Source organism: Eleginops maclovinus, chromosome 23, assembly GCF_036324505.1.
Source record: "Eleginops maclovinus isolate JMC-PN-2008 ecotype Puerto Natales chromosome 23, JC_Emac_rtc_rv5, whole genome shotgun sequence".
Taxonomy (NCBI): Eukaryota; Metazoa; Chordata; class Actinopteri; order Perciformes; family Eleginopidae; genus Eleginops; species Eleginops maclovinus.
Window position 1 is genome coordinate 14,997,196 of NC_086371.1, and position 108,355 is coordinate 15,105,550.

The following is a 108,355-nucleotide window of genomic DNA, read 5'->3' on the forward strand; positions in this document are numbered from 1 at the left end:
TAAACATTGAACAAGAAGTCATAAATAATAATCACTTTTATAACAATGTAAAGGCAAACAACTTAACTTTATAAAGGTTGTGTTGTAACTATTTAGAAAAGCTGTGGTATAAACTTGAATACAATCTGAACTTGTAATATATTATGGTTACATAAACATTTTTACCGAAAATAAATATGTGCTTGAGTGCCTTTAACTTAAATAGTATATTCACTTGTTTATTATGTGATATATATAATAAATCCAATGAATTCTAGAAGTAAAACATACCTCAACTCTTGATAAGAAATGCATCCTCTGGCCTGCTCTCCTCTCAGACCAGCCAACGGGGGCCGCACCTGCGTTGGTGCGACTTACCAGTTCCAGATGTGCAACACCAACGAGTGCGAGGATATCTACAGTGACACACGAGAGGAGCAATGCCACGCTTGGGACCCCCGCTTTGAAATCCACAGCAACAAGCACCAATGGCTGCCTTATGAACACACAGACTGTGAGTATACGACCCAGATGGAAAAAGGATGAAGTCGTTTGGTGGAGAGATGTAGACAGACAGAGGCTGTCCGATTAAAGATAGCAGACAGAGAACGGAAAACCATATGTGATGATACACTGTGGAAGTAGTAAATACGTATGAAAGCCAAAAAGAGGAAACTAACACATAACTTTTAAATGTGGTTTGGTTTAAGAGGGTTTTTTATTTATAGGTTGTGTTCCGTTATGGCCAGTGACATCTGGCTGTCCTGCTGAGTAGAGCTTGGAGCCACGACTACACCCTCCTATAAAAACATGCCATCTTGTTCAAATCTCTTTAAAAACAGCCTTCTTTGAACTCTTTTTATCCTCCACACATTCACTGATGTCATCTTAACCTGATTGACCACCCTCTTCTACTTTCTTTTTTTCATCTATCAGTACACATAGACAAACTATAAGACTAACTCTTAATGACCTAAAACCTCTTTGAGTTATTGAGAATATTTAAAATGTATCTGTTTTTCATTGTTGCTAAGTGGAGGTGTCATTGTGTTTCTGATTGGTATTAAATTATCATCCAACTAAAGGGCAGCACTAGAGTAAAGTGCTGAGCTGTCTCCGTATCTAATCAGAGGTCACGCTGCACACGCTATGCTAAGAGGGACCTTGCTAAATTGTTTTTCTCCATTTCTTATCATTTCTAAATGCCATATTTTTCAGCAAGGCTTTCTCTGTCTCAAATGACTTTTCCGTGAGTGCATGTTAGTGTGCGTCCAGAGTGTCTGTGTGTGAGTAAGAGAGGAAAAAAATGAACAGGGAGGTGGAATTGAATTCCATTCATGGTCTGTCATCTCCTGAGTTTAAGATAGTGTTAGGAGAGAAAAAGAGTGTGTCTGCTCTGTGTGAAATTGTAGTATTTGTTTTCAGTCGTTCGACACAGTCGTTTTTTGTCTCTTTTTAGGTAATTTCCAAAGTCAACAGTTAATCATTTTATATACTACTGGGCAAATGTGAGGCTGCCCTGTGTGTGTGGCTTTTCAGAGGGATTAATACAACCCTTTGGTCTACCACATTACATCAAAGCCCCAAATTATTTCCTGAAGTCTCACAGATGTTTCCTCATAGAGCAGTGTGCGGCATAGAGGGAATTTCAGGGGTTCTTAGCACCTTGGACCTCCCAGAAACCTGGAATTTACATTTGATATATATAATATATAGGTTTAGCTTTAGAAACATACCTATTCATAATACAAAACTTTTTCAACCTACATGTCATTAAACACTAACATTATAAAAGTAGCTATACTCATATTATTGAGAGGATGTTTAATTGTGTGGTGAGGATGTATATCTACACTGTTGGCCATAAAGTTTGAATATATATATATATATATATATATATTTTTTTTTTTTTTTAAAGATACCTATCAAGAATAAATCACATTGTCAAATTCATTTCATGAGAAGAGGTAAAAAAAAAAATGCTATTCCAACTTTATGGGCAACAGCATACTTGGAATAAATGGCTAATGATAACATACTTGGTTTGGAGGTATGTATATATATATATTTAAATAGTTTAATAAAAATATCCTCTCACAAAGATAACAACACCTGCAATGCACATTCAGGCTCTCTCGATCATCACAGCGTATTTCACACACTGAAAAAGTGACTTACAGTACCGTGCTTTCTCAGTTCAACCTGAGAAAAGTGTGTTTTCTCCACATATTATAATTCTACAGTAGCACGTCTGCCACCTGCTTATTAGTGTCAGGGACAAGGTCTCTGCTTTATGTCCATGTGTAATAAACGTGATGAAGTAGGAGTGTTCCTTCTCACTAGGATTAACTGCCAGGTTTTGTCTCTGGAGGCTCATGTAGTTGTAGTATGAGTCACACAGACAGACACAATGAGACAGAGCGCCACGCTGACTCACGGAGGGCTCATTCAGAATAAAAAAAATCACATGTTAGTTGTAAAGATGAAATCATCAAAATGGATCTCTGATGTTCCAACTGGGTCATGTTTGTGTATTATATTTCCCAGCTAACAAACGCTGCCAACTGCATTGCCAATCCAAGGAGACACGAGATGTGGTCTCCATGCAGAGAATGGTCCTGGACGGCACGCGCTGCTCGTACAAGGACCCTCACAGTGTGTGTGTGCGTGGGGAGTGTGAGGTTAGTGACTTCATGTGTGTGTGAGGGAGAGCAAAACAGCTGCATGTGGTCAGATACTCATTACTTAAACTTTCCATGTCCTCATGAACAGAAAGTGGGCTGTGACGGTGTGGTCGGCTCCTCAAAGCAGGAGGACAAGTGTGGAGTGTGCGGAGGAGACAACTCCAGCTGCAAAACATTCAAAGACACCATCACACGTACTGCCAAGAAACAAGGTAAACTTCTACTGACGGTCACAGTAACTCTAAATCTGAGGCAGACATAATATTGGTGTAGCTGCTGTCTGTCATGCTGGTGAGTTCAGGATGAATAGTTGGCCAATGTCCTTTTTTTGCAGTATGTACACCATGTTGACTTATTTCCAGCTAAACGTCGCCCTCTAGGGGATGATTTACAACAATGCGCAAACATCAGTGAGATATGAGTTAATATGTTTCCACAAGAGTCGAGCACTGCCAAGAAGTTCCGTCAGACCTCACTCTATGACCAAATGTTTATTGGGATATTGTATAACTGTTGAGTACAGGACAAACTTGCACTACAGCACCAGAATTCTCAGAATCAGATGTTTGTTTGTTTTTGGATGAAAATAGTCTGCACTGTGAGAGTTTCAAGTAGTGAGCAGGGGATACTCTGTTGAAATGAGTAAGAGCCTTTTACTTGATTAGCTGACAGTTGTTCAGGGAATTGTATGATGAGTTTTTGATGATGCTGGAGTCACGAACCACATGTCTGTTTTATTTCAGGTTTCCTGAAAGTTCTTGAAATCCCCAGAGGAGCGAGACACTTGCTGATCCAAGAGCTGAAAGCGACCTCACACACTTTAGGTACTCAACATCGAACGTTGTTTTTGTCTTTTTCACTTATAAACTGATAAAAGTACAAGTGCAATCAATATATATTTCCCACCCATCTTCAGCTGTGAAGAACGTTGCATCAGGACTTTTCTTCTTGAACGGGGAAAACGATTACCCAGAATCCCACTCGGTCATAGAAAAGGGCGTGGAGTGGGAATATGAGAACGCAAACGACAAGGAGACACTTCAGACCACCGGTCCACTTAGACATGGAATTTTGATCATGGTAACATTGATATTTTTAGAGCCAGTATTGCATTTTGTTATGCATTCTCTACATACCAAATTAAACTTCTGAAGTGATGTCTGTTATGTTAAGTTTGATCACTTCTTTCTTTTTATAGATGAAATTGCATGGAGACGAGGATGTGAATTTATCATACAAGTACATGATGAACATGGACAGTGACTCTGGCATTCAGAACAACATGCTGGTAGAGGACAGTGCCTATGAGTGGGCTCCAAAGAAATGGTCCTACTGTTCCAAGCTCTGCGGTGGAGGTACAGTCCAGCAGGAGTAACACTTGTTTTGAATGTCATGTCCCTGAGGTTAACTTTTTCCATTTTGCCTGTCCTTATTTATGTTTCTTTGCTTACATTTGTGAAATGTTCCCTTCCCTCTTGCTGTAGGAAAACAGTACCTGCGATATGGCTGCAGAAGAAAAGTTGACAGTAAGATGGTCCACAAGAGCTTCTGTAATAAATCCAACATGAAACCTAGAGGAGACACCAGAGACTGCAACCAGAAGCCCTGCCCTCCACCAATGTATGCATTATTTGTCACCAATTGTAACAGTATTTAACAAACTGTGACACAGACAAGTTCACTTTTCCTGCATTGAGCTGGCCCTTTCTCTCCTCTTTCATTGTTTGCTTCAGCAAATTGTAATGTTAAATGCCCTCAGAACTCCTGTTTTCTCTTCCCTGTGGTGTTCTCCAGGTGGGTGACCGGAGAGTGGCAGAACTGCAGCAAACTATGTGGAAAGACGGGGATGCAAATCCGCTCAATCAGCTGTGTCCAGCCGTCAGATGACAACACCACACGCTCCATCCACAATAAGCACTGCAACGATGAACGGCCCGAGACCCGCAGACCCTGCAACCGACACAACTGCCCCACCCAGTGGAGAGTCGGACAGTGGGCAAAGGTACGCAGGCTATACATGGATCAACAGAATTCAAAAATCAAACACGGAACATTTGGCCGATTAAGCTTTTTGCAGGGAAAACACTTTGCAGGTGTTTATGTATTGAATCCGCACAGCTGGTATTTCTGTGAGACATTCTGTGTTTTTAACATCAGGATTTCTCAGAACTGTGTTCTTGGCAGGTTAGACTGTCCTCTGAGAAAGAGATGATGTCATGTTCCCTGTAACTACTTAAAGTAAACCAGGGATAATGACTTACAGACATGATTTTTATTATGTATTTACCAAGTCATTTGTCATAATATTCTTTGTTGGTGTTCATGTACTGTCTCTCCAGTGCTCTGTGACATGTGGTAATGGGACGGAGCAGAGGCAGGCTTTGTGCCAGACCAGGGACAACACCATCGGCTTGTGTCTGGACAGTAAGCCTGACACCATCAGAGTCTGCCGCCTGGATCCATGTCACAGTGAGTGCTTAGGAACTTCAACACATACAAAACCTGCCAGGACACACTCTAATATGTGCAAATCACTTAAATGCATTTATTTATCAATAATTGTGCTTAATTTCAGCTTAATAAAACGTGGGATCTATTTCCATAGCTTTGGCCAATATACCTATCTGCAATACTATCATTGGGCAAAAACTACAGTACATAAGAGACAACTTTAAAAATAAGTTCAGTATGGCGCAGCTATAAACATGAGCAGTAAAACAATCATACAGCAACAAGCCCCACAATTATTTTAGCAATATCACTATGTCAACAGATCTCAGCATGTCCTTGTAATATACTGTAGTTGTGCTTGTGTACTTACACAAAGTCAAAGTCAAAGTCCACTTTATTGTCAAAGTTTCCACATGTGTTGTACATACAGAAAATTGAAATACCATTTCTGGCAGTCCCACAGTGCGAACATAAACAAGAACATATAACATAAAAAGATAAGAGCCTAGAAAAAAATAGGGGGGGTAAAAAGGCGTATACAAAAAAAACCTAAGTAATATATACATATATTACAAACAAACAACACAGTTTGACGGTAGTGCAAGTAGTGCTTTAGTACAAATAATACTTTGTGCAAAGTACATTTTCAGTAGCAGCGGAGAATACAAAGTGACTGGTGCTGGATGAGGGACGGGTGTGTGAGGGAGGGGGATTAATGTACTGGTACATTTCCATTGAGGCTGTGGGGAAAGGTGGGTGAGACGGAGGGCGGGGAGGTCAGGGGAGAGATGGGAGCGGGGGTAGAGGGAGATGAGAGAGGGGGAAAGAGAGGGAGGGATGGAGAGAGGGAGGGAGAGAGGGAGGGAGAGAGGTAGGGAGGAGAGAGAGACAGAGGATTGAGGGAGGGACGGAGGATAGAGAGACAGCGAGATAGGGAGGGAGGGAGAGAGTGAAAGGAGAGAGGGAGGGAGGGAGAGAGTTCAGCATCCTGACCGCCTGGTGCAAGAAGCTGTTCCTCAGCCTGGTGGAAACAAACATTCAAAGGGTTCTCTTCCCTTCTTAACCTCTCCATCCTCTTTGTGTGTGCAGGGGACTCAGACCTCAACAGGAACGGCAACATCCTGATACAGTGGCTGTCTCGTCCTAACCCCAACTACCCGCAGATCTCCTCACGTAAACCCCTCTATAGTTCCCAGCCTGGCCTCCACAGCAGCAGTCGCAGCTGCATGTCTGTCCTCTGCTGGGCCCTGCCCATCTCTGTCCTCCTGTCTCTGCAGGGCCGGCCACGGCTGGCCCCCTGACCTTCCCCACGGCCCTTGCCTGTGCCCACGCCCGTGAGCGAGTGGCAAAGCTTTCGCTTCTCTTTTGGGGGGGGATGTTGCCTCTCTCTCTGTGTGTCTGAGACGGCTCTGACTGGGGGAGGTCTCTGGCTCCTGTGTGTGCTAGTTGGTTCTCTCTTGCTCTGTCTCTCTCTATCTCTCTCTCTCTCCTTTGTGGAGCATCGTGTTGTAACCGCTGGCCAGTCGAAAACTCAAAAGATCAACAAAAAATTTGATGTGAAAAGGATTCGAAGTGGCAAGGCAAACAGGTTTTCATGGGCACCTCTTGAGACGTGTCGAAGAGCCGTTCACGTGTGAGGGGACCCCCTTCGCATTTGGCGGCCATGTTTTGCGCGAGCTAGCTGCGTGTTGTCATGGGTTACCACTCCTGAGAGGCAGATGCGCTTTTTTCTTTTTATAGCGCACTGACATTGTTGGGAGAAACAGGTGTGAAAATAAACAGAAAAGGTATATAAATATCTATATAGAAAAAAAGTTATAAAAAAATATGAAAGCTTTATTGTGAATGTGATCTTGTCACAATGAGGACATCTTTGCTAAAGTGCTCATCTGACATCCTGGTTCCATTCGGGGATGAGAATGGCGTCTCATTCTACGTTCCATTCTCAGATTGACAGGAACTCAGCACAGGGACAGGAAGTGACAGAAGTAAACCCTTTGATTTTGAGGTGAGGGACCTGTGAGGTGAAGAATCTTGAAGAAAGGCTAATTTAAAAAAAACACACACAAAAAAACAGGGTAGTCTGACCGCTTGAGGTTGCTTCCCATTTCACCTCATCATCAGCCATCCTCTCTTTGACTGTTATACTAAAGTTCAATAAATGCAGCTTATTTGTGCTTGCAGACTTTAAACAAATACATCTATAAATATATTTGTATTTATATATACCTATAAATCTAAATCTATATGAGTAACAATAATATTAATAATGTTTTACCATGAATAAGCTGTAGCTTATTTGCCTAAAACCTTTGGACTGCTATTGATCGCTTAGATCCTTGACTGTTATGTGTATTTTTTTATTGATTTTACATGAATACAGATGAATATTTAATAAAGGTTAAAGTGTTTTGGGGGGAAGGGGATAGACCTATATTATGCAGGACTTGGTCAGTTAGATGCCTCTCCATTCTCAGATGGATCAGTGGTTTACTGTTGCTTCTCGTTTTCTTTAAGGATAGGATCACGTTTTGTCATGCACATTTGCATCCATCTCCTGTGTGTGTGTGTGTGTGTGTGTGTGTGTGTGTGTGTGTGTGTGTGTGTGTGTGTGTGTGTGTGTGTGTGTGTGTGTGTGTGTGTGTGTGTGTGTGTGTGTGTGTGTGTGTGTGTGTGTGTGTGTGTGTGTGTCTGTCTGTGTGAGTGTCAGTGTCAGTGCATCTGTGTGTATGGATGCATGTGTGCGCTGTGTAAAGCTTAGATGAGTAAGTTGTTGAATGCAAAGTGATTGAATGATATATAAACTAGTCTTGTCAGTAAAAGTGTGTGTGTGTGTGTGTGTGTGTGTGTGTGTGTGTGTGTGTGTGTGTGTGTGTGTGTGTGTGTGTGTGTGTGTGTGTGTGTGTGTGTGTGTGTGTGTGTGTGTGTGTGTGTGTGTGTGTGTGTGTGTGTAACAGAGCTTCATCATTCGGGCTTTTGCATATCGCTATCAGATACAGAAATACCTCATAAACTTTGATTTGAGAGCGTCGGATGATCTCATTTTATTTTGATGAACATTAACCACATGAACAATGCCTTATCTTGGATTGAATGTAATGGCATTTATCTGTGAAAGAGATGGCTTTACTCATTCAAAGTTTCACTCGGAATAGAGGCAGCTTCAAACCAACTTAACAAACTCACACCCGCCAACCATCAAACCTACCAAGGTGATGTTGGACCAATGTCCGACTACTGGGAAGGGTTTACAAAGGGCCTAGGGTATCGACACATATGGCATCTAGAAAAAAAAAACACTTCAGACTTGTCATTGTATTGTGATCACATATTTCTGTTGTGACTATGTAGCGAGCTATCCAAGGTTTCCTTCTGCTGGAGTTGGACTGTATGAGATCAAGCCAGACCTAGCAGTGCGACTGTATATAACATTGGTGTTGACTGTATTTAATAATGTTCATGACTGTTATCTTCTTCTATAATATTCTATACTATGGGTAACTGTTTTGTGGCTTCACTGGCCTGCTGCGTGGGGCTGGCTAACGTTTGGCTAACGTTGAAGAAACATTCAGATGGACTACGTGCACTGCGTCTATATGCACTTTGATTTATCAGGGAAATTTTATTAATGTTTTGTAAATGTTTCATATGACACTTACTGTGCCATTCCCATTTTTACATCATCATGGAAATTATGTATTTCATTTAAACAGCAAATATCATTTATGTACTTCATGTTTTTTTCAATCGATTAAACAGATTGACTGGTTGATTTCCAAGTAATGAAGTGTTTTACCAAAGTGACTGTGAACTTGTAACTTTCGATACAGTTGAATTATTTTTCTTAAGAAAAAGAATATATCTATATATTGAGCAGGGGGGGGGCGTACATCTCATTGTTTCAGTTACTGTCATTCTCAAAAGCAAAGTTGTATCAATAAAAATGTTTTAAAAAGTGTGATTTTTCTCTCATCAGGAATGTTCACTAGTTGTCAAAATGTCAAAATTCAAACATTACGGGAAGAATACAGTTAATTTTACTCGCTTGATATTAAAAGGTTACAAGGATGAATACCTGAAGAAAAAGGCAACACAAAGATGCACAAGCAATAGAAAGTCAAAATTAGATGTTGGAAGTTATGGATAAAAAATTCAGAACTGAAAAACAGTCATTACACAAGACTGGCGACCCTTCTTTTTCCTTTTCAGTGGCTCTGGACTAATCGCATGACTGCTCTTGATGTTTGGGTTTTTCTCTTCTTCCTTCCTGCATCCTCTGATGGTCTGGCTTTTCTACTTTATTACTTTTCTCTGCATACTCTGCTGTATGCATTTACTTTAAGTAAAATCTAACACACAAATAATAATACTAATGTAACATTTTCATTGTTGCACATTTGTTCACTTACAATGACAAACTTCAACTAACAGACACATAAATACACACTTCTGCATAGTCTCTGCCACTCATTGCACCCGTTCTCAACTTTTTGTTCTCTCCTCCACAGGCCTGCGTTGTCATGGAGACCGCTCGGTGTTCTGTCATATGGAGGTGCTGAAGCGCTACTGCTCTCTTCCGGAGTACCAGCGTCTGTGCTGCAAGTCCTGCCACAATGTCAGCATTACAGGAATTGTACCCACCTCAACATCGACACCCATCACCTCCATCCTGCCTAGAGCTACAGCTCCTCCACCCAGTAGCACTCATAGCTTTGGCTTCACCACCGTCCCACCCACCACAGCTGTCATCACCACCATTTCAGCTTCTACCACCAATCCCCGGACCACCAATCACCCTCCTCCCTCCATCACTGCTTTTCCTCATGACACACTTTCCCCTACACAAATGATCCCAACTTATCCTTCTACGTCTGATGTTCTGAACTCCACACCTTCTCCTCTAAGTGCTACTCATATGATCACCACTCATCCTCCAGCTGCCACCAGTGCTCCAGTCCTCCCCACCACCTTTTCCATGTTGACCACCTCAAGTACAAATTCTCCCAGTGTTACAGCTCATCCCCTACCTCTGCCTGCCCCAGACATACACGAGAACACAGACCCACAGTTACAGAGTACTACAAATAGTCCAACAACATCTGGTATCATAACTACCACACACCTTCCAGGAACAAACATTCCAACTATCACGAATCTCACCGAAAGCAGTACAAAACCAGATGCCCCAATAAAGTCAAAGCCTAAAAAGATTCCGGCAAAGAAAAAGCCCAAAAAGGTGTTCCCACCAAAGATCAATCCAAAAAAGAATACTGCCCAAAAAAATATTACAAGAAAAAATGTTCCACTAAAGATCAATCCCAAGAATAAAAAAAATGCTGCTCCAAAAAAGGATAAATTAGGAGACAGCAATCCCCCGCAAAATAAACCAGAAAAAACAGCTCCCAAAAAGACTACCCTTCCGAAAACTACCCCTAAAAAGACTACTAAACCAAACACCACCCCCAAAAAGAATCCCCCCATAAAGACCACCAGCAAAAAAAATCCTATGATAAAGACTTCTCCCAAGAAAAAACCCATGCCCAAAAAGAAGGATCCATCACAAGCCAATCCTAAGAAGAACACTCAGCCAAAGACAAAGCAAAAACAAACAAAGACAGTTGTCTTAAAGATCCCAAAACCAACTTCCGAAAAGGCCCCAAATTCACAGACTAAGATAAATCAGGACAGGTTCAAGGTAAAAAAAACGTATCCACCAAAGAAAACCCCTAAAACAGTGTCTCCATATTTTACTACAACTGCCACTCTGCAAACAAGTCCAGGACAACTAAGAGAGTACTTTTCTTCCACTATCCCGTCTGGCGCCAGTGTATATGCGACCGTTGCAGCCATGCCTTTGCCTGAGTCCAGAGTCAATGTCACATACATCAAGGACAACACAGCAACTGCAGATGAAACGCCGCTGTGGTATTATAATGTTTCAACCACAAAACCTAGCACTTTTGGAGATGTCATCACACCAACTGACATTGCTCATTTCGATGAATTCAACGTGGCCAGTGGAACCATGCCCTATAGTGGGGCACCAATGACCAGCAGTGGTGATGTCCCAGTAACCAGTGGGACCATTCTCATTGGTGATGACATCACAGTGTCCTACAGCAACAGGGAAGGGGTCAGTGACACCATGGTGCTAGATGACGGATTCACTATGTTGATCCCAACCATCAACAGTGAGGATATGACGGACCTCGCTTCCTCGCCCTGGCTTGACCTGTCTGAATACATCCCTGTGAGCCTTCCTGTTCCCACAACAACGTCAGACCCTGCCTTAGCCTCACCTTTCACCATCATCACCCTGCCAACAGAGAAAACAGCCTTCCAAACCTCAACCCATCCTCAGAAAAGACCAGAAGACAACAGTGAGAACAACTCCATCGACGTCGTATACAACAGGATCATCGGTGTAGACAACGATATCTCCCAGAACAATCTGATCCCAAGGCGTCGGGTCAATCTCAGAGAGAGAACCAAGAACAAACGCATTCAGGAGCTTCTGGAGGAGAAGAGGAACTTTCTCCTCAGGATGAAGCGAGGCCACAGTGTATGAAAGAGCAAGCCTTCTCATTTCTCTTATAGAGATGAAGGTTTTCCTTACTTGTGTAAACTGTGTTTAAACCCCTCTAAACTGCCATGATGCTTTTTATAAGGCCTTTCCAAAAAACACTGTTATATCACTATTATGACCATCAGGACTTTCCCAGATGGAATATCATGGCCACATTTGTGATTAGTTGAGAATGAAGAAAAGTCCCAGATTGTAGCAGATTTGAAGCAAATTGCCTCATCTATGTTAACAAATCAATGAAAAGCAGAAGGGAGAACAAGTTACATTCAGTTTGCCAGTTTGGTCGGGACTTCAGAAATCCAAGCTTTTATCCCCCACCCACAGTTTTGTAAGAGGCTTAAACAATGATGTAGATAAGGTGTTATGTTGTTTTTAATATGGTATTATCCCTACTGGCACTTATTGAGCAACCAAATCTATCATCTAGAACCCAAATTTTCATCTCAATAAATTACAATATTGCAATATACTACAGCCAGGACTGCAGCTCATTTCCCCATAAACAGATATGTCTCCTCCCCTTATAACAGCTTGACATCATAAAAATGTCCTGTTGTGAAGGTAAACCATGTTTTTGTCGACAATCATTTTTTATTATTTGGTTAAAAAATGATTTTTCTTTACAATTTGCTTGATCTTGTCCGTTGTCTGGTCCTGCTCAGGGGAAATCTTACATCACATCCACATTGTCTAAAATCTAAAACACTAACGTACACTTCCTGTACTCCAACACGAGATGGGCAATAAGTCACATAAACCAATACCAACGAACTGAGGATCAAGTGAAAGGAAAAGTCACACGTATACCTCTGTAGGGTCCTTAACATTATGTCGTCAGACACTTAAAATAAGCATTTGAGCTGGACTGGTCTCAAAAGTTGTCATGTCATGTAGAAAATGTACCTGAAAACGATTTGATGATGCTGTACAATGATAAAGTCAAAGTTCACTTTTGTTTTAAAGTTTGGGAAAAGTTTACCCTGCTTGTTTTGTGTGGCCTTTTCCAAAACAAACATCTGCATGGGGTCTCTAATCTCTCAGGAAGTAAAAATACAGTATAATGAGGGACAGAACATGTGGTGCTTCCTGAATTTCTTGATATATACTTTTAACATCTCATTTAGATGGTAAAAAAGTAAAGAGAAGGAAACTCTATTGATTGCAATGACTTTTTTATTGTTTTTTATGGCCAGTCAAGTATGCTGCTTCTTTGACAGTGTTGCTTAAGTGATGTCCCTCCTTGCATTCATTTATGTACAAAAATATTATAATAAAATGAACAGGCCTGTTTTTTTTATCAATTGTATCAAAGTAGAAGCTTTAGGGGCCAGTTTATTTTATTTTCTAAAAGCTTTCTTAATGGTACATCTCAAACTTGCAGCAGCTGCAAAAGCATCTATGGAACGTTCTGTACAATATCTGTACATATGAAAAAGAACTTAATGTTTAATATTTATTAAAGTTTACATGCCTGTGGTATTTTGCAAAATGTCAGTGTTGTGTGATTTTTTGGCCTTTCATTCTCAGCCTCAATTTTGCATCAATATACAGTGATATAATGCTGCACAGCTTGTAGTTAAGCCTCAAATTATCCATAGCACGGTTACAGGCTTTTCTTTTATCTATATATTCAACATCAAATTTCACAGTAATGCCATATCTGACACATAGCGGGAAACATTGCACCTTTATGCTGTGATGCATTCAGGTTCTCTGTATTCATATTTGTGCTCACACCGTCTTTGGATATATATTTTTATCTTGCCAGTCTAAGAATATCAGGTTCAGAGCATGATTGCCTTGAGACTAATGTTATTTCCAATGTATAAAGACACTGATTCCAAAATGGAGTCTCATATATTGAAGAGATTCTCAGTCTACTCAATTTTGATAGAGCAGCGTCAGCATATCTGACTTTGGTAGATTCATTCTCATCTGTGGATTCAAAAATAAAGCTATGAAATGACTTGCCTTTTCTTCTGGTCTGGAGATATGTGTGGTCCCACAATAAAAGAAACATTTGCCTCCTCAAATGTTCAGTTAACAAATGTAATTTGTGGGAAAGTGAGTCCAAAATAGAGAGGAATATTTATAGGAGGAAGTTAATCCTTGCTCTCCTGACTCATTTTGGATAACTTACCCCTTAACACTCGCAAGTGATCAATAGCACCTGAAATCAGCAGCCCACCGTGATGAAGATTGTGGTTGGGATCCTGGTCGTGTGTAAACAGTGTTTCAGAGAAGTGCTGATCTGATTCTTTTGATGTTATTGATATGTTTTAGTCAATAGTTTACAGTCGTGTTGCAGTGGTCTGTTCGATGCTGGTCCGAATTGATGATGTATTGCAATGTGATTCTACTTACTTTAACTGCATTATATCGTAATGTCTTGTCATTTTGCCCTCTCCCTGTGATCAGAATTTTCCCAAAAATATTTCATAACTTGTTCTTGGAAGACACAGTTATCTCTCTTAGGAAACTCTGTTATCTGTCCTTGAGAGGATAACTCTATGAACATATTTTAGGGATCCTTATGGCAGCTGGAAGTTCAGTAATTCAATTCAATAACCAGGCTCAACGATCAGAGTCCTTCCATTTATCCATTATTCATCTGAAACTGTCCAGCTTTCTCCTTTCCCACACACCTTTATCAGCTATTAAAAAGCATTAAAGACGGAGGAAAAAGGAACACTAAACAGAACTGGAAGCGTTTAACCTTCCTTTTGTATAAACATATCTGGCTATTGTAATGTTCGTTTATTCGAAGCCCAGGAGTCGATTCAAAAGAAAGAAAGCAAACCTCCTCTTGTAAGTTTTAAAAGGAGTATTTAATAAAAGGATGCAGCAGTAGGTTTTACAAAGGTTTCACAGCTGTGGCTCAATAGCCCGGGACACGCGTCCACAGGCCACTGACTGAGTGGAGCTCATCAGTAGTTACTGTCTGGCGGTCCGGAACAAAAGAGAGAGCGATTTCACAATACAAACATGCTTTATAGAACCACCCCTTTCCGACCATACAATAAACAACTTCAAAATAAGACGCGCTCCGCTCTCGTGCTCTCATTGGTTGGTAGCGGGGGGCTGGATCCTGTTGGCCGCTTGTCACATGGGGTTCTCCGGACTCTTCTATAGGCTGACGTCGTCGGGGGCGGGTCCTCCTATGACGTCACCGTCGCCATCTTGTTAGCGAAGTCCTGGAGCTCTCAACTACAATATTCTATTATGCAATCCTTCTGAAGTTTATCCGTTATTAAACAGGCAATAGTATCATTGCAGCATCAATGAGTGAGCGGTAGAGGCGGTGTGTTTAGTATGTAACTCCACTGGTCCTTCTCCCTCTACTCATATATACAATACAATATTAGCTTTATGCTATCTGAGGCTAAAAACAACATCCGGTAATACTACCGAAAGTGGACAAATATGATCCGTCCAGAAACAGTGAATTATCTTTTAATGTTCCGCTCCAATATATTGATTATTTCCAACACTATCTAATGTTTTTTTGTAATAATAATAAAAGGTGACATTGTATGTCACAATGATAGACTGCTCAAAGTTATTGCTTTTGTAAAATAGACTAAAGGTTCAATTGTTAGTGTGAAGTGTATTTAATCAAGCAATTTAATGCATATGCGGAAAAGTAAGTATGTCACAGGAAACGTTTCCATCGAGCTGCTTCACTGTAAGTGACTGCACATTGTTTCTGACTTTGAGAAATAACTTAGGTAAAAATAAGTCAGTTAAATAATTGTATAGAGTTGTGAGTTTTTAGTTAAATGTTTGTGGTTAAGAAATAATAGTAGTTACATTTGTTTGATTGAATTTGTCCATGAATTACAAAGTTGCAGTGGCTAACTGTCCGTCATCCTACCGGACACACATCATACACAAGTATCATAAACTGTGGGTTGTTGTTTTGACTCGTGTTCCTCGTGTTTGTGATTTTTGTAATTTGTAGAATGCACATTGATGAATGCAGTCAGTGTGCTGTCTGAGAGTCTGTCAGGAGTCTAACAGAACAATGTGTGTGTGTGCGCGCGCGCGCGCGCGCGCGTGCTTGAGATTGAAAGCCGTTTTCCACATACAAAGCTTGTTGTCCAAAGAGTCTGAGGGAGAATGTGCCTGCTCAATTATATCCACCATGTCAAATAAACAACATGGATGTGTCACAATCTAGATGATTTGAAATATGCATCAACATGTTAAGTTGTCTAATAAAATATATATGTAACATTGCCACAGATATCGTTATATTTTAATAACAAGAGCTTTTACAAGCCTTAACCTTGAAGCACACCGTTACCATTGTATAATGTGCATGCAGTAGTATTTCTCTCCACCAAACCTTTTTTCATATAAGGAAAAGAAAAAGAAAAATCCCCTTTCTTCAAATTGTATTAAGTGTAACTTCATAAACTTCATAACAGATGCTGTTTGTCGAATCTGAAAAGATTTCTAAATGCGGTTGGAAATTAAATTGTTAAATTAAACCCTTTGAAATGCTTTTTAACTGTATTACCACAGTAGCCCGAGGCCTAAATCTCTTAAAATGTCAAACAACTTCAAAACATGCTTCTCAATAGAAATCAATTCAGTTTTCGAACAGTGAACAAAATCTAACAATAGGAAATAATTCAAATAACACCCAATTGTTCCTGGAAGCTACCCAGTTTAATTCTTTCATTCTATGGTTATGTAACGCATGTTTAGTCCGCCACACACCCTCCACAATGGGCTCTTCTTGTCTATTTTAATATAGGGCTGGTTAATATTTGCTCTGCTATTCAATTATTAATTTAGTCTTTAGTCAGAATTCAGTAGTGTGTAGTCTTAATTTACATGAACTGCACTCTTGGGCCCCACATATAGTCTAAATGAATCACATTTCAGTTGACCTACATCATAAATATCATTTTGACTGAGAATTTCACCAACAGAGGAGCTTGTTGTTCCCATCAAAACACCAGTAATCCCAGCCATGTGTTATGCACACGCTCAAACACATGAAAACCCTCACATACCTTTCTAAGTATTATGCATGTTAAGCTTTTAACAATGATGGTAAACAGGTTGACATATTCTCCACAATTTGTAGATATCTTGGCACTAAGCTTCATTTGTATTTAACAAAAATGACAGTGACTGACTATTTATTTATAGTCAGTCAGTATTTAAATTGCATGTCCTGAAAAAAATACTGGGAAAAAATAACCTCCACGCCTCATCTTCCCTCTATTTTTCTGTTTTGTTTTCTCCTCTGTATCCTTTTTCTGTCATCACCCTCAATCCATTTCTTAGTCATCTCTCTTTCACTCTCTTCCCTCTTTCTCTGCCTCTGTTTTTCTCTCTCCATCAATACAGTCGGCCAATGACAGTGCTTGTGCCGAGGAAATGGATGTTGTGTCTATTTTTAGAACCATTGAAGGAGGGCAAACCAAAAGTAAGCTGGAGAGAGAGAGGGAGGGATGAAGGGAGAAGGAGGAGGGATGTGAGGAGAAGATAAATCTGTATTCTACCGCTGCCTCTGGTCAGAGACAGTTGAAGCCACAGTCCGCTTTGGGAGAAGCAGCATCACTGGCTGGAGACAGAATTATAAAGAGGATTTAAAGAAGAATAGATCCAGCTGCAGATTGATATTTAACATTGCAAGATAAGAGAAAGAAGAAAGACCAACTGGACTCCACAAAGAAAAAGGTGAGTGGAAAAGCAAATTGTGCAGAAAATCTTTCCATAATTACTGAGAATGCATGAGGTAAAAATACACAGGGTGCCTGTTCTGTGCCTCAGCACAGAGCTGCTGCCATGGAACCATTTTTAGCTGTTGTATACTAAAGGTGTGGTCTAAATATAGCCATGGTTGCACCTTGGAAGAAATGGGGAGAGGCTGGCTTTATGGTTTGGCTGGCACTATTTTTGGCATGGAGGTTGAGACGAAAATATATTGTGGGCTACACTCAGGGTTCTCACAATATGGGGTTGAAAAACAAAACATAAGCTGACACATTTTGTGGCTTTGCATGATTGAGATGGCATTTAAAATAGTCATCTATTTATGTTTCATCCTCCTGCTCCTTACTGGGATTGTTTTTCATTTGGGCTGTTTACAAAGCATCTCCAAAGTAAGCAGGAGATAAAGTCTCAAAAGGGGGAAAGGAAGATAGGACCAGTTTTTATGTGAATCAAATTTTATTTGATACAATCAGGGACAGAAATAGAAGGTTGTCTTTTGAAAGACTACTGGCTCATAAGTTATGTATTCAGAGGAAGCAGCAGAATGATGTCATTGTTAAAGCAAATTATTCTGATGAGTTACTATATAACCTCTTCAAAGCAGACTGTCGGCTTCAAAACTATTATTTGTGTCTGCTTAAAGAAACATTGCGCGGTGTAATTGTTTATCTTTGATTTAAAGTTTCAGATTTGCTGATAAATTATATTTCTTCTTGAATGTAGAGAAAGATGTAGTGCTTTAGACTGTTTATATTAATGCAGAACCTTCCAGGCACAGCCTTTATGATACCTGGTCATGATATCGTCAATTCAAATTAAGACTATCAACCCATGATTCTCCATTTGATATTTTGTTTTGCCAGATAAACCTTAATTTTTCTGGCATACCGTTATACGCTGTACATTATTCTACCCGTTACACATTAGACAGATGATGTTTTGGCTCTGAACATGGCATCTTCCCTCTTTGCCTCTCTCAGCTATGCGGCCGCGGTCCAGACTGCTGTCCAAGAGAAGACTCCTGCTGCCCACAATCAGAGAGGGCTCTGAGGAGATGGTGAGGGATTTAAATGAAGCCAATACAATCCATATCTCTGCCCACGGCCAGGCTGTCTCCTCTGAAGACTACCTCCTCTCCATCTGCCACCTGGCCCACCCCACCTTTCCCACCAGGGAAGTCTCCCCGGACAACATCCATCGGAGGCTGCGGCTATCACGGCTCAGTGTTAACACATCATCCACCTTAGAATTCAACCCCACAGAAGAGGCCAGAGAAATGCAGCAGAGAGAGGAGATGGAACTGTATGATGAGCTGATGTTTGGCAACTCCGACCCCCTTGAGTGTCTTTATGGACACCAGAGCAGCCTGTCTGGAGGTGTGAGGAGGGCATTTGGGGACAGAAGGTATATAAGGCATAATAGGAATATATGGGAGGGCCAGGCTCGCTCCAGAGCTTACAGCATCCCCCATGATTCAAGTCCAGACCTCCTACACCAACGGAAGAGCAGCTGCCCTGAGCTACACACCGGCACTACCACCTCTATCTCCCCTGAGCACTGCTTCCCCGAGGCGGAGACTAGGAGGGGGCTCCCAGCTGATGGAGGAACAGAGGAGGAGAGACAGAATCCAAGCAGAAAACAATCACTCATCTCCCAGTGGATCTCTGACTGCAGGACAGCATGGAGGGAGGCACGTGTGAGAGCATGCATGCTTCCCGCCATCGCTGAGATATAGGGTGCAAATGGACAGACATTGTGACTTAAGATATTCCTCAAAAATATATACTAATCTTTTTCTGTCAGTGCATGACACACTGACTTTAGGAGATATGTAGACGTGTATTATGCAGATAAATACAAGGGATATAATTAAAGAACCATTCTAAAACATACAGGCGCAAGTAAATATTGTCAAGATTAACCATCTGTAATGTTATATCAATGTCATTCCTGTTCAAATCTACCTTTACGGTGCTGGTGGTCAATTAAAATCATAAAAATGGAAGATATCGGCAAATTATTTTTTACCTTCCTGTGTTGTGCGAACTAACTTTTAATCAATAAAACAATGTTTTTATACCCTCCACCAAATGGTGCTGTGATCTGTGTTTTCTTGCATGTGTGAATTTGTAGAAAATTAAGTCCCATCTTTGCTCTGCTGGTGCCGAGGCGCTGTAGTTTCTATGGTAACTGTCGTGGGTTCCTGCTCCTGTAAACACATTTGGAGGAACACTGAGCAAAGATGAGAACGCTGAATGTAAACATGAAAGATGCAGGTCAGCTGGCCTGCATGTCCACTGCACGTCACAATCAAAAACAAATTGAAGCAGACAAATGCAGTTGCTGATTCACATGAAAGCAATTAAACATCCTAATAAGATTAGATTCTTAATATTATTCTTTTTGTAGCTGTAAAAAGAAAGAAATATTGTCTTTTTCTATGATTACTGAGAATTTGTTGGGCAAAGTTTCAGCGAGAAACAACACAAAGCAACTCTTTATTAGCATTAGCATTAGTTTTAAAACCTAAACACTAGAGGGCAGGCTAAGGAAATTATCTTGAACACAACCCATCACACATTATAATAATCAAAAACCCTAATCCTAAAACCAAATACCTGTCCAATTAGTTTAGTTTTATTTATCAGGTTTGTATGTATGAACCCTAAGATGTCTGCCTTCACTCAAACATTTTACATTTATAGAACAGCACTGTGTCTCTCCAAAGACAAACATATTGATGTTGTATTTTTCTTTTGTCTACTTATGGATTAATATAAACATTTTGGGTGTTAAATGCAAAGTTTGACCACCAAGTCAAAATTATGCGGAGTTGTGGGCCTGTTCAGAACCTGTCTGAACCTTTGTTTATTTTATTCATGGGACTTTGTTGAGCCATGTTCACAGATCTCATCTGTTACCTCTGGGGCACAATAAAATGATAAAACCCAAATGCACGACTCGACACAAAAGGAGTTTCCAAAAAAAGGTTTTTTACTAGAGTTAATATTCCATAGTCACAAAAGTCTAAAAGCATAACGCACACTAGCGTGGTGATAACTCAAAACGATCTGGCACTGGGCACAGAGACAAACACAGCTTAAATATACAAGGTGAACACAGGTGTAAACAATAAGGGCGGGGCAGTTAATCAGGTCAAGGGGAGGGACAACCAAGGAGGGGAAATCAAGCTACCGAGACACAACATCATCCTTTTTTGGGATGAATACAATGATCATGTGCATCATAACCAATTGCACTGATGGCCAAAACTATGAACATATGAGTTGCAATAAACCATGGTACTATTGTTCAATAACTATGAAGATTTTAAAACTGAGTTTTTAACAAATGTCATTAAACATAGGGGAAACAAACAAGTTGAAACGTCGAGAGAGAGAAAAACACGTCTGTCACAGGAAAGCAGTCTTTCGGGGCTGGAAACTCTCGAAAATTCCCGTGCGGTCAAATCATCTCACAAGTGTCTCTATATTTTCACACTTACCTCACCAAATGAAAGTCAAGGCTTATTGCTACCCAAATGATACTTAGTCAAGACAGGCAGTGCTACTGTATGACAGTTACCTCAAAAATGCATTTTTAATCACTTTAATGTACAATTTAAAAATATATATTTTTAAGGCAGAAGATAACTCCTCTATCTGAACAGAATAACATGGGACCTTTGACAAATAAGGAATTGTTTCAACTATGCCCAACCATACTTTGAACCTCGCAAAGGAAGTAGCATCAAAAGATCAAACGAAACTTGTGTGTACCCTTTTGACATGAACCATCAACTCAGCATAAAAAGCCTTTGTACAGCAGCCTGATGCCACAGGTCACTTTCAACAAAGGGTCAAGCCTGCTTTGAAAGTCTGGTGGTTTCTTCTTTATATAAAATGTATGAAGGTAAAAGGTGGATGTGTGCTGGAAAATACATTTACTTATGTTCTATACCTAAACAAAATGTTTTGGTACATATTCTTTATTTAAGTATTTCAATTATATACTTAAATTTCCTTCAGACTGAAACATTGTAGGCTACTTTTACTACATTACAGTGACAAGACATCTAAAGGTTAATTCTAGTTGCTTTTCTCAATAAAAAGAATGAGTTCTTCTGTTGATAATTTAAGTATGGTTAAGATTAAGATTTCTGTACTCCAAACACTAGGATGGGTCAAATGCAGAATGTACATTTCCCCTCTGTGGGGAATTAATGGTTCCTTTCTTTCTTTTTTCTACAACTGATTCAGTTCTTCATTCAATTTGTAACATTTCCCGTAAATAGCTTTCACAACTTTCTGTCGATCATTGTTTGATTGAAATGAGAAGTCCAACCACTCTAAGCTGTATGCCAAGAATCGGCAGAGGAACAGAATCTGCAGAGGAAGAGAGTCTGCTGACGTTAGTAGTTCCTGTCACTTCATTCCTACTCAGGCTAACACTTCTTTGTGGTCTTTGCTTTTGGTGAAGAGCTGCATTGCTTGACAAAAAGGAAATGTGAATTATTAAAGATAGCTGTGGTTGGTATTTCCTTTGCATGCCCAAACCAACATTCACCCCCTACACAGCTAATAGAGCAACTAGAAAATTATTTTCCGTCAACCATGCTGGTCATACATGTAGGCTTCTGTCACTGTCTTCTGCGGTCCAATCACCCCCCTTTTTGTTCCAGTGCCTTTAGAGTGTATGTTGGCACAAGCTGTGCTTTTCTGAAGTGAGCTTATGCACTTTCTGTTCCCTTATAAGTAAAACACATGAAATATTAACTGAAGGGAAATGTAAAATATACAAGCCTGCTAAGTGCATTTTGTCTGTTAGAAGGAAAATGGAGTTTATCAGAGGGGGCAGACTGATGCGTTAAAAATAGATCCATCTATAAATCCGAGAAGGATTTGATATGACACACGTTTATACACATTTGTCAGATCCAATTCATGTCATGAGCTCTCTTCAGTAGTTTCGGAGAAGTCAACTTGCTGACCACTGTGGTTCTCTTTACCATTATGTAAAATAGATGAAAGTCCCTTTATGGGAAGACCCCTCTTCTTAAATTAACAAAGTGTGGCTTCGACAGATTTCAACAAATTCAACAAAACAAGTCTCTTTATCTAGGTTAAAGAAATAAAGCTTGGCAACAAATTGAGCAAAACACTTTTTTTTTTACATAGAATGATAATATTTAAATCCAGTTTTAAAATCACTTCAGGTTTATCACTTGAGAACCAGCCTTGACTATGATGATTTTATGCTAAATTGTACAATTGCTTTTACCCCCCGTCTATACATTCAATGTTGATTATCTTGAAAAAATGCATTGTCACCACACTCTCAGGGTTGGTTCAACCAGATCAAAAATGATATATGTAATCTTTACCTTGAGAGGTTTCAGCCAGGCAGATGCTTCTGATTGTATTTGCCATGGTTTTGAGATATCAATCTCTGAGACGTCTGCCCACAGCCTCAACGTAGATAGAGATCTCGAAAACAAGGCAAGTAAAACCAAAACTTCCTACGTGGCTAGAAACAATCACGGGTAAGTAAGAAACACGTGTCATATTTATTAACTTCTATACTTTACTGAACCAGCCCTGTAAATCATGCCTGTTTTTTGAAAGTTTATATTTTGGGTGTTTTGTCCTGGGCCCTGCTTTGATCAGTAATGAGGCAGTTCAGCACGTCACCTTTGCCTTTATGCTCTTTTCTCATTCTTTTGAAAAGGCATGTGATCTATAATACGTGTCATTAAAAATGGTATAGAGCATCACAGAAAAGCTTTTCAGAATAATCTCACTGTTCTTTACACTTTCATTCAATCTTTGAAGAAGAAGAGAATGATGGCAAGAATTAGGGAAGAAAACAGGGTTGTATTGGGATTTGATTTTGAACACAAATGAAAGAGGATATAAAGCTAAAACTGACATTCAGACAAAGCTTTCCACTGAAACAAAACATTTCCTTGTAAACTTGTGACTTTATGGAGGGCATATCATATCTATCTAACATTAACAGCAAAACACTGAGGTGAAAAAGAAAGGAAATGAATATCAGCATCCATCAGATATTTCTGATAATACTGGTTTATTCACTCCACAAATGTCATGACAGTGTAACTACCATGCAACTACAGCGGAAAGACATTTTTGAATGTGCCTTTTTCTTCAGAACAAGGTGTTAACCACTGATGCACATATAGAAAATCACATGATACAGAGACTAACTGTGTTACTCAATGTAAAAGACCATGCAAAGCAACTTGAAATGTTATCAAAAAGCTTTTGATACCAAATCTGTAAGTCATTAAGGAACAGTCTCATGTGCTGGAAAGTAAAACGTTATTTTATACTTTAATATAATAATAATTTAACTTTAATACTTTAGTTTCATGATATTGACAATAAGACAAAAATAAATATTCAATGTCTTTTTTTAAGGTTCAAGGGGTTTTATTATCAGATGCACTATGGCAATGAAAATCTTCCAGAGTTCCTTCTACAAAAATAGCGCGAATGAGTAAGTATTATCTGTGGGTTTTTTTTACTTTCACAATCTAGTTCGGTAGAAATTCCCTTGGTCAAAGGAAGTATGATGAGGTACGTGGGTGAAGAGAGTATTTAAGAGGACCCTCAGCATCTACCCCTTCACAGTCCTCCTGTCAACAAACGTTGCTCTCTCAGACTCTAAATAACATCTCTAGATCTGATCTAGCACTTCTGTCTCCTCCACCAAAAAGGAAAGCAACAATGTCCAGCATCATGAAAGTGTTTCTGCTCCTGGCTGTCATCGTCTGCATCTCTGAAGCCCAACGTAAGTGTTTATACTATTTCAGCATTTACAACTTTAAGACAGACTACCTAAGGTGTTTAATTTACTTTTGAATACGTTTAAGTTACTTTTAGATGAAATCGTTTCAGTGAAAAACGAATTATAATGAAATGATGTTTTCCTGTCTTTCTCTGTAGGTTATCATTCAGGAGGCTGTCTGTGTCAACGCGTCAGGGATAAAATGAGCAGAGCAGTAAAGGACATCCAGATCTACCCGGCAACTGCGTTCTGTGACAGAGTGGAGATTGTGTAAGATACAGTAAAATGGTTCATTAATTGCTTTTTTTATGCTATTAGGACAATGTATCTCCCTGCCACCAATGAAACCTAGAAATACATTTTAATTGAGATTTATCAACGGTTAGAGTCCGGCTTCAGTTATGTGGAAGATGATTATGCACTTCTAGTTTCCCTGTCTAATGATTTATGGATATCTGTTTTACAAACTTTATTTGGTGAAGATATTTTTTTTAACGTGAAGTCTCCTCTGTCCATTTCAACAGTGTCACCGACAGAAGAGGGCTTCGCTTTTGCCTGGACCCCGAGTTGAAGACAGTGCAAAGAGTCATGGCTTCCATCATGTAAGTATAACAGACATCAATCCAAGCCTTATTTTTAAATACACTGAACATCCAATTACAACGTTTACTCTTTCAGAGATTCTCTATATTTGATGGAATAGTAATAAGGGATGTGATGCTTTCTCCTCCACACTTTTGTATCTTATGTTTCCTTCTGGTTTTCTTGTGATTCATAGAAAAGCCCAAACTACAGCTAGACAAGCTGAGCTCACGACCAGTCCAAGCAGCACCAACACAGCTCGCGTCTGACTCTTCCACTCCTGGAATCGAAAAGAAGCTAACATGACCTCTGACCCCGTTTGAAAAATGCACCTTCAAGGAATGTAGATGTGAAAAGAATGAAACTGTTTGTCTATTTATCCTCTATTTATACTCATGTGCACTTTTAGTATACATCTGTTTCTTTTTGTTTATATATTCCTTGTATTCCTTTTTGTAAATTGATGTGTGTGTTGTAATTGAGCCAAGTCCTTTGCCTTTTGGTCATTTCAGTATTTTTTCTAAATAAATATAAAATCAATGGAGCATTGAGTGCTTGTTTTCTGTTCAAAGTCCAATATTGTTGTGGCTCACACAAACACTGCTGACTTGTGGTTCAGGGCTGCCAATGCAAGATGTAAAGTATACTGTATGTGTCAGGTCATGTCTCCTATGATACCATGCAGAATTTTGCAAATATTAGAGTGAGTTACTCAGTAGGTAACCCAGTCTCTTTATCTAGCCTAAAGAAATATAGCCTAGCAGAAAATTAAACAAAACACCATCCATCCATCCATCTTCTCCCGCTTTTCCGTCAGGATCGTGGAGGTAACAGCTCCAGCAGAGAGCCCCAAACTTTCCTTTCCCTGGCCACATCAACCAGCTCTGACTGGGGGATTCCAAGACGCTCCCAGGCCAGCGAAGAGATATAATCCCTCCACCTGGTCCTAGGTCTACCCCTCGGTCTCTTCCCAGCTGGACGTGCCTGGAACACCTCCCTAGGGAGGCGCCCAGGAGGCATCCTCACTAGGAGCCCGAACCACCTCAACTGGCTCCTTTCAACGCGAAGGAGCAGCGCTTCTACTCCGAGTCCCTCCCGGATGACTGAACTTCTCACCTTATCCCTAAGGGAGATGCCAGCCACCCTGCGGAGAAATCCCATTTCGGCCGCTTGTATCCGCGATCTCGTTCTTTCGGTCATGACCCATCCTTCATGCCCATAGGTGAGGGTAGGAACAAAGATGGCCCGGTAGACAGAGAGCTTTGCCTTCTGGCTCTGCTCTCTTTTCGTCACAACGGTACGGTAAAGCGACTGCAGTACCGCTCCCGCTGCTCCGATTCTCCGGCCCATCTCACGCTCTATTGTTCCCTCACTCGAGAACAAGACCCCGAGATACTTGAACTCCTTCACTTGGGGTAAGGTTTCATTCCCTACCTGGAGTGGACAACCCATCGGTTTCCTGCTGAGAACCATGGCCTCAGATTTGGAGGTGCTGATCCTCATCCCAACCGCTTCACACTCGGCCGCGAACCGATCCAGTGAGTGCTGAAGGTCACAGACCGATGAAGCCTTTAGGACCACATCATCTGCAAAAAGCAGAGGAGCAATCCTTAGCCCACCAAACTGCAGACCCCCTCCCCCACGACTATGCCTCGAAATCCTGTCCATGAATATCACCATCAGGATTGGTGACAAAGCGCAGCCCTGGCGGAGGCCAACCCTCACTGGAAATCAGTCCGACGTGCTACGGAGGACCCGGACACAGCTTTCGCTTTGAGAGTACAGAGATTGGATGGCCCTGAGTAGAGACCCCCTCACCCCATACTCCCGCAGCACCTCCCACAGTATCTCCCTGGGAACCCGGTCATACGCCTTCTCCAAATCCACAAAGCACATGTAGACCGGATGAGCGTACTCCCAGGCCCCCTCCAGGATCCTTGCGAGAGTGAAAAGATGGTCCGTCGTTCCACGACCAGGACGAAACCCGCATTGTTCCTCTTCAATCTGAGGTTCGACAACAACAATAAGCAAAACACATTTTTACGAAAACAACAAAAAACATCTTCAAATCCAGTTTGAAAAATCACTTCAGATTCACCAATTGACAACCAGCCCTGTCTATGGTGGTTCTTATGCTAAGTTTACGATTGCTTTTAACCCATGTCATAAATTCCACATGAATAATCTTGAAAACACATTGTCACCACGCTATCAAGGGTGGTTTAATTGGATCAAAAATAATATATGTAATCTTTACCTTGAGAGGTTTCAGCCAGGCAGATGCTTCTGATTGTATTTGCCATGGTTTTGAGATATCAATCTCTGAGACGTCTGCCCACAGCCTCAACGTAGCTAGAGATCTCGAAAACAGGGCAAGTAAAACCAAAACTTCCTACATGGCTAGAAACAATCACAGGTAAGTAAGAAACACGTGTCATATTTATTAACTTCTATACTTTACTGAACCAGCCCTGTAAATCATGCCTGTTTTTTGAAAGTTTATATTTTGGGTGTCTTGTCCTGGGCCCTGCTTTGATCAGTAATGAGGCAGTTCAGCACGTCACCTTCCGTTGCCTTTATGCTCTTTTCTCATTCTTTTGAAAGGGCATGTGATCTATAATACTTGTCATCAAAAATGTTATAGAGCATTACAGAAAAGATTTTCAGAATAATCTCACTGTTCTTTACACTTTCATTCAATCTTTGTGGTCAAATACAGAAGGGAAAAAAATGATGGCAAGAATTAGGGAAAGAAACAGGGTTGTATTGGGATTTGATTTTGAACACAAGTGAAAGAGGATATAAAACTAAAGCTGACATTCAGACAAAGCTTTCCAATGAAACCAAACCTTTCCTTGTAAACTTGTGACTTTATGGAGGGCATATCATATCTATCTTAAATTAACAGCAAAACACTGAAGTGAAAAAGAAAGGAAATGAATATCAGCATCCATCAGATATTTCTGATAATACTGGTTTATTCACTCCACAAATGTCATGACAGTGTAACTACCACGCAACTACAGTGGAAAAACATTTTTGAAAAGTGCCTTTCCTTCAGAGCAAGGTGTTAACCACTGATGCACATGAAGAAAATCAGACCATGCAGAGACTAACCTACACTCTGTGTTACTTAATGTAATAAACTATGCAAATCTAAAGTGACCTCATGAGGATTTCATCCAAAAACCTTTTTTCACCAACTCTGTTAGTAATTTAGGATCAGCATTCTTATTTTATATTTAAGTAAAACGTTATTTTATATTATACTTTAGTACCGTGATTTTGACGATATGACAAAACAGAGAATATTAAATGTCTTTTTTGTGATATTATGGGATTCGATTCTCTCCAAGACATTCAGTTCAGTTTAAGCTTTGTTTAATTGCGTCATTTATTTCAGATGAAATAATTGTATGCAGCCAATGTACCTATATGCATTCTTTAGGGAGACAAACATATCCCTTAATAGCAATCTACTCAGCTTTGTGTTAAATGTAAAATGAATATAAAAATAAATGGCAAATAAAGATACAGGTGAACTAATGCCTTCCTTAATTAAGATATTATATATGATCCTTTTTTATTATTCATCTGTTTTTTCTTCATGGCATCAGAAATAGATAGTGTTCAAAATGCTTAAAAATATTTGTTCATCGAAAATCTGTTAATTATACTAAAGTAGTATGGCCATGGGGAATAAGGAAGAGTTGTCTGTGGTTTTGTAAGTTTCACTTTCCACTACGACAGAAATTCCCTTGGTCACAGGAAGTATGATGAGGTAAGTGGCTAAAGAGAGTATTTAAGAGGACCCTCAGCATCTACCCCTTCACAGTCCTCCTGTCAACAAGCGTTGCTCTCTCAGACTCTAGCTAACATCTCCAGCTGCACTTGTTACAACGCTTTCTATCATCTTTATCGCAAGAATCAAGATCTGTTCTAGCACTTCTGTCTCCTCCACCAAAAAGGAAAGCAACAATGTCCAGCATCATGAAAGTGTTTCTGCTCCTGGCTGTCATCGTCTGCATCTCTGAAGCCCAACGTAAGTGTTTATACTATTTCAGCATTTACAACTTTAAGACAGACTACCTAAGGTGTTTAATTTACTTTTGAATATGTTTAAGTTACTTTTAGATGAAATCGTTTCAGTGAAAAACGAATTATAATGAAATGATGTTTTCCTGTCTTTCTCTGTAGGTCATCAATCAGGAGGCTGTCTGTGTCAACGTGTCAGCAGTAAAATGAGCACAAAAGTAAAGGACATCCAGATCTACCCGGCAACTGCGTTCTGTGACAGAGTGGAGATTGTGTAAGATACAGTAAAATGGTTCATTAATTGCTTTTTTATGCTATTAGGACAATGTATCTCCCTGCCACCAATGAAACCTAGAAATACATTTTAATTGAGATTTATCAACGGTTAGAGTCCGGCCTCAGTTATGTGGAAGATGATTATGCACTTCTAGTTTCCCTGTCTAATGATTTATGGATATTTGTTTTCCAAACTTTATTTGGTGAAGATATTTTTTTTAACGTGAAGTCTCCTCTGTCCATTTCAACAGTGTCACCGACAGAAGAGGGCTTCGCTTTTGCCTGGACCCCGAGTTGAAGACAGTGCAAAGAGTCATGGCTTCCATCATGTAAGTATAACAGACATCAATCCAAGCCTTATTTTCAAATACACTGAACATCCAATTACAACTTTTACTCTTTCAGAGATTCTCTATATTTGATGGAACAGTAATAAGGGATGTGATGCTTTCTCCTCCACACTTTTGTATCTTATGTTTCCTTCTGGTTTTCTTGTGATTCATAGAAAAGCCCAAACTACAGCTAGACAAGCTGAGCTCACGACCAGCCCAAGCAGCACCAACACAGCTCGCGTCTGACTCTTCCACTCCTGGAATCGAAAAGAAGCTAACATGACCTCTGACCCCGTTTGAAAAATGCACCTTCAAGGAATGTAGATGTGAAAAGAATGAAACTGTTTGTCTATTTATCCTCTATTTATACTCATGTGCACTTTTAGTATACATCTGTTTCTTTTTGTTTATATATTCCTCTTTGTAAATTGATGTATGTGTTGTAATTGAGCCAAGTCCTTTGCCTTTTGGTCATTTCAGTATTTTTTCTAAATAAATATAAAATCAATGGAGCATTGAGTGCTTGTTTTCTGTTCAAAGTCCAATATCGTTGTGGCTCACACAAACACTGCTGCCTTGTGGTTCAGGGCTGCCAATGCAAGATGTAAAGTATACTGTATGTGTCAGGTCATGTATCCTATGATACCATGCAGAATTTTGCAAATATTAGAGTGAGTTACTCAGTAGGAACCCAGTCTCTTTATCTAGCCTAAAGAAATATAGCCTAGCAGAAAATTAAGCAAAACACATTTATAAGAAAACAACAAAAAATATCTCCAAATTCAGTTTGTAAAATCACTTCAGGTTTACCAATTGAGAACCAGCCCTGTCTATGGTGGTTCTTGTGCTAAGTTTACGATTGCTTTTACCCCATGTCATAAATTCCACATGAATAATCTTAAAAACGCATTGTCACCACGCTATCAAGGGTGGTTTGATTAGATTAAAAATCAGTTGTTTTATCTTTACCTTGAGAGGTTTCAGCCAGGCTGATGCTTCTGATTGTATTTGCCATGGTTTTGAGATATCAATCTCTGAGACGTCTGCCCACAGCCACAACGTAGCTAGAGATCTCGAAAACAGGGCAAGTAAAACCAAAACTTCCTACATGGCTAGAAACAATCACAGGTAAGTAAGAAACACGTGTCATATTTATTAACTTCTATACTTTACTGAACCAGCCCTGTAAATCATGCCTGTTTTTTGAAAGTTTATATTTTGGGTGTCTTGTCCTGGGCCCTGCTTTGATCAGTAATGAGGCAGTTCAGCACGTCACCTTCCGTTGCCTTTATGCTCTTTTCTCATTCTTTTTAAAGGGCGTGTGATCTATAATACTTGTTATCAAAAATGTTATAGAGCATCACAGAAAAGATTTTCAGAATAATCTCACTGTTTTTCACACTTTCATTCAATCTTTGTGGTCAAATACAGAAGGGAAGAGAATGATGGCAAGAATTAGGGAAGGAAACAGGGTTGTATTGGGATTTGATTTTGAACACAAGGGAAAGAGGATATAAAACTAAAGCTGACATTCAGACAAAGCTTTCCACTGAAACCAAACCTTTCCTTGTAAACTTGTGACTTTATGGAGGGCATATCATATCTATCTTAAATTAACAGCAAAACACTGAAGTGAAAAAGAAAGGAAATGAATATCAGCATCCATCAGATATTTCTGATAATACTGGTTTATTCACTCCACAAATGTCATGACAGTGTAACTACCACGCAACTACAGTGGAAAAACATTTTTGAAAAGTGCCTTTCCTTCAGAGCAAGGTGTTAACCACTGATGCACACGAAGAAAATCAGACCATGCAGAGACTAACCTACACTCTGTGTTACTTAATGTAATAAACTATGCAAATCTAAAGTGACCTCATGAGGATTTCATCCAAAAACCTTTTTTCACCAACTCTGTTAGTAATTTAGGATCAGCATTCTTATTTTATATTTAAGTAAAACGTTATTTTATATTATACTTTAGTACCGTGATTTTGACGATATGACAAAACAGAGAATATTAAATGTCTTTTTTGTGATATTATGGGATTCGATTCTCTCCAAGACATTCAGTTCAGTTTAAGCTTTGTTTAATTGCGTCATTTATTTCAGATGAAATAATTGTATGCAGCCAATGTACCTATATGCATTCTTTAGGGAGACAAACATATCCCTTAATAGCAATTTACTCAGCTTTGCGTTAAATGTAAAATGAATATAAAAATAAATGGCAAATAAAGATACAGGTGAACCAATGCCTTCCTTAATTAAGATATTATATATGATCCTTTTTTATTATTCATCTGTTTTTTCTTCATGGCATCAGAAATAGATAGTGTTCAAAATGCTTAAAAATATTTGTTCATCGAAAATCTGTTAATTATACTAAAGTAGTATGACCATGGGGAATAAGGAAGAGTTGTCTGTGGTTTTGTAAGTTTCACTTTCCACTACGACAGAAATTCCCTTGGTCACAGGAAGTATGATGAGGTAAGTGGCGTAAAGAGAGTATTTAAGAGGACCCTCAGCATCTACCCCTTCACAGTCCTCCTGTCAACAAGCGCTGCTCTCTCAGACTCTAGCTAACATCTCCAGCTGCACTTGTTACAACGCTTTCTATCATCTTTATCGCAAGAATCAAGATCTGTTCTAGCACTTCTGTCTCCTCCACCAAAAAGGAAAGCAACAATGTCCAGCATCATGAAAGGTTTTCTGCTCCTGGCTGTCATCGTCTGCATCTCTGAAGCCCAACGTAAGTGTTTATACTATATCAGCATTTACAACTTTAACACAGACTACCTAAGGTGTTTAATTTACTTTTGAATACGTTTAAGTTACTTTTAGATGAAATCGTTTCAGTGAAAAACGAATTATAATGAAATGATGTTTTCCTGTCTTTCTCTGTAGGTCATCAATCAGAAGGCTGTCTGTGTCAACGTGTCAGCAGTAAAATGAGCACAAAAGTAAAGGACATCCAGATCTACCCGGCAACTGCGTTCTGTGACAGAGTGGAGATTGTGTAAGATACAGTAAAATGGTTCATTAATTGCTTTTTTTATGCTATTAGGACAATGCATCTCCCTGCCACCAATGAAACCTAGAAATACATTTTAATTGAGATTTATCAACGGTTAGAGTCCGGCCTCAGTTATGTGGAAGAAGATTATGCACTTCTAGTTTCCCTGTCTAATGATTTATGGATATTTGTTTTACAAACTTTATTTGGTGAAGATATTTTTTTTAACGTGAAGTCTCCTCTGTCCATTTCAACAGTGTCACCGACAGAAGAGGGCTTCGCTTTTGCCTGGACCCCGAGTTGAAGACAGTGCAAAGAGTCATGGCTTCCATCATGTAAGTATAACAGACATCAATCCAAGCCTTATTTTCAAATACACTGAACATCCAATTACAACTTTTACTCTTTCAGAGATTCTCTATATTTGATGGAACAGTAATAAGGGATGTGATGCTTTCTCCTCCACACTTTTGTATCTTATGTTTCCTTCTGGTTTTCTTGTGATTCATAGAAAAGCCCAAACTACAGCTAGACAAGCTGAGCTCACGACCAGCCCAAGCAGCACCAACACAGCTCGCGTCTGACTCTTCCACTCCTGGAATCGAAAAGAAGCTAACATGACCTCTGACCCCGTTTGAAAAATGCACCTTCAAGGAATGTAGATGTGAAAAGAATGAAACTGTTTGTCTATTTATCCTCTATTTATACTCATGTGCACTTTTAGTATACATCTGTTTCTTTTTGTTTATATATTCCTTTTTGTAAATTGATGTGTGTGTTGTAATTGAGCCAAGTCCTTTGCCTTTTGGTCATTTCAGTATTTTTTCTAAATAAATATAAAATCAATGAGTGCTTGTTTTCTGTTCAAAGTCCAATATCGTTGTGGCTCACACAAACACTGCTGACTTGTGGTTCAGGGCTGCCAATGCAAGATGTAAAATATACTGTATGTGTCAGGTCATGTATCCTATGATACCATGCAGAATTTTGCAAATATTAGAGTGAGTTACTCAGTAGGAACCCAGTCTCGTTATCTAGCCTAAAGAAATATAGCCTAGCAGAAAATTAAACAAAACACATTTATAAGAAAACAACAAAAAATATCTCCAAATTCAGTTTGTAAAATCACTTCAGGTTTACCTTGTGATTTCTTGTGATTCATAGAAAAGCCCAAACTACAGCTAGACAAGCTGAGCTCACGATCAGCCCAAGCAGCACCAACACAGCTCGCGTCTGACCAGTCCCGGCTCCAGCTCAGTACAGAGGGGGGGGCAGCTGAAAACCGAGGGGGGGCGGTGAGTCACAGCATCATGTGACATGTCACCGGCGGTGACATGTCACATGATGCTGCATAGAATGAGAAAACATAACAGAGCAACATCAAAACAGACTCCACAGATCAGAGGCGCTGATCTAACATATCCAACAACGTATGATCAATAACCACATTGCTAACAAACAGTAGCAACAATACAAATGATAAAATAACCAGCTCTTACCTTCAGTAGAGTTGCAGTCTCCTCTTTCCAGACGAGTGGAACCTCCTCAGCAGCATCTCCTTCCATTCATCTTTGAATTTCCTACTGAGGTCATTCTCAAAGGCCAGCTGGATGAGATGGGCTTTGCGTCGATGCAACATGCTGCGTCTGTGCTCACTAAATACATTCTTCAACGTTGAGAACGAGTTTTCACATGTAGCAGTTGATGCCCCGAATGTTAGTGCGTGTTTGAATGCTGTCATTACCGCTGGCATGGCACTTAATACCCTGGACTCCTTTGCAACAAGGTGACTCAAAGTCACTCTCACTTCTCCCTGGCCTGTGCACCGGCTTTTCAAAAACTCTCGCGCAACTGTGAACTGTGCCTCAACCATGTCTGTTTGTTAAATCCAGTAGTGGTTTCACTTTCTCAGCCTCCAGGAAATTCACACTGGCGGGGTCCAAAGCGTCCAAAGCTGACATATATTTCAGGCACTTTGAATGAGCTGGACTGCAGTGATTAGATCTGTTTCTTCGGCTTGCAGCATCCGATTGGCTGGGTCCATCAGCCCCAATAGTTTGTGCATCACACCGGTGAGAAATGTGAAGCTCCGTTCTGTAATGGCCTTGTGAAGTCCAACAGATTCAATTTTCACATCAGCACTTGCTCCCATGGTTCCGATCTCTTTCAGGAAGTCCACCAGTGCAGTGTGTGACTTCAGCACCACAGACACCGTGTCAAGGTGTCCGGTCCATCGCTGCTCTAACAGCCTTTTAAGCTTCTCTCCTTTGTACTGTGCGGCTACAGTGGGCTTTTTCATAAATTTATAAAGGGAATTGCACACTTCAAAAAAATCCCCAACTGCACTCTCTGAGGAAATAGCATGCACGATCACCAAATGTAATTGGTGGTTGAAACAATGGATGTAAGGCACTTCTCTGTTTAACTTATTTTGAATAAGCTTCTGCATGCCTCCCTCTCATCCCGACATGACGCTGGCTCCGTCATAACACTGACTAAGAATTTTGTTTGCGTCAAGGCCAGCATTTGACAGTTCATCAAGCACAACATTAGTGAGTGACTGGGCATCACATTTGTCCGTTGTCTGCTTTGATAACAGCCTCTCTTGCATTTTGTAGTCCTTGTCCATATAACGCACAACTATAGATACATTTTCACTGCCTGTCGGGTCTTTAGTTCCATCCACCTTGAGTGTAAACCATGACTCCCCGACATCTTTAACAATTTGTTCTGTTACGATCGTGCTCATCAGTTCAATGATGTGATTTTGAATATCATGTGATGTGTAAGTTGCGTTTTTTGGAATTGTACTGAAAGCCTTTGCAAGCTCTTGGTTTTGCCTCAGCGTGTAACCAAACAGGGAGAGAAACATTCCGCTTCCCAGTTCATCTCTGCTATTGACTGAATCCACTTCACCCCTCAGTGGCAGTTCGTTTGAGACAAGAAATTCAATTATGTCAACAATTGCAGACACATACAGGCGGTTTCGCGCAAGCTGATGAGAGTTAACCATGGTTGAAATTTCACTGCCTGTGTTGCATCGCATTTCCTTCTCTTTCCAGCTACCATTGCATGCTTGATGCTCTTTGCTGTTACTGTGCCTGCTAAATGCCTTTGCCTTATCATTAGCATGCTTCCAATTAGTATATCCAGTTCTTGTGAAAACGGAGTCACTCCCTCCAAATTTCCTGCAGGGAAAACAAAAGGCTGCATCCAATTGCTGCGAATATTCAAGCCAGTCTCTCTCGTTGTACCAATTAGCCGAAAATGACCGTTTACAGTCATTATTATGCTGTTGCTTCTTTGGAAACTGCCTGAGATGAACCTGAGCTGGCTTGTCAACTCCGAGGTCCTCTGGTAGGCCTAAACCATGCTGTGAGTGCGACAGCAGGCTCTCCGGTCCCAGTGAACCCAGCTCACTCTCCTCACTGCGAGGCTGAACCCGCGGCTCCTCCCTCGGCAGGTGTTCCTCGTCCTCTCCGCTGCTCCTGCTGCTGCTGCTGCCAGGCGGCGGTGATGCCGCCGACGGTGTGGTTGTTTGTTCAGGCAGACGGGCGCCCCGGGGGCAAGGCAGAGGACGAGAACGGTGTCTCGGGCGGACGCCCCGGGGGCAAGGCAGAGAATGAGACAGAGCATGGACAGGACTTTTGGCTGGGTAACCGAGGGGGGCGGAGACATGGGTGTAGACCACGGGGAGGGAACTCCGGAGGACGGAGACATGGGCGGAGGCAAGGGCGCAGACCATCGAGGCTGGGGCCGAGGCCAGAGTCAAGGCCGGAGTCAACTGTACAGGCAAGGCTGTAGTCGAGGCCGGAGTCGACCGGACAGGCGAGACCGGAGCCAAGAGGAAAGGCGAGGCCGGTGTCGGCACGGGCGGAGAGGCCGGAGTCGACAGGACAGGCCAGGCCGGAGTCGGCCGGGCCGCCGACAGGAAAGGCGGAGCTGGAGTCCATGACAGGACAGCAGGGGCTGGAGTCGGCAGAACAGGAGTTAGCTGGAGTGGGCCGGACAGCAGCTGGGAGCATAGCGGCCAGGGCTTGGCCTGGAAACATGGCTTCTAGGGCCGGAACTGCAGCCGGGAACGCGGCTGCTAGGGCCAAAACTTGAGCCGGAAGCGTGGCTGCAGGGTCTTGGCTTCAGGGGGCTTTGCTGCAGGGGGCTTTGCTGCAGGGGGCTTTGCTGCAGGGTGCTTGGCTGCAGGGGGCTTGGCTGCAGGAGACTTGACTGCAAGAGACTTGGCTGCAGGGGCCTTGACTAGTGGAGGCTTAACTACAAGCCTGGCCTTGCGTCCCTTTTGAGCCTGTTGAACGCTCTGCGGGCCACCAAAGGCCAGACGGGATCCCAAAAAGGGGTCCACCAGAGGAATTTCGTTGGGAACGGCCCGAGGGCTAGCATGCCTGGAGCTAGCAGGCCGGGAATCAGGTATGTTCTCATAATCACCTATAAAGTCTTTTTCCCATTCCGGAAATGAGCCCCTTAACCAGGGCCTTGACGTCACTTCTTGGTGCGCCATGGCCAAGATACACTGCCTCTCCTCTTTACTTGAGGCATATCGAGACCAACTCTTTAGGCAAAGTAATCTGTATTTCACCTCATGTAGCTCAGCTGCTGGGTCCATCTTTGGTCAGTTCGTTCTATCAGGGTTTGGGGAAATAGGACCCAAGTGCAGCAACAAAGGGAGGCAGGTATGGGTACAAACAAAAGGCGAGCTTTATTCCAAAGCTGTTTTACAAAAATACAAAGTTAGGAAAAATCCAGGACATGAAAAACACTTGAATTGAACAAATGAAGACGATAGGGAAATCCAAGAAATGAAAAACGCTTGACTTGATACATGAAAGACGACAACGAACTGACAGAACACAAGGACTAAATACAAAGACATTAATCACAACACAAGCCACAGCTGGGGAGGGGAGGCAGAAGCACCAGGGCAACAGGTGACAACAATGAAACAATCAAGGAAGGAAGGAAAACCAAAACACAGGAAGTAAAACTACACATGACACAACAGAGGGAAAACATTTCAAAATAAAACAGGAAACAGACAGAAAACAAGGATCATGACATAATCTAGCCTAAATAAATATAACCTGGCAGAAAATTAAGCAAAACACATTTATAAGAAAACAACAAAAAATATCTCCAAATTCAGTTTGTAAAATCACTTCAGGTTTACCAATTGAGAACCAGCCCTGTCTATGGTGGTTCTTATGCTAAGTTTACGATTGCTTACTCCCTGTCTCATAAATTCCACATGAATAATCTTAAAAACGCATTGTCACCACGCTATCAAGGTTGGTTTGATTAGATTAAAAATCAGTTGTTTTTGATCTTTACCTTGAGAGGCTTCAGCCAGGCTGATGCTTCTGATTGTATTTGCCATGGTTTTGAGATATCAATTTCTGAGACGTCTGCCCACAGCCACAACGTAGCTAGAGATCTCGAAAACAGGGCAAGTAAAACCAAAACTTCCTACATGGCTAGAAACAATCACAGGTAAGTAAGAAACACGTGTCATATTTATTAACTTCTATACTTTACTGAACCAGCCCTGTAAATCATGCCTGTTTTTTGAAAGTTTATATTTTGGGTGTCTTGTCCTGGGCCCTGCTTTGATCAGTAATGAGGCAGTTCAGCACGTCACCTTCCGTTGCCTTTATGCTCTTTTCTCATTCTTTTGAAAGGGCATGTGATCTATAATGCTTATCATCAAAAATGGTATAGAGCATTACAGAAAGGCTTTTCAGAATAATCTCACTGTTCTTTACACTTTCATTCAATCTTTGTGGTCAAATACAGAAGGGAAGAGAATGATGGCAAGAATTAGGGAAGGAAACAGGGTTGTAGTGGGATTTGATTTTGAACACAAGTGAAAGAGGATATAAAACTAAAGCTGACATTCAGACAAAGCTTTCCACTGAAACCAAACCTTTCCTTGTAAACTTGTGACTTTATGGAGGGCATATCATATCTATCTTAAATTAACAACAAAACACTGAAGTGAAAAAGAAAGGAAATGAATATCAGCATCCATCAGATATTTCTGATAATACTGGTTTATTCACTCCACAAATGTCATGACAGTGTAACTACCACGCAACTACAGTGGAAAAACATTTTTGAAAAGTGCCTTTCCTTCAGAGCAAGGTGTTAACCACTGATGCACACGAAGAAAATCAGACCATGCAGAGACTAACCTACACTCTGTGTTACTTAATGTAATGAACTATGCAAATCTAAAGTGACCTCATGAGGATTTCATCCAAAAACCTTTTTTCACCAACTCTGTTAGTAATTTAGGATCAGCATTCTTATTTTATATTTAAGTAAAACGTTATTTTATATTATACTTTAGTACCGTGATTTTGACGATATGACAAAACAGAGAATATTAAATGTCTTTTTTGTGATATTATGGTATTCGATTCTCTCCAAGAGATTCAGTTCAGTTTAAGCTTTGTTTAATTGCGTCATTTATTTCAGATGAAATAATTGTATGCAGCCAATGTACCTATATGCATTCTTTAGGGAGACAAACATATCCCTTAATAGCAATTTACTCAGCTTTGCGTTAAATGTAAAATGAATATAAAAATAAATGGCAAATAAAGATACAGGTGAACCAATGCCTTCCTTAATTAAGATATTATATATGATCCTTTTTTATTATTCATCTGTTTTTTCTTCATGGCATCAGAAATAGATAGTGTTCAAAATGTTTAAAAATATTTGTTCATCGAAAATCTGTTAATTATACTAAAGTAGTATGGCCATGGGGAATAAGGAAGAGTTGTCTGTGGTTTTGTAAGTTTCACTTTCCACTACGACAGAAATTCCCTTGGTCACAGGAAGTATGATGAGGTAAGTGGCTAAAGAGAGTATTTAAGAGGACCCTCAGCATCTACCCCTTCACAGTCCTCCTGTAAACAAGCGTTGCTCTCTCAGACTCTAGCTAACATCTCCAGCTGCACTTGTTACAACGCTTTCTATCATCTTTATCGCAAGAATCAAGATCTGTTCTAGCACTTCTGTCTCCTCCACCAAAAAGGAAAGCAACAATGTCCAGCATCATGAAAGTGTTTCTGCTCCTGGCTGTCATCGTCTGCATCTCTGAAGCCCAACGTAAGTGTTTATACTATTTCAGCATTTACAACTTTAACACAGACTACCTAAGGTGTTTAATTTACTTTTGAATACGTTTAAGTTACTTTTAGATGAAATCGTTTCAGTGAAAAACGAATTATAATGAAATGATGTTTTCCTGTCTTTCTCTGTAGGTCATCAATCAGGAGGCTGTCTGTGTCAACGTGTCATCAGTAAAATGAGCACAAAAGTAAAGGACATCCAGATCTACCCGGCAACTGCGTTCTGTGACAGAGTGGAGATTGTGTAAGATACAGTAAAATGGTTCATTAATTGCTTTTTTTATGCTATTAGGACAATGTATCTCCCTGCCACCAATGAAACCTAGAAATACATTTTAATTGAGATTTATCAACGGTTAGAGTCCGGCCTCAGTTATGTGGAAGAAGATTATGCACTTCTAGTTTCCCTGTCTAATGATTTATGGATATTTGTTTTCCAAACTTTATTTGGCGAAGATATTTTTTTTAACGTGAAGTCTCCTCTGTCCATTTCAACAGTGTCACCGACAGAAGAGGACGTCGCTTTTGCCTGGACCCCGAGTTGAAGACAGTGCAAAGAGTCATGGCTTCCATCATGTAAGTATAACAGACATCAATCCAAGCCTTATTTTCAAATACACTGAACATCCAATTACAACTTTTACTCTTTCAGAGATTCTCTATATTTGATGGAACAGTAATAAGGGATGTGATGCTTTCTCCTCCACACTTTTGTATCTTATGTTTCCTTCTGGTTTTCTTGTGATTCATAGAAAAGCCCAAACTACAGCTAGACAAGCTGAGCTCACGACCAGCCCAAGCAGCACCAACACAGCTCGCGTCTGACTCTTCCACTCCTGGAATCGAAAAGAAGCTAACATGACCTCTGACCCCGTTTGAAAAATGCACCTTCAAGGAATGTAGATGTGAAAAGAATGAAACTGTTTGTCTATTTATCCTCTATTTATACTCATGTGCACTTTTAGTATACATCTGTTTCTTTTTGTAAATATATTCCTTTTTGTAAATTGATGTGTGTGTTGTAATTGAGCCAAGTCCTTTGCCTTTTGGTCATTTCAGTATTTTTTCTAAATAAATATAAAATCAATGGAGCATTGAGTGCTTGTTTTCTGTTCAAAGTGCAATATCGTTGTGGCTCACACAAACACTGCTGACTTGTGGTTCAGGGCTGCCAATGCAAGATGTAAAGTATACTGTATGTGTCAGGTCATGTATCCAATGATACCATGCAGAATTTTGCAAATATTAGAGTGAGTTACTTAGTAGGAACCCAGTCTCTTTATCTAGCCTAAAGAAATATAGCCTAGCAGAAAATTCAGTAAAACACATTTATAAGAAAACAACAAAAAATATCTCCAAATTCAGTTTGTAAAATCACTTCAGGTTTACCAATTGACAACCAGCCCTGTCTATGGTGGTTCTTGTGCTAAGTTTACGATTGCTTTACCCCATGTCATAAATTCCACATGAATAATCTTAAAAACGCATTGTCACCACGCTATCAAGGGTGGTTTGATTAGATTAAAAATCAGTTGTTTTATCTTTACCTTGAGAGGTTTCAGCCAGGCTGATGCTTCTGATTGTATTTGCCATGGTTTTGAGATATCAATCTCTGAGACGTCTGCCCACAGCCACAACATAGCTAGAGATCTCGAAAACAGGGCAAGTAAAACCAAAACTTCCTACATGGCTAGAAACAATCACAGGTAAGTAAGAAACACATGTCATATTTATTAACTTCTATACTTTACTGAACCAGCCCTGTAAATCATGCCTGTTTTTTGAAAGTTTATATTTTGGGTGTCTTGTCCTGGGCCCTGCTTTGATCAGTAATGAGGCAGTTCAGCACGTCACCTTCCGTTGCCTTTATGCTCTTTTCTCATTCTTTTTAAAGGGCGTGTGATCTATAATACTTGTCATCAAAAATGTTATAGAGCATCACAGAAAGGCTTCTCAGAATAATCTCACTGTTTTTCACACTTTCATTCAATCTTTGTGGTCAAATACAGAAGGGAAGAGAATGATGGCAAGAATTAGGGAAGGAAACAGTGTTGTATTGGGATTTGATTTTGAACACAAGGGAAAGAGGATATAAAACTAAAACTGACATTCAGACAAAGCTTTCCACTGAAACCAAACCTTTCCTTGTAAACTTGTGACTTTATGGAGGGCATATCATATCTATCTTAAATTAACAACAAAACACTGAAGTGAAAAAGAAAGGAAATGAATATCAGCATCCATCAGATATTTCTGATAATACTGGTTTATTCACTCCACAAATGTCATGACAGTGTAACTACCACGCAACTACAGCGGAAAAACATTTTTGAAAAGTGCCTTTCCTTCAGAGCAAGGTGTTAACCACTGATGCACACGAAGAAAATCAGACCATGCAGAGACTAACCTACACTCTGTGTTACTTAATGTAATGAACTATGCAAATCTAAAGTGACCTCATGAGGATTTCATCCAAAAACCTTTTTTCACCAACTCTGTTAGTAATTTAGGATCAGCATTCTTATTTTATATTTAAGTAAAACGTTATTTTATATTATACTTTAGTACCGTGATTTTGACGATATGACAAAACAGAGAATATTAAATGTCTTTTTTGTGATATTATGGGATTCGATTCTCTCCAAGACATTCAGTTCAGTTTAAGCTTTGTTTAATTGCGTCATTTATTTCAGATGAAATAATTGTATGCAGCCGATGTACCTATATGCATTCTTTAGGGAGACAAACATATCCCTTAATAGCAATTTACTCAGCTTTGCGTTAAATGTAAAATGAATATAAAAATAAATGGCAAATAAAGATACAGGTGAACCAATGCCTTCCTTAATTAAGATATTATATATGATCCTTTTTTATTATTCATCTGTTTTTTCTTCATGGCATCAGAAATAGATAGTGTTCAAAATGTTTAAAATATTTGTTCATCGAAAATCTGTTAATTATACTAAAGTAGTATGACCATGGGGAATAAGGAAGAGTTGTCTGTGGTTTTGTAAGTTTCACTTTCCACTACGACAGAAATTCCCTTGGTCACAGGAAGTATGGTGAGGTAAGTGGGTAAAGAGAGTATTTAAGAGGACCCTCAGCATCTACCCCTTCACAGTCCTCCTGTCAACAAGCGTTGCTCTCTCAGACTCTAGCTAACATCTCCAGCTGCACTTGTTACAACGCTTTCTATCATCTTTATCGCAAGAATCAAGATCTGTTCTAGCACTTCTGTCTCCTCCACCAAAAAGGAAAGCAACAATGTCCAGCATCATGAAAGTGTTTCTGCTCCTGGCTGTCATCGTCTGCATCTCTGAAGCCCAACGTAAGTGTTTATACTATATCGGCATTTACAACTTTAACACAGACTACCTAAGGTGTTTAATTTACTTTTGAATACGTTTAAGTTACTTTTAGATGAAATCGTTTCAGTGAAAAACGAATTATAATGAAATTATGTTTTCCTGTCTTTCTCTGTAGGTCATCAATCAGGAGGCTGTCTGTGTCAACGTGTCATCAGTAAAATGAGCACAAAAGTAAAGGACATCCAGATCTACCCGGCAACTGCGTTCTGTGACAGAGTGGAGATTGTGTAAGATACAGTAAAATGGTTCATTAATTGCTTTTTTTATGCTATTAGGACAATGTATCTCCCTGCCACCAATGAAACCTAGAAATACATTTTAATTGAGATTTATCAACGGTTAGAGTCCGGCCTCAGTTGTGTGGAAGAAGATTATGCACTTCTAGTTTCCCTGTCTAATGATTTATGGATATTTGTTTTCCAAACTTTATTTGGCGAAGATATTTTTTTTAACGTGAAGTCTCCTCTGTCCATTTCAACAGTGTCACCGACAGAAGAGGACGTCGCTTTTGCCTGGACCCCGAGTTGAAGACAGTGCAAAGAGTCATGGCTTCCATCATGTAAGTATAACAGACATCAATCCAAGCCTTATTTTCAAATACACTGAACATCCAATTACAACTTTTACTCTTTCAGAGATTCTCTATATTTGATGGAACAGTAATAAGGGATGTGATGCTTTCTCCTCCACACTTTTGTATCTTATGTTTCCTTCTGGTTTTCTTGTGATTCATAGAAAAGCCCAAACTACAGCTAGACAAGCTGAGCTCACGACCAGCCCAAGCAGCACCAACACAGCTCGCGTCTGACTCTTCCACTCCTGGAATCGAAAAGAAGCTAACATGACCTCTGACCCCGTTTGAAAAATGCACCTTCAAGGAATGTAGATGTGAAAAGAATGAAACTGTTTGTCTATTTATCCTCTATTTATACTCATGTGCACTTTTAGTATACATCTGTTTCTTTTTGTTAATATATTCCTTTTTGTAAATTGATGTGTGTGTTGTAATTGAGCCAAGTCCTTTGCCTTTTGGTCATTTCAGTATTTTTTCTAAATAAATATAAAATCAATGGAGCATTGAGTGCTTGTTTTCTGTTCAAAGTGCAATATCGTTGTGGCTCACACAAACACTGCTGCCTTGTGGTTCAGGGCTGCCAATGCAAGATGTAAAGTATACTGTATGTGTCAGGTCATGTATCCTATGATACCATGCAAAATGTTGCAAATATTAGAGTGAGTTACTCAGTAGGAACCCAGTCTCTTTATCTAGCCTAAAGAAATATAGCCTAGCAGAAAATTAAGCAAAACACATTTATAAGAAAACAACAAAAAATATCTCCAAATTCAGTTTGTAAAATCACTTCAGGTTTACCAATTGACAACCAGCCCTGTCTATGGTGGTTCTTGTGCTAAGTTTACGATTGCTTTACCCCATGTCATAAATTCCACATGAATAATCTTAAAAACGCATTGTCACCACGCTATCAAGGGTGGTTTGATTAGATTAAAAATCAGTTGTTTTATCTTTACCTTGAGAGGTTTCAGCCAGGCTGATGCTTCTGATTGTATTTGCCATGGTTTTGAGATATCAATCTCTGAGACGTCTGCCCACAGCCTCAACGTAGCTAGAGATCTCGAAAACAGGGCAAGTAAAACCAAAACTTCCTACATGGCTAGAAACAATCACAGGTAAGTAAGAAACACGTGTCATATTTATTAACTTCTATACTTTACTGAACCAGCCCTGTAAATCATGCCTGTTTTTTGAAAGTTTATATTTTGGGTGTCTTGTCCTGGGCCCTGCTTTGATCAGTAATGAGGCAGTTCAGCACGTCACCTTCTGTTGCCTTTATGCTCTTTTCTCATTCTTTTTAAAGGGCGTGTGATCTATAATACTTGTTATCAAAAATGTTATAGAGCATCACAGAAAAGATTTTCAGAATAATCTCACTGTTTTTCACACTTTCATTCAATCTTTGTGGTCAAATACAGAAGGGAAGAGAATGATGGCAAGAATTAGGGAAGGAAACAGGGTTGTATTGGGATTTGATTTTGAACACAAGTGAAAGAGGATATAAAACTAAAACTGACATTCAGACAAAGCTTTCCACTGAAACCAAACCTTTCCTTGTAAACTTGTGACTTTATGGAGGGCATATCATATCTATCTTAAATTAACAACAAAACACTGAAGTGAAAAAGAAAGGAAATGAATATCAGCATCCATCAGATATTTCTGATAATACTGGTTTATTCACTCCACAAATGTCATGACAGTGTAACTACCACGCAACTACAGTGGAAAAGACATTTTTGAAAAGTGCCTTTCCTTCAGAGCAAGGTGTTAACCACTGATGCACACGAAGAAAATCAAACCATGCAGAGACTAACCTACACTCTGTGTTACTTAATGTAATAAACTATGCAAATCTAAAGTGACCTCATGAGGATTTCATCCAAAAACCTTTTTTCACCAACTCTGTTAGTAATTTAGGATCAGCATTCTTATTTTATATTTAAGTACAACGTTATTTTATATTATACTTTAGTACCGTGATTTTGACGATATGACAAAACAGAGAATATTAAATGTCTTTTTTGTGATATTATGGTATTCGATTCTCTCCAAGACATTCAGTTCAGTTTAAGCTTTGTTTAATTGCGTCATTTATTTCAGATGAAATAATTGTATGCAGCCGATGTACCTATATGCATTCTTTAGGGAGACAAACATATCCCTTAATAGCAATTTACTCAGCTTTGCGTTAAATGTAAAATGAATATAAAAATAAATGGCAAATAAAGATACAGGTGAACCAATGCCTTCCTTAATTAAGATATTATATATGATCCTTTTTTATTATTCATCTGTTTTTTCTTCATGGCATCAGAAATAGATAGTGTTCAAAATGCTTAAAAATATTTGTTCATCGAAAATCTGTTAATTATACTAAAGTAGTATGACCATGGGGAATAAGGAAGAGTTGTCTGTGGTTTTGTAAGTTTCACTTTCCACTACGACAGAAATTCCCTTGGTCACAGGAAGTATGATGAGGTAAGTGGCTAAAGAGAGTATTTAAGAGGACCCTCAGCATCTACCCCTTCACAGTCCTCCTGTCAACAAGCGTTGCTCTCTCAGACTCTAGCTAACATCTCCAGCTGCACTTGTTACAACGCTTTCTATCATCTTGATCGCAAAAACCAAGATCTGTTCTAGCACTTCTGTCTCCTCCACCAAAAAGGAAAGCAACAATGTCCAGCATCATGAAAGTGTTTCTGCTCCTGGCTGTCATCGTCTGCATCTCTGAAGCCCAACGTAAGTGTTTATACTATATCAGCATTTACAACTTTAACACAGACTACCTAAGGTGTTTAATTTACTTTTGAATACGTTTAAGTTACTTTTAGATGAAATCGTTTCAGTGAAAAACGAATTATAATGAAATGATGTTTTCCTGTCTTTCTCTGTAGGTCATCAATCAGAAGGCTGTCTGTGTCAACGCGTCAGCAGTAAAATGAGCACAAAAGTAAAGGACATCCAGATCTACCCGGCAACTGCGTTCTGTGACAGAGTGGAGATTGTGTAAGATACAGTAAAATGGTTCATTAATTGCTTTTTTTATGCTATTAGGACAATGTATCTCCCTGCCACCAATGAAACCTAGAAATACATTTTAATTGAGATTTATCAACGGTTAGAGTCCGGCCTCAGTTATGTGGAAGAAGATTATGCACTTCTAGTTTCCCTGTCTAATGATTTATGGATATCTGTTTTCCAAACTTTATTTGGTGAAGATATTTTTTTTAACGTGAAGTCTCCTCTGTCCATTTCAACAGTGTCACCGACAGAAGAGGGCTTCGCTTTTGCCTGGACCCCGAGTTGAAGACAGTGCAAAGAGTCATGGCTTCCATCATGTAAGTATAAAAGACATCAATCCAAGCCTTATTTTCAAATACACTGAACATCCAATTACAACTTTTACTCTTTCAGAGATTCTCTATATTTGATGGAACAGTAATAAGGGATGTGATGCTTTCTCCTCCACACTTTTGTATCTTATGTTTCCTTCTGGTTTTCTTGTGATTCATAGAAAAGCCCAAACTACAGCTAGACAAGCTGAGCTCACGACCAGCCCAAGCAGCACCAACACAGCTCGCGTCTGACTCTTCCACTCCTGGAATCGAAAAGAAGCTAACATGACCTCTGACCCCGTTTGAAAAATGCACCTTCAAGGAATTTAGATGTGAAAAGAATGAAACTGTTTGTCTATTTATCCTCTATTTATACTCATGTGCACTTTTAGTATACATCTGTTTCTTTTTGTTTATATATTCCTTGTATTCCTTTTTGTAAATTGATGTGTGTGTTGTAATTGAGCCAAGTCCTTTGCCTTTTGGTCATTTCAGTATTTTTTCTAAATAAATATAAAATCAATGGAGCATTGAGTGCTTGTTTTCTGTTCAAAGTCCAATATCGTTGTGGCTCACACAAACACTGCTACCTTGTGGTTCAGGGCTGCCAATGCAAGATGTAAAGTATACTGTATATGTCAGGTCATGTATCCTATGATACCATGCATAGTTTTGCAAATATTAGAGGGATTTATCCCCTCAGAAGTGTTCTAGACATGATTAATATGGCTAGAATACAACAGATAGCATGAGGACACCAAAGTTGCAGGGAGATGACAGGGTACGTCTGTCAACAGCACATGCTCCTGCTCAATTCTGACAGGGGCGGTTCAGATCAGCTGAGTTTCATAGGCTGGAATCTTTCACACCCACTAACACACGCACACACACACACACACACACACACACACACACACACACACACACACACACACACACACACACACACACACACACACACACACACACACACACACACACACACACACTCTGGCATTCATATCCAGGAGATTCACTGTATGCCTAATCCTAGCCCTAATTTAACTAAGGCCAAAGTGTAACCATGTTTTATAAAAAGACTGCTACTTTTAAACTTCCAATTCAATACATCTCTAAGCCAAATAGTGTATTTTTTACTCGATACATTTAGTTCCTTTCCAGTTTTAAATAGTATTAGAAAAATAGGAAATCAACAAATAAATGAAGATATCATATGAGTAAGTCTTTGCAAATCGTTATAAATGTAACCTTTCCCTATTTTTAAGTAATTTTAAGTAATACCTACATTAATTTATCATTAAACACTATTCCTTATCAAAACATGCATGAGGTGTAACCTTTTGTTTATACTCAACTAAATGTTTATGCTAATAATATTTTGTATTTGTTCACTCATTGAAGTGAAGGACTTTTAGTTGTGAAAATCCAATTTTCACACTGCAGTATTTTTTCCGTTTATTTACAAGTAAATGCCTTAGTTCTGCATCAATATTTGTTTTATCGTTTGGCATAATGTGGTTCTCCGACATACAGTACTTATTTCGTACAACAGTCTGCAGGGCTTTGAGTTTCGTGGTATCACTTCCGCAGCTCGGTTGTCAGAGGTGCGTTCAGTGCTCTGCTGCGGTGTGGACATCTCAGCTCTCTGTTTACTCTTTGCATGTCCAAAAGTCATGGATGAACCAACCGAAGAACAAACATACATTTTTTTTCGTTCAGCATGTCAACTTAGCTCCACAGTGACAAAGAAATCGCCGTAGATGTGGAATAATTCAATAGAAGAGGAATGGAAATGTTGACAGGTTGAGGTAAGTGTTACGCTTTTGTACTGCATGTAAACGCTGAAAAATACCCTTTTTTAATGAATTAAATTAATACACCCTTTGCAATGATTATGGAAAATCCAGCAAATACATTGTTTACATAATCGTTTTCTGGTTCCTTTAGTTGGCCCCCCTAAAATGAAATAAAATATATATTTTTTATTTAGTTTACAGATCATTTTAGACGTTATTCCCAAACGCCCATGGCGTGACTTCGGTTCCTGTTTTTGCAAGTCACCGTATCTGGCACCCCTAAGTGCTGACGTGCAGCAGCAGACAGATGTAAGCAGTCTGCAAAGTAGACAAAATTAGCCTGCGAAATATCACCCATCTAAATCTGCGAAATCTGAAATCTGACAAGATTTACATTTTGTAGATGGCAGACGGTCGCCTGATTATTTATTTAGGTCAGGACGCAGGTGGATTGCAATGGAAAGTGAGCTTAGACAATGATGATTAACAGCGACGATAAAAAAGGTAGAAAAGTTCACCATAACACAAGAGGACTAAAATACTGCCTTTCTTTGAGTTTCACACAACAAGTAATAACATACAAGGTCCATTTATTAAACAGGCATTATTTCCTGATTTCAGAAAGCGTCATTTCCTTGTGGGAATGAGCCTGCTTTACTCCTCAATTAAGCTGTTTGTTTCTGCTTTGGGCAGAGCTGGCTGGTATGTGAGTGGACTGGCATTCACTGATATTAATGACAGCGCTGTAACCAGATCCTGCAGTTATATTCGGAGCTGGTCAGAAACAGGACGCTATGAACTTTGCTGTACAAGACTCTGACGTGTTCATACTCCAATTTAACCTTAGGCTAACGAAAATATGCATGTACCATATATGTATTAGCCTCACTTCGGACTGCCATCAACACCTGGCAGAGTAGACCTCCGTACTGTCACCCTGCAAAGTCTCCTGTGGTCTGCCCAACTGATCAAAATGTCCTCACAACGGGGAGACATTCCAGGTAACATAGGATTTTTGTTATTTTACTACGATAATGTTAATATTTGTTATTTGTCAAATTATGTCAAGCTTAATGGCAATGTCACACAAGTTTCTCTATGAAGTAAAACATACAAAAAAGCCATACTTCTTTACTCCCATCTTTTAGCACTTGAGTCTGGCACATCTTCCGGACTCTTCGGTGCCTTTTCTTCTCCAATTGGAATGAACCGGCGCACTGTAAGCTATGACGAGCTCATGGATGCCACCATGCATTCACCACCTTCAGACTTCAACGCTAACATCTTTTGGAAAGATCCTGTCATCCCACAACACAGGTTCAGGAATACTGCAGAGGTGCTTTCCTGTTTTTTCTAACCATAAGATCCAAATTGTTTTGAATTGGTTACAAGCAACTTGCTAACAAGCCTTGGCTTGTGGAGATCTTCCTGAAACATAATGCAGTGCTGACAACATTGGATGTGTTCTGACTTGGTTTGTCATTGGTTTGTAAATTAATCCTTAGTATAAACTTCTTTCACCAGGAAAGTGGGAGTGGTGGGAAGTTGGTGACTTTTGAGGCAGCAGCACCACCAGTCAATCCCCAAGTGCCTGTTGTGAAAGCCAAAGCCACCTCTTTGATGAGCTCTCTTATGATAAGTAAGTCAACTAAACCCTGATTGAAGACCATTTATTTTCATATTGATAAATAACCACACACACAATGAGATTGTTTCGAGTTACGACACATTTTGTTATTCACCTCATGTCACATAATTTTGTAAGTCTCACCTATGATTGTTCAAATAGTACTTCCATGGTTGGGACATTTAGAAAAACAATCTTCAGAGTATGCTTAAAGTGCAGCATATTAAAACATTGACTAATTTGTATTTACTGTGGACTGTTTACCTTTCCTCTCTTAGAGCAGACCCAGGACAACCTCCATAAGTTTGAGCACCAGGCAGGGCTCACTGATGCTGGGTATTGTCCCCACAAGGGGCTTTCTGCTGAGGAGACTCGCTTTCACCGACTTGGTGACGGCGCCTTGCCAGTGAGTATAAGCAAATATGTTGTCAAGAGTGTTGACGTGCAAGGAGCAGTGACACATATCTTTAATGCCTCAAATGATAATAAATACCTTACAATAAATATATTACACCTTAATGTGTGACACGTGCTTTAGAGAATGCACAACCTGAATAAGTAGAGATAAAATGCAGTTTCTTGTATACTGCTGGTTAATTTCAATGTTTGGGCCAATACTAAAGGTCACACGTCTGACCTGGAGTGTGTTTTGCCTAGAACGGCATATGGTTCAAGATTCAAAGATTTATTGTTACGTCTTATACACAATGGTGTAGTGTGTGTGTGTGTGTGCCATGAACTAAAAACCTAGGTCACTGTTCCTCAACAGTGCAGTTACAAGACATATTTTTTATAAAAATGTTTTTAAAATACTGCAAGTTCAGTTGTTTAACAGCCCCAGATTAAACATGATTATGTAAGGGTATGGTTGTTGTTGTTGTTGTTGTTGTTGTTGTTGGTTTTTCATTTTTTTCATGTTACCCCTCAGCCGTACACTTTTGGAAAGACTGAGTTTGTATTCTGAATAGTTGGATACATTTGGTTTGTGAATGCCACATTATCAAACAAGCTCTTCATTATTTCTTGATTTCGCATCTCTTCATTTCATTATCATAATACATTGTGCTAACATAAAATGAAAACTTAAGATAATAATGCGAATTAAATCAAAAAAACTTGCACAATTATTAAAACATGCCAGTAAGTTTAATATTAACAAGTTGTAAAGATGACTTGCTAGGCTGAACCTTTGTGCATGTGATTGAAGGTTTAGTAAAGAAGGTTTGAAAGTCACACAGTGTTGCATACACACTTTGTGTGGATGCCCAGAGGTTTTCTTTTCTTTTCTGTCAAGATTTGTCCAGTTTTCCCATTGACATGGCCATTCCTTTTCTCACGATTCAAGTGCTCCATAGCTTATAATATTCGATTCCTTACACACTTAATGTATTATATAATATCCTGCTTTATATTTTGTGTCCATTTTTAGTCCGACATGGATATATTTTCAACTTTTTTTTAATGCTATTTCATTTCTATTGTAATGTACAATGCCTTGTCTTTTAAGTTGCTGCAATGCAAACAATTCCCAAATTGGAATCAATAAAGTACCTATCTATCTGTCTGTCTGTCTGTCTGTCTGTCTGTCTGTCTGTCTGTCTGTCTGTCTGTCTGTCTGTCTGTCTGTCTGTCTGTCTATTTATCTATCTATCTATCTATAGCATTCCAAAGTGATCACAAATAGGGACTGTATTCCTACTAAAATAGTGATAGAGGCTGTGTTAATATTCAAATAAGCAAGTATTATTGCGAAAAACAATATGACATATGACCAATTCTTTAACATGTTACAAATCATTGTAAACAAATTACGTAATCTGCTCTATGCTGGTTTCATAGGATGGTGTTCCCAGGAGTAATGTTGGCAAGCAACGCCCTTAAATGAATCGAGCCCCCTTGTTTAGTAAAACGGACCAATCAGCGAGCTTCTAACAAAAGACACTATTTGGAGGCCCTTTCTGGTTTATGCCGGCGCTACCGTTTCCGTTCTTTTTTGCGAAAAAACTAGTTAAAACAGCTAAAAATGGACAAACGTAAGGAATCTGTCGGACTGGAGCGTCAAAGAAATCTTATCATAAAAAGGTATGTCGATGTGTAAGCTGAGGCTATATGTACATTCCGACTGAAAAGCAGGTCGTTAGCTAGGATAGCATTCGAGCTAACCTGAGTAAACAAACTAACCTTAGTTCTTCAGAACGTTAAATGTCTCCCCGCCAGTGTTAGCCAAACCACTGTTGTGGTTATAGCTTGTTCAGTACAAAGGGATTCACATAAACTATTGCTGAATAAGTAAGAAACGTACGCGTAGTGTCTTGGTCGGTAATATAGTAACTACGGTTAGTTGTTGGGTTGCAGTCCTGCCACGGTTAACGTTAGCTCAGCATAATGTTAATGATCCATCATCTCCCTATCGAACCCTGTTCTCCTGAGGCACAGTAGCCTCAGCTTGTGCTCCTCGTGTTTTGTTTTGTTTTTCTTTTTTTTATTAAAGTTATCAGGACAGAGGCCCTAGCTTGCTGAATTATGTAAAACGAGATTACAACTGGCAAGAGCTATAATTGCTTTCACATTTGCTATCGCTTTATATAAAATAGATACCTCACTATCCCCACTTTGGCCTGCCATGTGCTTACTTTAAGTGTCAATAAGAAAATTACTTATTACTTTCACACATTTGTAATAAAATACACTTGCCTCATTCAGGAACACATGCTGTAATATTTTCTATTTTACCCTGCCCCAATATTTTATAAACCACACAACAGTTGAACTGTCAAAATGTTGTTGTGTCCTGACTTTTAATATTCTGGCTGAGGTCCAGCAGGGTGGGAGCAGTGGTGAAATTTAAAGAGGGCATTAAAAGCCAATGGAGCACTCTTTCCTTTGCATGGTGGTCATTACCCTAAGCAGAATGCAGGACCACATCTACTAGAAGGGATTGATATGTGTATGGAAGGACCCTCAAGATATGGAGACGAAAATGCCTACGTTGAATGGAAACTTAACTTTTACAATATTCTAACAGAAAGAATTACTGGAATAACTCTAAACCTAAAGGCAAGTATTGTTGAACATATATTTGGTTAGTTAGAGTTGTAAGGACTGTTTTTGATTTTTTTGAGTGGAAAGGAGTGAAGCAAATCCACGTCAGGTTGTATTCACTTGGACCGGTGGTGTTGCTGGTAGAGCAAGCTATTTTGTGAGTGAGTTTGTGTTAGTATGTGTAGTTTATATTCATTGATGTAATGAACTTACAATTATAGGATTTACTGGCTCAGTGCTTGGCCTACATTATGAAACTATCATTTTATAGTATTAATAATGTATTTCATCAAATGTTCTTGTTTTTATTATGCAGAAGTCCTCTCTTTTTGTCATACCTCTCTCTCTTTTCCAACCCACAACTCATTTTCACAGCAGGTTTGAGACTCCCAACAATGTATGATGCACTTTTCTTTTTTTGGGGGGGTCTGCAGGTCCAGAAAAACACTGCTGACCTTCTCTCATTGTGTATTCAAGGAGTGTTTGCTCTTTAAAAAAAAGATCAATGCTCTATTGCAAACACAGGCTGTTTGTGTGTCATAGGGAGAAACGTGTCACAGCTTTGCTTCTTGTATCAGGGATAAATCATCATCTAGCCACTTGCTGTTATTATATATGATTTTGTAATCTCTTATCACTGTACCGCGTGAATCCAGAATATAGACCATAGTATTTGATCTCTCTTCACAGAAGTTGAGAATGCCAACCGGGGACTTCAAGGAGGACAGGTGTACAACATCAGCACAATCCACCCCCAGTGTCACCCCTTCTGTCACCCCCTCCGTCACCCCCAGCGTCACCCCCTGTGTCACCCCCTCTGTAACTCCCCACACATCACCGGCTGTTAGTCGCAGGTAAGCATCAAGTTACTGAAATATTTTTGCTCATGATGTTATTTTGTCCTTTTCCAACATAGCCCAAACCATGTGGCACATCCTTCCCTTGGTTGCTTGTATGTTCATATCTTACTTTTGCTTGGTGTGAATACAGGAACTGGTTCCAGCTGAGTCCTGCGCCTTTTCTTGCCACACCAGAACTCACTTGTTCCAACCCCAGCACAGACATGGGAGGAAATGAGGGAGGAGGAGGAGGAGGGGGAGGGGGAGGAGGAGGAGGAGGAGAGAGGTGGAGCTTCTTTGGAAGTCGACCTGTGGTACAGAAGTCCCCCACTGACCCAGGCTGTGATACCAGCTCAGGTGAGAGAGTTATACCTAATGTTGCTTTTGGATCTGGACTTTATCACTGTATAAATGCTTAGTAGATTGGACAGAATCTAAAAAAAAAGGTTCTACATGTGCCAACCCAAACGTTTTCTGATACAACCATGTATAGGATTTTCTCCCCAAAAAATACAAACTCCAACCATAAGTGAACACACAATATAGGACCCTTACTTAGTATTACTAGTAATCCTATTATGTTATAGATTTAGGTCATTATTAAAACCGTCAACCTCTTCCTCGTCTTTCTTTCAGGCTTCTCATTGCAGTCCTACTTCGGCATGCAGAAGTCCTCTACCATGGATAGCACCAACCCCCAGGTCAACTTCAAGGTGGACGACCCTGCCAACTTCATGCCCCCGAAGATTGAAATCTCAGGCGTTGATGCCAAACGGGCCCCCACACGGCCTCACAAACTTAAACCTCGGGACATGAATGTTTTAACACCTTCGGGCTTCTGAAGCCAAACCAGCTATGAAGTGACACCTCTGTATGACATCTTTCCTCCGTCTGGGAGCTCATTTGCTTTCTTGCCTTTCTCTTTCCCCTCTGCCTCGCCCCCTGCATTTCACTATGGCTGAGAGTACTGCAGATCACCCGTAGTAGTAGCTCGTCCGGCCCGAGACATCACCGCACTGTACCTCATTTAAACTGACCTACTCTCATGGACTGCCATCTTCTGTTAACCCTTACTAACCCCTTCCTATCTCTTCAGGCTCATTGGGCCACATTCACGCCATTAAAGCAACTTCATTTGTCATTCCCTATGATGGTATTGCTTGTAGTAGTATTATTATGGTTATCCTGTTACGTAATGGGTGCATTGGCATGCATTGCTTTGCTGTCTTTGTTCCATGTCAATGATGACATGAGATTGAAGTTGTTGAATTATTTTCTCAGTCCTTTGCTCACGCTATTCAGTTTAGCTTTGCCTGTGGGAAATTTAACCAGCTATTTCCTTCATAGTGCTCATTTGCCTCATGTTGTTTTCTCATTTTATTTTGAACAAGCTTACAGATTTGTAGTTATAGTGCTTTCTCTGTTAGCATGCAGAGTAGTGTTGGATGACTGATATTGTGCCTAAACTTGCAACATGTTTGCTTCATCTAAGTACACTTTTATTATATGGAAGAACATATTATTTTACCCCGTTGGAGAGAATGACTGATGAAGAAGTGATTTTCTAATGATTATTTCAGCGTAAGTATGTTTATATAGTTCTTATTCAATTCAATCAACATTGTTCATTCTAAATAGTAGTGTGATGGGTTCATTACATTTTTTACGTGCATTACTATAGTATTTAACATGTTGTAAAAATACAAACTATTGACGTCGTCAATTTTGCATTTTCTGCCACAATTCAAGAATCCCTGCTGTTCTATTTGAAAACGTTGATTCCAAAAAGTTATTGCACAAGGGAAATAGTCCCCTACTTAGATCTGTAAATAAATCTGATCCTAATAAGCAAACTTCTTCCTTGTTTTTTTTTCATGCAAACATACACTGCCTGAGCAAAAGAAGGGTCACACACTCTAATATTCGTTGGACCTCCTTTAGCTTTGATTACGGCACGCGTTCGCTGTGGCATCGTTTCCACAAGCTTCTGCAATGTCACAACTTTTATTTCTGTCTTGCATTAATTTTTCGCCAAGATCTTTTATTGATGACGGGAGATCACATAATCATCACACTGCACAAAGTCTTCTCCAGCACATCCCAAAGATTCTCAGTCGGGTTCAGGTCTGGACTCTGTGGTGGCCAATCCATGTGTGAAAATGATGTCTCACGCTCCCTGAACCCCTCTTTCACAGTTTGAACCTGATGGATCCTGGCATTGTCATCTTGGAACATGCCCGTGCCATCAGGGAAGAAAAAATCCATTGATGGAATAACCTGGTCATTCAGTATATTCAGGTAGTCAGCTGACCTCATTCTTTGGGCACATAATGTTGCTGAACCTAGACCAGACCAGCTACAGCAACCCCAGATCATAGCACTGCCCCCCATAGGCTTGTGACCTTTTTTTTTTGCCGGGCAGTGTATAAAACCTTATAAGTACCGTGTATATCTTTTGTTATTGATATATATATTGATCTGCTGAGTGCTCACAACATCATGCATTATTTTTGTAAGAAAACATGCATGATGTTGTATCTCGGCAAAAGTTCTTGATTGACCAATCTAGTCACAAACAACAATATTTTTGTATTCATCTTTATTAAATTAGGCAGAATAAGAATTGTGCTGTGAAAAAACAGCCTACTCATTATATTTAACTGCCATTTTCTTTGATTTCATATATTTGCTTTGCTGAATAACTCATGGATGTGGGCGGCAATATAAAATGTTCACTAATTGTGTACCATTCATGGTAGTAAGAGTAGCTAAATATATTGAGAGATTTTCCTAGTCATTGAAAAACAAAAACCTGTGTCCAACTTTAACTTTCTGTTGTCACAATATCCCTGTTGTTATTCAAGGATTTTACACTAACCATTAGCTACAGTCTATGCCCAGAAGATAGCGCTATAGGCTCACTATAAAGACATGGTTGTTGAGAAGTTATACTCAGTCTGTCTGTTATGATTCATTAGGTGTTATATTACCTAGATCAAACATTTTAAAAAGGACTGTATGCTGGAATCAAATTAAGTATGATCAAGCCACAATATTGATTTAGAAAGTGTGATAGATAATGAGGGAAATGAATCTTTTGCCACAGATCCATGAATGGCAGGGGTGACTAATCAGTCAAGTCATCCATTGCGCACACACTGATATAATTAGTCTAGGGACATTGATTATCATTGACTTACATTGTCAAAAATCGCAGCTGGTTGTAAACTACCGCCCCCCCCCAACACACACACACACACACACACACACACACACACACACACACACACACACACACACACACACACACACACACACACACACACATTTCTCTACATCAAAGCAAGCATCCATCCAGGAAAATGAGCCAGCAGAGGCACACAGTAGGGAGTACTACCCCCCCCACAGGCTTAGGGTTTACGGGCCTTGTTAAAGAACTGCAATTGTCTGCTGCTCTGTTTATTGTGTGAGAAAGAGATACAGCAGCTGTGTGTGTGTGTGTGTGTGTGTGTGTGTGTGTGTGTGTGTGTGTGTGTGTGTGTGTGTGTGTGTGTGTGTGTGTGTGTGTGTGTGTGGTGTGTGTGTGGGTGTGTGTGTGGGGGTGTGTGTGCACGCGCTTGCGTACATGTAGTTGTAGTTTATTTATTTCAGGGCGTGCCCATTGACCTGATTTTGTTACTAGCAGAGACGCACCAGGATGCAATTGCACTACACTTGTGTTCCAAAGTAAGAGCTAATGACAAATCTTCCTTCTGATAAAGTGCTGTAGTTTTAACAGAACACATGCAGAAGATCTCTTCCTTCTTCATCATCTTTAAACTTTAAACTTAGACTCATTTATTCAGACATCTTTTAAAGGGAACCCTCCTTTAACATAATTACAGGCTGTTGAGTGTCCACGTCTGGTTTTTAGGTAGTGCTGCAGGAGCGAAGGTGAACATCAAAAAGGTTAGGCAAGTGCAGACAGAGAGCTTTCACTCAAAAGCTGGAGGTGGACTGTCATTAGTTGCAAATAAAGTGATGAATGACTCAAGATGACAGGCAGGCAGAAAAAAGATATGATGAACAAAGTTAAGCCATGGGGAAAGAAGATTTGGTGTAAAAGTTTGGGAAAAGTGCGAAGAACGACAGATTCAGTCCTGGGGCACATTTCTTCTAGAGTAATGCAACAATGTCAGTATCACAAAACCAATGACGTACAGCAGTGAAGAGAAATTCAGGGTGGGGAAGTCTGGGATGGGTAGGAACAAAGAAATAAAGAGCAAAGGGTGGATTCCCCAGCAGTCATGACATAATACAGATGGCTCTCTTTTTGACTCCAACATGACGTGGTTTTCTTCTTTACTACCAGCCCCCCCTTATGCTATGCTTCCACAAAAATCACTGAGCTCACTCACAGATGTGCAATCACAAGCACCACCCTGCCGGACTGACCGCGCACCAAAACAAATCCCACAATCTCCTCTGCAATCTGACACACTCACATAGACAAGCTCTCATCATTATTTTGAAATATTTCCATAACAACTATACAACAATGACTTACACCAATGGGCTAAAATTAAATTCCTCAAACCGCTAAGATGGGATTTATACCTGATTGTCTGGCCAAGCTACATAAAGAAAGAAACAATTCAAGTGGCATTTTAGGAGAAAAAAACAAAAGCAAGATCAGCTTGCTCCAGTGATCAAGTTTTTCTGTGTTGTTAGTGATACCATGTTTTGGAATTGTAATTTGATGTGCTCTGAAAAAAGGTGAACTTTGATTGGTTGTGTGCACCTTTGGCTCATACATGTAGGAGTGGTACTGCATGAGCACTTTATGTCAGGATGACTCTAGGAATATGCCAGGAAATCCTCTCAACAGCTCTTAAATGCTTCGGTTCAGTTACAGGAATTTGGAAATAAACTGATATTGGACTGCTGATATCTGAACTCGGTCAGTCATTATGCTCAAGTGGTAATAAACTCTTGCACAGGCTCCTGTACTGCTCCTGTGTTTTTCTATATCAGCAGTACATTAGATGTTTAATCTATGAACATAATCAAGAAGACTTTCTTTAAGATAAAGAATAATAATAAGAGGCTACTGTGATAATGATGTCCAAGAGACAGACAACACTTTTTATTACTGGAATTACGTTTAATGTGTAGTTTACAAGTTATACATACAGTTCATCTTTCTCAACAAACTCACTCGTTTGTGTAAGAAGCGTCATTTACCAAAATAATGACTCAAGTATTGTTTTTCTGAGGTTTTTGTAACCCCGACACGAACAGGGTTACAAAACTCAGCAAGGGATTTGAGGCGGTCCCTTCTGACGTCTGCTGGGTGGGTTCCCTGTGTTGTATGCTGCGCCATCTGACTCTAGAACCACATCTGGGGGTGATTCACGGTGAGCTGGCCCAGATGTGACCCACTGAGCTAAGAGGAGCTGCGGGAATGGGGGGGGGGTGTCTGCAGGTACTGTACCCTGTGAAAGTTAACATCAATTATGCTTATTACTTGGGGTTTTAGAGTGATACTGTTACAGCCATTAACACAGATGTGGGTCACACACATATCCTAGCAGTGTACTTATGTTAAGCAATAAAAAAAACTGCTGTACCTCATAAATTGTGAAGACATGACCTCTGTTACAGATATCCACCTCCCTAAAGAGACCATGCAGAAAGTGAGTGCATGTACAGTGCTTAGCGAAGAAATGTGGGTGGGTGCAAGCTTCTGAGCAGCACATAGAGCAATACTATTAAGTTTGAGGAATGTGAAGTCTCATTACTATCCAAAACGATTAGTTTAGGAAACACTATTGGGTGTTCAGTACTTCTCATCTTGGTTCTCTTTCCTGCTGATCTGAAGCTATCAAAGGTTGTTAGCATCTGTATCCTACCAGCAATAAACTGTCAATGCTGCGTGTCCCTGTGCTGTTCATCAGATATCCCTGCCATCCCCCACTGAGAAGCAAAGTGTATTGTTGTTGTCCCCCCCTGGCCCTAACGTGAAGCAGATGTGGATGGGAGATCCCCCACAACAAGGTTTAAACAGTCAGTTGGAGCTCACTAGAGCCTTATCCAGATGATGCACCCCATGTTTCTTTGCACTTAAAATCCAAGAAAGCTCTTAACTCCACCGTACACCACTGGCAGGTGAAAAGTGAAACATGCAAGTGTGTGAGATTATTCATTTCTTGGGTGTGCTTTCATGAGGGATGAATTGTAATACCCAATAATGTATTTTACAATTGGCCAAAGTGCATTATATTTAATGATCTAAATCTCATAGTCCATACTGCAATGTTTCCTCATGGAATCTAGCCAAAGGTCTAGATTAAGGCGTCTCCTTCTCCATTTACCTCCATGCCTTGGCTATAAACCAGATGTTATCATCTCTCAAATAGATAAGAGGTATCATTATTATTAATGTTTAGATAAACTAACGTTAGGCCATAGTTGACATTTTCCTACGTGTTGACTGTCACATAAGCAATAACTGTTGCCAACATTGTGGTTTGAGCGAAGTTTATTGTTGCTATTATGTTGAGGATGTGGAGGTGGTGAACACCTACAAGTTCCTGGGAGTGCACTTGAACAATAAACTGGATAGGAGTGACAACACTGATGCTCTCTTCAGGAAGGGACAGTGCAAACTGTTCTTCCTGAGGAGGCTCAGGTCCTTCACCGTGTGCATGAGGCTGCTGCAGACGTTCTACCAGTCCGTAGTGGCCAGTGTGTTCTTCTTTGCCATGGTGTGCTGGGTGGGAAACACCAACAAAAGGGATGCGGACAGGCTGAACAAGCTCATGAGGAAGGCTAGCTCGGTTGTTGGAGTTAAACTGGACAATCTGGAGGAGGTGGCTGAGGGGAGGACGAGGAGGAAACTGGACAGCCCCCGCCAATGACCCAATGCCCCTCCAGTAGATCTGCTCTGGCGCCGACTCTGGACTCATCCCACCTCGGCACAGCACTAAGCGCCTTTGAAACTCCTTTGTACCTGTAGCCATCAGGCTGCACAACAACCATGTGACTCACTGACAATAACACGGACAGCACATAAAGCCTGCAATTTTATTTTAGAATTTTTTTTATTTTAAATTTTAAATTTGTGTTTCATATCCCTGTGTGAACCTGTACTGTTTTTCCTCTTTGTTGCTGCTTAAACACTCAAATTTCCCCACGGGGATTAATAAAGGTACATCTTAACTTATCTTATCTTATCTTACAGTTTAGTTAATTAGTTTGTTATTATTATGTGACGTGGGTGTCAGAAGTTTAAACCTTTTGATTGCTTTCATTATTGTGGCTTATACACACTCAGAACACCCTTGTTTATCTGGATGTTTTCTTACAAATATTTATCATACTTCTATATAAATACTTATTAAAAGTTAAAGTGTTCAGGCTGATAGGCTTAAAGTGCAGACAATTTAAAATAAATCCCTTAATAATCTGTGGCATAACCTTGCAGTGTGCCTATCATTTTATATCATCATATCACTTAAGGAACCTTTGATCTTTTGGGAGGATCTCATTGGATAACAAAGTCACAGAGCACACTTAATTACAGTTATTAATCCCTTAAGCCAGGAGAGGAATGCAGTTCTTTGGCTCACGCACATCCTCCACACACCTAATTAAAAGCTTTCCTTAAAGATTTAGTTATTAATTTTGAGAACATATAACGAGTATGGTAGAAATTAAAAGTATCCAAACAACCCGTTTCCAATGAAAGCAGCTAGAAGCACTGGTTACAATTGTTGCTCAGTCTAGCGAGAAAGTTAGCGAGAAACAGCATACGTCAATTATAATTGACCTATACAATTCTAATAGCTATTGTCAGTACCCATAGCTTTCAAGCTTGTAAAAGACTCTGGTCACACGCAATGAGAAACAATTGGACTACCAAGCAACTTATTCAAGATTTTTGTATTTCCTTGTCAGAGCATTGGATTTATTGAAGTGAAGTATCTTTTACTCTGGAATCCAAGTCACTTATGCCAAAATCGTTCCTGATGGCGTGGCTAACAGTGTGTGAATGCTGAGCGCCACATGTAGCCTCTGCCTCTGCCTCTGCCTCTGCCTCTGTATGAATGTGTGTGATTGGCTAAATGCTAACCTGTAAGTGTAAAACGCTATGATATGTCAAAAGGAATGGAAAAGCTCTGTATAAATGCAGATCATTAACCATTTAAGGAGGATCTAAACAAATAAACAAAACTCCTACCTTTAATAGTTTTCATAAACAGCATTAAAAACAGCCAAATAACTTGGAGCATACAGCACTTCCTGTGTGGGGTCAGGAATACAGACTGAAGCTAATTTGAAATTATACAATTCTGTTCACTAACTATAGGACATTTGGAAAATGGTCCATCCGTTTGTCATTCGACCGTGATCACATATTCACATATGGGCTGATGTGGTCTGGACTAACGAGGCGAGGCGTGTACTGGCTAGACAGTAAAACATTCCCTGAGCAGAGACGTGGACAGCTAGTGGACATGATGTGGTAAAAAAGAAACACACAAGCGCTCATTTCATACTTCTCTGTTTCTGGTTTTGTCACTTTCTTTGTATTGTTCTTTCCGCCTTCTGCATGCTTCAGAAAGGAGTAAAGCAGACGCCTGTCTCTTTCTATCCACTCAATGTGTGTTGTAGCCCATCCAACTGAGATAAGTAGCATCTCTGACTATGACTCTCACTGACATCTTACATTTGTTTTAGAGAATGCCTTCAAATGCAGTTTAAATAGATAATTAAAATGTAGTTTAACTATAGAAGTTAATTTCCCACAGTATCTGTGTCTTCAATAGGGCGATTTGTCTCTACAACATGTTCAACTAATTACTTTCTGTCATCCATTATTGCTCTAATTGTTGCCTGGCATCAGATCTGAGCACTGGCATGACCTTCGCACAAGGCAACCACAAGCAGTAAGAGCAACCAGCATAAAAAGGTCGAAAGGTTCCATTAAGGGCATGACTTTCGGTTCTGGAGATATTTTTTAATAGGACTCTTAGTTCAGTGTCCTCGTAATACAACTTAGGTACTGAAGCAATTCGACAAATGATATATCTCAATAAGTAATTAATAAACCTGCTTTATCCCGTTATTTGTCAAATCAATAGTTTGTTTGTCTGTTTTTGCGTGAAGTAAAATTGATGTTATTGCGTCTGTTACATCCAGATTTACCCGAGATCTTGGACTATTAACTACGGTTCTCCTGGTATTCTTTCTGGACTCAATATTTTTGTGAGATCTGAGCTTTTAATCAAGCTGCAAAGCCTATTAAAAAAAAAACAATGTTCCAGAGTCCACAAAGCTTTAAGAGGAAATAAGGAAGAAAGTTGTATCAATCTTCCACTGGCATCAAATCATCCATCAGTTGAGGTGGAAATATGTGAAAGTCATAAACACTTCCTGACCAGAACTGAATCATCTGACATCTAGATTGATATCTGCAGAATCTTTGTTAAATAAGCAGCTTACATAAAAGAACAATGTTTTTTTTAAATGTTTTTACATATAGTCCAACTTGAGTATCTCACATCAATTCTGTTGACAAAGGTATGCTTAGTTAGATAGTGGATGCTAGGAACTGATACACAAAAAAATATCTAAGTGATCAGTAATATTACTGTGTACAAAGCAAACCAATACCCTCACCATCAAGAGTACTGGACTGCTACATTGGGTGTACCTGTGTCTAAGTTGTTTCCCACAGAATTATTGGAAATGTAAAGTATGTAGGTGTGTGAAGTCACCTGACGATACACACCTAACCATGTCCAGAGAATTTGCATTTAGCTCTCCTTGATGCTGTTCTTCAACAACTTGTTTCAATAAGCTCTTTGTTCCTTCTTTCTTCGTCACTCATTCCTTAGTATCTACATTCTTTGCAAATTACAGTACAATTACATGTAACTTAGCAAAAAATAAAAGGTTATAAATAGATTCCTTGCTCTGTAACAAATATATAGCAACCCTGAAGAAGTATTACGCTGTTGTATGTAGATATAACAGTGCACCAGATTAAAATAATCATAGAGTTACTTTCATTTAGACCATTTTTTAAAAGAAACATGAAGCAAGAGGGATCAACAATTCTGGCAGCAAAATGTAGGGAAATAAAAGATAACCGAGTTTACAGTCACACATGTCAAGATAAATCACCTTGTTGTTCCTCATTTTTAAGATGCCTTTCACTTAGAGTGTGATTCTTCATTTATCTTTATTACGTTCAAGGAGTTGGACCAAAACTTTATGAAACATGTGATTTAAAAAATAAATGATTGGAAATGTAAAGTCATTCTTTTAATAAAACTGTGGCTGAGGGATTCAAAATGTCAACCAGCAGCTTATTGAACGTGTAGGCTATTTGAATACAGTTGACGTAAACAGGTTTGTGTAGTTAATAGGCCCCTTATAATGTGTGACAGGTGAGGTGGTAAATACCTGTGGGACAGCAGTACGGCCGTGACAGAACAGGAGAGTTGACAAGGAGGAGGCGGGGCTGCTTCCTGCCTTTAAATGATCTGAGTGGGAGTGTGCAGTCACTGGATTTAACACGGCAGAGGCAGAAGCATCATTACATCGGGAAACTGCAAGTCGTTTTCTCACATAAAGGTGTCCAGCAGCGAAAGCAAATTTTGAGTCATGTGTGGTAAGTGTCCTTATTTAATCGACTTTCTGTATTAAGTTGTACGAAGTTACTTTGAAATTCTTTACGCACCAAAATTGACTGACAGTTTTCTGCTCTGCCAAGTTAGTCCGGTGAAATTAGTTAAAAGAGGAATTACCAAAGTTATCATATCATACAACTGGTCTCTTGGTCTCTTTTGTTTATCCCAATCTTTTAAAACAATGTTTTTCCGAAATAGTTGGATAAGTGGCTCTAGCTGTTTTTTCATGTGTGGGTTTTCAGAAACGCAGCTGCGACGTGTCAGTATTTTTGACAAGCAAATAATTCCAGTTACTGTCAAACGCACAGAAGTGAGGTATGACGTTATGAACAGTAGTTTGCATCCACCCTCCATAACTACCTAAAGTCGAACCATCAGTGGTATTGCGTACTTGGAAATGTAACACTTTCAAACAGTTTACAGTCCAAAGTAAATCTTTAACAGCACTTCGCCCTCTCCTCAAGTCTGCAAGGAAGAGAGGCCAAGGCTGAGGGAGTGTACAGCAGCCAGCCTGCCTACCTGGCTGCTCCAACACTGCGCGCAATGTGAGGCCGTCAATGACCAGCTGTGTGCTTGCGGGAGCAGAGCTGCTCGGAACATTTCCTGACACACACACACACACACACACACACACACACACACACACACACACACACACACACACACACACACACACACACACACACACACACACACACACACACACACACACACACACACACACACACAGTTGCTTCATGCTGTGGACAAAGTTGTTTTAATTGAAAATAATGATGCATCAGCTTGACTAACTCCTGTAATTCAATCTAATGTGATGTCATTTATGCTTCCCCTATGTAGCCAGTTCTTGTCCTTCCGAAGCTTAAAAGTGTTTGGTGAAGAGAATAGACTGTAAAAGCAGCACAGCTGGAATCTTTGATCAGCCGTGTTCTTCCTAAATCATATTTCTTCTGAATATTGATGTCATCGCACAACTTATTGCAGCTTTTTGTTAAATTAAATACATTGTAAATTTAACCTAAATTCGTTAATAATGAACTGAATAAATGCTGTTTTTTGCAGCCCTGTAAACTCTGCCTACATGGCTTCAGAGGGTTTAAGTTCTGTCTTTCTTTCTCCCTCTCTCAAAGGGATCTTTGCCTACCTGAATTACCAAGTGCCTCGCACCAGAAAGGAGATATTTGAGACGCTGGTGAAGGGACTGCAGAGACTGGAGTACAGAGGGTACGATTCAGCAGGTAAGACACTTGGCTGAGCCATGTTGCCACACACACACACACACACACACACACACACACACACACACACACACACACACACACACACACACACACACACACACACACACACACACACACACACACCATGCACAAAAGCTTATAGTACTCCTTGGTAGCACCTGTGTATCTTTAAAAAATGTACTTGATGAACACTATAAGGAAAACAAGCACTTAATGATTCTGTGAACCAGATTGTAGGTCACACATTTCCACATTTTATGCAAATGCGAAATCCTATCTAAAAAAAAAGGAGCTAAACAGGTTTAACAGGTAATACTTGCTACTACATAATAGAGAGAGCCAAGTGAATTATCTTTTTATCAACCACTACTCCTTAGGAAACTTCAGTAACATCTAACTCAGAATCTCCGGCCACCCGGACATTTACTTGTGTTCAAACACACCCACACCTTGTGTTTGTTCATCTTGTTTGTTTAAGATGATGCCACATTATTAAAGCTCCTTGCATGAATGTTAAACACCACGTCATACACATACACACACTTACATCCCCCCCACACACACCCACACACAGACTCACAATAAGTAATACCACATACTGCCTTATTAACAGAGGTGTGAAGTAACTAAGTAGATTCACTCAAGTACTGTACTTAAGCCAAATGTTGAGATACTTGTACTTTACTTGAAAATATCCATGTTATGCTATTTTGTACTTTTACTCCCTTACATTAATGTAACACCTTTAGTTACTTTACAGATTTGGATTAATTGTGTGAAATATAATCAACTCTGAAATCAGAGTTTAGTTACACCTGGAGTAAATTCACAAGCTACCCTGCAGTATACAAAATCATTAAAACTAGCTGAGCTTTACCAGCTTTGATAACACTTTAATGCATCAATAATTATAATCAAAACATACAATATACAATACTCTGAAATGGTCTAATCTGCTGAATGACTACTTTTACTTTTGGTACTTTAAGTATATTTGGATGCTAATAGTTTTTTACTTTTAATTGAGTAACATTTTGAATACAGGACTTTTACTTGTATTCCTACACTCTGGTAGCTCTTCTTTTACTTAAATACAACATCTGAGTACTTTTTCCACCTCTGCATGTTAAATCCTGTTTCACAACTCATAACCCTTTTTATAAAAGCATTACCTTTGTACAAGTACACTTTGAATCTTTAAGCTAAGTGCTTTTGTTACTGCACTATGGATGAATGAAACCCTCCTCCTGTATATTTCCAGGTATTGCTGTGGATGGCCCAACGAAGACAGGCAATGACAACAACCAACACACCATCTGTTTGATCAAGAAGACGGGGAAGGTCAAGGCTCTGGATGAAGAGCTTTGCAGTGAGTTTATTCACCTTTGATTTATATTTCTCATGATATGTTGGTTACTTATTAGTTTCAATTGGATTTACCTGTATTATTATGTTGGTACCCAAGTGTTTTCCCCCCTGATCTTGATGAAATACTATGTTCTTTCTTCTTTGAATATCTTGCCATGCATTTTTCTGTTATTAAAGGCCATTGCAGTCTATCCATGTCAGTAAAGGGATTTGTTGCGTTTTGTTTGTTCAGAGAAAGACTTACTTGACCTGGACGAGAAGCTGTGCACACACTTTGGCATCGCTCACACTCGCTGGGCCACACATGGAGAGCCGAGCGCGGTCAACAGCCACCCTCATCGCTCTGACAAGGAAAACGGTAATATGATCTAATGTACTTTAATATATGCCCACATACAGATCGTGTAATGTAATTAGTAATGTATCGTGGCTTTGGATCACGGTATGTGTGCTTTTTGAAGTCCAAAGAGTGAGAGTTGATATTAAGATACAGGAGAATCACCATTATCTTGGGTTTGCAACTTAATGCGGTTAACAGATATATTGTATTTGGCATAGATTAGCTCTTATCTGTATGCCCTTTATGATAACTTATCATCCCAAGTTGTCTTACTGTAACTACCAGTCTTTGGCCTTTGACCTTTAGCCCCTTTTGCTGAACTGTTTGCCCTCACTGATTTTTCTCAGAGTTTGTCGTCATCCACAACGGTATCATCACCAACTACAAAGAGCTGAAGGCCTACCTGGTAAGTGACTTCCTCATCAGGAATTTATTTTGTAAAAATATTCTCCAATACAAAGCAGTGCCATTATAGATTTTACAGGATGATACCATGTAACAATGTTTGACATGTTGTTCTGTTTACAGGTTAGACAAGTGTGTTTGTGATTGTGTGGCTGTATTATTCATTACATGTATTCAGCTGTAAAAAGTGTATGATCAACAGCAACATCATATTAACACGTTAGGGATCCTTATCTACTTTTGTTTTAAAGGACCCCAGACCTCAACTGAGACAGCTCTATTCAGTATTAATAATTAACTAAGGAGTGACTTGCAATAGTTTGTTTATGGACAGAAACAAACAAATTATTAATAGCTAAAAAATATGTCTTGAATTAGAATAACGTTGTTGCTGATATTACTAATAAGATATATTTAAACTAGCTTGTTGCACATTAAACATTAAGTGTAAATTGGCTTACCATGCAACTTCAGTGTGGAAAATAATCACTTTAGCAAATAAAGTACTGATGAAAATGTTCTCAACTGGAAATGAAGTAACCGACTTTTTGTAGTTTGAATATAATATCAGTTTTTAATCAGCATGCAGGTAACGTTTTTCATGCTGCTTTCTTGGCCAGGTCGCTCTTGAAAAATAGATCTCAATGAGACTTTTACCTGGTTAAATAAAGGATATATATGGATCTCCTTTTTAAGACTGAAAACTATTATTGATGTTTGATATTTTCTTTATATCCAGGCCTACACCATAACAAGTGACAACAGTGAAAGAATCAGATGGAATTTGACTGACTGTATATTTATTTTTTAATGTAAATTAAAATAATCTTTGCTTTCCTCAGATCAAAAAAGGATATGACTTTGAGTCAGAGACTGACACAGAGGTGATCCCGAAATTGATCAAATATGTTTACGACAACAGAGAGAATGACAACATCGCGTTCTGCACCCTTGTAGAGAGGGTCATTCATCAGCTGGTGAGTAACTCACACATAGCAACTCATAACCAACAACACTGACTGTTACCATGCCACAAAAACAAATGTTCCCCTTTACAGTAGCACAGCTTTAGTTAGCATGCTAATCTAAGTCACTTCAAGATATCAGGGTTTGCTTGTAGTTTCTTCTTCTGCCTCTCAGCAGTGAAGGGGTGTAACTGAATTTGATTTCTCAATCAATTTATACTTAAGTACAATTTGGCATACAAACTTTTCTTCGGTGGTAACAGCAGAATCAACAACACTTTTTAAAGGGGCAATTCTGTTTCATAAGAACTTTTTACTTTTTCACACACACCCATACACCGACAAACATACACTAATTTACTCATTTAACAATGTATACTTGGATTTCTTGTCCAGTAAACCGCTGCACACCATCACAAAAACAGTCTGTATAGCAACCGCCCTAACAGCATCATAAGCAACGTCATCTTGAGTGACATCATCACTCATAGAGAGATTTTTTTTCGGGTGAGATGGAGCAAGTCTCTCTTTTCCATCATGTGACTTTAATGCTCCAGATCTTCACACTTTGGTCCGAGTTGGATCTCTCTCCTCAGAAGAACAGAGGAGGCGAAAGCAACCATTTTGGATTTGAAATAATGGGAACCAGACAGTTCGACCCACCCGCGTCAGCACCACGACACCCTCCCCCTCGTCTCCCTGTCTTATCCCCCCCGATTTCAACACCGCACACACACAAACACACACAGAGCCAATCCTGCTTCAAACCACCGCAGGCAGCATTGCAGTTACTGCTTTCGAAACACAGCTGATGTTGAACAACAGAAGTCTTATTTCGATTACCAGTATGAGCCCCCCGCCCCCTCCGTATACCAGTACTAACCACACTCATGCCTTCCACCCCCAAAACCACTGCCAAACCCCACAGGGTCTAAAGAAAGAAGAAATGTTTGTTTGTGTCCCAAAAATGTTTCTCTTAAAAGTAACATGCTTAACAGAAATGCAAAACTAACTTTACATTTTTTATTATTTTGAAAATGGTTTCTCTTCATGTTCTTCAACGTTGGTGTATTTCAGCATTTCATCAAGCTAATGTAAACTCTTCTGTGTTTCCTCTGCTTCTTTCTGTCTCAGGAGGGAGCTTTTGCTCTGGTGTTTAAAAGCCGTCATTTCCCCAGAGAGGCTGTGTGCACCAGGTTGGTACCACACACACACACACACACACACACACACACACACACACACACACACACACACACACACACACACACACACACACACACACACACACACACACACACACACACACACACACACACACACACACACACACACACACTTCTTGTTATGGCAACTGTAAAGCAATCCCCATTTTGAATTGTGGGAGATTTTGATTCGGTCATTGTGGCTTATCTTCGCCAACACGTTTCATGTGACTGTTTATGAATATGGAGCATGAGTTGCTTCATTATGGACAGTACAAATATTTTCCGTATACATGTGTAAAAGTCTGTTAACTCCCGTCTGCCTGCATGTGTCAGTCCAATCTGCATCTTAAGACCCAGGCAGAGACAGGGAGCAGAGCTGAGGTTTAACTCACGTTCCCCCCCTCCCTCTTGGGCCTCTGGCCTCTGGACTGCTGCCTCTACGCAGGCTTTTCTGTGACTCATTAACGGAGAGACTCGAGAGTTTCCTGTTTCTGCTGTCGGGAAATGAACCTGCCAGAAAGACTCATAGTTAATCACTTCACATCATTTTTTTTTTATTACTTTATACCTTTCCTGGTTCAGTGGGAAGTCATGGATCAGGGGTAGGTAGATTGCTGGGGCATAGGAGTGGGTTGGCAAGAGGGCAACAAGATGAAAGTGGGTCTTGTGTTTTCTGCGGACAGGTTGCCTGGCAGTACCAATATCTGCTTTTTGGCCCACCTACAACTCAGTAGACTTTGGCATCTCATCTGTCTATTGTTTGCATATAGTTTCTGAAGCAAAGATATCAGTGTATTGCACAGCTTTGGCTAACACAATGCAGTTTTGGGGTTAATATGTTGATTAGTCAGCTTTGTCTCCCAGGACGGAATGATGAGGGAATGTTTGTAATTATCTGGTGATGCTAGTCACCACCCCACCCTTTGTCGCAAATCTCCCAGTAACACTTTCACTCTCTTCTTCTCAGTTTCTCTTCCTTTAATGTTCTCTGTATGTATTGTTCCTCCTTTCTCTTTCTTTCCACCTGTCCTTGTCTTCTTTTTTGTACTCCTTGATTCCCTTTCATCCCGCAGAGTCCCTTCTTCCTGTCACTCCCTCCCTAAGGGTGAAATATATTGTATTGGATAGCGACCTCATGTTTCTGTTTGCAAGCCTTCCCTATTCAAGCTCCACACCCCTTAAAACAACCAGTGGTCTCACGTCAGTATAGCCGAGCCCAAGAGTACAGCTAAGCAGAAATAATAGAGAGGTCCAGACGGAGAAAGACAAGAAACAAGGAAAGGCTCTTTGGGCAGGGTTTGTCAAAGGTTTTATGTCATAATAAGTTACCCGCCTTGAAGAGGGTTGTTTAGATTTACTGTTTGAACTATGGTCCCAATTAGAAATATGTAAAGGTTTCATCTATTTCATGGTTAGTCTTGTCACACCCTTCCTCTTCACCTGGAAAATCCATATTTGGTCCCACCCTCTCTGCCCCCACAGCCAATAGGAGAAGCCCACATAGAGTCAATGAGGAAGTATAGTGACTCGGTCCAGGAAATGTGAGCAAATCCAAGAGGATAAAGACGAATTGAGGATCAGTTTACCTGTCTTATGTTTGGGATTAGAACGTTTAGAAGAGTTCTGGAATAAATTGGGGGAAGTCTGAGCCTGGGACAAACCCAACCAAGGATTGAGTAGAGAAAGATCAAAAACTAAGGCTGCAAAGAAGGAAGGAAAAATCAGGGATCAGGGTAAAAGAGGAGGGATCAAGGGTAGTACTCAGTTTTGTTTGAATAATAAAGCACAATAGGAAGTCCCTTAATACATTCTTATACAAAGCACTGTGCAAAAGTGAATGTATGTGATATTGTTTAGCATGTGCAAAACCCTAATCATCTTCTTTCTCCCACTCTCCATCTCTATATTTCTACCTCTTTGCCTCCTTCATTCTTGACCTGACAGGAGAGGAAGTCCGTTGCTCATTGGTGTGCGAAGTGAGCACGAGCTGTCAACTGAAAACATCCCCATCCAGTACAACAATGGTGAGCTCTGTTCCTGTCTCCATTTTTCTTTTTCCACTTACAATGCACCCTAAATCTCTGCATGCTCACACACAGACAGGTAGAAATATTCACAGCAGCAGATAGAGAGAGTTTTCAAAATGTATTAGCATGTTTCATTTAATGGCATATAAAATTGTCTAAAATGATCGGTTTAGTGAGTTTGCAAATATAGGGATTTTCTTTCTTGGTGACAACACAGCAAAGAAGTATAATTAGAACATATAGACTTAAATCCAGACCAACCACTGTTACACAAAGTTGTGAAATGCTACATCACGAACCTTTTTGAAATAACTCAATAACTTTATCACTATTCTTAAATCTATCATTTATGCTCAATTGAAAAATCAGAGAAACCATACATTTATAAGCTTTTCACATTGCTTATTGTCACATTTCAAAAGGATAAAGCAGGCAAAAACACATTTCAATAACACGTTGCGCTATCACTCAACACCTTGAGACTGCTGTCTTGTAACTCGCAGCCCCATTTATTCTTACTCAAGTGTTTCATCTTGAAATTGGGTGTGATTATTTATTTTCATTTTTTTAAAGAGAGTATCTATTTCATAAAACAGCTGGGCAGTGTTGTTTAGAGTCACCTCAAAAAGGAGTAAATATTAGTATGGGACTATTTTCAGCCAGCTGGACGGTGTATGTGGGATTGACTCAAAATAAACTACTCTGCCCGTGTTTATTGTAAAGAAGAAACATGTCACCCAGTTCAACAGTGTGGCTCATTGACATGTTTTTAATAGTTTTTGGGCAGTGATGTTGCTTTATTGCCCAAATGGAAAATTGAATCAGGCGTTGGCTGCACAGAAAGACATGTCAGTTTGTTTTGTTTTTTTCATGAAAACTTCAGATTTAGACAGATCTACGGGAAGAAGCGTTGTTCAGTAGCCTTTAAACATGTATCCTATCAAGGGAGCTTTTTCTCTTTTCCTTCTCCTTGAATAACTGTTTATAGTTTATTTGCTTTATTCACTTTGTGGTGACAAACACCACAAAGTGACGCTTTTGGCTAACTGTAGTACAAGATGTCCAGCAGTGGCTCAGTCAGTAGGGGCTTGGACTGGGAATCGTAGGGTCGCCGGTTCAAGTCCCCAAGCAGACTTGAAATATGGAAGGTGGACTGCTACTTGGAGAGGTCCCAGTTCACCTCCTAGGCCTTGCTATGGTGCCCTTGAGCAAGGCACCGGCCCCCTCCAATCCCCCCCTCCCCATTGCTCCCCGGGCTCTGTACAATAGCTGCCCAGTGCTCCTAGTACTAGGATGGGTTAAATGCAGAGGACCAATTTCACTGTGTGTGCTCTGCTGTGTGCATGTACTGTATGTGACAAATAAAGAGGGTTTCATCCTCCGATTCTATGTTTTGTAGCTCTGTAATTTATTGTGCAATAATTCTGTTTAAAAACCTTCTTGGAAGACCATTTCCCTTCAAGGTTGCCAGTAATTTGTTTGTGTAGGCTCAGAGGGAAGTGGACCTTTGCAAGTGGATACTGGATAAAGAATGTTGTTCTCTCAATCCTAGAGTTACCAGTAATAATGACAGTTAAAGATAGAGTTTCTCTTCTAATCTCTCGGATACGCTTGTTACAAAAATAATCTGTCAATGATTATTCACAACGAATACATTAGCAACGACCTGTTTTGTTGTTGACTCGTTGTTTCAAGCTGGAGTGGAACTGTGTCCTCACTGTCTTATCTACCCTATATATGGTGATGCTTGAAGTGAGAGTCTAAGTACAGAGTTCAAGTACCTCAAGGAGTTAGGTGGACTAGGGCCAGGAAGTAACCAAGCAGGGTGTGTAGTTTTGCTGGTGGAAAAAACCTTCCAATTATATTCGTCTCTCTTTTATCATTTTACATGATTACTGATTTCACTACAAACTTTATTTAAAAAGTTTAATTATTCAAACAATAAACAAAATTCCTCATGCCAGAGCTATTGTAAAAGAGATGCCTCACCACTCGTCCTGCTGGCATCCATAGAGTCTTTTCTTCTCTTTTTTTGTTTCACCACATGACAAACCCATTTAGAAGTTGAGAGGAAGAATATAAGTGAAGAGCACATCTTGATTGTTTTAGTCACTCAAAATCGCTGTGCGACCTCTGACCTCTAACCCCAGTCTTTTGACCTTGTAGCTCACCTCATGGAGGGAGTCCAGGAGAAGAACAGCCATAATAATTCTGACTGCTCCAGTGCCATCGACTCAGTGGGGGATGGCAGAGCTGTGGAGTATTACTTTGCCTCTGATGCCAGGTGAGACACTAATAGTTAATGCAATTTGTCATATCATTGAATTCCTTTTTTCATGTTATTCTAATATGTTATGTATTTTCCTCTGCCATCTATAAAGTATAATAAAAAATAGTTGAAAAAGGGCCCTTTGTAATCACTAAAGGACATCATCATGTATCGGTCTTCTCTCTCTGGTCACAGTGCCATCATTGAGCACACCAACAAGGTGTTGTACCTAGAGGATGATGACATGGCAGTGGTGTCCGAGGGGAAACTCTCCATTCACAGGCTGAAACGGAAGGTGAATGAGAATCCAGTGAGGGCAATCCAGACCCTGCAGATGGAGCTGCAACAGATCATGAAAGGTCAGATAACGGTCACAAAGACACTTTTATTAGCACAATACATGGCTCTTCTACTTTTCTTCTTAGTAATATCCTTCTTAGTAGTAGTAGTAGTAGTAGTGACAATAGTATTACCAGGTAGTATTACAAATAGTAATAGTTGGTGTTTGTTGTGAATGAATGTACCATTCTGATATAAGGAAACAGACCCAAAACAGTGTTAACACTGAGTTTGCTTAAAGAAACTATCCTTCCAACTTCATCATACCCAGGAAACAAGATCACAGGAGGTGGTGTGCGACTCATCTCTGTTAACTAATCTAAACAACCCAATGCCTTCAGCCTCCAGCCTGCGTCAAGAAAACTGAGACACAATATTTTATAACCTTTACTGATAACACAGGGTGAGACAAAATGTAGGGGAAAGATCAGTGACAGTTTACTACAACGCTCCAGAAACAAAAAACAATTATTTGTTTATACAGAAAAATACTTTTTTTTCACTACTTCCAGTACTGTGAGAACATGCATGCATTGCTTCTGATCCCGTCTGATTTGTAGACATATACTTGCTCGCCCTCTGCTGGCTGAGAGTGAAAACAGTGACTTTTTTCAGCCTCTTACAGAAAATCCCTCCCATATGCCTCTGTTTTCTTTCTTATCTGTTGGGGACATTCTGCATGTCCTCATTATGTCACAATGAGTAGTGACTAGATAATCTGATGCACATTTGTGCTCCTCTCTTTGCAGGTAACTTTGATGCCTTCATGCAGAAGGAGATCTTTGAGCAGCCAGAGTCAATCGTCAACACAATGAGAGGACGTATTTGTTTTGACACCAACACAGGTGACTAGTGTTCTTACAAAATCGCCCTGCCTATTTGGAAACATAAAATATGTATGGCACCTGCACAGGTCCCGGATTCCCTTGAATCAATATTGGCAGACTTTCATTCCGGATGCAGGATCTGCAGTTTAACCTTCTTAGTATTTGTCTTTAAATGTGAAATCCTTTGTAAGAGAGCAATCCAAGAGTGAAGCATTTCTTTTCCCTTGTTTAAATTTTACTAATGTAAATTTTCCATCCATTTCCCAAGTGATCCTCGGTGGGCTGAAGGATCATCTGAAAGAAATCAAACGCTGCAGGCGGGTCATTGTGATTGGCTGTGGCACTAGCTTCCACGCTGCGGTGGCTGTGAGTAGAAATATCAAAAACGATGATAAGCCTGACAACAATCATTCACTAGTAAAAGTAAAGTTCTAAACAAAAACATGATGATGATGATGATGATGATGATGATGATGATGATGATGATGATGATGATGATGATAATTTCAGACAAGACAGATCCTGGAGGAGCTGACGGAGCTGTCTGTCATGGTGGAGCTTGCAAGCGACTTCCTGGACCGCAACACGCCAGTCTTTAGAGATGACGTTTGCTTCTTCATCAGCCAGTCAGGTAAAAATATTTTTGTCCCTGTCACTTTGCTTCTAAGGCAAATCTCACCATGAAACTGGCTTGTTATTTGAAACCTATTGACAATACCCTTTCTTTTTGTGTTTTACCCCAACAGTGGCATTGTAGTGCTGTTATTCTGCATCTTAAACATTTCTGTATTTATTCCCGCTGCTCCTTTAGGAGAGACGGCCGACACCCTGATGGCACTACGATACTGTAAGGGTCAAGGTGCTCTGACAGTCGGTGTAACCAACACTGTGGGCAGCTCCATTTGTAGAGAGACAGACTGCGGAGTCCACATCAATGCTGGGCCGGAGATAGGAGTGGCTAGCACCAAGGTATAGTTTATACTGTGCATACCATTGGTTAATAAAACCTTTTTTCAGAATCTGGTAATCTATACACATTTCTGTGTGCTTTGGTAGATATGCCACAATGTTCAGCAACACTTGGGGTTAAAAGTGTGTTTTGTGTGTGTGATTCAGGCCTACACCAGTCAGTTTGTTGCACTCACCATGTTTGGACTGATGATGAGCGAGGACAGGCTCTCCCTACAGGAGCGAAGACTGGAGATCATCAACGGCCTGAAGATGCTACCCGGTCAGTCCGCAAAACATCAGTAAAGCATGCAAAGCCTTCACAGTCTCCACATGAGCACATTAGGGCTGTCACAATATCAGATTTTCACTATCACAACAAAATAATTCATAATAAAAATTTGATTGCAACATCTACTAATTTCTTGAACTTTGTAAAAAAATACCACACTCCAAATCCGAGTTTAGGGTGGCAATAGAGAGTCTGAATAGATAATCATATATGAAATGTTATAGAAGGAATTGGATTATTTACATGATATGTGTATTATTAACTTATGCAGACAGACTGATGAGGAACCATGTTTGACCACCATTGTTAAATCAAGCTATTAAAATGATGCATTGTTTGTTTAAATATTCCCTCATAATATCACCATTACCATAACACCTCCATCTCCACATCATAATCCTCCAGACCTGATCAAGCAGGTGTTGGCCCTGGATAAGAAGATCAAAGACATCGCTGAGGAACTGTATCAGCAAAAGTCTCTTCTGGTCATGGGCCGAGGTTATCACTACGCCACCTGCCTCGAGGGGGCACTGGTGAGTTGAGAATCCCACATTAGTCAATCAACATCAAATATGAAGCAAATTCAAAACCTCTGATTACACATCAGCAGAGTTGTTGGAAGCACTTAGATCAATTACTTTAAATACTCAATTAAAAATGTTTATTAAGTAGAGTTACACAAGTGCTAACAGCTAAAGGTACTCAAAGTAAGAACACAGTATGCAGAATAGCATGTTATTATTGTAGTATGTAAATGTGGAGCCAATTTGAGGAACATTTACAAAACACTTGGTTGATAAGTAAACTATTTTCATCATATCATATAAGACTTTAATAGGTTGTTACATGTATATGTAAGAAGTAACTAGTAACTATGAGTGTTAAATACATGTTGTGAAGTATACAGTACAATATTTGCTCTGAAATGTTGGGATCAGCATGAAATGGAAATACTACAAACAAAGTAACAAGCCACAATAGTAAAATATGGTACTTAGTTTCCAACATTGCATAGCAGAGTTGAAATGTATGTTCAGGATATTGTTCTTAGAAAGTTTTATTATTCTTACTCCAATACAGAAAATCAAGGAGATCACCTACATGCACTCAGAGGGCATCCTGGCCGGGGAACTGAAGCACGGCCCTCTGGCACTTATCGACAAGGACATGCCGGTCATCATGATCATAATGAAAGACTCCTGCTACAAAAAGTGCCAGAATGCTCTGGAACAAGTCACTGCCAGATCGGTAGGTCCTGATAAAACACATTGTACTGTAACCTATAGGCACTGAAGCACACACCAGTGCTTTATTTTTGTAGCTAAATGAAATGACTGATGTTTTTGCCCGTGATTCTTTCTCCATCAGGGTCGGCCGATCATCCTTTGTTGCAAGGACGACACTGATATTTGTCAGAATGCTTACCACACCCTCGAGTTGCCGCAAACTGTGGACTGTCTGCAGGGCATCCTTACAGTCATCCCCCTCCAGCTCCTGTCCTTCCACCTGGCCGTGCTGCGAGGATATGACGTAAGTAGTCAACACAACTTTTAACTTCACACACCATTTCACACTGAATTTGAAACAGTCACTGTAACTTGCTTTAACATTATTTTTGAGCAATTAATGATTGCTTTTTATCTAGATTTTTTGTATATGCTAATGTAATCACTGAACTGAGCCCCAGAAATGAAGGATCGTCAAATAAACAATGAAATATTAGATAATTATCATCATCAATCAATCAATTTTAAAAGGTCAGTTGCTATAGTCACATGTCCATATGCAATCAAAATTATAGCAATATTAATTGTGTCCATAACCAAAACTGATTAGAAATATGACATTTAATTAAAATGTATTCTGAAAGATGAAGTGCTTTGCAGCCCAAATGCTTTTAGTTGTATCGATTTGAAAACGGCTTTGATACTGTTGCATTCATTTTAATGCTCTGCTAACTCTGCAGTTTAGATACATGCAGTGTTCTTCAGATTAATGTTTTTAATTTAACAACAATTTTGAACATCAAAGTATAAGGTGTTATGCCAGCTTTGGTACCCTGGCTGGGTTTTTTTTGGGTGTCAAATGTTTGGAAGGTTTGGTTTTACATACTGATAACCTCGCTTTCACCTTTCATTGCTCTCATCATTTTGGATCATGTCTTGACGTAGTTTACACAGTTGACATGTTTAATCAGTTTTAATCACGAGGACAAGAACTGGTCAGTGACTCATACATCAATATTTACATTGTGTTTTTTTTTTCTCTTTCTTTATGAGTTCTTACCTGTCCTTAGTACCATCGTTTGTTCTCCACCTTTTCTAGCCTGTCAATTTGTTTTAACTTAAAAGATAAATGTATGCTCCCTAGTTAATAACCAGCAAAAGCATGTAATGTGACACAACACAATCACTGTTTAGGTTATCAGCTCTAACAAGCCGCTTTCCATTTTTGCAGGTTGACTTTCCCAGAAACTTGGCCAAATCTGTGACTGTGGAATAATTACAGTTCACAAAGCACAGGAGAGCAGAAAGGAGGTTCATTGATTTACAGTGCAGTTGTGCAATTTCTTCTGTGTGTGTGTGTGTGTGTGTGTGTGTGTGTGTGTGTGTGTGTGTGTGTGTGTGTGTGTGTGTGTGTGTGTGTGTGTGTGTGTGTTTGTCTTAAGAATGACCGAGGTAAACAATACAATGATTTTGAAAAGAAGAGTAATGTGAAGTCAGAACTATACAGTGCTGAGGATGTGCCATCTCACAGAAAAATCTATGAAAACAATATTCACACTCCCAGAGCAACCAACATGCTGTGCCTTTTCATCATCTCGAGATGAGCCAAAAACACTTTCTGCATCTGAGCAGACAAATCAATAATATGGTGTATTGAAGTGTTTACAGTTGTGCAATATAGGGACCAAATGTGCATTATGCGTGTACACAGTCATGCGTGACATGGTTTATTCTCTTTTTGTTTATGAATTTCTAATGTCTGTCGGTGGTGACTTACCTCACCTTGCGTAATGGGAAATGAAGGTATTAAACATTTTTATTCCAGTGATTTTTTTAAATTATAAAAATCTGTTTTTCATATATAAATAAATATTTTGCTGCACATTTATGCTAAAACTGTGCCTGTGAGCCATTATCCCATAACTTTAATATGTATAGCACAGGCTAACAGAAGAAAATTCCATATCAATCTGACTCTCGCATTATACTTGATTATGTTATTATGATTCTGCTTCATTTTGTTTGTTATTATATTTTAATTTAAAATATAGTGTATGTTTGTTTATTTAGTCTAAAAGGATTGCAGGTTCCAAAGTCAGTTCAAGATTCAACATTAACCTTTTTTCATGACTAACCTGTTTTCATCATAGTTTGGAGAATTTCTGAATCAGCAAAGAAATCTAACTGTGACCTTTAATGATACTTTTGTTTGTCAGCAGTTTTACTGGGTTTTTAATAATGATCATATTCTGTATTTGTCTGATTTGTATTTTATATGGACTTAAAAAAGGGTTTGATTTATATTTCACTGTAATTGTATTTTGTATGGTACGTTTTATATACAAAAGCAGGCATTTAATAAAAAGGTTAAGGATTATTTTCAAGGTCGGCAGTTCTTTTGTCTTTTTCTCCTTTACCTTGATGTCAGACTATGATGCCATATTACTCCAACATGAGCATAACAACTTCAAGTTCTAATTTATTTAATGTATCATCCTTGAGGTGCATCAAATGGAGCTTGTTCAGTCCATGGATACAAATAAAGGAGATATTAAAGACAGAGATGACAGGTATGGAGCCACCTGACAGAAATAAAAACAAAATTAACGTCAGCATAAACGTGTATATTAAGACCTGATCTTTTTTTTAAACTGCTGGACAGTTAATAACTAATTAAAGCAGTAATACGTATGCCTTTAATTGTACATCTCATTGGCGATAACTACATAGCCTACTTGTTGAGGTACTTTTCCACTACACATTTATCTGACAGCTAAAGTTACATATCTTAAGACATCTCACATACAGCATGTTGAATAGTAGTATACGTGGTGGGGCAAACATTAGTCGAATAAGCTACTAGCGAGTGGAATTATCAGACTATAGACTGTTCTGTAGACTAACACATTTTGAATGCAGGAATTTTGTGATTTCTTTTTAACCATCCTAACTCATGAACATGATTTGATTACTTATTATACCACTGATAATGACGATATTGTATCGATGACATCCGGTCCAAAGAGTTTTTTCCACAAAGTTTACGAGGAGAAAAAAAAGTTTTCACCCACGTAAATATATGCGCGATGACGTCACCCGCATGCTCGCTCGGTGCTTGTTGTGGCGTCGCCTTCCTCCGCACCGTCCCTCGCTGCTGCTGCTGCTGCTGGAGTTAGCTGGGAACCGGAGGCGGCTCTATCTGTCGTGACAGTCCCTTCTCCTCAACTTTTCCGGGTTTAGGTTGTGCCTGAAGGACGGAGAAAGGGTTTTGTCTGTGTGTTCGATGCATGGGAGTGCCCTGGGAGCGGCGAAGGGAGAAGGTAGGTCTGCCGCCGCCTCCTCTGCCGTCCTTTGGTCCGTCAGAGCTCTCGGTTCAGCCCGGCCCGACTACCGCATTGCCTCCGAGAGAAGTGAAAACCCAGGGAGTGTAGGCCTCGCTAACTTTGTAACCGACCAAAGGCGACGTGATTTTAACCGGCGTTTTGGCTGTTTTGAATCAGGTTGTGTGGACCGATAATTCCTGGCTGTGTGAAACCAGAGTGCCAGCTGTGCTGCGGTGTGTCATACACGGTGACTTCATACCTTTGTGTGTGTGTCGGTGTGTATTTCAGAGTAGGCGTGCTGCGTGTGGATATTTTATACATTCTCAGTTTTAAACCTGGGTTATGCTGAAATACCACAAGGTTGTCAGTATACATAGTTTACCCATAGACCTAGATTTAACTACATTCATCAAATGAATGACTTTTCTATCGGCCAAATATGCACAGGTTATGTGACCAATACCATAGTTGCCATTAAAATAGGTGTAGAAGTGGGTTATTTAGCCATATTTCTAATTTTGCATGGTATTTCGGAAGCAAGTTTCAGCATGTCAACAAATCAGGCACACATAATGTGTCATGTCAAAAATCTGAAGCATGTCAAAGCACAAAAAGGTTGGCATCTGTGGTTTGGGCTGAATGAAGGATCATTCACAGATTACAGTACATGACAGGATTACAGGATTGATTTGACATGTGATACTGACATAGGCTATAGTTCCCATCCCTTCATGTTTAGCTTCCTCTTCAAGAGACTGGTCTTAAACTGAGCAGACCTCTCTTGTGCAGCAGCAGCAGCAGCATGGCTGTAGTTATACCCGCCCCTGCATGTTTTGTAACCCTGCCACATCAGGATGAGATGCTGAGTCTTCAGGCCATGCTAATCTAAAATCATAGCCAGCTCACTGACTCCTATCCAGCTCCCAACTGAGCGCCAAGGCCACATCAGACCCCAAGGCTCACTGAACTGAGCTGGACAGTAGTCATGATGAGCTGGGCTGAGGATGGTGAAGGTCACTTCTCTTCTTCATAAGGAAAACATTAGGAAAGAAAGTCATGCCTTATCACTAAGAAAATAGTTGTATATAATTTCCCCAAGAGCCTCAGCCTTCCAGTTGTATCAAATACGTGCATATTCGAGACTGTTTAGGGACCCCAGCATGGAGAAAGATTACGTTTTAAAAAATTTGTTCTCTAGTGATTGTACTGCAATAATCACATCTCTGCTAAATATGTAATTTATATAATCATTTGGTTTGTTTATTCTTTCTGTCTTTATATCTTAGTAATCTTTGGTGTGTCCCACTTGTAGCCTACCTGCAAAGGGCTTGATTTCCTTTCAACTTTGCTCTACAATAACTGTCTCCCCTTTTGAATTTGAACACATTCCTCAATGGCTGCTGGCCAGAGCTATAACAGGTTTCATCTGCTGTCTGTCTGGCTGCATAAGCGTACATCCAATTTTCACCTCACTTCAGTTGTCCCCTGTCAGTGTCTATATATCTATGCTGAGTCAACTCTACATTTAGCCTAGTCGTGTCTTGCTTGGCAGTAAGTGAGGGATTGTACATACACTGTGGCTGCTGCAGCTGAAATGGCTTTTGGGTATTATGAATGCCCCCTTTATAGTGTTCTGTAGCTTGATGTGTGAGTTGTGAATCAGTCCAGCAGATATTAGGTAGAACGATACTGAAGAACAATATCAGAAGGCCACTTTTAGACATGGCAGCCTCCAAGCTGAAATGGCAGAGGAAAGCTGTTGCAGGATATGTAATGCACAAGGTGTTCATGTGCTGTGGGGAATCTGTGGCCTAGAATCCATGCTCCCCACATGTCAAGGAAAAATTGTATTCTAATTGAGCACAGCCAAAGCCTTAGCATGGTGTCTGCTGCACCAAAAAAGCTCAGCTATGAAAAATATAATGTACATCTATCACTATCCTTCAGTGGGAATACCTTTAAGGGAGGCCAGAGGGAGGATGGGAGAAGTCCAGAAAAAGGGTACAGGAGTGAGGGAATCTCAGAAGCATGAAATAACAACAAGGAACAGGAAAGATTGAGAGAAGCATGAAATTAATGCGCTTTGCAGCACTCCCCTTAGGTGTAGGGAGAGCCAGCTGGTCGTACATGTGAGAAGGCGGAGAAAAAGCCGGGGAGGAAGAAAGAAGATAGAGAGGAGAAGGATTCATTTTTCATCTAAGTTATGGTGTAGTTGCGAAACCCACACTCTACATCAGATCTGAAGCCATATTTCTTTCAGTGCTGGTTTATTTTTTAAGCGACAAAAGACACAATGGCATGTTCATGAGGGATTTAAAATTCTGGGCTTGGAAAAGAAACAAACCATTCAGAACAAACGAACATAAGAAATAAACAAAACACAAGATGACAACCAGACACTCAGGGGGGATGAAGGCACAATCAAATGAAGTCATAAACACGGTTGGAAATACCCCAACAAAACGTAATCTTTTTAACATTGTATTCCTCCTATCTAACTTGAATTTGTTTATATACCGTGTACAACCCATGGAAATGACAATAATGTACAGAATACAAACAGTATGATTTCTATCAAGTTCTCAAAATCCTGGAACTTTATTAAAAGAAAATCCAACACTTACACATTTATGAAAAAAGTATTTGAGCCAAGGCAACAATTAATATGAATATTCACTTCTTAAAATAGTACAAATCTGAATAAAGAGCTTAAAGTAAAAACATGTAATACTTTTTAGATTTGATTATTTATTCACCAGCCAATATTACTAATACTAATTCTTCTATTACAGCCACCCATAATAATACCAATGATATTAATGTTCATTCAGCTGATGAAAAAATGTAATTCCTTTTATGGAATTATCACCAAAAAAAATATCAAAATGTCCCCAGGATGCTCCTCACCAGACCGTAGGGGTAAAGCGCTGCAGTGAGTTCATCCGGTGGTACACCTGATGAACTCACTGCAGCTCTTTATGACGCTGTGACACCTGAGACTGATTATCTTTACATTTCATGCAGTTTTTCACCCTTTTTGGGTCCTCTTAGAGCACTTGTATAGAAGATATAAACCAGGGTGTGTTAGTGTCGTCGCCGCCTGTCAAACAGACGAGGCTAAAATATCCCTCGCCATTAACCTGTGGCGGTTTTCTGAGGGTTTGGCACACAGCCGTGACTGCTCACTGTTGCATAGCTACCCAATTTATGTACCCGCGCCCACACAAACACACACACTCACGCGAACCCTGGCCAAGAATAATATTCCTCCTCCACTTCCTGCCTTAAGGAATCAATGTTTACCCTGATATTCTATTTTATAAACGCAACACATGTTAATATACTCAACATGTTAGTATGTTCAAGGGTTTTTATTGTCAGATGCAAAGTAGCTAGATGGAAATCTTAGGTCCAGAGATAAGACAAAATAATAAAATACAACTAAAAAATAGTGCAAAATGAAACGGTGTGTGCCCCTCCATGTTAAGGACTGTACAAACAAGTGTGACGCTGAATGCTTATCGAAGAATAATAAACATGGTTGAACCTAATGCCGCTTGAATCAGTGTTTGTGTGTTTACTGTGCATGAGTGTGTCAGCATGAGTTTAGACATGGCACCGAGAGCCTCGGGTACACCAAGCTGTCAGCTGCCTCTGTTCTCAACGACACACACCAAAACATTACCAGCCTCGACTTCAGCTCCAGCCCTCTGTTACCGTCAGAAGTACAAACTGAGAGCTGATACAGTGCTCAGCTTTAGGACTGGGCTGAGACTGGAGGAAGTGATGCCAGGTTCCGACAGATGGAACCGTATTAGGCCCTGCGTGTGCATCATTTGAGAGATTCAGAGATAAAAAGGTTTCCATTTTATACGTGCAGTTACCTCCCCGCGCTCATTACCGCGCTAACACTTGTTTACCATTCTGCATTCAGAGACAATTTACTCTGGTTAGCAAAAAGTGAGTCCTTCTGTGTGGCTCATTCCCCCCCCCCCCCCCCCCCATGTGTTTCGATGGCCCCCTGCAGACAGCGCTGGTGGTCCTGACTGTCCAGCAGGATGAGTGAGGCGGACGGTCAATTCTACAGCGTTCAGGTGGGGGACTCCACCTTCACTGTGCTCAAGCGCTACGAACAGCTCCGCGCCATCGGCTCTGGGGCTCAGGGCATTGTATGGTGAGAGGCTGCTCTTTAAGAAACATCTCAGTGGCTGGAGTGTTGTGTGACTGAGCAAAAATATTCACATGAATGTTTTTGTCTGCATAATTTCCTTAAATGTTTATTTCACTGTGCATTATATTATGTAGTTGATGTTATGTGATCAATATTAACAACATGTTCTCCATGTGTGTATTAAGGTTTCTTGTGCATTATTTTATTCTACTTTTTCCCAAATTCTGTCGCATTTAGTGTCTTAGGAAACCAAATATGGACGTCCACTAGAATATAAAATCAGCTTCTGTGGTGTAAAGGACTGGTTCACTGACAGCTACTGTACTTATTGTCACAGTGGAAATTAAGATATTAATTGATTGATTTAAAAAAATATATTTCCTAGTTATGGGTGTATCTTTGAACTCTGGATTGGAACCACAGTCAGGTCTTAATTGTTGGTTTATGACAAGGTAACAAGAAAACATTTCCATGATAGCAAGTCTATTACAGAAATAATACTCGTAACTTTGGCAGCCCACTGAGCTTTCGTCTGGTACCACTAAAAAGAGAGAGCTTTGTTTTGTTAGTAAGAAAAACCTTAAGCTTATTGTAGGCTTGAGCACATTGTGGATGCCCCTTTTCATTTCCCTGCTAACCTTTTCCTCTGTCTGCTCCCTCGTCCTGTCACCAGCTCGGCTCTAGACACAGACCTGGGCATACCGGTGGCAGTGAAGAAGCTGTGCCGGCCTTTCCAGAACCAGACCCATGCCAAGCGAGCCTACAGGGAGCTGGTGCTGCTCAAATGTGTCAATCACAAAAATGTAAAACTTAGATTTATTGTATTTTTATATTCCATATTAATAGCAAACAAGCAGGCATGTGTTCAAATAAAAACATCTTGATCGTACCAGACATGCTGCAAAGTTAATGTGATGTTCATATGAGCACCGGAGAATTGTTTTAAGACTTGAAAACCATCTTTTAACGTCAGTTCTTTTTACTTCCCCGTGAAGTACGTGCTTTGTGTCTGGTAGGATATGGTGTTTTTCATGTAATGAGCTTTTCAGGGCAGATAAAAACAGCTGACAGTCAAATTATAATTTAGCTTAGATCCTCACATCTCCACACTTCTTAGTTCCTTTATTTAGCTGACAGGATTTACAATTGGTCTTGAATATGAATGGGAGGACAAATACTTTTTAATTGTCCTTTGTTCAAAGAAATATTTAAATAATTTACAAACTTAAGAAGAAGAGAGCGTCAGTGTGGATGTAATTTCTTTGTCTGGGTGAGAGTCCAGACAAACCAGCTTGAGTGCTCGCTCTCAGTTGGCCAGCTCTCGGCAGTGGAGTGAGGCAGATAGGAGAGACAGAGAGAGGAGTAATGGTCTGTCTCTGCTTGCAGATCATCCGTCTGATCAATGTGTTCACGCCTCAGAAGTCCCTGGAGGAATTCCAGGACCTGTGAGTAGCACTAGAATGTTTTTGTCGGCACCAATTTGTCGATAGAGTTCAGAGATTTAAGCAAGGCTAGCATTTAACTAGCACCCTGTACTGAAGCGTTGCTTTTATTTGGTCTCCCTGATTTAGTTCCTTCAATGTGTTTGTCTCTGTTCATTATGAATTGGCCTTTACTTTGTTTCATTCCGTCCTGGGTAGGTATCTTGTGATGGAGTTGATGGATGCCAGTCTCTGCCAGGTGATCCACATGGACCTGGACCATGAGAGAATGTCCTACCTACTCTACCAGATCCTGTGTGGCATCAGGCACCTACACTCTGCCGGCATCATCCACAGGGTACCAGCGCCAGGAGTGATTGTGCTGTGGTCTAAATGTTGATTAGACAACTTTGAAGCTTCATTCATAACTTTCGCATCCAACATTTAAATGCTGCACAGATTTAACCATCTATTCATTCTGAGGAAACCATTTACTTATACACAGTGACTGACAAAGATTAAATTATCAGCAGGGTGTTATACTACTTCTGGAATTTCACTTCCAGTGTTGGCTGCGTAGCGTCACGTGTGTTTGGGTTTTGCTTACTGGTAAATATCATGGGTTCAGGCATTCAGGTGACAAAGCACTGTTTCAACTTCATTATTAAACATGTACAGAAACATTGCTTTTCATAGTACATATTCCACCCTCTGTAAAACTAGTGGACATCAGATTATCTGCTGGTGTTTCTTTTTTTATTAATTAGCCATTTAGGTATCTAGTCTCGAAAATGACATGGGTGACATTTTAATTCATTCTTTAATTTAAAAGACAATCATCTGGTTTCAAGAGTTTTTATGAGCAAAGGGTCTCGTCTTTGATTCAGATGTTTACATGCAAATATTATCTCCAAAATAACATTCTCCATAAACAGTATGAAAAATATCTCTAGGGTTTTAAAGATGTTCTCTCCCCTCAGGACCTGAAGCCCAGTAACATTGTGGTGAAGTCGGATTGCACTTTAAAGATCCTGGACTTCGGCCTGGCTCGGACGGCCTGCACTAACTTCATGATGACCCCCTACGTGGTGACCAGATACTACCGCGCCCCAGAGGTCATACTGGGCATGAAGTATAAGGAGAATGGTAAGGAAATCTAGGAACCCTTATTTAAGAAGGAAGTAAAGATATTATATCTCTGAACCACTTCTCAGACAACATTATCCTTCCCTTTACAATGCTTTAAACCAAGTGTGAGCCTTCATTGAAACTTCATTAAAACACCTTAACAAGTTTAACAAATAATAATAATAATACCTTTGACTTATATAGCTCCTTTCATTAAACCCAAGACGCTTCACAATAGCTCAAAGGTTCGTAGGGGGGGACGAAAAGGAAAAACAGTCGCCCAACAGGGATGAGAAAATAAGAAGATAAATAAACAAAATCAACAAAGGCTGGGCGCAAAAATGCAGAGAGTTAACTGAGGCTCAAGGCTTCGATAAACAGATGTGCTTTTTTGAAAATGTCCACAGAGTCAGCGTCCTGATTTCAAGATAGAGAGAGTTACAGAGGGTGGGGGCTGCAACACTGAAAGCTGACAACAAAGAGCCGTCATTATTGGTTGATCATTCTAACATCACAAATATAGTGGTTGAATATCAGAGATGATAATGCAGAGGAACAGCGGAGGTTTATCACAGCATACTAACAACATCACATCGTTTGTCCGACAGAACGATTGTTAGCAAATGACACCACAAGCATTCGAGTCAAAATATGAAGAACATCACAGCTGAACAGTCACAAGACTTTGATCCAGTATCAGTCGGCTACAGCTGGTTATTAGAGGTCAACGCACCACAGGGGGCCTGAACACTCATAGGAAGGATTTATTTTTGTTGTTGTTTTTTGGGTCTATATAAAGCTATTGTTTTCCAGGTTTTGCACATTTTCAGAGGCTAACTCTGAGCTATGCTGGACATTCTGCCTAAAGGCATCAAGATTCAAGATTCAACACGTTTATTGTCATATGCACAGTAAACACTGTACAATGAAAATCTTACTTTGCTAGTCCACCCTACGCATAAAAAAAATGTATATATAAAAATGTAAATATAAACAGCCAAAAGATAAAATTAGAAACTAAACTAACAAAGTAATGAAATGTTTATATCGATTTTTTATTAGTATTTTTTTTAACAAATTAGCACATTTTTTATAAATAATCATTTGTCAATAAACAGGGTTCAGGTGATTATCTCGATTTAAACTAGCTTTACCAAAAGGTGTTGCAAGAACAATTATATAAAGCGAAGATGAGAACACGGAAGTTGTCAAAATAATTGTTCATATGTTTAGTTGGACTGGTCTGACTCTAGAGTGTAACTACCCTGTTAAACACAATGAACAGTGTAAGACATGTGTGCCTCGTGCTTGTAGATTTGAACTGGATTGGTCTGTGTGATCTGGAGATGTTTAAGGAGCACACAGACTGTTCAGCTTCAGTAAAACTGAAAATAGAGGGAAGAGAGAAGTTAATGGTTGTTTACCATGCATGCACGCTTTAAAGCAAACAGCCAACCCAGATTAAAGGAACTACTTACATGCTACTGGGCTAAGCGCACACACGGGAAAAGTGATGAGGAGAGCAACAGCTGTGTAAACTGATAAGCAGAGCAGCAGAGGCGAGAAGAAAAGCCTGGAAGGCTGCGTCTGGCCCGAGAGAGAAGACAGCCCGCCTTAAGATGAATATGATGAAAGCATCAGGCCATGGCTCAGCTACAGGATGGACCAATGAAACTGCAGCTACTGTTCTGCATATATTTGCTTGCCATTCAAATGGGAACCATGTTGTTCAGCAGGCCATCTGAGGAGTTGTTTTACTGTTTATTTCACATGCATTATATTTTATTATGTGATCAATATAACAACCATTTTCTGCACAGTGTGTTAATGTTTCTCTGTTCCCAGTGGACATCTGGTCAGTGGGGTGCATCATGGGAGAGATGGTAAAGGGCAGCGTCATCTTCCAGGGCACGGATCGTATCCTTCATGCTGTTATGGTCTCTGTTGTGGTCTTCCATCAAATGTTCCTTTAACACAAAGTATTTCACTCATCTGGAGAGTTTTCTAACAGCACACTTGACCTTAAAGACATTTTGCAGTTTGGCCCTTAAATTGGACCTCTCATGATTTCCAGCCCAGCCCAATTTAATCAGAGAGCCTTGTGTGTTTCCTGCCCTCTTCAACTGTTATACATCTGCAGAATTGTTTTAGAAAGCTATAATCTCCCTTAATTGATAGAAGAAATTAATTTGAAGCAGTTCAAATCATTTGCATTTTTATTGGCCGTTTCGATTGGGTTCTGGAACCTCTTCCCTCACCAACTCGTTCAGTGGCACTGTCCATTTTCACCTGAATAGCTGAGAAAAAAATGTAGGAGAATAGATTGCTTTTCATCAGGGGAAGTAATGGTTTTACTGCAATTGTTAGTCAGCAGAGCAGGTCTGCTCAGTGTGCATTTCAACATTTGATGTTTTTTATACATCTTATATATTGCTATTAGCGTTTACATTCATGTTTTCCCTCAGGATAGTTGTACTAACTGTAGTAACACTCTCAGGTTTTAAAATTCTCATCAAGCTCAACTGTAGTTTGGGATATGCATTTTAACATATTGATGGTGAATGTGGTAAATATTAAACCAGATTAACATAAAAATGCAAACATTGTTATTTTTAGCATGTTAACAAGCCAATGCCACACACACAGCTCCACTTCCCTGGAGAATCTTTGTCTTGTCTGTGAAAATTATGCAAATGGCATTCACTTCATGTATTTATCTCTGGGTTCTGTGCCTGATCAAATGTTCCTCTCATTAGCTGACGCATGTACTTGCCCATAATGATGCTGAGTTCTCCCTAACAAGCGTACTGTGCAGACATCGACCAGTGGAATAAGGTGATCGAGGTTCTGGGCACGCCCACTCTGGAGTTTATGAACCGGCTGATGGAGACTGTGAGGAACTATGTGATGAACAAGCCGCAGTATCCTGGAGTCAGCTTTGACGAGCTTTTCCCAGACTGGGCCTTTCCCTCTGACTCAGAACATGATAAAATAAAGAGTAAGTATGTTTGACACTAAAAGAATAATTGTTGTACTTTTAAATGCATGTTGTTGCTGTTCCTTTGCATAGATGTTTCAGAGAATTGTCAAGGTTCATGGTTTTTAAACCTTAGTCAGACAGATATTTGTCTGCAATATATTGATGTGACCAGACAGTTTCCAACTCATTTACAGACCGAGGCAAACAACTGGATCTCTTATACAACAAGTTCAGAGAGTGACCATGCAGGTCAGAAGTGTTTCTGCCCTACTCTGTGGCATTTAGAGTAAGATCAGCCAAACAAGAGAACACATTTTGACATTCCCGGAGAGGTTACCCAACTCTGCGAGGGGAAGTAATCAGTTCTCATAAGGCCTCTTAAAGGAAGTCATGTCATGGGTTTCCATAGTAACATTGCCATTCCTCTGTTGCCATAACAGCAGGTCAAGCACGGGACCTGCTGTCCAAAATGCTGGTCGTTGATCCTGAATGCCGCATCTCTGTAGAAGAAGCCCTCAATCACCCATACATCCACGTGTGGTACGACCCTGGAGAGGCGGACGCGGTGAGTGTTCTGGTGCTGGTTCACTTTAGCCGTGGCTGGCTGTGTTTGTGTGAGCTTACTGATGAATGTTTCACTCTTTGTTTCACAGCCTCCTCCCCAGATTTCAGATAAGCAGCTGGAAGAGAGAGAGCACTCCATTGAGCAATGGAAAGGTGGGAGCCACTGCCCTCTAGGGCAATCTGTCAGCACTGCAGCCAAACTTCATTCTGATTTGAGAAGTTACAGGAAACTTAACCAACCCTATTAAAAATCATGTTTCTTCCATATCTGCGTATTGATATGTAGATATTCTTTAAAAATGACAAAAAATATGTTGATTTGTGTTTCAAGACACTGACAAATCATTCCAAAAGACATGCTTAAATAAATAATAATAAAAAACAAGACCAATTAACAGCAATTTATGAGATTTCTTAGAGCCGATGGAATTACCTCAGTTAACATATTTGGCCACCAATACACTATTTTTTTATGATCTGCATCTGAAAGGCTGCATTCCGAGCACACAATGAGGACACCTAACTGTTTTCTGCTTCCCTGCAGAACTCATTTATGAAGAGGTGATAGATTGGGAAGAGAGGAACAAGAATGGACTGATGAAAGAAGACTGCTCAGGTACAACCATGCACTATCTTCATACATTACATGCAATATTGGACAGATGATGTGGAGCATAATAAGCTTTCCTTTAATATGTTAGAGGTTACGTCCATCCCACTTTTTATTGCAGGAAATGCTCTGTGGTTACATTATTTGTGCAATTACCTAAACTATCGTATGGCTCTCTCCTTTGTGTGTGCGATCTAGATGTGGTGTCTGGGTCAGCCTCCCAGTCTTCATCAGCCAATGACATCTCGTCCATGTCCACTGAGCACACCCTGGCCTCGGACACAGACAGCAGCAGCATCGACACACTGACAGGAGCGCTGGACGAGAGTCAGTGAACACAGCCCATGGCCTCAGTCCTCCCATTTACAATGTCCAAATATCAATCAACCTTCATTTCTTCTCTTTACTCCCTCTTTATTTTCCTTCTTTCTTTTTCCTCTGTAACCTCAAAGAATAGGTCTATTTTTCTATTTTCTTTCTGTGTGTGTCACTTAGTGGATCTTGTTCAATATCAAACTTTGTTTTGAACTGCTGCCTGGAGGTCAAAGTCTGTCTATTTGTTCGGAATAGAGAGCTTTATATTCTATCTCTTGGGTCAAAGGTTTCTCTTCTTTGTGGATATTGTTCACCTTCTTCAAATATAAATGATGTTTGCATCCAGATTGATTTTCAGGTTCCCAGGAGTAGGTGGGAGATCGTTGTCTGTTCTGTATGCCTGTATTTTAATAGTTTTATTTTTTTAGCAAATATAACATTGAGACCAGAGGTTATCGAATTAGAGCATAGACGCACTGAACATAGACCACAGCTGCCAGCGGCTCACATGCATGTTAAGCCTATATGAACAAAAGCTTACCGTAAGTCGATCGAACCAACCATTTAAAGTCCATCTGATGATCAAACACTCATCCAGAGTTGTATCGATCCTAAAGCTAGCTCGCAGTGCTCTCCACAGCGGTGCTTTCTACACTGTGTTTTTAAGTAATTGCCTTGAGTGGTGTGGATTTTGAGCTCTTCCTCCTGACAGCGAGGCAAAGCTGTGATTGCAGTGTTACATTTTTATTTCCTGATATTATGTTCTCTATGTAAAGATGTCACGCTGTGGCGCTCATATAGTGGCTGTAAACCGTGTCATTATTAATAGGTAAGGTATGCTCTTCTGTTACGAATATAAGCTATACTATATATTGCACCCCCATTGGACAAAAGGTACAGACTTACAGTGTGTATATCAAAATCCTGATCTTGTAAATTTAGGAAAGGTAAAGACACATGTTGTATTTATTTTTTGTGTTCTTGCAAAATTTTGCACACACTCACGTCGAGGCCCCGTGTAAAATCAGCCTCTTGTCGAAACATTTAATTGAAAAATCAAAGCATCGGCTGCTCCTTTTCTAGACCATTCCATCAGTACTGGAGCACAAAACTCATCCTGAATCAGACTCCATGTAGAACACCAGTAGGCAGTAAAACACAAATAATGGTGTTTAACTTGCATGAAGGCATTAGAGATGCCAATAAGATACCGTAGTTCTTGTTATAAAGAAATAATCTGTTCATTTATTTTACTTACAGTACCTCGATGTTCTCAATGCCTGTTTGATGCAGATGTTGTATTTTTTTTTGTTGCCTTGTAAGCGTGTGTGTGTTATTAAAATGTACTGCAATTCTCTCCTTCATGATCTCCTTTGAATCGTCTTTAAAAACAGCAGGCGCCTGGTTGTAGGGGAAAAGTCAGTGGAGGAAGTTGACCCCTCAACAAAAAGACACATTGAAGTTTAAAATGAGACTGAATGAAAATCTGGACTTTGGGATTCATGATGGGAGCTCGATGACGATGGAAGTGACTGTGGGGCTGCTTTTTGCAGAACTGATTGCACAGTGTGATGGACATGCAGAATTATGACACAATGGAGTCACAGAGGACTTTGTTATTGTACGTTATATTTTCCTTTTAAAATAAGTATGAGCTTTTTCTTTCAGTCATACCTTTAATGACAGGAGGAGTGGCTGGTTTACCCCCACAGATCTTATCAGATAAGGACTGAGCATTACAGTCATCAGAACCTCTTTTACCATGTTAAAAAAGAAATAATCTTCATTGTATACTCTGGGCCTCTCACATTTTGTTCTGTTTATTTCTCCTTTCATTGTCAAAGATGTCTGATTGCAATGACCACAATATAATCGCCCGGCCAACATCTTTGCCCCTACGTAACAAATAAAGTGGACATCAGTGATTATTCTTTCAGTGATGTTTTGTATATTCAGGCCACTTAAACCATTCACAATTAGAGAAGGAAGTATTTTCCTTTGATAGAGACAAACTACTTTACATGATCCTAGCTAGAGTTTAAAGACTAAGCAGTCTTATGCCTTTTGTCCTTCTTACACACAGTTCATTTCATTACACACAATTCATATATTCTCTTTTTAAAAGCTTTTGACGATATACTCTGTCTTCTTGGCCTCATTGTTGAGCTCTCCGAAGGTGTCGAAGAACTGCTCCATCTCCTTCTGCAGAGTGTCGTTGCGTTGTTCTGCGGCGGCCCGGATCCTTTCAGAGTCAGTGATCTTATCCTGCACGGCCTGGTACCAGTGCCGCTGCTGTGCGAGGTTTGTTTTCAACCGAACTACCTCTACCTGCAGCTCTTCATTTCTTTGCTCTAAGCTGACGGTCAAGAAACAAAGAAGAGGGTTGAAAGAAAAGGATACTAAAAGCATTAGGGTGAATGAAAGACAGATCTGTATGCGCAGCAGTGTATTTCAATTTAAATCTAAGTCAATCCTAAATGTATGTTGATAGTTAGGTTTTAGTAGGTCTGATTCTTGATGCCTTAAATGGTTGGTAGAACAGGTGGCTTGTATTTTCTTATTTAAGCAAGAAGTATTGCCATTTTCCTCTTGTCCTTGCCAACCAGTACCAGTGACCTTACACTGAGACTTGCTCTATCTATATCAGTAATAAATGAGGTATGTGTTGTGTCTAGGTCAGCAGCATGGCCCCTTAAATTAGCTCTCTTTCCAGTGGCATGAGCTGTTTCTATAGGTCAACCACACAGGATGTGCTTTTTTTAAACGTAAAACCAAACCGCTATTTACCAACAGGAAGCCTCACTGTCTTAGGTGAGTAGAACATTATCTGACAAATCCAAGTCTGATATGTAGACATTTCCACAGTAGATTGAAAAGACAAAAGTGGATAAAAGAATGAAGTTATAAGGACTCCCTTAGTAATAATCTTAGTACTGTCAATGATGGGAAATGTTCATGTGAACTAAAAACAGTTGTTGGTGTGCTTCAAACTAAACAGGATACAGGGTGAAGCTCGGGGTCAACTGAGCAGCACAGCTGAGTGGACACGATTTCTGGGCTTGGGAACATTGTTTCACGTTCCACAGCGAAACACCAAGAGCTGGGAAAATCTCAAGTCATTGAACTGAAAGTGTGATACTAAAGCCAAACGCATAAGCACATTCAATTCTGGTGTAAGTTATCCATATTATGTTTGCTGTGTTTGAAATGGAGAAGCAAAAATAAATCAACGTTACCTGAGTATTCGTGCCTCGTACTCCTCCCTCTGTCGGACTATTTGCTGTTGGAGACTAGTGAGGATGCTGCGGAGGGCGCTGGCAGAGGGGTCTGCCAGGGGTACAGGGGGGGGCACCCTGGGGGACCAGGATGGCTGCTGTGATTCAGCTGAGGGCCACAGAACATGGCTCTCAGTCTGGGGTAACTGAGGGGAACTTGTTGTAACACGTTGTTGAGGGGGGCACATCTGGAGCTGCAGCATCGGGTCCCCCTGCTGAAATCCACAGGATCCAGTGTCCAGCTCTGGCTCCTGATCATGCTTCTTGTCTTCGTCTCCGTTCTGGTCCTGGTTATTGTCAGCGAGGATGATCTCACAGGAGGACCAGGCGCTCTTGCCTTCACTCACTCCCTCGCCGTCCATCATTCCCTGGAAGTGTTCAGGGACCCATGCTTGGTACATCTGCTCCTGGGAGCTTGTTTCCATCTCAAAGACGTCTTGGAGGCTGTCGGGGGTGACAGCTTCAGGGAGGTTATCGTACACAGAGAGAGCACTCCGGTGCTCCTTGCTCTGCGATGGATTGGGGCTCTGGTTCTGATGAGCTCTGTCCTCAACTCCCCAGCTTCCTCCCTGATCTTTTCTGGCTCTGTTTATGGGGGGACCCAGATCTGCTTCACAGCCCTGTCTTCCCAAACCTCCTCTCCAGCTGCAGTAGCTGTGATCTGGCCAAGCGCCAGTCCCTCTTCCCCCACCGACCAGTGAGGGAACCTCAGCCACAGCTGGGGCCGGACAAGGCGGAGGGCAGCAGGGGCCTGAGAACCTGGTTACAGCCGGGCACACATCCCTGCTCTCCATTCCTTTTGTCCTTGTCCTACCACGCTGGGCAAAAGGTGGGCAATTGTCGTACAAGGGGTCCGTTGAGCAGGAGCTTGCTGTGGTTGGGGTCTCAGTAGGAAGACAGTGCAGCTCCATGATCCACCCAGGCACATGTGGGTGCTGAGAGCCTTTGAACTGCCCTCCCTCCTCTCTCTCTCTCTCTCTCTCTCTCTCTCTCTCTCTCTCTCTCTCTCTCTCTCTCTCTCTCTCTCTCTCTCTCTCTCTCTCTCTCTCTCTGCTGCAACTTGGGATTCAAGACTTGGGTTGTGAGCGTGCTCTGGAGCCTCCCCTGTGCCAAGTGCTGATGTCGTGGAGAGAGAAAGGTGTAAGAGACCTCCTGGCTGTGTGTGTGTGTGTGTGTGTGTGTGTGTGTGTGTGTGTGTGTGTGTGTGTGTGTGTGTGTGTGTGTGTGTGTGTGTGTGTGTCTTTAAGCAGCAGTGACATCAGCTGTTACTTTAGCAGAGCTTCTGAGGGAGGGCTCAGGGTGTAATATGGTCTGGCTCATTCCTAAAGACAGTCCCATATAACTGGAACCACAGAAATAGACAGTGGCCATTGGCACAAAGTGAGAAGCACACACAATGAACCCAATAATCTGCACTCAATATTTGTCAAAACACACAAGTCTTAGACTTAAGGACCTGATAATAATTAATTTTTTTTTAAATTTTCACATTTAAAGAATTTCTGCAGTGCCTACTGTGGTTCCTCTGACTTGTATACTGCCTCTCATGGCCCCCCCTTACCTTAGCTGGCTCACTGATTTCTCTTCTCAGTTTTAGTGCATCTTGTCTACATTAACAGTGTAGGTTGAGTTCACAGCCAAGTGTTTGTACTACACAAAGTTCACCTGGTATAACCTGCTGCAGTGCATTCATCACTTTGAGGGACGCTTACCACTAAACCAGTGAAATGCTGTTGACAACAGGAGACAAAAATGCATTATGAAATCATGTAGGTTGTGGATTCAACCCCCATTGTATGGTCGAGAGGAGACTTGTGTTGCGTGTTTTGTGTGTCTTTTAGAGGTGCGAGTCAAGGACAGAAAGATTTTAAAAGTGGAAGCTGTGTATTGCAGACAAAGCGTAAGAGGGAAAAAATATAGACACAAACATCCTCAAAAGTGTCATCGTTAGTGTGTCTTAAAACCACAAGGTGGAGCTCTAGACAACATTATGAAACGCCTACTGTACATTGGCGTGTACCTTGAAAATATCAAAACATTTTTGAAGACAAGGATGATGACTCAGACCTGTAGCATTTAAGTAAAAATGTTTTATTTGGTGCTCACAATATTCTGTTTGCCTCCGATGTATTTCCTCAATTGCGTGATTATTAACTTTTTAAATCTAAATCCTTTTTGGTCCTTGTTGGAGTTATATTGAGCTCATTTTTGGAGCCTTAAAATAACTAGATGAGGCCGAATGATCCCATAATGATCAACAGCCCAGTGAAGAACCCCCTCTTTAGTGAGATGCCATGGAGGAACTACTATCAAAGGCAGTTCCTTATTGACATAGGAAGCCCGCACACGGATGCATTGTCCTTAAATTACCCTCCAGTCAAATGGTTGCACAGAGGAAGTGACGTCTCAAACAGTTATTCAACAACACATACATGCTGCCTCTGTGTGCTTCAGTTTCACACCACTTTTACTCAATATCACTGAGAACTAAGTGTTCCACAGGAGCCTTGGAATGTCACTGCCTTGCTTCACAAATCAAGGCCACGTCTGCAAACTTCATTTCAGCACGGCTGCATTAAACAGCCAGTTGTCCATCAACACTGATAAAACTCCACTCTTATCTGCTCTATGTAAATCACACTGCGTCCTTCAAGGCTGCGCAGACAGAGGAGAACCTTTTATCTGTTAGCTCACACACATTGGAGGTTTTGAATGTGGGCAGAGTTTACTCCTTGTGATGTCATGAATTAATGCAAGATGCTCACTGAATATACGGAGAGCGTTGAAGGTTAGACCAGCCAAATGCTCTGAGATGTCCCTTGTGAGACATCAAAAAACTACCAGCGGGAACAGTAGACACATGCTTTAATGTGACCCATGCTTCACCCTGACCTCCATCTGTCATTGAACATGTGATGGACGACCCCGATGACTTAACCCTCCCCCTCCGACTTATCACAGCTGGATCACCACCTTGCACTGGATAAGCTCCCTTCAAGCCCCCTCATCACCCTGAACCAATCCCTTTTCTTTCGTCCTTCTCCACTTCCTGTACATGTGCGTAGTTGTTTGTAGCCATGACGACAGAATCCATGGCAACACAGATCCCCATGGTTCTAAATAATAAAGGTGGAAGGATGAAGGAAGAGGAGCAGGGGGTCGGGGAGAGGAAGGGCACTGTGGCTATTTTAGCAAGTGTCTCGATGGAGAGTAATTGAAGAGGGCTCTTGTGAACAAGAGACAGGTTCTGCTTTACAGGAGAGGCTTCCAAGTGTAACACACAGCCAGCTTCTTTTGTGGTTATAGAGAAACATAAGCAAAATAATAGGCCATGATACTTATTCATCACTGGGCATACAACTAAGACAAATCAGGGGTATGTGTAGATGTGAATGTGCAGAGAGTGACAAGAGTGGAGCAGATAGGCAGCAACATGAAGCATCAAGGAGAGATAAGAAAAAAGCAGGCAGTTTGTGTCTGTAATGCGACGCTGTATTTTCTAGCATGCAGGTGTGTTTTGGAGAGATTAACATCCCTGTCTCTCTTTCCTCTGATCCCCAACCTGTCTGTGTGTGTGTGCTTTAAAGCTGCAGTGCTACCTGAGCCGATTATATACAGTCTCTGTGCAGTTTACTGTTGTTTTATTGAGACAGCCATGGTTCGGAAGCTCACACCGAAGGAAACAAAGCTCAGTGTCACAGGTGTCAGACTTTAATGCTGCTATGAGTGTGTTGCTAGAAGGTGGGGAGCAATTCAATTGAGTTTTTTATTCCAATCTGAGATTCCCATACTTACAGTGGTCAAAAGTTATTCAGTAGTACTATACAAATACTGTACAAATGAGAAATTGAGATACTTAATATTATTCCACCACATGTAAAGGGAAATGGTTCATTTGGAAGTGTTTTGGAGCTTCTTCATCAACAAACAACAGATGTTTTTCTGCCTATGTTAGAATTGAGTTCACAAATTATAATCTTAATGTATTTTTTATACATAGTCCAGTTAATCAGAATATCAAGTGTTGCTGATTATGTTTTTCTTTACGGAATGACTCATTTGATGTTATGTATCATTGATTTGTAGCTCCATTTATTTGTGATGAGTTACAGGATGTTATTCAGTTGGCTCCTAAACGTTCTTCTTATGTCCTGAGTTCAAATCAAACCCATTTGTGTCAGGAAGCATCTGTGCCTCATCCATTTTTAACCTGTTTAAAGGTTTCATTTAAAGCTGTGGATTATTTGAGAACAAGGACAAGGTGTCTTCAGGCAACACGAGGCTCTCACTCACATGCAAACACACTCCTGCTCTCTCAAACAATCCCACATAGATGTATACAGAGGAGATGTGCGTCACTGCCATCCATGTGTGGGTAGGTTATGTTGCTGCTATGCTAAATTGGATTATATTGCTTTTTTAAGACATCCATCCGCTATACACACTCAATTAAAGCCCTCTGCACATTTTTTATTCCTGTGTGAGGGTCCACAGGCTCTACAATTTCATTATAGCTCATACCATTAACATTTTCATTAGATAGTTGTTACTGTCATCTCTGGTGGCAGATGTGCGATGCATTTACCTGCCTATTAATTCCATGCTATACAGTTGTTTGCAGGATTTGTCTTCATCCTGGAGCATCACACATTTTGACAGTCAATTAACAGACCTGGCAGAGTTACCATGGGAACAACTTATTTTAAAGTAGACAGGACAGGAGAGCATCAACACCTTCAACAACCACCCTGTCTTTCCTACTGGCTGCAGCCCCGAGCAACTGATGCTTGTGTTATATGTATATATGCAACCGCCACAGCTGTCGTCCTGATGTGTGGTGAGACAGATGTTCACTCTACTCTAGCTGTAAATGAAAAAATAAAGGGAAAGACAATTTCAGTGGAAATCCCTTTTGAGCCTGGATGTTATTGAGGTATCCTGTCAGATCCCTGGGTGGGCGGAGGACGACAAAAATGTTTGACACATAGAGTGAAGCAATATTTTGGATGGATGCCGAGGAGTGATGGACATAAACAGGTGGGGAAACTTAAACAAAGAGACAGAGTAAGCACAATAAAAGTTAGATATGGAACAACTGAAGAGAGTGGAAAATAGGTGGACCTAAAGCTGAAAATACTTGTGCGAGTAGAAAGAAAACAACGCACGGACCAGGAGATAGGAGGTAAAAAATACAAATGCTGCTGATTTGGTGTCTTATTCAGGGTTTTTCTGGAGCTCTCCTCCAAGGAGCTCTCTGAGAAGGAGCATATTTGAAGTCTGTGCATATGTGATAGTCTGTCTGTCAGTGGGAGGTGGAGCAGGAGGCGGCAGAACAGACAGAAGAACAGCTATGGAGAGTGTGCAGGTGAGATAGCAAGGGAGGAATATAAAGTAAAGAGTTGCTGGAAATAGAGAGGATGTCAGCGAAGATGACTGCGGAGGCCTGCAAACCCGTAGTCAAGACGCTAAAACTCATCTCCCACAGATTGATTGATTGATTTGTGCAGAAGAAAATTATATAAGAAGGCAGGACTGAACAATGGAACAGAACGTTCTTTATGTGAACAAAAAGGCAGCAGGAAGCAATGAAACAAGGAGAAAGATATAAACACTATAGGAATGAAGGGAAAGCAAATCAATACATAAAAGAAGCAACATGAACATTTTTAATCCATAAAACCTGGGAACCAATGTAATTGCACCTCAGGAGCTGCAGACACCATCAACTTTTCCGTGCCCTTGTGAGGAGTAAGGACTTGTTCGACCTTCTCTCTGGCGGCTAATGGGCAAACAGAGGCCTGACAGTTTCTCAGTTTAACAGGACGATGTGGGCTCACAGTGTTGGCTCCCAGGCCTGGCAGTATGTGTGTGTGGCTGAGCACACATTTGAAACAAGTCCAGTTTGCACAGAGCACCAGGAGAGCTCGGCTCATTGGCCAGCCCTGCAGTCGCCGTGGGAGACGATCCTGGGATGGCTGATTGGGTCTGGGAGTGTAAACAATGGGATGATGGGAACAGCCAATGTGAGGGTCAAAGGTCAGCAGGGAGGATTGCATGTATGAGCTGACACATACCTTTCTGGTATTCTCAAACACACAACTCACAGCAAACATGCCTTTAGGTAAATTAATGCCATTTCTTAAGAGCACATTACTGTTGATCTTCCCTGAGTACATGTGTGTACACGTGTGTGAGAGAGAGTGCTGATCCAGCAATGCATGTTTGCACCGTGCGGGTTGCCAGGCCTTCATGCAGCATGTGTAAGACATCAGTTTTTACCATGGTCCCTCCCCTCATAGAAAGTATTGGCTCATATTTATTTATACAGCTGATCTGCACAGAGAAAGCCGAACCACGGACTGTTATTCCGGATAAACAGGAATATGTATTTATGAGATCTCAGTTGGTGTGTACTGTAGATGTGCTTCTGTTGCCAGAGCTGCCAGGCTCTCATCCCCCTCTGAGGACAGTAAGGAAGGCCTACTGTGCTGTTTACACTGTAAACGAACAGGAGCTCTGCACCACTTTCATTACTGTAGCAGAGGCACTGATACTTCATCTCACACATTTTTGTAGTTAAAAGTAAAGTCTGAGATGTTTCTTTGCAACTTAAAAAAAAAAATGTTATTTGTAAGTAGAACAGACCTGAAATGTACCATAGTTTCATACAAAAGCGTAATTTGCTTCTGTGTCCTGTGTCCACCTCAGCACACTTGTAAATTGATCCACAATATCTTTTTACACAAGAGGAAGGCTACCCTCTGTCTCACACGGATAACAATACGAACAATAACATTTTTTGTCATAAGTTTAAACTTCCTCATTACACCCACTGGAAGCTTTGTTGGTGTAAATTATGCTGGCAGACGTAGAAGTATTAGGTTTCCATTTGCTGTTGTTGCTGTAAAAAATTTTGGTTAGACCCACTTAAAAAAAAAAAATGTGGGTTACTTTTTGCCAGTTTAAGTGCATCCCTTACAGATTAAAATACAATATAAGTTATCACTCATATTGTAGGCTTCCTTGGCATATTGAAAAATGGGTGTGTTAGCTTAATTGAGCTGTGATATAATGAACCTCCCGGCGAGCACGTTCAGTGACACAAATCAAGCACACTCACAGGTGCATTCTGGGTCTGCTAACATGCTATATGTCGAAATGCTAAAAACACGATCTCATCTGGGAGACTTCTGCGATCATTGAAAATGTTTACCTGCAGTAAGTTGTTTGAGGCCTCTCTGCTGTTTGTGACCATCAACCAGATGTGACTGCAGGGCTTCCTTCAACAGCTCAACATGTCTGAGAAGGAGGCAGTGTGACAGAGAGATGGAGTGGACTGATTTTGAATAAACATGCAAAGATGTTCAACCTCGAGCAGATTGAGGACATTGCGGGGCACACAACTGACATAATGGAGTTCAGGTGAGGGCAACCACAACAACAACAACAACAACAACAACAACAACAACAACAACAACAACAACAACTGGTTGCGATTGACCTCAACCGATTGTAGAGAGGAGGAAGCTAACGTTGTGTGACGACGTGGTGGTGCACAGTTGCAGCTCTGTTTTTGGCTGCTTTTGAGCTAATATGGTTAAATATATATTTGTATCTTTATAAATATCTGCGTTGTCTGCTTTTCGATGAAAAGTGTCATGGTATTTAATTCCTACAGCCTAATAGTAGTGAGGTCCACAGCTCATGCTATTCATTGTCAGACTTATCGATTAATTGTGATTAATACGTTTAGTTGTTTCCCCTTTTCTGGTTATTTCAAGTGAAGTTACACCTACAGAAAGCCTTTGGACCTAAGGTTTCTGTGGTGTGATATGATTAACAGTATTTATTTATCCTTACCCTTCCTGCATATCCCTCCTTTTATATATGTAAGGCAACAACTTTTAGTACTTTTACTTCTCTAAAATATAGTTCAGTGCTTTTCCAGCCCTGCCTGCACTCACAGTCTGTTCCATATCACTTGAGCTCTGGTCACTATGTAACCTAGTTTGCAGCAGAGTGACAACAGTGAAACAACTCTTTATTGGGCCATTTTGAAAACCTGAGCTCAATATAAATGATGCAATAGCAATATAACTTAAAACAGGAATCCTAAAAGGAAGTGCATCCACATTCCTGGCACATTCATTTAATAAGTAATGTCCTTGCTGATTGCCCGGACACTGAATTGATCAAATATTTGGTTCCTGATCCAAAGTAGGTGCGACAGTAAAGCTGACACAAAGCTGGCACTTCTTTACCTCCAATGTTGGCTGCTGGGTGTTATCCCTAGCTTCCTTGTTTTCTTAGTATATGCCTGTTTTTGCACCACTGCTTATGTGAGTCGAGTACAGAGAGACAGTGGTTAACTAAAGGAAACACTGGAAAGCATCACTAAGGAGAGCCAGAGGCACATGCTCTGTGTCTCTATTTCACACCGCTGTCTTCCTCAGTGGGAATGCTGATGATCACACACTCCACTGTCTACTTCTGTGCGTGGTTCTGCACACCTACCACTTGCTGCCCTACAGACATTTGCTATCTATAGAAAGATTGCTTGCTCTTTAATTCAGGCCCAGTGGAGACTTGTGCAACAAATGACAATAATAAAAGATTCACAGAGCAATCGTTTGCTTCCTTCTCTGGATAGTCATTCAAATCCCTGTGAAGAATACAGAAGCAATTTATGGCACACAATAAGAAGACCAATCCTCCATTTCTCACACATAATTCCCAAACCATTATGAACCCTTCCATGAGCAAATAACCAGGTATGAATAGAGCGAATCTTATCTTCTACACGATGTGGTTATAAGTGCCGTAAAGCGGAGATTTATTAGGCAGAGGCTGTTCTTTTAATGTACCTGCTGCTGTATGAGCCCACATTCATCAGATACTCCTTAAATTCCCTCACACAATGACAGGAAATAGTCTCATTCAAGCTTACAGAGTATCATATAAGATCAAATTATTGAATATAATGCTTTCCCTCTCTTCCCCAGTGTGTGTCTATCTCTCTGCCTCTCTTGAATGCACACACAACTTCTCAGTCCCTGCTCTGTCCTCCCAATTTCATCTCTTTCTCGTCCTCATGAACAGGCTTTTTGAAGATTTTTGAGATTTGGTTCCCATCCAGAAATGTGTCAGGCTGAACAATTGAAATATTCTTTCTATTTGCAGTAGGGACGGGGAAACTAGGAGGTCAGTAATTTGCTTCTCCATATAAAGGAGGTTTTTAGAATCACTCGGATGTGTCGTCCATTTGCAAAGAAAGACATTATCTTTTTTTAGAATAAAAAACAATGTTCAGTAAAATTGCCATATGAAATGAGGGCACTCGCATACATATGTTCACTCACATCTGATCTATGCTATTCCACCTCTTCATGTTGATTTATGATGCATTATAACATGCTTTATGGATACAAGGCCACATCAGAACACAGCCATAACAGCCTTGATCAATGACGGTCAAGACTCTCTAATGTAACATTTGCCCGCAAGCTCTATTGCTCTTGCTTGCTCTGTGCATACATTTGTCCCACTCACAAAAGGGCTTTTAAACGCAGACATCACAAATAAGATTTTTAAAACCCTTTTCCCTTATTATATCAAATTCTTAAAAATGACTATTCCCCTCTATGAATATGGTATGTGAAACAAAGCATTTTTATAGCAAACTGTTTTTGCATTTGTGGTGTTTCCCCTCTATTTCATCACAATTTCTTACATTTTTATGCAGCTGTGAAGTCTTCTTATTTCCTTTTTGTATTTCATGGTGCCCATCAAAAGCACTGCCATTTCAAGCAGATTCAGTTTGCAGCATACTTATTTTCTTTAAGCCATTGTGATGCACTGCCTGTAAAACCTTAGTTTTGATACGCAGTAAATGAGACTCAGTAACAGCTCAGGCATCAACAACTTAGGGACACCTTGAAGTGGGAAGATATTTGTTGACATGTAAACAGTAAGACTTGTCAAGTTGGTCTGCAAAAATCTAGTACTGATTAACAGTCGACAAAGTAGTAAGTTATTCGATATTCGCTTACATTTCCTCTTCTTAAAACGTGCTCTTCTGACATCATGTTTCTTACCCTGTGGGACTCATTTAGTTTTAAGAAAAGTTCCTTTAGAACAAAGAGAGGAGGCTGACAGAGTTAAGTTCAGATGTCACTTCCTTATGCATACACAGATGGTTTCTGTACTGGAGGTGTAGAGTGGGTTTGGATTAAGTGTTTTGAATATTTGTTTTCTCAATCTTTTTCCATCTCATTTGGATTTGTGGTGAGGTATCCCTTGTTATCATTGAACATGTGTCTCAGAGCAAACAGTGATTGCTGTAGTAGCTTAGTAGGCGTCATTTGAACCTGAGCTTCTCTTTGTTTCCCCACATACTTTATTTCTATAGAACACAAGCTCGGCCTGTTTTGTCACATTTTTGCGGAGGTGTCTTCTTACCTTGGTTCATGTGGTTGCTTTCACTGTTTCATAAGAGGCCTCATTAAGGCAGAGGCAAGGACACCCAGGCTCACACACCCTAATGGCTATTCCCCTGGATCTTATTAGGCTTTTTTATTCGGGATATCAATTAGGATCCAGAGAAAGATTACACAGACTTCTTAGCCTGATCAGCCAGTAGTTAAAGATGAGATGTGTAGTCATTATTTATCCATTAGATCCACATCGAGTAAGGCAAGGAGTTGAGGGCGCAACAAGCCAAGCACGATACCGCAGACAAAGTAATGATGAAAGAGAGAAAGAGGAGGAAGAGGGGCAGAGGGGAGGAAGGCTAGAAAGCACTGTCTGAAAAAGAATAATCTAAATTGGCCTATTGAAGAAGGCCAGAGAGAGTGGAAAGCAGTTTGTGGGCCAGGTCCTTCTAAAGGTTCCTGTCACATTAGAAAGGCTCCACTGTATAGTGCCTCCTCTTTAAAGGTAAACCTTGCTGGAATGAGCTGTCATTTTAGATTTTAGACATTTTTGTGTGGCTTCTTAAACCAAGATTCATAGCTAGTATATTCAAGGAACCAAATTCAATAGAGCATATCTCCGTTATGTGCGCAGTATGAAAATGTGTCCAGAGCTTTTCTAAATGGCTGTGATGTGATTTGGCCTGTCTCCTGTCCATAGTATTTAACCAACAAAAGAGGAGCCCACGCTGGCCCTCCTGCTTCCTCTCTCTCCCCTCGTCCCTCCCCCCGCTGCCGGTAGTCATTTCTCAACCATCCATTAACTGCACCAAATAGATGCCTGGAGGAGGACAGGAAAAGGTCCTCACTCTATTAAAGGGATTTTCTGAGAGATGGAGGGACATGGAGGCAGGGAGAGTTAGGTAACAATGAACGGGCAGTGAAATGGTGAGGGAGTGGGAGAGATGGGGGAGGAAAAGATGCTTTAAAAGCAGCAGATTGAAGAGGAACAGGAGGAGGTGGAAAGATGGCACTCAGCTGCGTGAAAACACGATGTAGAAAATATCTCCTGACCTACTTCTGAACATGTCAGTCATTACGTTCCTCTTGGCTATTTCCCTGTCCCCGGTCACTCATTAACTCTCTGTATAGCCTCTTATTCACTATGCATGAGATAGACCACCAGTCAGAGCATGGAGTACTGCACTATCTGAATGCTATTCCACAGAAAACCTGAATGGGATTATTTTATAGAGATTAAGTCCTCCCACCTTTTTAAACTAACCTGTGTCATTGGCTTCAGTCAGACCAGGATATTTTTTAATGGAGAGATTCTTTATTAGTTTTTCTGAAAAACTCAAACATGATAGTGATGGCTTTTGGTTACATTTTAAGCTTGATTGGTATTAAATACTGTGTTGGGAGTTTTGTTTTTAATAACTTGTTATTTTAACCAAGCTATAGCCACAGCTCTCATTTCAGCATTCATAAACTGCACTTTGGACGAGGTTTTGGCAGCTTCTCTATGACTGAGGCTCAGCTGTAATTTGTTGAATGCCAATAAAAGAATTATTGTCTTGGATCAATAATAAGATCCAGTATAGCCGTGGCTACTCATTTGATTAAATCTAAGGATGGCAAACTGTAGTCTTTTGTTTTCAGTATATTAAAAGAAGTAATGAAAGAAATCCTCTTCATTGAGAAACAAAAAATAGTGGTAAAAGCTCAGTCAGAATCTATGTTCTGTATAAAATGTATGTGATTTTTCTCACAGTGAGAACAAAATAATAGTTACACAGTTAT

At 40.2% G+C, this 108,355-nt stretch overlaps 11 protein-coding genes across 13 annotated transcripts in view; 10 read left to right on the plus strand and 1 right to left on the minus strand.

The window, feature by feature from the left end:
• The window catches only part of LOC134860200 (A disintegrin and metalloproteinase with thrombospondin motifs 2-like), a 103,335-nt gene extending 90,146 nt beyond the window's left edge, over positions 1-13,189 (plus strand). For both annotated transcript variants that reach the window (XM_063877078.1, XM_063877079.1), the window contains 11 exons: positions 318-493; positions 2,527-2,660; positions 2,752-2,875; positions 3,407-3,487; positions 3,580-3,743; positions 3,862-4,018; positions 4,148-4,283; positions 4,458-4,665; positions 5,003-5,132; positions 6,204-6,287; positions 9,623-13,189. In XM_063877078.1, coding sequence (XP_063733148.1) covers positions 318-493; positions 2,527-2,660; positions 2,752-2,875; positions 3,407-3,487; positions 3,580-3,743; positions 3,862-4,018; positions 4,148-4,283; positions 4,458-4,665; positions 5,003-5,132; positions 6,204-6,287; positions 9,623-11,682 — 3,454 coding nt within the window. In that variant the 3' untranslated portion in view covers positions 11,683-13,189. The remainder of the gene's footprint in view (positions 1-317; positions 494-2,526; positions 2,661-2,751; positions 2,876-3,406; positions 3,488-3,579; positions 3,744-3,861; positions 4,019-4,147; positions 4,284-4,457; positions 4,666-5,002; positions 5,133-6,203; positions 6,288-9,622) is intronic.
• A 10,805-nt stretch (positions 13,190-23,994) lies between these two features.
• LOC134859939 (C-X-C motif chemokine 10-like) lies at positions 23,995-25,369 on the plus strand. Its single transcript, XM_063876736.1, has 4 exons — positions 23,995-24,246; positions 24,402-24,513; positions 24,768-24,845; positions 25,022-25,369. The coding sequence occupies exons 1-4, from the start codon at positions 24,183-24,185 to the stop codon at positions 25,092-25,094; spliced, it is 327 nt and encodes a 108-aa protein (XP_063732806.1). The 5' UTR covers positions 23,995-24,182; the 3' UTR covers positions 25,095-25,369.
• A 3,270-nt stretch (positions 25,370-28,639) lies between these two features.
• On the plus strand, positions 28,640-29,981 carry LOC134859944 (C-X-C motif chemokine 6-like). Its single transcript, XM_063876744.1, has 4 exons — positions 28,640-28,867; positions 29,023-29,134; positions 29,388-29,465; positions 29,642-29,981. The coding sequence occupies exons 1-4, from the start codon at positions 28,804-28,806 to the stop codon at positions 29,712-29,714; spliced, it is 327 nt and encodes a 108-aa protein (XP_063732814.1). The 5' UTR covers positions 28,640-28,803; the 3' UTR covers positions 29,715-29,981.
• Positions 29,982-32,022: 2,041 nt separating this feature from the next.
• LOC134859958 (C-X-C motif chemokine 6-like) lies at positions 32,023-33,302 on the plus strand. Its single transcript, XM_063876767.1, has 4 exons — positions 32,023-32,223; positions 32,379-32,490; positions 32,745-32,822; positions 32,999-33,302. Exons 1-4 carry the CDS (start codon positions 32,160-32,162, stop codon positions 33,069-33,071), a joined length of 327 nt encoding a protein of 108 aa, XP_063732837.1. The 5' UTR covers positions 32,023-32,159; the 3' UTR covers positions 33,072-33,302.
• Positions 33,303-39,410: 6,108 nt separating this feature from the next.
• Positions 39,411-40,726, plus strand: LOC134859976 (C-X-C motif chemokine 6-like). The gene is made up of 4 exons (XM_063876790.1): positions 39,411-39,612; positions 39,768-39,879; positions 40,134-40,211; positions 40,388-40,726. Exons 1-4 carry the CDS (start codon positions 39,549-39,551, stop codon positions 40,458-40,460), a joined length of 327 nt encoding a protein of 108 aa, XP_063732860.1. The 5' UTR covers positions 39,411-39,548; the 3' UTR covers positions 40,461-40,726.
• Positions 40,727-42,764: 2,038 nt separating this feature from the next.
• LOC134860004 (C-X-C motif chemokine 6-like) lies at positions 42,765-44,081 on the plus strand. The gene is made up of 4 exons (XM_063876830.1): positions 42,765-42,966; positions 43,122-43,233; positions 43,488-43,565; positions 43,742-44,081. Exons 1-4 carry the CDS (start codon positions 42,903-42,905, stop codon positions 43,812-43,814), a joined length of 327 nt encoding a protein of 108 aa, XP_063732900.1. The 5' UTR covers positions 42,765-42,902; the 3' UTR covers positions 43,815-44,081.
• Positions 44,082-46,121: 2,040 nt separating this feature from the next.
• Positions 46,122-47,445, plus strand: LOC134859965 (C-X-C motif chemokine 6-like). The gene is made up of 4 exons (XM_063876775.1): positions 46,122-46,322; positions 46,478-46,589; positions 46,844-46,921; positions 47,098-47,445. The coding sequence occupies exons 1-4, from the start codon at positions 46,259-46,261 to the stop codon at positions 47,168-47,170; spliced, it is 327 nt and encodes a 108-aa protein (XP_063732845.1). The 5' UTR covers positions 46,122-46,258; the 3' UTR covers positions 47,171-47,445.
• A 1,030-nt stretch (positions 47,446-48,475) lies between these two features.
• Positions 48,476-56,075, plus strand: LOC134859929 (putative monooxygenase p33MONOX). The gene is made up of 8 exons (XM_063876720.1): positions 48,476-48,726; positions 49,598-49,715; positions 49,863-50,050; positions 50,239-50,353; positions 50,620-50,747; positions 54,074-54,237; positions 54,374-54,579; positions 54,859-56,075. Exons 2-8 carry the CDS (start codon positions 49,688-49,690, stop codon positions 55,062-55,064), a joined length of 1,035 nt encoding a protein of 344 aa, XP_063732790.1. The 5' UTR covers positions 48,476-48,726; positions 49,598-49,687; the 3' UTR covers positions 55,065-56,075.
• An 8,615-nt stretch (positions 56,076-64,690) lies between these two features.
• On the plus strand, positions 64,691-80,740 carry gfpt2 (glutamine-fructose-6-phosphate transaminase 2). The gene is made up of 19 exons (XM_063876608.1): positions 64,691-64,882; positions 66,032-66,139; positions 67,404-67,511; positions 67,743-67,868; positions 68,198-68,256; positions 69,098-69,232; positions 70,355-70,416; positions 72,373-72,452; positions 74,622-74,739; positions 74,920-75,083; positions 75,813-75,908; positions 76,159-76,256; positions 76,401-76,521; positions 76,702-76,859; positions 77,007-77,121; positions 77,536-77,663; positions 78,211-78,378; positions 78,499-78,660; positions 79,588-80,740. The coding sequence occupies exons 1-19, from the start codon at positions 64,876-64,878 to the stop codon at positions 79,630-79,632; spliced, it is 2,058 nt and encodes a 685-aa protein (XP_063732678.1). The 5' UTR covers positions 64,691-64,875; the 3' UTR covers positions 79,633-80,740.
• A 716-nt stretch (positions 80,741-81,456) lies between these two features.
• mapk9 (mitogen-activated protein kinase 9) lies at positions 81,457-94,230 on the plus strand. Of its 2 annotated transcripts, XM_063876609.1 has the most exons (12): positions 81,457-81,676; positions 85,707-85,853; positions 86,524-86,653; positions 87,237-87,295; positions 87,491-87,629; positions 88,252-88,417; positions 90,245-90,316; positions 91,215-91,397; positions 91,820-91,944; positions 92,033-92,096; positions 92,488-92,559; positions 92,752-94,230. In XM_063876609.1, exons 2-12 carry the CDS (start codon positions 85,738-85,740, stop codon positions 92,886-92,888), a joined length of 1,263 nt encoding a protein of 420 aa, XP_063732679.1. In that variant the 5' UTR covers positions 81,457-81,676; positions 85,707-85,737; the 3' UTR covers positions 92,889-94,230. The 2 variants fall into 2 exon arrangements, with proteins under 2 accessions (XP_063732679.1, XP_063732680.1); XM_063876610.1 differs by lacking the exons at positions 85,707-85,853; positions 86,524-86,653 and having other exon boundaries at positions 81,490-81,676.
• A 247-nt stretch (positions 94,231-94,477) lies between these two features.
• On the minus strand, positions 94,478-97,054 carry LOC134859866 (rho GTPase-activating protein 24-like). Its single transcript, XM_063876611.1, has 2 exons — positions 96,105-97,054; positions 94,478-95,224 (listed from the first exon to the last, which is right to left on the minus strand). Exons 1-2 carry the CDS (start codon positions 97,052-97,054, stop codon positions 94,987-94,989), a joined length of 1,188 nt encoding a protein of 395 aa, XP_063732681.1. The 3' UTR covers positions 94,478-94,986.
• Between the last annotated feature and the right edge of the window lie 11,301 nt (positions 97,055-108,355).

Excerpts from the sequence above, each read along its gene's own strand:
- LOC134859939 (XM_063876736.1), top strand. The coding sequence starts at position 24,183 with ATGTCCAGCATCATGAAAGTGTTTCTGCTCCTGGCTGTCATCGTCTGC. Across the intron at positions 24,247-24,401 it reads CTGCATCTCTGAAGCCCAAC|GTTATCATTCAGGAGGCTGT; the intron begins GTAAGTGTTTAT and ends CTTTCTCTGTAG. Across the intron at positions 24,514-24,767 it reads TGTGACAGAGTGGAGATTGT|TGTCACCGACAGAAGAGGGC; the intron begins GTAAGATACAGT and ends CCATTTCAACAG.
- LOC134859944 (XM_063876744.1), top strand. The coding sequence starts at position 28,804 with ATGTCCAGCATCATGAAAGTGTTTCTGCTCCTGGCTGTCATCGTCTGC. Across the intron at positions 28,868-29,022 it reads CTGCATCTCTGAAGCCCAAC|GTCATCAATCAGGAGGCTGT; the intron begins GTAAGTGTTTAT and ends CTTTCTCTGTAG. Across the intron at positions 29,135-29,387 it reads TGTGACAGAGTGGAGATTGT|TGTCACCGACAGAAGAGGGC; the intron begins GTAAGATACAGT and ends CCATTTCAACAG.
- LOC134859958 (XM_063876767.1), top strand. The coding sequence starts at position 32,160 with ATGTCCAGCATCATGAAAGGTTTTCTGCTCCTGGCTGTCATCGTCTGC. Across the intron at positions 32,491-32,744 it reads TGTGACAGAGTGGAGATTGT|TGTCACCGACAGAAGAGGGC; the intron begins GTAAGATACAGT and ends CCATTTCAACAG. Across the intron at positions 32,823-32,998 it reads AGAGTCATGGCTTCCATCAT|AAAAGCCCAAACTACAGCTA; the intron begins GTAAGTATAACA and ends TGTGATTCATAG.
- LOC134859976 (XM_063876790.1), top strand. The coding sequence starts at position 39,549 with ATGTCCAGCATCATGAAAGTGTTTCTGCTCCTGGCTGTCATCGTCTGC. Across the intron at positions 39,880-40,133 it reads TGTGACAGAGTGGAGATTGT|TGTCACCGACAGAAGAGGAC; the intron begins GTAAGATACAGT and ends CCATTTCAACAG. Across the intron at positions 40,212-40,387 it reads AGAGTCATGGCTTCCATCAT|AAAAGCCCAAACTACAGCTA; the intron begins GTAAGTATAACA and ends TGTGATTCATAG.
- LOC134860004 (XM_063876830.1), top strand. The coding sequence starts at position 42,903 with ATGTCCAGCATCATGAAAGTGTTTCTGCTCCTGGCTGTCATCGTCTGC. Across the intron at positions 42,967-43,121 it reads CTGCATCTCTGAAGCCCAAC|GTCATCAATCAGGAGGCTGT; the intron begins GTAAGTGTTTAT and ends CTTTCTCTGTAG. Across the intron at positions 43,566-43,741 it reads AGAGTCATGGCTTCCATCAT|AAAAGCCCAAACTACAGCTA; the intron begins GTAAGTATAACA and ends TGTGATTCATAG.
- LOC134859965 (XM_063876775.1), top strand. The coding sequence starts at position 46,259 with ATGTCCAGCATCATGAAAGTGTTTCTGCTCCTGGCTGTCATCGTCTGC. Across the intron at positions 46,323-46,477 it reads CTGCATCTCTGAAGCCCAAC|GTCATCAATCAGAAGGCTGT; the intron begins GTAAGTGTTTAT and ends CTTTCTCTGTAG. Across the intron at positions 46,590-46,843 it reads TGTGACAGAGTGGAGATTGT|TGTCACCGACAGAAGAGGGC; the intron begins GTAAGATACAGT and ends CCATTTCAACAG.
- LOC134859929 (XM_063876720.1), top strand. The coding sequence starts at position 49,688 with ATGTCCTCACAACGGGGAGACATTCCAG. Across the intron at positions 49,716-49,862 it reads ACAACGGGGAGACATTCCAG|CACTTGAGTCTGGCACATCT; the intron begins GTAACATAGGAT and ends CCCATCTTTTAG. Across the intron at positions 54,238-54,373 it reads TCACCGGCTGTTAGTCGCAG|GAACTGGTTCCAGCTGAGTC; the intron begins GTAAGCATCAAG and ends GTGTGAATACAG.
- gfpt2 (XM_063876608.1), top strand. Across the intron at positions 66,140-67,403 it reads CAGAGGGTACGATTCAGCAG|GTATTGCTGTGGATGGCCCA; the intron begins GTAAGACACTTG and ends GTATATTTCCAG. Across the intron at positions 75,084-75,812 it reads GCTGCAACAGATCATGAAAG|GTAACTTTGATGCCTTCATG; the intron begins GTCAGATAACGG and ends CTCTCTTTGCAG.
- mapk9 (XM_063876609.1), top strand. The coding sequence starts at position 85,738 with ATGAGTGAGGCGGACGGTCAATTCTACAGCGTTCAGGTGGGGGACTCC. Across the intron at positions 88,418-90,244 it reads CATGAAGTATAAGGAGAATG|TGGACATCTGGTCAGTGGGG; the intron begins GTAAGGAAATCT and ends CTCTGTTCCCAG. Across the intron at positions 91,945-92,032 it reads ACCCTGGAGAGGCGGACGCG|CCTCCTCCCCAGATTTCAGA; the intron begins GTGAGTGTTCTG and ends TTTGTTTCACAG.
- LOC134859866 (XM_063876611.1), bottom strand. The coding sequence starts at position 97,054 with ATGGAGCTGCACTGTCTTCCTACTGAGACCCCAACCACAGCAAGCTCC. Across the intron at positions 95,225-96,104 it reads TACGAGGCACGAATACTCAG|CTTAGAGCAAAGAAATGAAG; the intron begins GTAACGTTGATT and ends CTTGACCGTCAG.